The sequence below is a fragment of the Dama dama genome, chromosome 4 (assembly GCF_033118175.1).
Source record: "Dama dama isolate Ldn47 chromosome 4, ASM3311817v1, whole genome shotgun sequence".
NCBI lineage: Eukaryota > Metazoa > Chordata > Mammalia > Artiodactyla > Cervidae > Dama > Dama dama.
The window spans coordinates 66,176,234-66,298,129 of record NC_083684.1 but is presented as its reverse complement, the minus strand read 5'-3'; the positions used below and the strand labels follow the sequence as shown (position 1 = coordinate 66,298,129).

General features: G+C 40.3%; 4 protein-coding genes and 1 non-coding gene across 10 annotated transcripts; all 5 read right to left on the bottom strand.

The window, feature by feature from the left end:
* Nucleotides 1–7,299: 7,299 nt before the first annotated feature.
* LOC133054807 (zinc finger protein ZFP2-like) lies at nucleotides 7,300–24,260 on the bottom strand. Its single transcript, XM_061140127.1, has 5 exons — nucleotides 24,070–24,260; nucleotides 23,411–23,469; nucleotides 23,229–23,279; nucleotides 14,762–14,888; nucleotides 7,300–9,937 (listed from the first exon to the last, which is right to left on the bottom strand). The coding sequence occupies exons 1-5, from the start codon at nucleotides 24,230–24,232 to the stop codon at nucleotides 8,262–8,264; spliced, it is 2,076 nt and encodes a 691-aa protein (XP_060996110.1). The 5' UTR covers nucleotides 24,233–24,260; the 3' UTR covers nucleotides 7,300–8,261.
* A 9,933-nt stretch (nucleotides 24,261–34,193) lies between these two features.
* LOC133054808 (zinc finger protein 83-like) lies at nucleotides 34,194–72,317 on the bottom strand. Of its 6 annotated transcripts, XM_061140128.1 has the most exons (6): nucleotides 51,013–51,161; nucleotides 48,033–48,141; nucleotides 47,230–47,284; nucleotides 47,041–47,087; nucleotides 41,357–41,483; nucleotides 34,194–35,959 (listed from the first exon to the last, which is right to left on the bottom strand). In XM_061140128.1, the coding sequence occupies exons 2-6, from the start codon at nucleotides 48,084–48,086 to the stop codon at nucleotides 34,266–34,268; spliced, it is 1,977 nt and encodes a 658-aa protein (XP_060996111.1). In that variant the 5' UTR covers nucleotides 48,087–48,141; nucleotides 51,013–51,161; the 3' UTR covers nucleotides 34,194–34,265. The 6 variants fall into 6 exon arrangements, with proteins under 6 accessions (XP_060996111.1, XP_060996112.1, XP_060996113.1 ...); XM_061140129.1 differs by lacking the exons at nucleotides 48,033–48,141; nucleotides 51,013–51,161 and adding an exon at nucleotides 72,247–72,317; XM_061140130.1 differs by lacking the exon at nucleotides 48,033–48,141.
* Nucleotides 52,234–52,356, bottom strand: LOC133055346 (small nucleolar RNA SNORA26). Its single transcript, XR_009692633.1, has one exon. It is a non-coding gene; the product is annotated as a small nucleolar RNA SNORA26 (small nucleolar RNA).
* On the bottom strand, nucleotides 55,097–77,568 carry LOC133054811 (zinc finger protein OZF-like). The gene is given in 4 exon segments (XM_061140135.1): nucleotides 55,097–59,838; nucleotides 72,247–72,335; nucleotides 76,134–76,161; nucleotides 77,556–77,568. A coding segment is annotated over 1 exon segment (1,614 nt). The 5' UTR covers nucleotides 59,828–59,838; nucleotides 72,247–72,335; nucleotides 76,134–76,161; nucleotides 77,556–77,568; the 3' UTR covers nucleotides 55,097–58,213.
* A 1,562-nt stretch (nucleotides 77,569–79,130) lies between these two features.
* LOC133054810 (zinc finger protein 160-like) lies at nucleotides 79,131–96,816 on the bottom strand. Its single transcript, XM_061140134.1, has 5 exons — nucleotides 96,762–96,816; nucleotides 95,011–95,072; nucleotides 94,834–94,910; nucleotides 92,513–92,639; nucleotides 79,131–87,555 (listed from the first exon to the last, which is right to left on the bottom strand). The coding sequence occupies exons 3-5, from the start codon at nucleotides 94,846–94,848 to the stop codon at nucleotides 86,081–86,083; spliced, it is 1,617 nt and encodes a 538-aa protein (XP_060996117.1). The 5' UTR covers nucleotides 94,849–94,910; nucleotides 95,011–95,072; nucleotides 96,762–96,816; the 3' UTR covers nucleotides 79,131–86,080.
* Between the last annotated feature and the right edge of the window lie 25,080 nt (nucleotides 96,817–121,896).

The following is a 121,896-nucleotide window of genomic DNA, read 5'->3' as shown; positions in this document are numbered from 1 at the left end:
CCTATCACATCTCCCACTTTTTATTTTTCTTCTCCAGCTTTATTGAAATAAAAGATGAATGAAAATGGAACAAGTGATTCTCTGACAAACATATACACTGTGAATAATTATCACAATCAAGTAATCCATTTCCATCAACCCAAAATTACCATTTTGTGTGAGTATGTAGTCAGAACATGTAATTCTTTCTGAGAAAATTTCAAGTGTATAGAAACACACTGTTGATGAGAATTCAAGTTGGTGCAGCCACTGTGGAAAGTTCCTCAGAAAACTGAAAACAGAATTAACATACAATTTAGCAATCCCACTCCAAGGCATATATCCAGACCAAATTATACCTCAGAAAGATTCATGCACCCCTATGTTTACAGCAGCAATATTTATAATACCCAAGACAAGGGAAAACTAAATGTCCACCAACAGATGTGTGAATAAAGACGATATGGTACATATATACAATGGAATATTACTCAGCCATATAAAGAATGAAAGAATGCCATTTGCCACAATACAGATGGACCTAGAGATTATTATAAAGTGAAAGAAAAAAACAAGAAAAAAAGAAAAAATAATAAAGTGAAAGAAGTCAGAGAGAGGCAAATATATGATTATCATTCATTTGTAAAATCTTGAAAAAATGAAACAAATGAACTGACTCACAAAACAGAAATAAGACTCACAGACTTAGAAACAAAATTATGGTTACCAAAGGGGATTGAGGCGGGGGGGGGGGGGGGGGTGGTGGATAAAATAGAAGGTTGGGATTAATATAATATAGACATACTGTATACCACAGGGAACTAACTCAATACTCTATGTGGGAAAAGAATCTGAAAAAGAATCAACATGTATATGTACAACTAAATCACTTTGCTGTACACCTAAAACTAACAAAACCTTGTAAATCAACTTTGTAAACCAAAGAAACTTAACATATATAAGAAGAGAAGAAGCCATTCATGCCAGGGAAAAAATCTGAAACAAATTTTAAAAAGCCGTAACTGGACACACATCAATGTTACAACAACTCAATGATCCATATCAAAACAACCCATCACCCATTTGGATCCAATTTCCCCCCCACCTGCACTACTAGGTGTCTCCATTTTATTCTCTTGACCCGTCTCCCTGTTTCATTGGTCGCGTGTCTTTTTTGCTCCCCTCTGCTCTCCTGCTGTTTCTGGCCTCCTGTTTCTTCCCTCACACCTGTCCTGCCCCTCTGTGCAAGCTGTTCTGCCTCCTGAGGCTCTTTCTCCCACCCTTTCTGTCATAAATTACATTTCTTGTGTTTCTGCCTCTTTCTTTCCCCATCTCCGCTCCCTCTCAGCCCTCAGGTCCCACTCCCTTCCTCCTCAGAGACCTCAGGTGGCGATGCTTCCTTCCAGCTCCTTCTTTCCCTCTGCTCTTCTTGTCACCCTCTGTCCACTTTTTCTCCCAGCACCACATGGCTCTGAAGGCCAAGGTTCCAACTCTTGTAACATTTCCCATTACTTTCTTCATGAAATGACCGTCCGCTGGGATCCCGCCTTCTCCCGCTGATTCGGGTTCCGTTCCTTACGGGGCCCTTCAATCTTGGAGATGCGACTTCATCACTTTCAGGTTACTTCTTCCTTGTGTGTCCCTCAGTGACCCCCTACGTCCCCACTCGTTTTCCCTCACTCTTTTCCCTTCAGGTTTTCTACTTCTCCCTCGGTCTCTCCGTCTCTTCTTTTCCAGATACCCCCTCACCCAAGAACAAAATGCCCGTCTTCCGGAACGGACCACCTTCTAACGGGGGGCGGAGAGGTCCTGGGGACCGAACGGCATGGGGTATCACACGTCCCGCCCAGCTCACCTTCCCCCAGGCGAAGGCAGAAGACGCTGCCTCCAGGGACCGAGAGGGCAAGGCTGGGGGACGCGAATCCACCCCGCGGACGAGTATTTTACATGGGGTGAGGGTGGGGCGCCGGGGTCAGTAGAGGATTTTATGAAAGAAAGAGTCTTGAAACGCGGTGTCTGCGTGGAACGAAAGCAGAAAAGTCAAGGGCAGGGACCGGCCCAGAGCGACTTCAAACCAAAAAGAAAAGATACCGGACCCGAAACGGCGACGTCCGGATTTTCTGGGGCGGAGGGCCGGGTGCTGGCATGTTAGGTCCCTAGTGACTCCCACACCCTGAGGACTGCGGGAACCGCACCGCACAAGTTCACGGTAGAAAGAAGAAACTTACCTCGGGACCGTGACCTTGGCTGCGTCTCCCCACCTTCCGGGTCATTAGGCTGGGCTCCTCCGGTTAGAGGCCGGGTTTCCGGGGCGGGGCCTACCGGCAAGGGGCGGAGCGAAGAAAAGGCCTAGCTCTGCGCTGGGTAAACTGGAGGGCCTGGGAGAAGGGAGGGGTTGGCTGCCTCAAGTTGTATACAGAGCTAGTGCGAATCTGCATTAAAAATCTTTTTTCCTACTACCGTGACCACCTCCCCCCCACCCCCCGCTACGGTCCTGTTTCTATGGAACATATGAATAATAAAAATTGTTGACAAAAACAAACATTTTGAAAGCACCCACACACATGCGTGCACACGTACACACCTTGGTCTCATCATTCAGGTCCGAGTCAGGACTGCCCTGGGCCGCCCCCTCCCTGGACTCCGCAGCTAAGCCTTTACATCTCGACTTTGCTTCCCATAATCGGCCCGTGGCCTCTGCCTCCGGCAGCAGAGGCTTCCAGGGTCCTACTCCCCATAGGTGCTGAATAGATGGAGTCTCTGGTTTCCGAAACCGAGGGCACGAACGCCTGTTCATCCTTTGGAGGAGCTCCTATATGTCCATCTTCTAGTCTTTTTATTCTTTCTTGATTTCTATAACAGAATTTCCATATGACAATACTGGCTCTAATTAACATGTGTGGTCAATTCTCAGTATAAGTCCAGCTTATCCTTGGTACCCTTTATTGGCAGTGGAAAACTTTGCTTCAGTTCTTCATTGAAACAAATCAATAAAGAATACTATGATAAAAATAGTTCCTGAGTAGACTGTACATACTTTGTTACATAATCAGCATGGAGCCCTACACCAAGGTCACAGGACAAAAATCTCTGGAACTGACCAAGTCCGATAGTAAGTGTTGTCATGAATCTCCAGATCTAATCCAGCCAGTTCTGTGACCCCCATATTAAGTAAAACACCTACCCTATTACTCATCCTATAGAATCCTCATCAATCACCTAATGCCACCCCTTCCAGTAGGAATTTTGTCTGGAGGCTATAAGAATTGGCCACGAGCCCAATAAAGAGGTCAGCTCTCCCTTGAGCCGTCCTGCTGTTCTAACAGTCTCCCGCTCTAGTCTCCTCTCATTCCACCTCATGTCTGGAAATGCTTTTCCAACCTGCTCACAGACCAGAGCAATCTGAAGTTCACAAAACATTAAATTAACGGTGAACCCAAATGTAAAAAGACAGGCCAACTCTGTCCACCTACGTATTATCTGCATAATAAATAATGCAACATGATCCGAACACATCTCTTGCTACCTTGTCATCTAGAAAAGTGAAAGTTACATTTGCTACCTCATCTAAAATGGCTGTATCATGAAAATCTAAAAAATATATAAGGTCCACTCTTTAAACATGTTTATAAGCAAATGTAAAAAGATAAAGAGAAAAAGGAGGTCTTTATTAGAGTTGCACGTTGTAAGGACCTCCTGTCTTCATCCTCCACATGTATGAGTGTCTCTGCAGGGGGTGCCTTGTGCTCAGTGATTGTTTCTATACTAGTTAGTGCCCTTGACCTTGCTTCAGGAAGAGGGTGGAGAAGATGGGGGCCAGACGGGCTGCGGGTGTATAGGTCCCATCCAACAGAGTTTCTCTTCCCCAGCTCCTGGCCTTCGTCTCTCACCCAAGAGGAATCTAGGCCCACAGAGACTAGGCTATGGAAGAGTTGATCAGGTCCAAGAGATTTTCATAGACTTTTAATAATCCTTTCAGTCCAAATTTGATTAGAAGCTGATATTTAACACTTGGTATTTCTAATCTCTTATGCTGCAAAGTAAAGCATTTTTTGCTAGTAAAAGTATATAGTTAAGGTCAGTCATTATAAAATACAACTACTACTTGAACTTAGGTATCCTTCTTTCAAAATGCTATCTGGAGAGCTAGGTTGCAATTTGTAATGCATTCTGTGTCATGATGATTTTGGACACACAGTAAAATCCTTTTCTCTGTCTTGGTGCATCATTAAAAAATTACACAAGGATAATTACAATAAAGGTATTAAAGGCCCTGGGCTCCACTCCACTCTCTCCCTCTCTGAGGGAGTTCCAAGGAAAGCGAACCCATGAAGAGGGCCAGAGGGCAAAGACCTAGGCCCTCTCACCACCAGCTAGGAGAGGGAGTTTGAAAGCCTGCCAACCCAGCCCTGAAGGAGCCTTCCTGTGGCTTCAACCTCAAGAGGCCCTGAGCCACACCCACGCTGCTAAGATGCTCCCACAGTGCACAGAAACTGTGGACTATCATCAACCGCTCACTGCAAAGCTTCTAAGCTTTGTACTGATTGGCTACATAGCAGTACATAATGAATGTGCTCCTGTATGCTCAGTCACTCAGTCCTGACTGACTCTTTGCAGCCCCATGCACTGTAGCCCGCCAGGTTACACTGTTCACGGTATTTTCCAGGCAAGAATACTGGAGTGGGTTGCCATTTCCTCCTCCAGGGGGTCTTCTTGAATCAGGGACCCAACCTGCATTGGAAGACAGATTTTTTTTTTTAACCACTGAACTACCTGGGAAGCCTGATTCAAGCCTGATTCTGGTCGGCTACAGAAATGAATATAAAATATATATGCCATGAAAAAGATGAAATTATGAAGGCACTTAAAACTCCAAATGAGAATTCTCACAGTAAGATGAATATGAGCATTCACCTAATCTTAATGACTTCAAAACTAGGCTACTTAGGGAATTCTCCAGTGGTCCAGTGGTTAGGACTCCATAGTTCCACTCTAGGAGCCCAGGTTTGATCCCTGATTTGGGAATTAAGATCCATAAGCACTGTGGCAGTGAAAAGAAAAAAGCAGGAGGCAAGAAGGAAAGATTTCCTACAATGACATGATAAATTAAGACACCTGGGCATGAGTGGGTGGAGACAGGTACACTGGCAGTGAGAGATCGGCAACTTAGCCATTGATTGGAGGGAGTCTAGGGTGCTCTGAAGGGTCAATGGAGGTGTTGACTACCTCCAGAACTGGTCATTTAATTAAGCAGACAGGATTGTCTTTGTAGGCAATGGAAATTGACAAGTAAAATGCACAATTCTGTTCATGCTGATTGTGCATTTTCATTCCAATGGTATCAAAAACATCATTTCCATTTAGAGTACACTAAAATCTGGGAGACAGAGATCAACTGTAATCCAGGGAGTGTAGGTCAAAAGCAATCTGAGGAATCCCATATGAATCACAAAGCTCCAAACTGGTCCAAGAATTAACATACTTGGGAGAGGAGAAAAGCTTTTTTTAAATTTTAATTGGAGGCTAATTACAATATTGTCGTGGTTTTTGCCATACACTGACATGAATCAGCCATGGGTGTACATGTGTCCCCCATCCTGAACCTCCTCCCACATCCCTCCTCATCCCATCCCTCAGGGTCATCCCAGTGCACCAGCCCTGAGCACCCTGTCTCATGCATCGAACCTGGACTGGTGATCTATTTCACATATGATAATATCCATGTTTCAGTGCTATTCTCTCAAATCATCCCACCCTCACCTTAAATCATGTTAACAAGCAGGGTCCCCCTGCAGGGTCCTTTGATTCCATTAAACAGCTTAAATGCTGAGGTTCTTGGGTATATTTGTTGTTATCATTATTACATTTTTTATTACTCCATTATTCATATATATGTGTACATTTTAGTCTTTGAAATTTGCTTGATGTCACATTACATCCTGACAATGTGAGACTTTACTCCAACCCCTAACTCTGGAAAATAGCCAACATAAAAGAACTCCTTTTCTTCTTTTCTGTGGAAGGGGACCGCTTACTTGCTAAGAACTACGCTTCCTCTTTAATTTCAGTAAGACTCAGGATAGCCCAGTTGTTTACTTCACAAACAGCAAGAAAGAAATCGTCCAACTCCCCATCCATTGCCTTATGAACAATTACTGTTCCTCTTTTAGATATGTGGATGAAAAGTTAACATGATTTCATCAAAATTTACTTAAGCTTTTCTCCTCTCCCAAGTATGTTAATTCTTGGACCACTTTGGAGCTTTGTAATTCATATGGGACTTTGCCTAACTTGTCATACCTAACTTGTTTATATCCCTGGGTATAAAAGCTAAGTTTTCAATTTGACTTCTGAGGTTTACAACTTCGGTTGCCACCATTCTATTTGAAGAATATTTCTTTTTTTTTTTGACCACCCACCAGGCAGCATAGCTTGTGGGATCTTAGTTCCCCTTCCCAGACCAGGCACTGAACATGCACCGCCTGCACTGGACGTGCGGAGTCTTAACCACTAGACTGCCAGGGAAGTCCTGCTAGTCACAGTATTGTGCAATAATTTCAGAAATTGGTATTGCTCTACATTTGTTCCTGCCTAAAGGGAAATTTTTTTTATCTATCATAATTGTGACCTATTTTTTTTCAGTAAATACAACTTCATCTTGGATAATCTTTCTTGAAGAATTATGTGGTAATCAGTGAACCTGCATCTTATTTAAATATTCATTCTTTGGTAATATTGACCTATGAGATAAAGGTACAAGCATACTTTGGAAATACCTCAAATGCAGTTCCAAAGAATGACAATAAAGTGAATCACAGAATAAAGTAGGTCACTCAAATTTTTTATATTCACACTACATATAAAAGTTCTTCTTTGGACTATAAAGTATGCAATAGAAATATCTAAAACAATTTTTCAAATTTATCAACCAATTCATTTCCTGCACTGGGTCCTAGTCACTGATGATGTAGCAAGAAATAAAATATGCTGCCAAAAAAATAATAAAATAAAACACGCTGCCTTCAGGAGGTTATATTCTATAAGGGAATGTCAGCAATCATTAAGTAAGATATGACTCTAGTAATGAATTAATACAATGACAGAAAGAGAAGCTGACTTAATTTGAACAATGTGTTGAGGAAGTGCTCATATGATAAGAGAACATCTGAACAAAATCCTTGATTAATTTAAAGAGCCTGTGATTCAAAACCACATGGAGATCATAAGAAAAAGGATGATGTTGGAAGTTCATAAAAGCAAGAACACAAATTGTGACCTGGAGTACCTAAAAGAGCACAGAGCTTTGGATCCATTTATAATTCTTGAATGGAAACAGAAGAAGAGAATAAATCTATTTATTTAAGGCACTCAGTTTGTAGTAATTGGTACAGCAGAAATGGAAAATTTAGTATGGGGTACGTAGAAAAGCAAAACACAGTTTTCCAGAAACATTCTCATCTCATCAAGTGTCTATGGTCCTTGCACTACAGTTGATGTGATGTTGCAGTTCTACAAAGTACTCTAATAAAGCCAAAGATGTGGACACCTGTAAAAGCCTTGACACTTCACCACAATGTTCAATGTTCAAAATCATGGAACACCTGCAGGGACATTTTAGGCTTAAAGGCACACTGAAGAATTCACCACTCATTACATTTGAAAGGTTTCTCTCCAATATGAATTATCTGGCATATTATAAGGTATGAATTTTGACTAAACATATAGAGATGGTCATTAAACTCGTAAGGTTTCTTCCCATTAGAGATAATCTGGTTGTGAGTGAGTCTATATGCAAAAAAACTTTACAACACTCATGATATTTATACAGTTTCTTCCCGTTATGAATTCTCCAATGAATTGTAAGGTGCGAATTTTCAGATTTGAATTTTTTTTGAAGTTTGAATTTTGAAGACCTTCCCACATATAGCACAATCACATGGTGTTTCTTTTTTCCTTTTTTTTTTTTTAACATGGTGTTTCTTAAGTTGGATTTTCTGATGTGTGGTAGGGTTGAGATCTGAGTAAAGGCTTTTCAACACCTAACAAATTTGCAACATTTCTATTCATTATGTGGACTTCCCTGGTGGCTCATTAGGTAAAGTAAGATCCCCTAGAGACGGAAATGTCTACCCATTCCAGTATTCTTGCCTGGAGATCCCATGGACAAAGGAGCCTAACAGGCTACACGACTGTAGCAACTATCACTTTCACTTATTCATTATGCAATCTGTGATGAATTCGAAAACATTGTAACCAAAGCCTTTGCCACACTGATCACATTTTTAAGGTTTCTCTCCAGTATGAATGGACTGATGACGGATGAGGGTTGATCTACTGCTGAACATCTTACCACACTCATTACATTTGTAAGGTTTCTCTCCAGTATGAATTCTCTGATGAACTACGAGGTTTGAATTTCTATTAAAGGCTTTGCCACACTCACTACATTTGTAAGGTTTCTCTCCAGTATGAATCCTCTGATGAGCTGCAAGGCTTCCTTTCAGACTAAACAGCTGGCCACACTGATTACAGTTGTAAGGTCTGTCACCCTTATGAATCGTTTGATGACGCACCAGGTTGGATTTTTGATTAAAGAACTTTCCACACTCATTACATTTGTAAGGTTTGTCGCCAGTATGGACATGTTGATGCCGTATAAGGGTTACCTTCTGACAAAAGAACTTGCCACACTCATTACACCTGTAAGGTTTCTGTCCAGTATGGACACGTTGATGCCGTATAAGGGCAGTCCTGTGATGAAAGTATTTGCCACACGTGTTACATTTGTATGGTGTCACTGCAGTCTGAATTTGTTGATGCCTTGTAACAGTTTCCTTATCACAAAAGACCTTGCCACATTCATTAAATTTGTGAGGTTTCACTCCAGTATGAGTACTCAGATGAGTTTTAAGATGTGCTTTTTGACCGAAGACTTTGCCACATTCATTACATTTGTGAGGTTTCACTCCAGTATGAGTACTCAGATGAGTTTTAAGATGTGCTTTTTGACCGAAGACTTTGCCACATTCATTACATTTGTAAGGTTTCTCTCCAGTATGAATTCTTTGATGAACTGCAAGGTCTTTATTTTGATCAAAGACTCTGCCACATACATCACATTTAAATGGTTTTCTTCCAGTATGTTTTATCATATGTCTCCAGAGGCCTGAGGAATACCGAAAGGTTTTTCCACAGACATTGCATTTGTAAGGTGTCTCCCCAGTATGAACTCTCTTATGACATGTAAGATATGAATTATGATTAAAACTCTTGCCACACACATTACATTTATAAGGTTTCTCTCCAGTATGAGTTCTCCGATGAATTTCAAGGTGTGAATTTCGACTAAAGATCTTTGCACAGAAGTCACATTTACGCAATTTCTTTCCTGTATGGATTATCTGATTTCTACTGAAGTCTGAGCCCTTTAAAAAGATTTTTCCACTCTCATTACATTTGTAAGGTCTTTCCCTGTGTGCTACCTGGTCTTGTGTCAATATTGAAGGATGTATAAAATCACTCCCATATACATTAGAAATGTTGGATTGGCCAGAAGGAGAAATTTCCTGAGATAGTGAAAATGACATACTACTCTTCATGTTGTCATCAGCTTGATGAAATTCATCAATTGTTTGTCTACTCTGAAACGTGCACAGTGCATCCCAAGAGCTTAATGCAAGTATATTTGCAATCAGCTTCTTTTCTGTATCCTCTCCACTGGGTTGATCTCGTCCATAAGTGACACCTTCATTATGGAATGTAGGGATATTTCTATAATTTCTTTCATCATCTCTCCACTGACACCCGAGGTCACACATACTTTCCTGTAATTCTTGAGGGTAAAAATGCTTGATTTCATGGCTTTCATGGTTTCCCAACATCACTGTTTGGTATCTTTCTCCTATATCAATGTTTGCTTTTGGTTGTGATTTCTTGATCATGTGTATATGAGAGATAGCTACAAGATATAAAGAATCACAGATATATTACTACAGTGTATGAATAAATATTTTTTCAACCACAATGTTAAAAATTTTTAGGGAAACTAAAGAATAAGATTCTTCACTATAGAAACAGTGGTTACCCATAGTTCAAATCAAGCCTAGGGTAGTCTATTTTCAAACACACAAGGACATAACATTCAAATTGGAAAAACTTATATTAGCTCTCAAAAATAAAGGTACTTTTCCACCATAACCACAAAACCCAAAGAAATTAAAGAGTAAAAATACAAACACTAGGAGTTTAGAAAGGAAATCATAGGAGATGCAAGAAGTGAGTTGGGTAACACTCTTATTCAGGAATCCCTCTTCAAAATGGTTTGAGTCATCGCAGCTGCACATAGTAAGTTGTATCCTGAGAAAGTTGTCCAAGGGATGAAACGAAATCATTTTTACAGTGTATGAGTAATACGAAAGGTGGAGTGATGGGTGAAGGAAAACTTGGAAACCGGGGAGATCAGGAGACCAATTAAAATATGTGAGTAAAGGTTAGTGTTTCTATCTGCATCAAGGGAACATGAAAAGAAAGAGTAAGACAGATAAAGGGTCTGAGTAGATTTCAGGGAATAATAAACAGAGGATATCACGGCTTATGACTGTATATACGTGTGAAAAACTTTAAGTACAGGCAACTAAAAATACTGAGGTTAAAAGGAAAAAAGAATTGGTTTAACTATTCCATTTTTAACTATGGAAATTATATTATGGGTATGTAGCCAAAATGAAAGAGATTTAAAAAGAGAAGAGAATGGGATATTTCAGATATAAAGCACGTATACATCTATTACATTATTTGCTAAGTAGGTTATCAAGTTCAATATTCCATAAGCCCCATTTCCAGGCATATTTTCACAAAGAACAGATATAATGTTGTATGAGATGTTTAAGAATGATCTTTGTTGAAACCTGAAGGAAACACTAGAATAAGACCATCAAAAGGAAATAGATGTGTTTTTTCTGTACACAAACATACAGATAGAATAAAAATATCCTGGGTGTTTTTAACAACACAGATGGACCATGAAGGTATATGCTCAGTAAAAATAATTCAGAGGAAAAAAAGTACACAATTATTCCAAATATGTATAAAATAAAGTTAATTTAGAAAAAAACACACGAAAAAATAAGAGGCAAACTAAGAGCAATATAAAATAGTTGTTAACAAACTCAGGGGGTTAGTAGAATGGGGGATATTACTAAAAGAAATAAATGTACAGTTCTTAAAGAGTTCTACAAATCTAATGTACAGCATGGTAATGATAGCTATCACTACTATATTACATGCTTAAAAGTTAATAAGACACTAGACCATAAACATCTCACCACTACTCAGAAAAAAGTAGAATTATGTCACAGATGAATACATTAAGTAACCTACCAAGGTAATTACAATGGAACTATCAAAACATTACACTATAGATCTTAAACTAACACAATGATAAACATTAATTAAATTTCAATAAACCAGAGAAAAAGAAAAAATAAGCACATAGACAAAACAGTCCTGGTTTATCAACTGAACAGAAATAAATTGAAGGAAAAAATGATAATAAAAATTCAACCCAAATAAAAACTGTTAGGCATACACAATATACCTAAGCTAGCAGAAGTTAGAAGAAAAAATTGGATTAGAGTTCAATGAAATAGCAAATAATAACTACATAAAATTGTAACACCACAAGTTGGTTCTTTGAAAAGAATAACAAAACTGACAAACCCTTATGTAGAATAACTTACAAAAGGAATGAAGACTCAAATTACTGAAATTAGAAATGAGAAAGACAACATTACAACTTACCGAAATCAAGAAAATTAGAAGGAAACACTAAGAAAATTCTATGTGTAGGTAATGGATAAAGTAGAACAAATGAATAAATTCCTAGAGAATAACAACCTACCAAGATACTATTAGAACCATGAAGAAATTAAGATCTGTACAAACTAGTCATGGAAAGGAGATGGAATCGTTAATCAAAAACCATCGTGAGGCAAGTCACATACATTCACATACATCGTGAGGCAAGGCAGACAACACTTCAAAACAGTTAAGGTCAATCTTCCTTAAACTTTTCCAGATAACACAGAAGAAAAAGGAAACGTTACAATTCCTCTAATACCAAAGCCAGTCAAAGACACAAGAAAACCACAGACCAAAATTTCTAATAATCAAGCAAAAATCATCAATAAAAGTAAACTAAAATTAACACCACACTAAAAGGATTATATGCAACCATAAGGCGATATATTCTTGAAATGGTTCAAAATATGCAAAGTTTCAGTGTAAAAAAGTACATTAATGGAATGAAACAAAAAGTAAAAGTAAAAAGTAACTAAAGTAACTAAAACTAAAGTAACTCAACTAATGCAGTAAAAAGCATTTGACACAAGTCAACAGCTTTTCATAATAAAACACTTGATAAACAAGGAATTTAAAAAGCTATGGCAACACCCTAAAGGACAAATCCTATACAAAGACAGAAAGACATGTACATTCTAAACTAAAAACATGTCAAAAATATATTAGAAAAGACAGTTGACACAAAGACATCCTAAACTCAAGGATCTGAAGTCAATATTCTCAAGATGTCAGTGTTAGCCAAAGCAATCAACAGATTCAACAGTAAATCAACAGATTTACTGTTCAGTAAAATCAATAGTATTTCTTGAAGAAATGACAAACACATCTTACAAATTCATTTGGAATCTCAAAAGATGCTGAAGAGTAAAGTATGCTTAAAAAGAACAAAGCCAGGTCTCACAGGTCTTTATTTCAAAACTTACTCCAAACCTATACTAATAATACGATGTGGTACAAAGATAAAGACAGAGCAACTGGTGGAATAGTACAGAGACATAAAAAAAAAAAAAAATCTCTCATATTGGTCAAATGTTCTAGAAGGGGGTCAAGACACTCAAAGGAGGACGAGCAGTCTATTAAAAAAAAAAAAAAAAACATGAAGAAAACCAGTTCTCCAAATACACAACAATTTAGCTGGATCATTAACTGACATAATATACAAAACCAGTAAGAGACCTAACCAAGCCCAAAATGCATAAAACTCCTAGAAATAAATAAGCAGGAAAAGCTTTATGACATAGCAGTCACCAATGATTTATCACACATAACATGAAAAGCACCAGTGACAAACCTAAAACAGAAATTTGAACTACCTCAAAATTATAAACTACTGTGCATTAGATCACACTTAGTAGAGTGAAAAATAATCTATGCTATGGCAGAAAATATTTGCAAATGATTTATGTCATAATAAAATATCAAGCATATGTAAACAACTCTAAAAAACTAATCACTGGAATTTCCTGGTGATCAAGTGGTTAAGATTCTACACTTCCAGTGTAGTGGGCATGGGTTCGAACCCTGGTCGGGGAACTAAGATCCCACATGCCACATGGTGAGGCTGAAATATAAATAAATAAGATAAAAATTTTTTAAATAAATAAAAATTTAAAAAGAACTAATCACCAATTCTACCTGGACAGGGCTGGCTTGTCTCCAATCAACCAACCCACACACTGAAAACAGAAAACAACCTCCATAAGTAACATGAAATACATATACTTGATGATTAAAGAAATAAAATCGAGACTATTTATTATGCATAGAAATGTACAAAATGAGAGCAGCAGTGCCAAAAACAAATGATGGTTCATCACTGAAGGTGTCACTCCACCTCATAAGCTGTCTCAGTATTTGTTTGGAGAAGAGGAGGGTCCACATCATGGTTTGTGGGATCTCAGTTCACTGACTAGGGATGGAACCTGCACCTAACCACTGGAATGAGAGGGAATTCTTAAGCTCTCTCATTAAGATGCTTCAAACCTAAGTGTGGACGTAGAATGGTGCACCCAGGCATCACAAATATGGCATCAACAACAGTTTAGTCAATACCCTCGCATGAGAATGTGGACTTGGACGATGTTATCTCTAGAAAAAATTCTCAAACCATTTCTTGAGGATCAAAACAGGTGGTCACTAGGGGCTTCCCTGATGGCTCAGTAGTAAAGAATCCACTTGCCAAAGCAGGAGATACAGGTTCAAACTCTGATCCAAGGAGATCTCATGTGACAGGGAGAAAATAAGGCCCTGAGCTACAACTATGGAGCCTGTGCTCTCAAGTCCAGGAGCCAAAACCATGAAGCCCTGACGGTTTAGAGCTCATGCTCTGTAACAAGAGAAGACTGCACATCACAATTAGAGTAGCCCCCCCTTGCTGCATCCAGAGAAAAGACCGCACAGCAACGAAGATCCAAAGAAATAATAAATTAATTAAATTATTTTTTAAAGAAAAAAATGAGGGAGAGAAAGAAATGTCAACTACTGTGGGTTTTTCCAGAATCTCAACTCTCTGTTCACATGAGACTGAGGACATTACAGGTGGCTCTGGAAAAATCTTTCACAAAATCATCCACTGCCTGCTACGTTTTTGATTCAGAGGGAACAATGTAACATACAGGTATCATCCCACACTCTTCTAATAAGTACTGAGTCAAAAGCACAGAAGTAGAATACAGAGAATGAAAATATTTTAAAAGTTTCCAGATGGGGGTTAGACATTGAGCACTGGAAAAACTCCTAACGTGAAGTGGCCAGGTCATCTGAAGGAAGGGCATGTTTAAACTCCTGAGCCTACATCATGAAGGTTTCCATGCCTGAGTCAACATGGCTTTGAGCTTCATTAAGCAAGATAGGGAGTTCCAAAAGGCAAAGAGCAGTAAATGCAAAAATACTCTCCCAACTTTTGGAGGGAAATTATCCTTACCCACAGAGAGCAGGTTCCTGAGGGTCTCCACCATCACGTCCCTGTACAAGGTCCTCTGAGCAGGGTCCAGGCATTCCCACTCCTCTGGAGAGAATTCAATGACCACATCCTTGAAGGTCAATCTTGCCTTAAGTTTAAAAAAAAAAGCACTTAACCAAGGGAACAGAAGCAGAGTTCTTACTTGCATATAAAATGAGTAGAGGTCCTCCAACTAATAAAAAAAAAAATTAAAAAAAATTAAAAAAAAGATTTAAAAAATAAATAAACAAATAAATAAAATCAAGTGGAATTTGGGAAAAAAAAAAATGAGTAGAGGTGAGAAGATCAAGTTGAAGTAGGTATTGTGACAGAGCCATGTAAAGGTTTTTGATGCTACCTCTGTGTCTAATTTAATTTCTCACACTTTATCATAAAGATTACAATATCCTCCAAATAGATACAGGTTTCTCATTTTCTTACAAAATACATGAAATAGATACAAACAAAAATTCAAAGCTGGGCTGTCTATATGAAAGTCTTAGTATGTTCTATCACTGAGGGATGATCAAAGCTGGATGTGGAGGAGCGTGAGTGATCTTCAGTGATGACAAAGTCTACAGTGTGTTTAAGGAAAACCCAAGATTTTTAATCACAATGATGACAGGAGCAGCAAAGATGAACACCATTTGAACTTCCTGTCTGAAATACATTACTCTAAATGTTTTACATGTAGTAACTTGTTGTCAACATCACAGCTCATTAAAGACCTATTCTGATCTTGCAGATGAGATCTGGGTCAAAGACACACTGAGAAACTCCAATCAGGTCTAGAAGTTAAGGAATCAGAGCAAGCAGCTGAGCTCCTAAGGCTGGACTTTAGAACTGAAGTTTAAAATGAAAGAGTTAAGCAACACACAGAACATTAAAAGTACATTGCCAGACTGTTTCATGGAGAAAACATGAAAAAAGTTCAAGGTGCACAACATAGATTGGCCTAAAAGGTCTTTATACATGTGTGCGCACACACATGCACAAGAAATGTTAGGAATTTTATTATTACTTAAACCTTTAATATGACAGGGTAGAAAAAGTTGGAAGCCAGAGAATATGTTAAAAATATAATTTCTAAAGTGCTGCACTCAATATGCCAGCAAATTTGGAAAACTCAGCAGTGGCCACAGGACTGGAAAAGGTCCGTTTTCATTCCAATCCCAAAGAATGCTCAAACTACCGCACAATTGCACTCATCTCACACGCTAGTAAAGGAATGCTTAAAATTCTCCAAACCAGGCTTCAGCAATATGTGAACTGTGAACTTCCAGATGATCAAGCTGGTTTTAGAAAAGGCAGAGGAACCAGAGATCAAATTGCCAACATCCACTGGATCATCGAAAAAGCAAAAGAGTGCCAGAAAAACATCTATTTCTGCTTTATTGATTATGCCAAAGCCTTTGACTGTGTGGATCACAATAAACTATGAAAAATTCTGAAAGAGATGGGCATACCAGACCACCTGACCTGCCTCTTGAGAAATCTCTATGCAGGTCAGGAAGCAACAGTTAGAACTGGACATGGAACAACAGACTGGTTCCAAATAGGAAAAGGAGTACATCAAAGCTGTATATTGTCACCCTGCTTATTTAGCTTATATGCAGAGTACATCATGAGAAACACTGGGCTGGAAGAAGCACAAGCAGGAATAAGATTGCTGGGAGAAATATCAATAACCTCAGATATGAAGATGACACCACCCTTATGACAGAAAGTGAAGAGGAACTAAAAAGCCTCTTGATGAAAGTGAAAGAGGAGAGTGGAAAAGTTGGCTTAAAGCTCAACATTCAGAAAACGAAGATCATGGCATCTGGTCCCATCACTTCATGGCAGATAGATGGGGCAACAGTGGAAACAGTGGCTGACTTTATTTTTTTGGGCTCCAAAATCACTGCAGATGGTGATTGCAGCCATGAAATTAAAAGACACTTACTCCTTGGAAGGAAAGTTATGACCAACCTAGATAGCATATTAAAAAGCAGAGACATTACTTTTCCAACAAAGGTCCATCTGGTCAAGGCCATGGTTTTTCCAGTGGTCATGTATGGATGTGAGAGTTGGACTGTGAAGAAAGCTGAGCGCCAAAGAATTGATGCTTTTGAACTGTGGTGTTGGAGAAGACTCTTGAGAGTCCCTTGGACTGCAAGGAGATCCAACCAGTCCATCCTAAAGGAGATCAGTCCTGGGTGTTCACTGGAAGGAATGATGCTGAAGCTAAAACTCCAATACTTTGGCCACCTGATGCGGAGAGCTGACTCACCGGAAAAGACCCTGATGCTGGGAGGGATTGGGGGCAGGAGAAGGGGTTGACAGAGGAGATGGTTGGATGGCATCACCGACTCAATGGACATGAGTGTTAGCAAGCTCGGGGAGTTGGTAATGGACAGGGAGGCCTGGCGTGCTGCAGTCCATGGGGCCGCAAAGAGTTTGCGTGACTGAGTGACTGAACTGCACTGAATGCATGCACACACATCAACACTAAATTAATAAAAATGAGAGGAGTGTATTTTTCAGATGTTTTCCTCATCACTTTTATTCATGTGCATTCAGGATCTTCCAGACAATGAAAATGACTGTAGGATCAACTGTACTCAACTGCATTTGTCAACATGATTTTATAATAGGCTACTGAAAAACAGTGCGGACATTTTAAAAAGTATACTATTTTAATTGCAACCTCAACAAAATAACTGTATTAAACATATAATTTTGTCCATTTAAACTTACACAGGAAGGCACTGTTGTTGTCTTTCAGTCACTAAGTCCTCTCCCACTCTTTGTGACTACATGAACTGCAGCAAGCCAGGCTTCTCTGTCCAACACAATCACCTTGAGTTTGCTCACTCATGTCCATTGAGTCAATGTTGCCACCAACCATCTTGTCCTCTGTCCCCCTTTCTCCTCCTGCCCTCAGTTTTTCCCAGCTCAGGGTCTTTTTCAATGAGTCAGTCTTCGATTCAGGTGGCCAAAGTATTGGAGTTTCAGCTTCAGCATCAGTCCTTCCAATGAATATTCAGGGTTGATTTCCTTTAGGATTGACTGGTTTGATTGCCTTGCTGTCCAAGGGACTCTCTGGAGTCTTCTCCAGCACCACAGTTCAAAAGCATGAATTTTTCGGATGCTCAGCCTTCATCATGGGCCAACTCTCACATCCATACGTGACTACCAGAAAAAACACAGCTTTGACTATATGGACCTTTGCTGGCAAAGTGTTGTCTCTAATGTTTAAAACACTGTCTAGGTTTGACACAGCTATTCTTTTCCAAGAAGCAAGCATCTTTTAATTTTGTGGCTGCAGTCACTGTCTGCATTGATTTTGGAGCCCAAGAAAATGAAATCTGACATTTCCCCTATCTATTGGTCATGAAGGGATAGGATCGGATGCCATGATCTTCGTTTTTGACTGTTAACTTTTAAGCCAGCTTTTTCACTCTTCTCTTTCACCTTCAACAAGAGGCTCTTTGGTTCCTCTTCACTTTCTGCCATTAAAGTGGTATCATCTGCGTATCTGAGGTTGTTGATGTTTCTCCTGGCAATCTTGATTCCAGTTTGTGATTCATCTAGCCTGGCATTTCGCATGATGTATGCTGCATATAAGTTAAATAAGCAGGGTGACAATATACAGTATTGACATACTCCTTTCCCAATTTGAACCAGTTCATTGTTCCATGTCTCATTCTAAGTGTTGCTTCTTGTCCTGCATACAGGTTTCTCAGGAGGAAGGTAAGGTGGTCTGGTACTTCCATCTCTTTAGGAATATTCCAGTTTGTTGTGATCCACACAGTCAAAGGCTGTGTGGCATAGTCAATGAAGCACAGTTTTTTTTTTTTTTTGGAATTTCCATGCTTTTTCTATGACCCTTCGTACATTGGCAATTTGATCTCTAGGTCCACTGCCTTTTCTCAACCCAGCTTATATGAAATGTTCCCTTGGTAACTCCAATTTTCTTAAAGAGATCACTAGTCTTTCTATTCTATTGTTTTCCTTATTTCTTTGCATTTGTCACTGAAGAAGGCTTTCTTTCCTCTCCTTGCTATTCTCTGGAACTCTGCATTCAAGTGAGTATATCTTTCCCTTTCTCCCTTTCTCTTTCTCGCTTCTCTTCTTCTGAGCTCTTTGTAAGGCCTCCTCAGGCAACCATTTTGCCTTCTTGCATTTCTTTTTCTTGGGGACGGTTTTGGTCATCACCTCCTGTACAATATTATGTACTTCCACTCACAGTTCTTCAGGTAATCTGTCTACCAGATCTAATCACTTGAATCTATTCATCACCTCCACTGTATAATCATAAGGGATTTGACTTAGGTCATAATTGAATGGCCTATAGGTTTTCCCTACTTTCTTCAATTTAAGTCTGAATTTTGCAATAAGGAGCTCATGATCTGAACCACAGTCAGCTTCAGGTCTTTTTACTGCTGACTGTATAGAGCTTCTCCATCTTTGGCCACAAAGAATATAATCAATCTGATTTCAGTATTGGCCATCTGGTGATGTTCATGTGTAGAATCATCTCTTGTGTTGTTGGAAGAGAGTGTTTGATATGACCATTGTGTTCTCTTGACAAAACTCTGTTAGCCTCTGCCCTGCTTCATTTTGTTCTCCAAGGCCAAACTTGCCTAATAGTTCAGGTATCTCTTGACTGACTACTTTTGCATTCCAGTCCCCTGTGATGAAAAGGACATCTTTTTTTGGTGTTAGTTCTAGAATATCCTGTAGATCTTCATAGAACAATTCGACTTCAGCTTCTCCAGCATTACAGGTTGGGGCATAGACTTGGATTACTGTGAGGTTGAATGGTTTGCCTCAGAAACAAACCGAGATCGTTATGTTATTTTTGAGATTGCAACCAAGTACTGCATTTCAGGGCTATTGTTGACTATGAGGGTTACTCCATTTCTTCTAAGGGATTCTTGCCCACAATAGTAGATAAAATGGTCATCTGAAATTTACCCATTCTGGTCCATTTTAGTTCAGATTCCTAGAATGTTGATGTTCACTCTTCTCATCTCCTGTTTGACCACTTCCAATTTATCTTGATTCACTGGACCTAATATTCCAGGTTCCTATGCAATATTGTTCTTTACAGCATTGGACTTTACTCACCACCAGATACAACCACAACTGGGCACTGTTTCAGCTTCAGCTCAGCCTCTTCATTCTTTGTTTTGCTATTTCTCTACTTTACCCCAGTAGAATATGGGCACCTACCGACCTGGAGGGTTCATCTTTCAGTGTCATATCTTATTGCCTTTTCATACTGTTCATGAAGGTCTCAAGGCAAGAATAGTGAAGTGGTTTGCCTTTCCTTTCTCCAGTGGATGTTTTGTCAGGCCCTAACTAGCAAGGACATGCCCTTCAGCCACTCAATGTAGCTGGATGACATGCCTGGTGCTCTGGCAGTCCCACTGCTGGTCCCTGTTGAGCATTTAAACATTCACTGGCTGTCAGGATTCTCTCAACGTGTGACCAGGGGTTCAGGCAAAGGCCCTGCTGGAGTGGCTGGGAAAGGGGTCCAGGAAGGGCTGGAGTTGACATTAGATGACACCTAGGAGTGCAGGGCACCCTGGCCTCACTGCTGCCATTGGCCACCCTGGAGCCCTCCAATGCCCAGGAGTGGCTGGCCTCCCTGGGGTCCATCCACAGACTGGGAGTCACTGTCCAGTGTAGAGACGATCTGCTGCCCTCCACTGTCTGCCAGTTGAGCTGATCAGCTGCACTTGAGTCCACTGTACCCAGGCTTTTCTGCTGCCACTGGTGGACCTAGGGCCAATCTGCTGCCACTGCAGGTGCCATACTTGGAAATGGGGGCACTGGTTGCTACCCTGCTCCAGCCTCTGTCTCTGGGGTGATCTTTGCGAAGCCCATGGCCGTGGCCATGTTATCCCACAGTCGTCTTAACCAAAAGACATTAATAGAGGCCAAAGAGTTTGTTTTTGGCAGTAATTAACTTTGATTCAAATTTGGAAAAGTTATTACTATTACACATTATTTGTAGATTAATAACAAAATTAGCACCATAGTAAAATAAAATCTTGTTGGATGATTTAAAATCATGACAAAAAGAAAACAAAAACAACATGGAAAAAAATATATTGTTATCAACCAAGAATATTTCACCAAACATCATGATCAGAAGGAAACACTTGAAGAATTCTCGCTGAAGTGACAGTGGAATGGAAGGGGCTGGCCAGGGGGCCTGCCTGCCTCTCACCAGTGTGCCTGAGCAGGGACCACTGGAGAAAGTGACAGGAGGAAAACAGAGTGGGAGCAAGACACACAGAGAGCATGTCAGAGCTGGAACTGTGAACATTCACAAGTCTAAGGTGAAAAGTGAAAGGATGGAAAAAGATATTCAGTCCTTAAGAGAGCAGGGGTTACTGTACAATATCAGACAAAAGACAAAATAATCCAAGGAAAAACCTAACGAAAAAAACAAAATATATTATGAAATGGGAAAAGGTAAATTTACCAAAAAAATACAATAATTACAAATATGTATATATCTAACATCAGAGTTCCCCTGAAAATGAAGATCTTAACAGAAGTAAAAACGGAAATAGATAATAGCACAACATTAGTATCAGACTTCACTACCTGAGTTTTACCAGCGCATGGAAACCAAAAGATCAACATGGAAACTGAGCACCTGTACAACACTGTAGAATGACTGTACCTAACAAACATGTACAGAACATTCCACTCAACAACAGCAGAAATCCCATCCTTCTCCAGCACATCTTGAAACCTTCTCCATTTCACAGACCACATGCTAGACCATAAAACAAAGCTCAACAAATATATGAAGGCTGAGAACATAAAAAGTATCTTCTAAAAAAAAGAAGAGTATCTCCTTTAACCACAGTGAAATGATACTAGAAATAAACAGCAGAAGGAAAACAGGAAAAGCTTCCAAAAGTGGAAAGTAAGCAGTTTATTGTTTAAGAAGGAATGAGTCAAAGAAGAAATCACAAGGAAAATTGTAAAGTATGTGAATGAAAATAAAAACACAGCCTATCAAATTTATTAACAGGTAGTCAAAGATGCAATAGTGGGGAAGTCCACACTGCTAAATCCTTACAACCACAAAAGAGAAAGATGCACACTCTGCATTACTCTTGAAGAAACTACTGAACCACCTAGCCAGAGCAATTGGAAAAGAAAAGAAAAAAAAAAAAAATCCAAGTTATCTAAACTGAAAAGAAAGCAAAATTACCTTTTATTTTGTAGGTGACAAGGTTTTATATATAGAAGCCAAAAGAGATTACAGAAGAAAACTGACTACTCCAAAAACATTAAGGACATTCCCAGTGGTCCAGTGGTAAAGAATCCACCTGCCAATCCCTGGTCCAGCAAGATCCGATATGCAGTGGGACAACTAACTAGTGAAACCTGCCCACTTAGAGCCTGTGCTCTGCAACATGAGAAGCAACTGTAATGAAAAGCCCACGTACCACAACTAGCAAGTAGCCTGCAGCTGTCACAACTAGACAAGCCCACTCTCAGCAACAAAGAACTAGCACAGCCAAAAATAAATAAATAAACAAAAATTTACAAAAACCTTAGAAGAGTTGCAGCATAAAATATCTGTAAACCAAAATCAGTTGCACTTCGATACACAATGAACAATGTCAACAGAAAATCAGAGAACAACCCCATAGAATCCTTAGGGAAAAGATCAGCCAACTAGGTGTAAGACCTCTACACTGAAGAGTACAAAACTTTATAAGAAGTCCCTGGAGATGTATATGAAAGAAACACAACCTGTAATCATGCAGTGGGAACTTTATGTTTTTTAAATGACCAAATTTGGGTGGAAGGGAAGCTCAAGACGTAGTGGATATACACATATCCATGGCTGATTCATGTTGTTGTATGGCAGAAACCAATACATCATTGTAAAGCAATTATCCTCCAATTAAAAATAAAATTTAAAGAATAGAAAAAAAAAAAAGAAATCCCTTCACTTGCAACCCAGCAGATAAGACCTAGTATACCCCCCAAATTTTTCAATGGAAATTAAGAGGCCAATCAAACTGATTAAAAACAGATAACACTTCCTTTGCTTAGAAGTAGCAAACTATAAAAATCAAGTCAATAAAGTTTCATTGCAGAATTTTCTTTACAAAAATGACCAAATTAGGGACTTCCCAAATTAGGGTCCAGTGGTTAGGACTCCATGCTTCCCCTGCAGCAGGTGCGATCTACAGATATAAAGAATCCCTATCAAAATTTCAAAGGCAATTTTTGCACTTATAGAAAAATAATCATTCACAAATTTATAGGGAATCTCAAGAGTCAACAAACAGTCAAAAAACTCTTGAAAAAGAAGATGAATACACAGGTATCAGGCAGGATACTTCAGATTCTGTAAAGATTAGCATGTTCAAAGAAGGGCATTTCAAGGACAGACTGAAAACAACTAAGAACATGACTTTACCTGAGAAAGAGCCATTTCTGACTTCTCTTCCTTTTGTTTCCTTCTCTTCCTCTTAGCACAAAAAGGGAGAAAACAAAACATTAGACTAACTGGTAAAATTAGGATTTGTCTGTTAATATAAAAAACCATTGACAACTTGACCAAGTACCAAGCAAAACTGTCTACATTTATTTATTACATACCAAAGAGCTTTTCCAATACAAAAGAGAAAGAGAAGAAAGCAGGCAGGCCTCCAAGTTATCTGAAACACATTTTAAAAAGAAACAATTTGTGAATTTTTATCACCTAATAATTGTGGGTCAACATTTTACAAATTTCACAGTATATTAATATTTAGAAAAGAATTACTTGATTATAGAAGACCACCAAAGCTTGTTACAGAAGTTAATGTTCAACTTCTAGGGAAGTTGAAACTGAACAAACTAAATTGTTTTTCCGTGCTACAAAACAAATGATATGTAAAGATACAAAAAAAAGTAAGCCCATCACAAAAAAGGACTCTCAATGTTCCTTTTAAGACACCATGCAGTGACAGATTTAATCACTTCTTGCCCCCTTTGTTCTCTCCCTGCTCCTCTGTCCCACGTCAAGAAAAGGGAAGGGGACGACTCATGACTGAGTGGATCAAATCACTGTCCCCTGGAGAAACAGGGTTTGCAAATGGAAGTTATCTTCTGATACGAAGAATTACAGAATGCACAAGACACGAGTTCTGCTATTCTCATCCTCACCTGTACAATTAGAGACATTTTATTACATTCTAAAATAAGAAATCATACATCACAACTTATCGACAACCAAACAACTCACCATCCATTTGCATCCAGTTCCCGCTACCCACCTGCTCGACTAGGTGTTTCCATTTCAGTCGGTTTATCTGTCTCTTTTCTTCCCCTCTGCTCTCCTGCTGGTCCTGTTTCCTCCCTCACATCTGTCCTGCCCCACTCTGTAAACTGTTCCCTTCGACATGCTTGGTCTCTGCACCGTTTCTGACGGTCCTCCATCTGTGTTTCTGCCTCTTTCTTCCCCTTCCCTGCTCTCTCTCTGCCCTCCAGTTATACCCCTTCTCCCTCTCTTCCACTCCCCTTCTCCCCCCTTCTCTGACACTCCAGGTGGTGATGCGTCCTTCCTGCTTTCTCTTCCTCTTGTGGTCACACTTGATCCTCCTTCTCTCCCAGCACCATGCTGCTCTGCAACCCAAGTGTCCAGCTCTTTCATCCTCTCACCCCACTCTGTGTGAAGTGTCTCTCCTTTGGTGCCCCTGCCCCACTGCTGATCCAAGGCCCCTCTATGTTACTGTCAGCTACAAACTGGCACTTGCCATCTACCTACATGTCAGTAGTCATGTACAGAAGTATGAGTTGGATCATAAAGAAAGCTGAGGGCCAAAGAATTGATGCTTTTGAACTGCGGTCCTGGAGAAGACTCTTGAGAGTCCCTTGGACTGCAAGAGGATCAAACCAGTCAATCCAAAGGGAAACCAACCCTGAATATTCATTGGTAGGACTGATGCTGAAGCTCCATTACTTTGGCCAGCTAATGTGAAAGCCAACTCACTGGAAAAGACTGTGATGCTGGGAAAGATTGAAGTCAAGAGGATAAGGGGGTGGCAGAGGATGAGACAATTAGACAGCGTCACTGACTCAATGGACATGAGTTTCGCAAGATGATGGACAACAGGGAACCTGATGTGCTGCAGTCCATGGAGTCAAAAAGAGTCGGACACGACTTGGGGACTGAAGAACAACAATCTACCTATCTACTTTTACAAGGATTAAATCATGTGCTTTTGCAGGTGTTGATCTTCAATACCCTCTGAAAGGACTTTAGGGTGGAGAACAGAAATAAGACACTCTGCTCAGGAAAAACTGGAAGGCCAGGTCTTCAGATAGATATTTTTAGGAGCCAATTTTATGAGCCCAATTCTTATATCTCTCCATATCTAGAAAAGCACTAAAATACTTAATGGTGATGACTGTTCCTTGTGATTAGCAAAGCTTCACAAAAGTAGAAACCTTCTGAAAAAATATGTGCTTGATTACATGTATTCCCCCTTCACCAAAATCACATATACACTGACCTTTCCCCCTGCCTCTTTGTAGCAGTTTCTCAGAGCTATGTGAAGTTCTGTCTCCTGGACTGCAGTCCTCACTTTGCCCCAAATAAAACTTTACTTGCAAAAATCTAATATTGTGCTTTTTTTTTTTTAAGTTGACAGATCCAATCAGTGGAGAATCAGCTTTTTAGATTTTTACTTATTTTATTCAGCTGGTATTTTTAATGCTTAACCGCTTTCATTTTACTCTTTCAACAAGTCCCTCAGCCACCCTTTCCATTCCTAGCTATTCTCCATCACTCTTTTCTTGTTCCCAGTTTTTCTAGTTCCCTCAGTTGCTCATTTTTCTGCTTTTCCTGGTCCTCTACATATTTACAGGGATGGCAATTGAATAGGATGCCTGCCTGCGGGAAAAGACTGCCCGTCGGGTGGAATTTGTGACAGAAGAACACTATGTGTCACATGGCTACCCCAGGTCACCTCCGCCTGGGTGGGGAAAGGCTCCCAATGAAGGGGAGGCCTGAGTGGCCGAGGGACCAGCCTGAGAAGGGAGGACAGTGGGGCTGGGAGGGAGGGAGTTCTCAGGAGAGGGGTGGGGTCTCCAGAAGGTCAGAGAGAGAGACAGAGTAAAGGGATAAAGCAGGTTAATCCTGGGATTTCCCTGGTGGTCCAGTGGCTAGCAGGGCTTCTCTGATAGCTCAGATGGTAAAGCGTCTGCCAACAATGCAGGAGACCCGGGTTCGATCCCTGGGTCGGGAAGATCCCCTGGAGAAGGAAATAGCAACCCACTCCAGTATTCTTGTCTGAAAAATCCCATGGACTGAGGAGCCTGGTAGGCTACAGTCCACGGGGTCGCAAAGAGTCGGATATGACTGAGTGACTTCACTTTCACTTTCCAGTGGCTAGCACTCTGCATTCCCAAAGTAGGGAACTTGGATTTGATTCCTGGTCAGGGAGCTAGATACCACATGCCACAACTAAGACCCAGCACAGCCAAATGAATAAACTTAGAAAAGTTTATCCTACTAAGGGCATTGTCAGTAGAAAAAATAAGGGAGATGCCTGCAAGTCAATGATTACACAAGACACCAGTTTGCTTAACCACAAAACCTAGCAGGGTTACATAGCAATAAACCCACACAATAGAGCACAAGATGAGCCACAAAACAATAAAACAATGGTGGCATGAAACCCATATTGTGCCCAGTGAGCTCATTACGTTAGGACACTCTCTTCGCCCACATAAAAAGCAGTAATTTGTGGATCTAACTTGATCTTGCAGGAACAAGAAAACTCCATTGCCTAACCTGAAGGGGGTTGAAGACGGAAGCAAAAGGTCTACTCAAGAAAGACAAGAAAGGTCTTCTCCTCCCCACTTTTCCTTTTCAAACTGTAGCCCAGTAAGTCCTCAGGCCACGGCACCCTCTCGCCCACTTGTTCGCCTCACAGAGGGTCCTATTCTAGTATCACTTATCTACCAATTGGCCTGTCGCAAAAGATGAGATATAAAGGACTCTGGCACGGAGCTCTTCAGAACCCCTTCGCGGGAAAAGACACAAACGGTTTCACCAAGTCCAGGTTGAGGTTGAGGAGCGGGCCTCTCCCCGGGTGGGGTGGCCAGTGCTGCAGTCCAGGGGCGAGAGGGCTAAGCTAGGAGGTGAGAGGTGCGAAAGGACCTCGCAAAAGAGGACTTTACATGAGCGTTGAGGCAGTAAAGAGTTTTAAGCAGGATAACGTAGCGAAGGGAGGCATTTACGTGCACCGAAGGCAGAAAGGCAAGGTTAGAGACAAACCTCGAAACGAATTTAAACCCAAAATACCCGACCAGTAAGAGGACTACAAGTTTTACTTGGGGCGGAGGGCCGGGTGCTGAAATTTCAGATCCCTACTCACTCCGAAGACACTGAGGTTTGACTAAAGACGGGGGGCCTCGAGGCGCAAATCCACACAAAAAACGAAACTCTTACCCTCCAAAGTCCTTCATTCACTCTGGGCTCCGCACTTCCGTTTCCGTAAGAAACTGCGCAAGCGCGGAGTTAGAAGCCGGGCTTCCGGAGGCGGGAGCTTGGCAGTGCACTACCGGCGAGGGGCGTGGCGAAAATGGCGGTAGTTCTACACAGCCAGCAAAGGGGAGGTGGAGAGATGATTCCTCCTCATATCCTCAAAGTGCTCTGCTAACTTACTGTCTTGAACCTTTTGGAGTAAGAGCTTACCGTTGTGTGGATTACTTAGGTGGGAAGCTAATATGAATCTCCCTAACAAGTTGAAAATGGCTTCAATAAAACCTACTGCCAATAGGTTTGCTCCCAAGGCTCAAGCAATTCAGTGGTTGGAAAAGTGGGTCTCCAGTGGGGCAGTTAGAAATCATTTAAGTAGTTTAAGGAAACAAGAGCCGGACATGCCTCTGCTTTACACACTAGAATGAGTAATGAAAAATTTCTCCAGTATAAAGTTGGCCATTTTTCACTGATACCTTACAGAATAGCTTTTCTTTTCTATTATTTCAGCCAGGACGACAAATTCAACACTCTCCTGGTTCCAGAGCCTCAGGACAGAACCTGTCATCTGAGACTGGAGCACTAAGTCATGTGATAATTTCTGTCACTAACCGTTGCTTTTAAAAATGCAAATCATTAAAAATAAGTTCTTATAAATTGCATTCTCCTTCCTAGTGTTTTGCCTTTTAAAAGTACATTACACTTCCTACCTCCCACCCCTGGTTTTATTGATATACACCCTACTTCAACCAGTCCATCCTAAAGGAGATCAGTCCTGTATGTTCATTGGAAGGCTTGATGCTGAAGCTGAAACTGCAGTACTTTGGCCACCTCATGTGAAGAGTTGACTCATTGGAAAAGACCCTGATGCTGGGAGGGATTGGGGGCAGGAGGAGAAGGGGACGACAGAGGATGAGATGGCTGGATGGCATCACTGACTCGATGGGCACGAGTTTGAGTAAACTCCAGGAGTTGGTGATGGACAGGGAGGCCTGGCGTGCTGTGGTTCATGGGGTCACAAAGAGTCGGACACGACTGAGTGACTGGACTGAACTGAACATGACTGTGAGTTTAAGTTGTACAGCATGGTATTCTTACATAGGCAAATAATTACCACAGTTAAGTTTATTAAGCATGTATCTTTTAATATTATACTCTCAGGATAAAGAACAAACTATTGACATGCTCCAGCCCTAACATATTTTCCCTTTTTCATGTTCTTTAGGTGGAAATACGAAATTCAAAAATTCACATTTATTAAAACTATGATGGCCACTTAATTAGTAGCTAATATTTGGAAAAAACATGAGACTAATGTTTTGCTGAAAATCAAAAATCTAAAAATGAAGAGGGTTTTGGTCTCAACCTTCACCTTTCTTAGTCATTCACCAGCCATGCTACTACAAAGTAAAGACTAAGTGCTCATAGATTCAGAAAGAAGGATCAGAGGAGCCATCAAATCACATACCTCACCCTCTGGACTTTCTCTTCCTGTATCTATCTTTATTCACCTCTTGTTTCTAAAATCCTGTCATTCAGCATAAAATTTCAGTCTATCCAAGACCATTCTTGCAGTATAGACAAGACAGGGTTACAAGAAGCAAATAAGAGCTTTGAAAGCTTCCATTTAAACTTGGAACATGCCTCTCTGCTCATACCAGATTGGCCCAGGAACTCAAAAAGACAAGCTTGCATGAAATGGGCAAAGAAGTGTAATTCTCTCAAGTGAAAGGGAGGGTTGCCTTAGTCCAGTAGCCAAGCTTGATATGAAAGGGCAGACATGTATGATCTCACAGAATGTTGATAAATAGCTGTACATAATATTACTTTGGACTGCAGAGATCCAACCAGTCCATTCTAAAAGAGATCAGTCCTGAGTATTCATTGGAAGGACTAATGCTGAAGCTGAAACTTCAACACTTGGACCACCTGATGGGAAGAACTGACTCATTTGAAAAGACCCTGATGCAGGGAAAAATTGAAGGCGGGAGGAGAAGGGGATGACAGAGGATGAGATGGTTGGATGGCATCACCGACTCAGTGGCCATGAGTTTGGGTAGACTCCAGGAGTTGGTGATGGACAGGGAGGTCTGGCATGCTGCAGTCCATGGGGTCGCAAAGAGTTGGACACAACTGAGCAACTGAAGTGAACTGAATATTACTATATATGATAACTGCAGCTTCTGTTAGGACTTTTCCCTCCATTGTTTACACTAATAAAATTACTGATATTAAATAAGGGATATTACTACAGAACACGCAGACAGGAAAAGGATACAAAGGAACTCTTAACAAAAACTTGACATGATTTAAGATGAAGTGCACTAATTCCACGAAACCCATAACATACAAATCACCTATGTGAAACATATTTGGGTAATTGTTTTGAATTGCAATGTAAATTTGTAATTTCAAAATGCCCACCGTCTGAGAAACCCAAAAGCAGTGACTGTGAAGGCTCAAACTCCTCCCTCATATGAGTGCTGGTGCATTTGGTGTAGCCTACTGTCCTGCCAGCTTTCCTGGTGGCTCAGACAGTAAAGAATCCATTTGCAATGCAGGAGACCTGGGTTTGATCCCTGGATTGGGATGATTCCTTGGAGGAGGGCATGGCAACCGGCTCCAGGGTTCTTGCCTGAAGAATCCCCATGGACAGAGGAGCCTGGTGGGCTACAGTCCCTGGGGTCGCAGTCGAACGCTACTGAGCAACTAACCACAAGTGCTCTGCAGGGGTCTTGAACTGACATTGCCCTTTCCCTTGACAGTACATCCTAAGTAACAGCAGACACAGGGTATGACTCCTTGAACTGCTGTTGTGAGAACCATACTCCCCATCACCATCTGCCTTGCCCTTCTTTTTTTAGATATGACTCCCCTCCCCTGACTGAAGCTTAGCAATTCCTACTCTTTTGAATTTGAACAGTCCAATCCAAACAACCCACCTGTGGATCTTAATAAAGGTATATGTCCCATGCTCTGCAGAGACCCTGCAGGACTTCTTACATGTTCCCTCCAGCTATACCATGAATCTCCACCAGAATTTGAGTAATAAATGTCTCCACTTCACTTTTCCTCGAAGTCTTGTGGAGGACTGTTGCCTAACAGTCAACATCAGGGGCTCTCCTTTACAAAAAGTAATCTTAAAAATTTGCAACAATGGCATTTGACAATTCTATCAAACTTTTGAAAAAGAATTACCAGTAATTATATGTGATTTATTTTTAAGAAAAGGTGAAAGCACTTGTCAACTCGGTTTATAAGGCCAGAATTACTGGGAAACAAAACTAGAAAAATAGAAAAAAGTAAAATGAAAAAGAAAAAAGAGAAAAGTAAAATGATCAATCCATGTGAAGATTAAAAAATTCATCATAAAATATTAGTAACAGAAATGAATCAAAGAATTCATATCAAAGGTAATATAAATCAGGGAATCCCCTGGTGGTCCAGTGGTTATGACTCTCTTTTATCGGCAGGGCCCAGGTTCAATCCCTGGTTGGGGAACTAAGATCCTGCAAGCAATGAAGCTCAACTAAAAATACAAATAAAAATCAAGATCACTTATCAAATACATTATTCTTGGTTACAAACAAATTCTATGTCGAGGATGTTGAGTGTCCTACAAAAAGATTTCATGTCATCCTTTTGCCATCTCAGTTCTTTCCCTGAATGATAGCCCCAAAGTAACTGTTGTTCTTCATGTTTACACTGCAACTACTTTGTACCTGTCATCGCCTTATAGGCATTATCACGTCACAGGAGTCCCAAAACAACCCAGTAATCCCTGGCGATAAAACAGGACAAATATGCGTGGTAGAAAAAATATTGCTAAGGAAAACTGAAAACACTTTTTATTACACTAGAAAAGTAATGTAACACATTGCATACTAGCCTAATTTGAAACTGAAATTTTAAAAACACTTGGAAAATTGCTGGAGTACACTTTCATATTATCTAAATAAACATTTCCAAAGATTTTACTAAACTAGGGTAAAAATATCTCCAACAGATTAATTTTACAAGCATCTTCAAGAACCATATTAAACAACAGGATATGTGTGTACTGTGGAAAAGAAATGTTAATAAATTATTAGCATGAACATAAGTGTGCTCTTCCAAGTCAGAAAGCCAAGAATTTCAGGAATAAGCATTCGGTTGTTGTTTTTTTTTTTTTCCTTTTCCCCTTCTTTTTGAATGAAGTAGAAAAGAATAGCTTTATTGCTTTGCCAAGCAAACGGGCCACAGTGGGCTAATGCCCTCAAAACTGTGTCTCAAACAAGAGGGGGTAGTGAGGAGTTCTATAGTAATGGCTCAAAGTGGGTGTGGTCAGCTCGTGAACTCTCCTTTGATTGGCTGGTGGTGAGGTAAGTGGCAGTCAGCCTCATAAACCTTCTGGCTCCAACTGCTCTGGGTTCTACCTGCTGGTGGGCAGCAGGCTTAGTGTCTCCCACCTGGTGGGGGTTTCAGTATCTGGAGCCTGGACTTACTGAGGCTCAGGTTCTTTGCGTCTCAGCACAGAAGGAATTCAGCAAGAAGCAAAGTGACGGGCAAGAAGTATACGCTTGTGAGGGACGTAAGTTGATAGGCAAGAGGGCTCTGTCTCAGTGTTTTATGAAGTCTGACTCCATTAGAAAATTTTTTTCTGGGACTACAGGATCTTAGTTTCCTGACCACGAACTGAACCTGTGAGCTTGGCAGTTAAAGTACTGAGTCCTAACAACTGAACCGCCAAGGAATTCCCAACTCCTTTTTTTTGCTATTTGATTATTGAAACCTTTTAGTGCTCAGGAAAAACCTCTTCTTTTTCAGCCTATCTGGACAAACTTTTTTTTTTTTTTAAAGCCTGAGGACGCCTTCCTTTGAGACAAACTGGAAGTTCAAACTGTAAGCTTCACCTCCAACAAGCCTCACCCAGTAATTAAATTTTCCTCTCATATAAACTGCTCTCCCTTCAATTCCTAAGAATAAGACTAATTTCTCATTAAACACAGATGCAGGGACTTCCTTGCCAGTCCAGTAGCTAAGATTGTATGTGCCCACTCTAGGCGGCACTGGCTTGATTCCTGGCCAGGGAACTGAGATCATGCATGCCACATGACGTGGCCAAAACAAAACACACAGATGTAAATAACACTTATTCCCATGCAATGGAGAAAACAACCAACTTTTTCTGGGCACTGTTCCTACGACATAATCCATCCCTAGTAAATGTCCCTCTCCTCTCATGAATAGTCAAGCCCCTTAATATCCTTACTGCTTTGCTCACAGTTACCTAGTAGAGGATTCTGTCCACTGTGATCAATCCATGGACCATGAATATAACAAGCACAATGGGCAACAGCAATTTTACACTATTCTCTAGAGCCCTTCCTGATGCTGAATTTGGTAATTCAGGGTCCTTGTTTTTCCAGGGAACATGGATGTGAATGAACCACACCTAATGAAGCCAGCTCCTTCACCTTACTGACTCCTTCCCAGAGACCATCATCAAAGGCCTGTAATGAAGGTGTAAGATCAACAGACTTCAAAATTAAGGTTGAAAGGCATAAATAGTAATGCGGAGTTCAAGAAAGCTCAATAGAACATTTACACACTTAGATACTTGGCCATTTACACGTATGTTCTTCTGTATGTCATATACACATCATTTCCTAAGTTTTAACATTCTGTGACTTCTAATGACTCTGAAGTGCGTAACAATCTCACATTACTCTTGGGAGAACTAAAGCCTTAACTTATTCCTATTATAGGTTCTTTGATATGTAGGCTAATTTAAGAATTGTGCAAAAAATTCACCAAATTCATTATATTTGTTAAGGATTATCCCCAAGAGCATGAGCTTTGTGATGAAATCTCAGGATGCATCATTTCATCAAATTCTTTCCACATTCAGTAAATTGCTATCGTTTCTAACCTGTATGAATTCTATCATTACATCAAAACTGGAGCTACTTGACAAAAACTTTTTACAACATTTATTACATGTGAAACACTGCTTTCCAAACTAAATCCTCTATGTTTCAGAGGTTTCATCTTCAGGTACAAGCCTTAGCACATATTAGTTTGTGTGGTTTCCCTCAAAAGACACATGTGAGAAGTCTGGTGAATTGTGCAGTTAGGATAAAGCTTTTGCTCATATGTCTGTAGGGTTTCTTTTCAATGGACCCTCCATTGTTGCCTCATACTTGAACTCAAGGTAAAGATTTTGCCACACTTGTTGCATTTAAGGGACTCCAGTAACTCTCCCATCTTATCTTTGGATAAAATCCTTGCCACACATATTATATTTGTATGGTTTCTCTCTAGGATAAATATTCCAATATTAAGTCATGAGTGAGCACTAATTTGGAACCTTGCCCCATTTATTACATCTGTAATGTTCTATCCAGCACAGATTATTTGATGATGGGTAGAATGTGAGCCCCAAGTAAAGGTTTTGCCCATTCCTGGCATTTGTGAGGTAATAATCTCCAGAAAGAAATCTTTGGTGAATGAATTCCTTGTCTAAAGGCTGGTCAACTAAACATACTTATCTGATTTCTCTCTCCAGGATGATATCTTCAATGAAGTCTAAGATGGCAACACCTGATAAATTAAAACACATCCTTAATGTTCATCATCAATGTGGATTACCTGATGGAAAGGTAGGTTTCAAAATACACTGATGGATTTATGAAACTCATCATAATACTTGTCAGGTTTCTCTCCAAAATGAAACTTCAGTTCATGTTAAGGTTATCAATGTGGACTGGAGACTTTGAGACATTCAGCGTATTTCTAGAGTTTCTGCCTAGTACAGATTATGTAATGGCAAGGCTTTGCCACTCTCATGACATGTGCAAATTTCTCTCCACTATGAATTTCTCAAGAATATACAGTGTCAATTTTGAATGAATGAAGACAGTCCCACGTATATCATGTTAAATGATTTCCCCTTTGTATTTATTACCTGGTGTGGAGTGATAGTTGAGATCTAATGAAAGGTTTTCAACAGTCTTTGTTTTTGAAAGGTTTCCCTTTTGTATGAACACTCTGATGCTTTGCCAAGTACGCCTTTCGACTAAAACAGGTGCCACACTCATTACATTTGTAAGGTTTAACTCCAGTATGAATTCTCTGATGAATTGCAAGACTTGAATTCCTATTGAAGACCTTGCCACACTCGTTACATTTGTAAGGTTTCTCTCCAGTATGAGTCCTTCGGTGCCTTGCAAGATATGAATTAAAACTGAAGACTCTGCCACATATATCACATTTACATAATTTCTGTCCTGTATGGATTATCTGATGTCTCTTGAAGTTCGAGCTATGATTAAAGATTTTGCCACAGTCTTTACATTCGTAAGGTTTTTCCCCAGTGTGAATTCTCCGATGAACTGCAAGGTATGAATTTTGACCAAAGACTTTCCCACAGACATCACATTTATATGGTTTATCTCCTGAATGGATGATTTTATGTTGTTTGAGGTGTGAGCCAAAATAAAAGGTTTTGCCGCACTCATTACATTTGTAATGTTTCTCTCCAGTATGAATGACTTGATGACTGACGAGGGTTGATCTACTACTGAACATCTTACCACACTCGTTACACTGGTAAGGTTTCTCTCCAGTATGAATTCTCTGATGACTTGCAAGGTTTCCTTTCTGACTAAAAGCCCTGCCACATTCATTACACTTATAAGGTTTCTCTCCAGTATGAAGTCTCTGATGACTTGCAAGGTTGGCCTTGTGATGAAAGACCTTGCCACACTCATTACATTTATAAGGTTTCTCTCCAGTATGAATTCTGCGATGTTTTGCAAGGTATGAATTCTGACTAAACACCTTGCCACATTCATTACACTTGTATGGTTTCTCTCCAGTATGTATTCTCTGATGAACTGTAAGATATGAACTTTGAGTAAACACTTTTTCACATATATCACATTTATATAAGTTCTCTTTTGTATGGATTATCTGATGTCCAGTGAGGTGCAAGCCATGGTAAAGGGTTTTGCCACACTTGTTATACTTGTAAGATTTCTCTGCAGTATGAATTGTCTGATGAATAGCAAGGTCTGAATGTCGACTAAAGACTTTGCGACACACATCACAATTAAACATGTTCTCTTCTGTATGGATAAACTGATGTTGGGTAAGGTTCAAGCCCTGATGAAAGGTTTTGCCACTCTGATTACATTTGTAAGGGCTTTCCATATGTGTGCTCTGGTCTTGTGTTAGTATTGAAGGATGCATGAAATCATTCCCATATGAATTAGAAATGTTGGTTTGGACAAGGAGAGAAATTCTTTGAAGTAGTGAAAATGAGGCACTAATACTAATACTCTTGTCAGCTTGATTAAATTCATCAATCTTCTCTTCACTTTTATAAACATGCAGGTCATCCCAAAAGCTTAATGCAAGCCTGTTTTCAATAGGCTTGATTCCTGCAATACTTCTACCATGTTCCTCTCTCTCATCGGTGAGATTTTTGTCATGCGTTATACGCTTTCCATTGTAATTTCTTTCCTCATCTCTTGGCTGAGACTCAAAGTCATATATATTTTCCTGGATTTCCCTGAAGTAAAAATCTTTGATTTTATTCCTTTCGTGTCTTCCCAATATCACTGTTTGGAATTCTTCTCCTCTATCAGTTTTTGCATTTAGTTGTAGTTTCTTGATCACAAGTATATGAGAGATATCTACAAGATACAAAAAACTGTAAGTATCTTATTTATTACAACTCATAAATAAATATTTCATGTAAAACATGGTATTACACCAAACTAGTACTTACACAAAAAGGAGTTATGAAAATTGCCAACCATGACATAAAAACTTTTCAAACACAAATGGAATGATTCTTTACTAAAGGTAAACTGATCTGCAATAATTTTACTTAATTTTAGGGCATCTAAATTTCAAACACTTTGGCCACTTGATGGGAAGAGCCAACTCATTGGAAAAGACCCTGATGCTGGGTAAGACTGAGGCAAAAGGAGAAAATGGTGGCAGAGGATGAGATGGTTAGCTAGTATCACTGACTCAATGGACAAGAATTTGAGCAAACTCTGGGAGACAGTGAAGGACAAGGAAGCCTGGCGAGCTGCATGCCCAGGGTCGCAGAGAGACAGAACCAACTTAGCAACTGAACAACAACAAATTCAAACAACCTATAATAAGAACACTCACATTGGAAAAACTTTTGTTACCAATCCAAGAAAGTATAATTTTCAACCATGACACCAAAGCACATACCAATTAGCAGTAAACATACCCACTGGTGCCTCAAAACTGAGGAGAAAAGAATATTATATATATATTGGTCATACTTGTTAAATACAAATGAATGCTAAAAACCAGACAAAATCTACTGTAACAGTAAGTAATCCAAAACTAAATTATTCAATGATTAATCTCAATGAGTGGTAGTTTCAAATTGGGAAACAAAGAATAGAGAAAATGGTGCATATGATAAAAAAGTTTTTTTAAAAATAAAATGTTCTAAGTACCTCCTGTAAAACTATGTACCCATGGAGCAGCATAAAACATTCAGAAAGGCCACCTTCTGTAAATCAAAATTAAAGATTAGTAAATGAAATATTCTCCATTTATATTAACAGCCATTAAATAGAGCAATTCCCTAATTCTGCAGTACCCTAAAATATCCAGTTCTTTGGCTCCAAAATGTATGTAATAAAGAGTGAATTTCCTTTAACTAGGTTGATACACCATATTGGTGAGAACAAATTGAAAAGAAAAGCATACAACATATAATGCAAAAAAGGGATAGCATAATAAACATGCTAGAATATTCATGTATCTTTTTATACAAAAGACATTTTGACTTGTTAATATAAAAACTGCACTATTTCTGGGAATTTAAGAGTAGTCCAGTGGTTAGAACTCAGTATTTTCACTGCCATGGGCCAAAGTTACATTCCTCGAAGGAAGATCTCACAAGCAGCACGGTGGGGCCAAAAAAAAAAAAAAACAAAAACCTAAAAACAAAAAAGAAAATACTATTTCTTTTTAAAGGCTTGAGGATAATTATCACAATTTTTCAAGTAAGGAAAGTGGAATCACAGATTAATGTACATGACCCCAACTGACACAGAAAGTAGGAAGAACCATGATGGCAACTGTGACCTAGAGACTGAGAGAGTATATTCTTAAACATGACCCTCACCCAAGCAGTATATTACAAAATACTGCAAAAAATATCAGGAGCTTAGACTAAAACTTCAAGAGAGATGCAAGAAGTGGGCTGTGTAACTACTAAGGGGATTTAGCCACCCCTCCTGGAAATGGTTTCTGAGTTGTCACAGCTGCACACAGTGATTTAGGTTGGGTCAGGAGAAAGTTGTTCAATATACAGAGGTGTTATTTTTACAGTGTGAGTAATGTGGAAGGTGGAGGGGTGGTAGAAGAGTGCAGTGGAAATTGGGAAGTTCAGGAGAGGAGAATAATTTAAACATGTTAGGAAATAACAACCTTTTCATCCACTCCAAGGGATCACATAAACAAAGGTCAGAACTGAGAAAGGGACTGATTGGAGCTCAGGGTATATGCATATGTAGGAGCACATCTGTGTGATTATAACTAGGTGAGGACAAATAAAACACTGACCTTAAAAGAATTCGCTTAGCAATAGTATACTACTGGTCCATTTTTAATTAGGAGAATTATAGCATGAGTATGGGAAAGAACCACATGAGATTTAAACACTGCAGAAGGAAATTAACTTTCAATCTACTATACTATTTGCTATGCAAACTGAATATTCCAATGACTGTATTTCTATGCATATGTTCAATAAACAGAAAAATATTTCAGGAGACTGTGCAGTAATGTTCTTAGCAGAAAGCAGAAGTGAAAACCAGGAGAAGACCATCAGAAGGAGATGAATCAGTTAATTCTGTGCACACACAAACAGAGCAAAGTAAAGGAGGGAGATTGTGATTTTGGAATGAAGATCTCTTGGCTAGGCAAGAACACCTTGTATGGGGAAAAACAGCAGAAAGTGTTTGTCAAAGCCTGAGCAATTTCAGGATATGATCACGATAGTTAAGTAAAGAAAGAAAAAAATGTTACTAAACTATTTTTTTTGTTGTTACTAAACTATTAATTACAGAACATACTTTGGTTATATAAAATATTTGCATCAACACCCCTTGTTATTAAACATGACAGTGTTCTTTTAGCTAGCCTGTCTAAATACTGGAAGTCATATCATTAAATTTCTTAATTTACCAAACTCTGCAAAGAAAAACAAAACCATGAGGGAGTGACATCAGCAGGATAGTAAACCATAGGCATGCATTACCCATGAGGGAACCAAGTTAAAAACAATAAACGAAAAACAACTGGGGAAAACTCAACAAACCAATAAAGAAGAGGCAGCACCCAAGCAAATGCTTGTCCTAAAACACTAGACTGAAAAACGTAGGAAAGTTCATGACAATTTCCTGGCCTTCGACTCCCCTCTTCCTCCTTACACTGCACTGAGAGTGAACTGGCACAAGCCTCCCCATTCCCAGAGGTTCCCTCAGGCATAAATGCTAAAAACATGAAAGTAAACACTAGAAAGTGAAATAAGTGACCTAAACACAATAAAGGACATGTAATAAAAGCCCACAGCCAACATCATAATCAATGGGGAATGACTTAAACCTTTTCCTCTAAGACCAGGAATGTAACAAAGATGTTTGCACTACTTCTAAAAGAAAAATTACTGAAATTCCTAACAAGAACATGTAGGTAGAAGAAAAAGACATAAAACCAATCCTAATAGCAAATGAAGCAAATCCATCTCTTCTGAAAAATGAAATGTTCTAATATGTAAAAAACCCCGTGAAATTCCCTGTAGTTCAGTGGTTAGGACTCCACGCTTCCACTGTCAGGGGCCCAGGTTCAATCCCTGTTGGGAGAACAAGGATCCCACAAGCCATGTGGTAAGGCGAAAAAAAAAAAAAAAAATACCACCACCTTGAATAGTTTGCAAAAAAAACAAGAAATAATGAACTCAGAAAAAGAACAATATGCAAAACCAACAAACAAAAGTCAATACTGTTTCTATATATTAACAATAAAAAAAAATCAGGAAGGAAATTCAGAAGACAACTCCATTTAAAATATTATCAAAAAAATAAAGTACTTGGAAAAACTTTATAGAAGAAGGCAAAGATATTTGCTCTATGAACTAAAAACAGCTGAAAAATATCCCAAGGGACACAAATTAATGCAGACATCACAAGTTTATGGACTAGAAGTAAACATGGTCAGGATGTAAATACTACCCGAAGTGATCAACAGTCCAAGCTCATACCACTCTGAACGACCCCAATCTCCTCTAAGTAATCAACAGATTCAGCCCAATCCCTAATAAAACCCCTGATAGTGTGTCTTAAAGAAATAGATAAATCCATCGTTAAGATTCAAATGCAACCTCAAAAGACACTGAAGGACTTTCCTTGTGGTCCAGTGGCTAAGACACCATACTCCCAATGTAGGAGACCTGGGTTCCATCCCTGGTCAGGGAACTATATCCCACATGCTGCAACTAACACTTGGTGCAGTCAAATAATTTTTTTTTTTTTTTTAAAGAGACACTCAACAGAAAAACCAAAGTTAAAAAGGACAAAGCTGGAGGTTTCACAATTACTTTTAAAAGTCTCAGAAACCTAAACTAATCCAAGCAGTGTGGTACTACTAGCACAAAGACAGAGACCAGTGGCATACAACAGAGGCCTGAGAAATAAATTCTTGTGTATGCGGTCCAAGGGGATCCCCATGTTCAACAAGGGGATTTGGACCACCCAATGGGGGAAGGACAGACTATTAAACAAAAAATGAATTATGGTTCCTATTGAGAGTATCATTCCACTTCATAAGTTCTCTAACTTAGATGTTTTAAAATTAGCTGTCAATGTAAAAAGAACAATGGCACACAGGTGATCAAAAGATGACATCAGTAACAGTTTACACAACAGCCTCACAAACGAGAATGGGAACTTGGACAGTGTTATCCTGAAGCGAAATCCCTATACTGCTTGCTGAGAATGTAAGGGGATGATTGTAGCACATGTGAACATCACTGTCACAATGCCATTGAGACAGGCTTTTGTGACATTGCTCAAAACCAGAAAAACACCCAGAAAGATTTATCAGCCAGGCTCTGGGGATATTTCTTATTTCTTATTGTAGACTATGCAGACCATATCAATATAGCATGAAGTGGTTATTTTCTATATAGCAGAAAAAGATTACAATATACGATGAATAGTATTCTCCATCAAAATAATCTGTCAACCAGTAAACCCACCCCATAGTTAAGTTACAGAGAAGAAAAATTTCCTCTGAGAGTTCAGATAAGAAGTAAATGTTAAAAAAAAAAGAAGTAAATGTTTGTACTTCACACAGAATTCTCTGATGAGGGCAAAGTCTGTACACACTATTAATAATGAGGCTTCCCCTCGGCCCTTCCAAGATATGACCTGTTACACCTTCAAAGGCATGTACCTCACTGCACAGACCAGGTCTCTTTTTTGTCCTGTTACAAGGTAGGTAAAATATTCCGATAAGAAACAGAAATACCTGCACATAAGAGGAAAGACTCATGACTTGCTGTGGCTTTGCCAGAATCCTAGTCCCTTGCTCAACTGAAGACTGAGGGGAATACAGAGAGGAACAGAAAAATATTTCCCAAATTCACCTGCTGTTTATCTCCTGAATACAGAGGGAACAGTATAATGCACAGAAACACAGTCTTTTCCTAAAACTTTTAAATCAAAAGTACATGCGTAGGAAACAGGAAATGGGTATATTAAAAGTTTTCCACTGACTCCAACTAATAAAAGTTTTCCATTGAGCTTTATAACTACAAAAGCTCTGGAACTCCTGATGTATCATGAAGTGGGCAGATCGTCAGAGGAAAAGGTAGATTTAAACTCCTGATGCTGCATCCTGAAGCTCTTCATGTCGGAATCAATAGGGATTTCAGATCAGTCAAGTAAAACCGGGGCTCCCAAGAGGCACACAGTGGGAAATGCAGTGATACCCCAGGGCAGATCCCAACTTCAGAGGGAAGTCATCCTCACCCAAGGAGACTAGGTTCCTGAGGGTCTCCACCATCACGTCCCTGTACAAGGCCCTCTGAGCAGGGTCCAGGCATTCCCATTCCTCCTGAGTGAACTCTATGGCCACATCCTTGAAGGTCAACTGTGCCTGAAATGAAAACACATTTCACCAAGGGGCCATGAGGAGAGCTCTTATTTTCAAACAAAATGAGAAGAGGAGAGAGGGGTAAGGATGAACTCAGCTGATATTCTAATATTCTGACAGATCCAAGTAAAGCTATTTGGAGGAAATTACGGGTCTCTAGTTTTAATTCCTTATGCTTTTACCCAGAGATTATGATAACCTCTAATCAATGTGGAGGTTGATTAATGTCCAATGTGGACGTAAATCAATGTCCATTTTTGTGGACACTACATGAAATACAAGTAAATAAGATTCAATAATGAGTAGTTTCTCCAGAAATGTCAGAGTATGTGTTTGTTATACACTGACTGCTATTCCATATCTAGATACGCTACACTATGAGTGATGGCATCAGAAATGACAGAGTCAACAGTGCTTTAAAAAAAGGTCAAAATCTTAAACCATGATTACAATGACTAAAGGTGTTCGAATACTTCGAAGATACTCTAAATGCTTTATGGCTGTGAACTTTTTTTTAATCAACATCATAGCTCAGTAGAGAAAGATATATGCTGTCCTACAGAGACAAAAGTGTCAGAGACATCTGGAGAAACTCAACTTAGTTCAAGAAGCTAAGTAATCATACAGCAAGAACCTCAATTAAGGAGAATGCGGTCTTGAACTGAAGATAAAGAAGCAAAAATTGATGTACGAGAGGAGCATTAGGGAAAAAAAAAAGCACTAGAAGCACATTGACAGAGGGTTCCCTGAGAAAACTTGAAATAAGGTCAAAATGAACAACACGGAAGGCAATAAAAGATCATTACAGATGTGGGCGCACAAACACATACACGTAACATGTTAGTAATCTTACTACTATTTGAACCATGAACAGGAGAGTGTAGAAAAAAATGCAGGGCCACAGAATATATTTATGATATAATTTCAACTACAATAAAATGCAGTACATCGTTTTAAAATTATGATGTCTTATCAAAACCGTGGACTTGCAGATCCATGAAATTATGGACACACATGCATTACAAATGCAGAAATAACTGAGATGAGAGAAGTTGTCTAGGGACATTTTTTTTTTTCAAGTGCAAATAATTTGAGAGATCATTCCAGAAATATCCAGCATCATCAGTCCAGAAAGGAACATTCCAGAAAGTTCCAGTGGGAAAGAGAAAGTTGCAGCCATGGGCAACTGGAGCTCTATGTGGATGGACATGCTCTGCAAGTCTGTGAAACAAACTCAGAACTGCCCCCACAGAGTGGTGAGGGAGCTTCAGTGTTTACTTACTCCCATCCAGCCCTCATTTTTCTTTTTTTTGGCCTTACAGCACGGCATGCAGGATCTTAGCTCCCCCAACCAGGGATGGAACTCTTGCCCCCCTGCAGTGGAAGTGCAGAGTCTTAACCACTGGACCATCAGGGAAGCCCCCATCCCTCATTTTTTAGGGTTGTTCCTGTGTTTGCTGTCAGATGCCGTCAAAAATGTACTGGAATGGTAAGGCCCAAATGGACAAGGAGGGACAGAACACTCTTATGTATCCCCTAACTAGCCTGAAATTCCTTAAGAGAAAGGAGTGAGTTCACAGAATTCACTATTTTACTCCCAGCGGTCTGTGCAGGATTCGGTATGCAATAAGTAAACAATAAGAATACAGAGGATAAATCAATCAATGTAAAGAAAATTTGAGACAACAGTTAAGACTCCCAGGAGGTTGGGAATAAATATACACACTCTCTGCTATATATAAAATAGAGGAAATTACCTGCCCATCCCCTCTGGACATATTTTTGCATGATTTTTTATCATCAGTTTTATATGTGTGAATTTCAGCATTTTTTTTTTTTGAACTTCAGCATTTTTTGGAACAACGGAAGAGTCACCTGTGCTAAATGGTACCAACAGGAAAAAAGCAAGAAACTTTAACTACAGCCTCTATGGAATACCTATATATAACTACAATTTAAAACACGGTATTTATTTCTGTAAACACTGACTCCTAAAACATTGAGTCAAACTTAGACAAGTTATGGAAAAAATATATTGTAGTTAAGGAAGAATAATTCTCCATACATCATGATCAGAAGGAAACACTTGAATTCTCGCTGAAATGGCAGTGCAGTGGAGGGGGCTGGCCGGGGGTGCTGCCTCTCCCCACAGTACAGTGTTCCTGAGCAGGGACCACGCAGGAAGTGACAGGAGGAAAACAAGAGTGGGAGCAAGACACACAGCATGTCAGAGCTGGAACTGCAAACATTCACAAATGTTTGAACCATGAACAGGAGAGTGTAGAAAAGTGAAAGGATGCGAAAAGTGAAAGGATGCAAAAAGACATCCAATCCTTAAGAGAGCAGGAATTACTGCACAGTATCAGACAAAATAACCTAAGGAAAAAAACTAACATGAGACACAAAATACATTGTGAAATGAGAAAAGGGTAAATTTGCCAAGAAGATTTAATAATTACAAATACGGTCACATCTAACATCAACCCGGAGGATCTGATGAAGGGTTTTATAACAGTGATTCAAAGGTGGAGTCTCCGACAAAACTAAGGTGTGAGGAGGGCTTGTGTTCCCTAAATCTTGTCTCCCCCCGGTTGGAAGGTGTTCAATATGCTACTGGGGAAGAGTGGATGACGACTACTAATAAATCCAGAAAAAAATCAAACAGCTGGGACAAAACGGAAATGATGTTCAGTTGTGGATATGTCTAGTGGTGAAAGTATGTCCGAGGCTATAAGGAACAATACTGCATGGGAACCTGGAATGTTAGGTCCATGAACCAAGGTAAATTGGACGTGTTCAAGCAGGAGATGGCAAGAGTGAATAGTGACATCTTAGGAATCAGTGAACTAAAATGGACAGGAACAGGTGAATTTAAATCAGATGACCATTATATCTACTACCATGGGCAAGAATTCCTTACAAGAAATGGAGCAGCCCACAGAGCCAACAAAATCTGAAACGCAGTGCTTGGGTGCAATCTCAAAAAGGACAGAATGATCTCTGTTCACCTCCAACACAAACCACTCAATATCACAGTAATACAAGTCTATGCTCTAACCACTAATGCTGAAGAAGCTAAAGTAAAATGGGTCTCATGAAGACCTACAAGACATCCTAGAACCAAAAAAAGATGTCCTTTCCTCACAGAGAACTGGAATGCAAAGGTAGGAAGTCAAGAGATACCTGGAGTACCAGGCAAGTTTGGCCTTGGAGTACAAAATGAAGCAGGGCAAAGGCTAACAAAAGAGTTTTGTCAAGAGAATGCACTGGTCATAGCAAACACTTGCTTCCAACAAGACAAGAGACAACTCTACACATGGACATCACCAGATGGCCAATACCGAAATCAGACTGATTATATTCTTTGCCGCCCAAGATGGAGAAGCTCTATACAGTCAGCAAAAACAAGAGAGGGAGCTGACTGTGGCTCAGATCAAGAGCTACTTATTGCAAAATTCAGACTTAAATTGAAGAAAGCAGGGAAAACCACTAGTCATTCAGGTATGACCTAAATCAAATCCTTTATGATCATACAATGGAGGTGATGAATAGACTCAATGGATCAGACTTGGTAAACAAGAGTGCCTGAAGAACTATGGACAGATGTTTGTAACACTGTATAGGAAGCAGTGACAAAAATCATCCTCAAGAAAAAGAAATGCAAGAAGGCAAAGTGGCTGTCTGAAGAGGGCTTACAAAGAGCTCAGAAAAGAGGAGAAGTGAGAAAGGGAAAGGGAGAAAGGGAAAGATATACTCACTTGAACGCAGAGTTCCACAGAATAGCAAGGAGAGGAAAGAAAGCCTTCTTTAGTTACAAATGCAAAGAAATGGAGGAAAACAAAAGAATGGCAAAGACTCAAGATTTCTTCAAGAAAATTGGAGACAGAATATTTCATGTAAGGACGAGCACAATAAAAGGACAGAAATGGCAATGACCTAAGAGAAACAGATGAGATTAAGGTGGAAAGTATACACAGAAGAACTATACAAGAAAGCTCTTAACAACCTGGATAACCACGATGGTGTGGTCACTCACCTAGAGCCAGACATTCTGGAATGTGAAGTCAAGTGGGCCTCAGAAAGCAGTACTACAAACAAAGCCAGTGGAGGTGACTGAATTCCAGCTGAGCTATTTTAAATCCTAAAAGATGATGCTGTGAAAGTGCTGCACTCAATATGCCAGCAAATTTGGAAAGCTCAGCAGTGGCCAAAGGACTGGAAAAGGTCAATCCCAAATGACAGTGCCACAGAATGTACAAACTACCGTACAACTGCACTCATTTCACATGCTAACAAGGTAATGCTCAAATATGCTCCACAATAAGAGAAGCCACCGCCTTGTGAAGCCTGAGCACTGCAACTAAAGAATAGGCTCCGCCCCACCTGAACTAGGGAAAGCCTGGTTGCAACAACAAAAACATAGTGCGGCCAAGGAAACCCAGCACAAAAATAAATAAATAACAAAATAAAATTTTTGAAAAGATTTAGAAAAGTTGCAGCATAAAATATCAGCATATGAAAATCACCTGCATTTCTATCTACACACAATGAACCATTTCGACAGAAAATGAGAACAATCCCATAGAAAACTTAGGAAAAAGATCAGACAAGTAGGTGCAAGACCTCTACACTGAAAAGTACTAAACCTTCTTTAAAACAAAAGTCCCTGGAGATATATATAAACAGAAACACACCCTGAAGTGGGAACTTAATGCTTTTAAAATGACCAAATTAGGCTGGGAGGGAGGCTCCCAAGGGAAGGGATATATGTATACCCATGGCTGATTCACATTCTTGTATGGCAGAAGCCAACACAACATTGCAAAGCAACTAACCTCCAATTAAAAATAAATTTAAAAAAATGGACGGGACTTCCCCGATGGTCCAGTGGCTAAGTCCCCATGTTCCCAATACAGGGAGCCCAGGTTGCATCCCTGATCAAGGAACTAGATCCCACACACTGCAACAAAGAGTTCGCATGTTGCAACTAAAGAACCTGAATGCTGCAACAAAAACTGTAGATCCTGCAATGCTGAAACTGAGACCCAGTGCAGCCAAATAAATAAATAGAAAAAAATGCAAATAAAAATATATGATTAAAAAAATTCCTTCATTTGCAACCCAGCAAGACCTGGCATACCCCTATAAATTTTCAGCGGACATTAAGAGGCAGTCGAGCTGATTAAAAACAGATAACATTTTCTTTCCTTAGAATAGCAAACTACAAGTCAAGCCAATAAAATTTCATTGTAAAATTTTCTCTAAAAAAAAAAAAATGACCCAAAGAGAGACTTCCATGGTAGTCCAGTGGTTAGGCTCCAGGGTTCTACACAGGAGGCACAGTATACAGATTTAAGGAATTCCTATGCCTTTTTTGCAGTTAAAGAAAAAAAAAAATCATTCCTGAATTCATAGGGAATCTCAAGAGCCAGAAAACAGCCAAAATATTCTTGAAAAAGAGGATGAATGTACAAGTGTCAGGCAGGATACTTTGGAGCCAGGGAAGAATAGAGAATCCAAAAAAGGGCATTTGAAGGACAGGCTGAGAATATGACTTTACCTGAGAAAGAGCCATTTCTGACTCCTGTTCTGTTTCCTCCTCTTCCTCTTAGCAGGGAGAAAGGGAGAAAAGGGAGAAAACAAAATATTAGACTAACTGGTAAAACTAGGATTTGTCTGTTAATATAAAAGATCATTGACAACTTTACCAAGTACCCACCAAAACGGTCTAAAATTATTTATTACGTACCAAAGAGCTTTTCCAGTACAAAGGGAAAGAAGAAAAAAGCAGGCCTCCAGGAAACCTGAAACACATTTTCAAAAGAATGAATTTTTATCATCTAATTGTGCTGTCAGTGTTTTAAAAATATCACAATGTATTATATTACTATTTAAAGAATGATTTAATTATAAAAGAGAACCAAAGCTTATTAACTAAAGTTAATGATCATTTCCAGGGACGCAGAAACTGAATAAACTAAAATTTTTTTCCAAGCTACAAAAAGAATTATATGTAAAGATATAAGAAAAAACAGTAAGCCCATCACAAAAAGGAACATTCTCAATGTTCCTTTTTTTTTTTAATTGACTTTTTCTTTACTTATTTTTTGGCTATGCTGGGTCTTCATTGCTGTGATCAGGCCTTCTTCTCTAGTTGCGGTGTGTGGGCTTCTCATGGTGGGGGCTTCTCTTGTTTTAGCACACAGGCTTAGTTGCCCCACAGCATGTAGGATCTTCCCGGACCAGGGATCGAACCTGTGTCCCCTGCCTTGGCAGGCAGATCCTTTACCACTGGACCACCAGGAAAGTCCTCAGTGTTCCTTTTAAAAGGCACCATGCAGTGACAGATTCAATCATTTCTTGCCCCACTTGTCCTCTCCTAGTCCTCTGCCCCACGTCAAGCAAAGGGAAGGGGGTGACTCACAACTGAATACATCAAATCACAGGGTGCGCTAGTGGTAAAGAACCTGCCTGCCAATGCTGAAGACATAACAGATGCAGGTTCCATCCCTGGGTTGGAAGATCCCCTGAGAGGAGGGCGTGGCAACTCACTCTAGTATTCTTGAGAATCTCATGGACAGAGGAGCCTGGCGGGCTATAGTTCATGGAGTCTCAAAGAGTCGGACACAACTGAAGCGACTTAGCAGCAGCAGCCCCCTGGCTAAATAGGGTTTGCAAATACAAGTTATTTTCTGATACGAAGAATTACAGAATGCACAAGACACGAGTTCTGCTATTCTCATCCTCACCTGTACAATTAGAGACATTTTATTACATTCTAAAATAAGAAATCATACATCACAACTTATCGACAACCAAACAACTCACCATCCATTTGCATCCAGTTCCCGCTACCCACCTGCTCGACTAGGTGTTTCCATTTCAGTCGGTTTATCTGTCTCTTTTCTTCCCCTCTGCTCTCCTGCTGGTCCTGTTTCCTCCCTCACATCTGTCCTGCCCCACTCTGTAAACTGTTCCCCTCGACATGCTTGGTCTCTGCACCGTTTCTGACGGTCCTCCATCTGTGTTTCTGCCTCTTTCTTCCCCTTCCCTGCTCTCTCTCTGCCCTCCAGTTATACCCCTTCTCCCTCTCTTCCACTCCCCTTCTCCCCCCTTCTCTGACACTCCAGGTGGTGATGCGTCCTTCCTGCTTTCTCTTCCTCTTGTGGTCACACTTGATCCTCCTTCTCTCCCAGCACCATGCCGCTCTGCAGCCCAAGTGTCCAGCTCTTTCATCCTCTCAGCCCACTCTGTGTGAAGTGCCTCTCCTTTGTTGCCCCCGTCCCACCGCTGATCCAAGGCCCCTTTATGTTCCTCTCTGTCAGCTACAAACTGGCACTTGCCATCTACCTACATGCCAATAGTCATGTTTGGATGTGAGAGCTGGTCTATTAAGCAGACTGAGCACCAAAAAATTGATGCTTTTGAACTGTGGTCCTGGAGAAGGCTCTTGAGAGTCCCTTGGACTGCAAGGAGATCACACCAGTTAATCCTAAAGGAAGTCAACCAAGAATATTCACTGGAAGGACAGATGCTGAAACTGAAGTTCCTTTGGCCACCTGATGGCAACAGCCAACATCAGCAAAGACCCTGATGCGGCAGAAAATGAGAAGGTTTGACACCATCACCGACTCCATGAGTATGAGTTTGAGCAAACTTCGGGAGATAGTGGAGGACAGAGGAGCCTGGTATGCTGCAGTCCTGGGGGCCACAAAGAGTCAAACAAGACTTAGCAACTAAACAATAACAATCTACCTATCTACCTCTACAAGGATTAATTCATGTGCCGCTGCAGCTGCTGACCTACAATACCCCATGAAAGGAGTTCACAGTGGAGAGCAGAAATGGGGCATCTGTGGTTGGGGGAGAAACTGGCACAACAGGTCTTCAGATAGATATTTTCAGGAGCCGATTTTCTGAGCCCAATTCTTGTATCTCCCCAAATCTACAAAAGCACTAAAGTCCTCCATGGTGATGACTGTTCCTTGTGATCAGCAAATCTTCACAAGAGTAGTAGAAAACTTCTGGAAAAAAATATGTGCTTGATTGCATGTAATGCCCCTTCACCAAACTCTATATACTGACCTTTCCCCTGCCTCTTTGCAGCCGTTTCTCAGAGCTATGTGAAGTGCTGTTTCCTGGACTGCAGTCCTCATTTTGCCCCAGATAAAACTTTACTTGCAAACCTCACATTATGCATTTTTTTTTAACTTGACATCTCCCGTCCCTGGAGATCCAACTTTTAAAAAATTTACTTTATTCACCTGCTATTTTCAATACTTAATCGCTTTCATTTCACTCTTTTTACAAGTCCCTTGCCCACAGTTTCTATCCCTATGGATTCTCCCTCATCCTTTTCTCATTCTCAGTTTTTCTCAGTTGCTCATCCTCTGCTTCTCCTGAGCCCTCTGGCCCACGTATTTACAGGACTGAGTAAGACATCTGCCTACAGAAAAAAAAAAACAACTTTTTCCATCATGTGGAATTTGGAACAGAAGACCACTGTGTGTCACAAGGCTAGCTCAGGTCACCTCCCATTACAAGGGGAGGCTTGCTGGGTAGAAGGACTGGCCTGAGGAGATGGGATGACAGAGAGGCTGGGAGGACGGGGTCTCAGGAGAGGGGCGGGCTGTCCTGAATCCCAGAGATAAGGAGGGTAGTGAAGGGACAAAGTAGGTGATTAAATAGTTAATCCCACTAGGGGATTGTCAGTAGAATAAATACCAGAGACTCCTGCAAGTTAAAGATTACTCAAGCAAGCACGCTTGCTTAGCAACAAAGCTATTCAACAGATGCTCAAGAGGACCCCGAAACATCGTAACAAGGGTGACATGAACCCCACATCCTGCTCAGTGAGCCCAGTAAATTACCACACGCTCTGTGCACACATAAAAAGTACTAATTTGTGAAGCTAGCTTGACCAGGTAGGAACAACAACAAAAAACCCCCCTGCCCAACCTGTTGGAGGGACTGATGCAGGAAGGCTGGCATCTACACAAGACAGACAAGGAAAGTCTTCTCCCCGCCCCCGCCACGTTCCCTCTGTAGCCCAGTAAGTTCTCTGGGCTTTGCATCCTCTCGGCTGCCCACTTGTAAGACTCACAAACTTCCTATTCTAATAAATCGCTTATCTATCACTTTGCCTCTCACTAATTTTTTTTTTTTTTTTTTTTTTGCACTGAGCCTGAAAGGGCTGTGGTGTGGAAGCTCGGCGGCGACCCCTTCCACCGCCACCAACGACACAAAAGAGCTTCACCAGGTCCCGCCAGGAGGACGGGGCCTCTCCCTGGGCGGGAAGGCCAGCGCTGCCCTCCACGGCTCCAGAGAGCGGGCTGGGAGGAGAGGGGCGCCAATCCGCCGGGCAAAAGAGGGCTTAACTGGGGAGCGGAGGGACTAACGGGTTTTTCAGCCGGAAAATGCAGCGAAAGGCGGCTTCTACGTGGACTGAAGGCAGAAGAGCCAAGGCAGGGGACCGACCTCCGGACGAATCCAAACCCAAACACCCGACCTACACGGGGACTTCTGGATTTACCTGGGGGTGGAAGGGCCAGGTGCTGAGGTGTCAGGTACCTAGTCACTCCAAAGCCCCCGAGGTGTGCGTGACGGAGGCGCGGCAGGAATTCACACGGAAGGCGGACGTTTAACCCGCGGCGGTCGAACGTTCACTCGGCGCTCCGCGCTTCCCGTTCCGTGATCAACTGCGCACGCGCGGCCTTAGAGGCAGGGCCTCCGGCGAGGCTGGGCGGGGCGTCGGCCTCAGGGCGGGTGCGGGCCGCGCGTGAACCCAGACCCGGGAGGGCAGGCGGGACCCGGCGCCTCCCAGGAGCCCCGAATGTGCTGTTACCTTACTGTCTTGAACCTTTGGGAGTAAAAGCGTACAGCCGTGTAGGCTACCTTGGTGGGAAGCTAATCTGTCTCCTCCTGACAAGTGGAGAATGGTTACAGTAAAACCTGCTTTTGCCAGTAGGTGGCTCGCACGCTGTGGTCTCCAGGAGCAAGCAATTCGGCGGTTGGAAAAGTGCGACTCTGAGTGGTTGCTGTGCCAGTGAAGATGCTCAGTCGTGTCCGATTCTGTGAGGCAATTACAGTTCACTTGAGCAACTGGGACGACAGAGGTTGGAGGGCATCACCGACTCAACGGACCTCAAGTTTTCCTCAAGTTTGAGGAAACTCCGGGAGTTGGTGATGGGCAGGGAGGCCTGGCGTGCTGCAGTCCATGGGGTCACAAAAAGTCAGACACGACTGAGCTACTGAACCGAACAGTTTAAGGAAAAGAAGCTGACATGCCCCTCTGTATTACGAAACTAGACCGAGTGATGGAAGTCTCCCACTGAAGAGTGGGCCATTTCACACCGACATCTCACGGAATACTTTTCCCTTTCTATAATCCTCATTCTGGCAGGACGACTAACTCAACGCCTTGGTTCCAGAGCCTCAGGGACATAACCTAGCATCTGAGACTGGAGCACCATGGCATGCAGTAATTTCTGTCACTAATCACTGCAATACATTTAAAAAATGCAATGTTTACAAAAATCTTGTAAGTTGCATTCTTTTTGCTCAAGTGTTTTACTTGCCTTTTAAAATCATATCCGCTCCCACCTCCAGTTTGAGATATAGCTGACTTACATGACTGTGAGTTTAATTTGCAAAGCATGATATTCTTACAGAGACTGAAATAATTATCGCAGTAAGTTTATTTATTTATTGAAGGTCAGGTTTAAATTTGCTAAGACTTAAAATCTTCCGGTTCAGTTGTGACTCCAGACAGGATACAAAGAAGAGTTCTAAAAATCTCTTCTCTGGGTTTTATGGAGACTTTCTTTACCCTCCTGTGTTAGCCTCTTATGGCACTGCGTCAGCCTTAAAAGGGCACTGGAAAGGGTGATAGCAGTTAAGTTTAATAAGCATCTCTCATTATACTATCAGGATAAATAACCAATTGCACTGACATGCTCTCTCCCTCACATCTTTTCACCTTTTCTGTTATAGAAAAGAGAGAAATGGGATATTTCCCAATATTTAGGTGGAATATGGGTGGAAATGGGATATTGAAGAAATTATTTTTTCTTTTTACAACTATGATGGCCATTTAACTAGTAGCTAATATTAGGGAAAATATGAGACAAACATTTTACTGAAAATCAGACAAAATCTAAAAATGAAAAGGGTTTTGAAATCTTCACCCTTCTTGATCACTCAGCAGTCACATTGCTACAAGGAAAGTAAAGACTAAGTGTTCATAGATTTAGAAGGGGCAGAGGACGCATCAAATCACACAGCTCACCCTCCAGACTTCCTCTTACCATTTGTCACTATTCACTTCTTGTATCTAAAATTCTGAAATTTGGCATAAAATTTCAGTCTATCCAAGGCTATTCTTTTTCCAAGGCCATTCTTGAAGCAGAGAGAAGACAGGGTTCAGTCACTCATTCATGTCTGACTCTTTGCAACTCTATGGACTGCAGCACACCAGGCTTCCCTGTCCATCACCAACTCCTGGAGCTTGCTCAAGCTCATGTCCATTGAGTCAAATGATGCCATCCAACCATCTCATCCTTTGTCGTCCCCGTTCTCCCTTTGCCTTTCATCTTTCCAGCACCAGGGTCTTTTCCAATGAGTTAGTTCTTTGCATCAGGTGGCCAAAATATTGGAGTTTCAGCTTCAGCATCAGTCCTTCCAATGAATATTCAGGACTGATTTCATTTAGGATTGACTGATTTGATGTTGCAGTCCAAGGGACTCTCAAGAGTCTTCTCCAACACCACAGTTCAAATGCACCAATTCTTCTGCACTCAGCCTTCTTTATGGTACAATTCACATCCACACGACTACTGGAAAAACCTTAGCTCTAACTAGACGAACCTTTGTCCACAACGTAATGTCTATGCTTTTTACTATGTTATCTAGGTTTGTCATAGCTTTTCTTCTAAGGAGCTAGAGCCATTTAATTTCATGGCTGCAGTCACCATCTGCAGTGATTTTGGAGCCCAGGAAAATAAAGACAGGGTTACATGAAGCAAATAAAAGCTATGAAAGCTTCCATTTAAACTTGAAACATGCCTCTCCATTCATACCAAATTGGCCCAGAACTCAAAAAGACAAGCTTGCATGAAATGGGCAAAGAAGTGCGAATCCTCTCAAGTGAAAGGGAGGGTTGACTTAGTCTAATGACCAAACTTGATATCAAAGGGCAGACATATATGATCTCACAGAAGGTTGATAAATGGCTGTACATAATATTACTATATATGAATAACTGCAGCGTCTACCAGAAGTGACTTTTCCCTTCTTTGTTTACACTAAACAAAATTACTGATATTAGATAAAATAGGGAGTATCACTACAGACCATGCAGACATGAAAAGAATAGAAAGGAACTCTTACAAAAACTCTACAAGATTATAAGATGAAATGCACTAATTCCATGAAACCCATAACCTACAACAAATCACCAATGTTAAACATTATTTGAATAACTGCCTTGAATTGCAATGGAAATTTATAATTTCAAAATGCCCACCACCTAAGAAAGAAACTCAAAAAGCAGAGATAGTGACTGTGAGAGCTTAATTAAACTCCTCCATCATGCTCTGCATAGACCCTGCCTGGACTTTCTACATGTTCCCTCCAGATGTACCTTGTAGCTCCTCAAGATTCTGTGTAATAAACGTCTCCACTTCACTCTCCCTTGCGGTCTTCTGCAGAACTGTTGCCTAACATTCAACACTCAGGGGCTCTACTTTACAAAAGGTAATTTAACAAAGTTGCAAAAACAGCATTTTACAATTCTATCAAATTTAAAAAGAATTACTGGCAATTCTATGTGATTTCTTTTCAAGAAAAGAAACAGAAGAAGCACCTTCAACTCAATTTATGAGGCCAGAATTACTAGGAAACAAAACTAGACAAATAGAAAAAGAGAAAGTAAATAATTAAATCCCCCATGAAGATTCAGATCCTCCATGAAGATTCAAAAATCTATCATAAAATATTAGTAACAGAAATGTAACACAAAGAATTCATATTAAAGATAGCATAAATCAAGGAATTCCCTGGTGGTCCAGGGTTAGCACTCATTGCTTTTACTTGTGGGGCCCAGGTTCAATCCCTGGTTAAGGAGCTAAGATCCTGCAACCTATGCAGCTCACCAAAAATGGTAATATAAATCAAAATCAAGATCACTTAGCAAAGATAAATACATTATTCTTGGCTGTGAACAAATTCTATGTGGAGGATATTGGGTGTCCCACAAAAAAGATTTCCTGTCACGCTTTTGCCATCTCAGTTCTTTCACTGAAATAAAGCCCCAAACTAATTGTTTTTATGTTTATACTGCATCTACTTTGTACCCGTCATTGCCTTTTGAGCATCATTGCATCCTAAGAGTCCCAAAACCACCTAGTAACCCCTGCTATAAAACAGGACAAACACATCTGTCAGGAAAAAAATACTGCTAAAGAAATGATTGAAAGTATTTATTACAGCATAAAAGTAAACAACACATATCAAGTAATAGCATAATTTAAAACTGAAATTTAACACCATTTGGAAAATCGAGTAAATTGTTTCATTATTATCTAGTCAGCATTTCCAAAAATTAATTAAAACTAGAGTAAAAATATCTCCAGAAGTTTATTTAAATAGTATCTTACAAGTATTTTACAGAACCATATTGAACATGTGCTGTGGAAAACAAATGTAATAAATTACCAAGACAAAAAGTGTAATTTTCCAAGCCAATTAACTCAGAAGTTTCAGGAGTAAGCAAATGGGTGTTTTGCTTTTTTTTTCCCCAAAGTAGAGAAGTTTAGCTTTATTGCTTTGCCCAGCAAAGGGGCCACAGTGGGCTAATGCCTTCAAAACTGTGTGTCTCAAACAAGAGCGGGTAGTGAGTTTTATAGTAATGGCTCAAAGTGGGTGTGGTCGGCTCGTGAACTCTCCTTTGATTGGCTGGTGGTGAGGTAAGTGGCAGTCAGCCTCATAAACCTTCTGGCTCCAACTGCTCTGGGTTCTACCTGCTGGTGGGCAGCAGGCTTAGTGTCTCCCACCTGGTGGGGGTTTCAGTATCTGGAGCCTGGACTTACTGAGGCTCAGGTTCTTTGTGTCTCAGCACAGAAGGAATTCAGCAAAGTGGCAGGCAAAGAAGGAGCAGACTTATTAACATAGGACGCTTGTGAGGCACACTAGTTGGCAGGTGAGAGGAGACTGCTTCAGTTAAGTTCTCTGAAGTCTAATCCCATTAAAAAATTTTTTTTTGGCTTATGGGCTCTTAGTTTCTTAACCATGGATTGAACCTGTCAGTTTGGCAGTGTGAGTACTGAGTCCTAACCACTGGACTGCCAGGGAATTTCCCCTAATTTCATTTTTGATGTTTGACTATTGACACTTTTTAATGTTGAGGAAGAACTTTTTCTTTTTCAGCCTATCCGAACAAACTAATTAAAGGGAAAAAAAGCCTGAGTGCTCCTTTGAGACAAACTGGAAGTTCAAACTGTAAGCCTACCCTCCACGAAGGCTCATCCCAGTAATTAAATTTTCCTCTCATCCTAACTGCTCTCCCTACAATTCCCAAGATTAAGACTCATTAAACACAGATGCAGGGACTTCCCTGGCAGTCCAGGGGTTAAGACTCTGTGCTTCCACTGTAGTGGGCACAGGTCTGATCCCTGGTTAACTAAGATCACATATGCTACACGGTACAGCAAAAAAAAAAAAAAAAAAACACAGATGTAAACAACACCTATTCACCATGCAATGGAGAAAGTAACCAACGCTTTCTGGGCACTGTTCCTACCACATAATCCGTCCCTAGTAACCTTCCCTCTCCTCTCATGAACAGTCGCATCCCTCAGTGTCCTTACTGCTCTGCTCATGGTCACCTAGCAGAGGATTATGTTCTGTAACTAACTGTGCTCTATCCATGGATAGACCCTCAACATAACAAGCACGATGGGCAACAAGAATTTTACACTATTCTCTGCCCCTCCCTGACGCTAATTAATACACTAGTGAATTTGGTAATTAAGGGTCCTTGTTTTTCCAGGGAACGTAGATGTGGATGAACGAAACCCAATGAAATTGGCTCCTTCACTGACTCCTTACTGACTCCTTCCCAGAGACCATCATCAAAGACCTGTAATGAAGATTAAGGTCAACAGACTTCAAACTTCAGGTTGAATGGCATAAACTGTAATGTGGCCTCTTCAAGAAAACACAATTAATAGAATATTTACAGAGTGAAGACAATTGCCAATTTACACATATGTTTTCATGTCATATACAAATCATTCCACAAATTTTAACTTATTATGACTTGTAATAATTCTGAAGAACGTAACGATCTCCCATTAATCTTAAGAGAACTGCAGACTTACTTATTCCTTTTATGGATTGGCTGACACACAGGCTAATTTAAGAACTGTGCAAAAACTTTACCTACTTCGTTACATTTGTAAGGATCATCCCCAATATGAGGCGTTTTGTGATGAAACCTCAGGAAGCAATGCTTCATCAAATTCTTTCCACGTTCAGTAAATCTCTTTAGTTTCTGACCTGTATGAAATGAACCATTACACCAAGTTGGAGATACCTGATGAAAACTTTTATAACATTATACTTGAAACACTGCTCTCCAGATTAAATCTATTTCAGTGGTTTTATCTTCAGGTACAAGCCTTAGCACACATATTAGTTTGTGTGGTTTCCTTCAAAGGTATGTATTGAGAAGTCTGATGAATTGTGCAGCCTGGATAAGACCTCGGTAGGGTTTTTCTTCAATGGACTCTCCCTTGTTGCCTCATACTTGAACTCAAGGTGAAGATTTTGCCACACTTGTTACATTTGTAAGAGATAATTCCAGTAACTCCCCCATCTTATGATCTTTGGGTAAAATCCTTGCCACACATTATATTTCTGTGGTTTCTCTCCAGGATAAATATTCCAATATCCAGTGACGAGAGAGCATTAATTTGGAACCTTGCCCCATTCATTACATGTGTAATGTTCTGTCCAGCACAGATTATTTGATGACTGGTAGAATGTGAGCCCCGCGTAAAGGTTTTGCCGATTCCTAGCATTTGTGAGGTAATAATCTCCAGAAAGAAATCTTTGGTGAATGAATTGTCTAAAGGGCTAGTCAGACTAAACACACTTATCTGATTTCTCTCCAGAATGATATTTTCAATGCAGCCTAAGATGGCAACACCTGCTAAAAACACTTCCTTAAAGTTTGTCATCAATGTGGGTTACCTGACAGGAAGGTAGGCTTCACAGTACACTGACAAATTTATCAGTCATTATATTTGTCAGGTTTCTCTCCAACATGAAACATCAGCTCACCTTAAGGTATGAATTTTGACTCAAAATTCATTGAGCCTCTAGCTCAATACATGTCTAGAGCCTCTGTCCAGTTAGAGTAGGTGAAATCACCCCTGAATATTCATTGGAAGGACTGATGTTGAAGCTGAAGCCAGTACTTTGGCTACCTGATATGAAGAGCTGACTGATTAGAAAAGTCCCTGATGCTGGGAAAGACTGAAGGCAAAAGTAGAAGAGGGAAACAGAGGATGAGATAGTTAAGACAGCGTCACTGACTCAATGGACATGAGTTTGAGCAAACCCCAGGAGACAGTGAAGGACAGGGAAGCCTGGTGTGCTGCAGCCCATGGGTTTGCAAGGAGTCAGACATGACTTAGCAACTGAATGACAACAAATGTAGTGACGGCTGAGATTTAAGTAAAGGCTTGTTAACAGTCTTTACTTTTGTAAGGTTTCCCTTTCGTATGAACACTCTGATGCTTTGCCAGGTACGCCTTTCGACTAAAGCAGCTGCCACACTCGTTACACTTGTAAGGTTTCTCTCCAGTATGAATTCTCTGATGAATTGCAAGATTTGAATTCCGATTGAAGACCTTGCCACACTCGTTACATTTGTAAGGTTTCTCTCCAGTATGAGTTCTCCGGTGAATTGCAAGGTATGAATTATAACTGAAGACTCTGCCACATATATCACATTTACATAATTTCTGTCCTGTATGGATTATCTGATGTCTCTTGAGGTTTGAGCTGTGATTAAAGATTTTGCCACAGTCTTTACATTCATAAGGCTTTTCCCCAGTATGAATTCTCCGATGAACTGCAAGGTATGAATTTTGACCAAAGACTTTCCCACAGATGTCACATTTATATGGTTTATCTCCTGAATGGATGATTTGATGTTGTATGAGATGTGAGCCAAAATAAAAAGTTTTGCCACACTCATTACATTTGTAATGTTTCTCTCCAGTATGAATGATCTGATGACTGACAAGGGTTGATCTAATACTGAACATCTTACCACATTCGTTACATTTATAAGGTTTCTCTCCAGTATGAATTCTCTGATGACTTGCAAGGTTTCCTTTTTGACTGAAAGCTTTGCCACATTCACTACATTTGTAAGGTTTCTCTCCAGTATGAATTCTGCGATGTTTTGCAAGGTATGAATTCTGACTAAACACCTTGCCACATTCATTACATTTGTATGGTTTCTCTCCAGTATGTATTCTCTGATGAACTGTAAGGTATGAACTTTGAGTAAACACTTTTTCACATATATCACACTTATATAAGTTCTCTTTTGTATGGATTATTTGATGTCCGGTGAGTTGCAATCCACAGTTAAGGGTTTTGCCACACTCATTGTATTTGTAAGATTTCTCTGCAGTATGAATTGTTTGATGAATAGCAAGGTCTGAATGTTGACTAAACACTTTGTGACATACATCACAATTAAAGATTTTCTCTTCTGTATGGATCAACTGATGTTGAGTGAGGTTTAAGCGTTGATGAATGGTTTGACCACTCTGGTTACAATTGTAAGGGCTCTCCTTGTGTGCCCTCTGATCTTGTGTCAGTACTGAAGGATGCATAAAATCATTCACACATGGATTACCAAGGTTGGACTGGATAGTAGAAGAAATTCCTTGAAGTGGTGAAAATGAGGCATTAATGATGATACTCCTGTGAGCATCATTAAATTCATCAATTTTCTGTTCACTTTTACAAAGCTGCAGTTCATTCTCAAAGTTTAAAGGAAGTCTGTTTTCAATAGGCTGAATTCCTGCAATGTGTCTACCATGTCGCTGTCTCTTACAGGGGAGATTTTTGTCATGGGATACACACTTTCCTTTGTAATTTCTTTCCTCATCTCTTGGCTGAGACTCAAAGTCACACATATTTTCCTGGATTTCCCTGAGGTAAAAATCTTCAGTTTTATTCCTTTTGTGTCTTCCCAGTATCAATGTTTGGAATCCTTCTCCTCTATAAATGTTTGCATTTAGTTGTAATTTCTTGATAACATGCATATGAGAGATATCTACAAGATATAAAGAACCATAAGTAATCCTATTCATTACAATTCCTAAGTAAATATATCATGTTAAATATGTGATATTACACCAAACTAGTACTGACATAAAAAGGAGTTATGAAAATTCCCCATCATGATATTAAAACCTTTGCAAACACAAAATGAATGATTCTTTAGTAAAGATAAAGTGATCTGAGATAATTCCACTTACTTTTAGGGCACCCAATTTTCAAACAACTTACATAAAAACACTCATTGTAAAAACTTCTGTTACCTATCAAAAGTGTGTATTCCAAACATGACGCCAAAGCACATACCAATTATCATTAAAAATACTTACTGGTGCCTCATAACTGAGGAGAAAATATTATACTATAAATATATTATACATACTTGTTAAATATAAATGAATGCTAAAAAATCTGAAAAAATCTATTGCAACAATGAATAATCCAAAACGAACTTATTTAATGAATAATCGCAATGAGTGGCAGTTTCAAATTCAGAAACAAATATAACAGAGAAAATAGCAAATGTGATAAAAGTTTTTTAAAAAATAAAATGTTGTTTTAAATACCTCCTGCAAAACTATGTACCCATGAAGCAGCATAAAAATTCTAAAAGACCACCTTCTACAAATAAAATTTAAATATTAATAAATGAAATATTCCCCACTTACATTAACAGCTATTACACAGAGCAACTCCGTACCTGTGCAGTGCCCTAAAATATCCAGGTCATTGTCTCCAAAATATATATTGCGAATTTATTTAACTAGGGTCATATACAATATGGTTGAGAACAAATTGCAAGAAAAAGGAATACAATATATAATAGAAAAAATGGATATAATAAACATACCTGAATGATATTTTTATACAAAAGTCACTTTTGATTTGTTAATATAAAAATGCACTATTTCTGGAGTAGGAAATGTCAACCCACTCCAGTATTCTACCTGGAAAATTTCATTAGCAGAGGAGCCTGGTCAGCTTCAGTCTAAGGGGGTCACAAAAGAGTTCGACATGACTTAATGACTGTGCCTACACACACACAATGTATAATATATAATTTTTACTACTGTAAAAATTTTAAAGCAAATAAAGATCTTTCTCAAAAGAAAAAAAAAAAGCACTATTTCTGAGAATTCCCTGGCAGTTCAGTGGTTAAAACTCACCACTTTCACTGAGCTAGGTCCAGGTTCTATTGGGAAACTAAATCCTATAAGCAGCATGGTGTGCCCCCCCCCACCAAAAAAAGACATTTCATGCCATCTAACATTACTAATTTCTTTTGAAAGTCTTGAGGAAAATAATCACAATGTTTCAAGTAAGGAAAGTGGAATCACAGATTTATGTACATGACCCCAATTGACACTGAACACAGTGAGAACCACACTATGAATTTTGATCTACAGACTGAGACAACATATTCCTAAACATGACTGTCCACCCAAGCAGTCTAGATTACAAAACACTATGACAAATATCAGGAGTTAAGAAAGAAAACATCAAGGAAGACACAAGAAGTGAGCTGTGTAACTACTAAGGGGATTCAGCCACCCCTCCTGGAAATGGTTTCTGAGTTGTCACAGCTGCACAAAGTGATTTAGGTTGTGTCATGAGAAAGCTGTTCAATACACAGAGGTGTTATTTTTACAGTGTAAGTAAAGTGAATGGTGGCGGGATGGTGAAAGAGTGCTGTGGAAATTGAGACATTTAGGATATAACTTAAATATATTAGAAAATAAGAATCTTTCCATTCACATCATGGTACCATGTAATAAGGAAAGATCAAACTGAGAAACGGCCTGAGTGGAGCACAGAGTACACATATCTGCATAGCTTTTGACTGTGTGAATACCACTGTACAAGGGCAACTAAAATACTGACCTTAAAACAAAAGAAGAATTGGTTTAGTAATAGTATACTTCTGTACCATTTTTAACTAGGGGAATTATACTATGAGTATGGGAAAAAACCAAATGAGATTTAAACACTGTAGAAGGAAATTAACTCTCAATCTATTACACTATTTGCTATGCAGTGTATCCAACTGAGTATTTTAGTGACTATATTTCCGCATATATGCTCAATATAAACATACATAGTATTCCAGGGGACTCTGCAATAATGTTCTCAGCAGAAAGCAGAAGAAAAAACCAGGAGAAGACCATTACAAGGAGTCTAATCTGTACACACAAATGCAGAGCAAAGTAATCAGATCAACAGTATTGTAAAGGAGGGAGATCGTGATTTCAGAATGAAGGTCTCCTAGTTGGGTTAGCAGAGTTTGTATGAGGAAACAAACAAAGATAGGAGAAAGTGACTGACAAAGCCTGAAGATATAATCAAGACATATTTCAGGATATAATCAAAACAGTTAAGTAAGTTAAAAAAGAAAAAAGTAACTAAAATATTAATTACATAATATACTTTTGTATACAAAATTTTTATGCTAACTCTCCTTATTATTAAACATAACACCGTTCTTTTAGCTGGCCTCTCTAAAAACTAGAAATCATATCATTAAATTCTTAACACAAACTCTCAAAGGAAAAAACCATGAGGAGTGATGTCAGCAGGACAGTAGTAAACCACAGGCACTCATTACCCATGAGGGAGCCAAGTTAAAACAAAGCAGAAAAAACAAAAAAGCAGAAAACAATTTGGGAAAACTCACCCAACTGGTAAAGGAGCAGCAACACTCAAACAGATGCCTGTCCAGAAAACACTAAACTGAAAAATGTAGGAAAGTTCATGACAATTTCCTGGCCTTTGACTCCCCTCCTCCTCCTTACATTGCATTGAGAATGAACTGGCACAAGCCTCACCATTCCCAGAGGTTCCCTCAGGTGAAAATGCTAAAAATATGATAGAAACATTCAGTAAACTAGAAATAGAAAAAAATGATCTCAACACAATAAAGGACGTGTATCAAGAGCCCACAGCTAACATCATACTCAATGTGGAATGACTTAAAACTTTTCCCCTAACATCTAGACAAGGATACTTGCACCATCTCTAAAAAAAGAAATTACTAAAATTTCTAGCAAGAACGCAAAGGTACTAGACAAGGATACTTGCACTATCTCTAAAAAAAGAAATTACTAGAATTTCTAGTAAGAACGCAAAGGTACTAAACAAGGATACTTGCACTATCTCTAAAAAAAGAAATTACTAGAATTTCTAGCAAGAACTCAAAGGTAGTAAAAACACATAAAACAATCCCAATAGAAAAAAGAAGCAAAACATCTCTGTTGACAAATGAAATGTAAGAAACCCTGGAGAATTCCTTGGCGGTCCTGGCAAGGTTAGGACTCCAGGCTTCCACTGCCAGGATCGATCCCTGGTGGGGGATCTAGAATCCCACATGGTGCGTGTTGTGGCAAAATAAAATAAATAAAAAGCTCTGAAGATTCTGGAAAAAAAAAATGATAAAAATAATGAACTCAAAAAAAAATAATAATAATAACAATGAACTCATAAAAATGACAATATACAAAAATCAATACTTTTTCCCTAAATTAACAATAAAAAAATCAAGAATTAAATTCAGAAAATTCCATTTACGATACCATCAAAAAAATAAAGTGTTCAGCAACACCATACAGAAGAAGGGAAAGATATATGCACTATGAACTGAAAACACAGCTGAAATATATCTGAAAAGTCAAATTAATGCAGACATCCCAAGCTCAATGGATTAGAAGTAAATACGATCAGGGTGTAAATACTACCCTGAGTGGTCAACAGAGTCAACCCAATCCCCAAGAAAATCCCAACAGTGTGTAACAAGTATTATTGTGATTTTTTTGAAGAAACAGATACATCCTAAGAGTCAAATGCATTCTCAAAAGACACTCAATAGCAAAACCAAGATTGAAAAGAAGAAAGGTGGAAGTTTCACAATTATTTCAAAATTCTTAGAAACCTAAACTAACCCAAGCAGCGTGGTAAGAGCATAAAAACAGATAGACCAGTGGTATACAACAGAGACATCAGAAATAAACTCTTGAGTATGTGGCCCAGTGACGTTCCACAGGGGGTGAGGACCACTCCATGGGGACTGGACAGTCTATTAAACAAAAAATGAATTACAGTTCAGATTAAAAGTATATCACTCCACTTCCTAAGTTCTCTGATTTAGATGTTTCAAAATCAGCTGTTGATGTACAAAGAACAATGGCACATAGATGACCAAAAGACATTAACAACAGTTTACACAATAGCCTCAAAATATGAGGATGTGAACTGAGATAATGTTATCCTGAGGAAGAATTCCTATACCATTTACTGAGAATGAAAGGGGATGGTCACAGCACATGTGAACATCACTGTCACAATGCTACTGAGACAGGCTTTTGTGAAATTGCTCAAAAACCGGAAAAACACCCAGAAAGATTTATCAGTCAGGTTCTGGTGATATTTCCTGTTTTGTATCATAGAACATGCAGACCACTTCACTACAGGGTGAAGTGGTAATTTTCTATATAGCAGGAAAATATTACAATACACGAGGGATGGTATTCTCCATCAAATTTATCTGTTACCCAGTAACAGAGAGTCCACCAGAAAGAATTGATTAACTGAGGGTGGATTATCACAGCAAAGAGTCTGGATATAATTTCAGAGCCTAGGACTATGTATTTCATAAACAAACTTCAGAGGCAAAAATCATACACAAACTTAAAAGAGTATATCAGGAAGAGAATACATTCCCAGACTAGATAGAACAGTACAGGAGTGAAAAATACATGAGATATGTGTGTCATACATCACAAGATCTTCAGACAGAACAATGTGCTCCAGCCACCGACACCAAACTAAGAGCCTGAAAGACACACAAATGCTCCTCATTAGGACTGGGGATCAAAGACAGCATGACTGTGTCCACTGTGTTTAGTTTTCCTGCAAAATAAGAACAGGAAACAGAATGCATCACCCTGTTACACACAAGCCTGAAGAGTGTGGCCAAGGCAGAAGAGAAGGAATAGAAGAGGGATCCAAACAAGCAGACAGAACGAGAGACAGCTCCATGCAGATTCTGGGGTGCCAAATGCAATCAGAGAGCAGCCAGTGCTTTCCCCCTTCTGATGAAGTCTTCTAAAAACATCAAATGGAGATGGAATGAGCAAAGGTTCAGGGACTGTTGTCTGGAGGAGTCAGCTCTTATCTCTGTGGACTGGGAACTGGATTGCCAATGGAGTGAAGTCGAGAAAAAGAGATGAGGGAGTAAGAGGCCCCTTTAAAAGTCCACCTCAAGCTCCTCTAAGGCAAGCAACAGGAGTTCACAGGAGTCAGATGGCAGAGCGCTGCAGATCATGATAGAAGATCTGCCTTTGTCCCTGGTGGGGATGTGGCACCACTAGAGGTGAAAGAATACATTTTCCACGTGGAAAGACAAGAGGGATAGCTTACAGAGAAGAAAAATTTCCTCTGAGAGTTCACATAGTAGGTAAATGTTTGTACTTCCTATAGAATTCTCTGACGAGGGGAAAGTCTTTACGTAAACACTATTGATAGTGAGGCTCCCCCAGACCCTTCTGAGATCTGAACTGTGTTCACACTTTGATACACCACCAAAGGCATTCACCTTACTCTCCACTGACCAGGGCTCTTTATCTTGTTACAAAGTGGGTAAAATATTCAGATAAGAAACAGAAATACCTCCACATAAGAGGAAAGACACATGACTTGCTGTGGCTTTGCCAGAATCCTAGTTCCCTGTTCAACTGAGGATTGATGGAATACAGAGAGGAACAGAAAAATATTTCCAAAATTCACCTGCTGTTTATCTCCTTCTGAATACACAGGGAACAGTATAATGCACAGAAACATTGTCTTTTCCTAAAACTCCTGAATCAAAAGTACATGGGTAAGAAACAGGAAAAGGGGTGTGTTAAAAGTTTTCCATTGAGCTTTATAACTACAAAAGCTCTGGAACTCCTGATGTATCATGAAGTGGGCAGATCGTCAGAGGAAAAGGTAGATTTAAACTCCTGATGCTGCATCCTGAAGCTCTTCATGTCGGAATCAATAGGGATTTCAGATCAGTCAAGTAAAACCGGGGCTCCCAAGAGGCACACAGTGGGAAATGCAGTGATACCCCAGGGCAGATCCCAACTTCAGAGGGAAGTCATCCTCACCCAAGGAGACTAGGTTCCTGAGGGTCTCCACCATCACGTCCCTGTACAAGGCCCTCTGAGCAGGGTCCAGGCATTTCCATTCCTCCTGAGTGAACTCTATGGCCACATCCTTGAAGGTCAACTGTGCCTGAAATGAAAACACATTTCACCAAGGGGCCATGAGGAGAGCTCTTATTTTCACACAGAAGAAGACGAGAAGGGAAAGGATCAAGTTGAAGTTTGTTCTCTGACAGATCCAAGAAAAGCTATTTGGAGGAAATTACGGGTCTCTAATTTTAATTCCTTATGCTTTTACACAGAGATTATGATAACCTGTAATCAACATGGATTTTTCATTTTTGTGGACAATACATGAAATACATGTAAGTAAGATTCTACAATGAGTTGTTCCTCCAGAAGTGTTAGACGATGTTTTACACACTGACTGCTATTCAATATCTAGATGAGCTACACTATGAGTGGTGGCATCAGAAATGACAAAGTCAACAGTGCTATTAAAAAAAAGGTCAAAATTTTAAATTATAATCATAAGAACAGCAGCAATAACTAAAAGTGTTCGAATACTTCAATGATGCTATGTATATTCTAAATGCTTTATGGCTATGAACGTCATAGCTCAGTAGAGAAAGACATGCTATTCTACAGAGACAAGTATCAGAGACATCTGGAGATTTGAGTTTCTGTATGTAAGAAATTATACAGCTGTACATAAGAAATCATACAGCAAGAACCTCAATTAAAGAGAATGCAGTCTTAAACTGAAGACAAAGAAGCAAAAACTGAAGTAACAGAAGAGCATTAAGAAAAAAAAAAAAAAAGAATAGGATTAGAAGCACAATGACAGAGGGCTCCCTGAGACCTGAAATAAGTTCAAAGTGAACAACACAGAAGGCAATAAAAGATTACAGATATGCACACACAAACACATACATATAACATGTTAGTAATCTTACTATCTGAACCATGAACAAGAGAGTGTAGGAAAAATGCAAGGTCACGGAATATATTTATACTTTGAACTATAATACAGTACACAGTTATAAAATCATGATGTCTTTTATGAAAACCATTCACTTCTAGATTCATGAACTCATGGACACACATGTGAATGCAGAAATAACTGAAATGAGAGAAGGTGTCTCTGGACATATTTGTGCATGATTTCTTTCACCATCGTTTTAATTCATGTAAATTTCAGCATTTTTGGAAGAATGAAAAAGCATCAACTGTACCAAATGGTAGTAACATGAAAAAAAATAGGATCCTCTGACTGAAATCCTTTGACTGGAATACCTATATATAAAGACAATGAAAACCATAACATTGACATAGATAGGTATTAACAAATGCAAAGCAGAGTTTATTTCTGTGTTCCACTCATAAAAGACTGAGTCAAACTTAGAAAAGTTATTACTATTATACATAAAGAGATGAAGAAAAAAATGATCACAAAGCAAAGTTAAAAACTACTTAAAGAATTAAATATTACAACTATAAAGAATATGGAAAAAAATACATTGTAAGTATGAAAGACTATTTCACCAAATCTCATGATTAAAAGTAAAGTCTGAATGCATCCCCTCTGAAGTTACAGTGGACTGATGGGGGCTGGCCAGGGCTCCTGCCTCTCACCAGAGTACAGTGTGCCTGAGCGGGGACCCCTAGAGGATGTCACAGGAGAAAAACAGAGAGTGAGAGACACAAAGAGTGTGTCAGAGAACTGGAACTGTGAACGTTCACAAATCTAAGGACACGAATCTAGTAACAGAGAAAGGATTGGAAAGACACTCCATCCTAAAGAGAGCAGGGGTGACTATATTAGAAAAAATAAACACAAAAAATTGAGCAAAAGGATATTATACAAAAAGGTTAATTCAGCAAGAAGATAGAATAATTACAAACAGATATACATCTAGGTTGGAGGGCATCACAGACTCAAAGGGCATGAATTTGAGCAAGCTCAGGGAGATGGTAAAGGACAGGGAAGCCTCGTGTGCTGCAGTCCATAGGGTGGCAAAGAGCTGGACACGACTGAGTGACCAAATATCACACCTAGCATTAGAACTCACCCAAATATGAAGCAAACAACAGAAATATAGAGAATGACAACAGCAAAATGTCAGCACAGAATTAAATATTCAAGTCATATATGCACGGAAACAAAAAATTAAAACAATTGTACCTGACAGACATGTACAGAACATTTCATCCAACAGCAAAAAAACTCAAGAAAATAAAAAGATGTAAACTCTGTATTACTGTTCAAGAAAGTACGGAGAGTCCAAAGCAAGAAAAAGTCATTAGACAACAGTCATTAGACAAGAAAAAGAAGTCAAGGTTATACAAATTGAAACAGAGGTAAAATTATCTCTAGGTAATAAAGTTCTATATGTACAAACCAAAAAGGCTCCATGAGAAAACTGCCACTTCTAAAAATAACCTTAAAAACTGCAGCAGGGAATTCCCTAGCAGTCGAGTGGTTAAGATAGGTCATTATATCTACTACCGTACACAAGAATCCTTTAGAAGAAATTGAGTAGCCATCATAGTCAACAACAGAGTCCAAAATGCAGTGCTTGGGTGCAATCTCAAAAGCAACAGAACGATCTCTGTTCAGCTCCAAGGCAAACCATTCGAAATCACAGTAATCCAAATCTATGCCTCAACCACTAATGCTGAAGAAGCTGAACTTGAATGGTTCTATGAAGACCTACAAGACCTTATAAAACTAACACCCAAAAAAGATGTCCTTTTCAGCACAGGGGACTGGAATGCAAAAGTAGGAAGTCAAGAGATACCTGGAGAACAGGCAAGTTTAGCTTTGGAGTTTAAAATGAAGCAGGGCAAAGGCTAACAGAGTTTTGCCAACAGAATGCACTGGTCATAGCAAATGACCAACAACACAAGAGAAGACTCTACACATGGACATCACCAGATGGTGAATACTATAATCAGACTGATTATATTCTTTGCAGCCAAAGATGGAGAAGCTCTATACAGTCAGCAAAAACAAGACCTGGAACTGACTGTGGCTCAGATCATGAACACCTTACTGCAAAATTCAAACTTAAATTGAAGAAACTATGAAAAACCACTAGACCGTTCAGGTATGACCTATGACCTAAATCAAATCCCTTACGATTATACAGTGGAAGTGACAAACAGATTGAAGGGATTAGATCTGATAGACAGACTGCCTGAAGAACCATGGACAGAGGTGTGTAACATTCTACAGGAAGCAGTGATCAAATCCATCCCTAAGAAAAAGAAATGCAAAAAGGCAAAATGATTGTCTGAAGAGGCCCTACAAATAGCTGGGAAAAGAGAAGCAAAAGGCAAAGGAGAAAAGGAAAGATACAGACATCTGAATGCAGAGTTCCAAAGAATAGCAAGGAGAGATAAGAAAGCATTCCTTAGTGATCAGTACAAATAGAGGAAAACAACAGAATGGGAAGACTTCAGACCTCTTAAAGAGAATTAGAGATACTAAGGGAACATTTCATGCAAAGATGGGCTCAATAAAGGACAGAAATGGTATGGACCTACCACAATCAGAAGAGATGGCAAGAACACACAGAAGAACTGTACAAAAAAGATCTTCATGATCCAGATAACCACAATGGTGTGATCACTCATAGAGCCAGATATCCTGGAGTGCAATCAAGTGGGCCTTAGGAAGCATCACTACAAAGATAGTGGAGGTGATAGAATTCCAGCTGAGCTAGTTCAAATCCTAAAAGATGATGCTATTAAAATGCTGTACTCAATATGCCAGCAAATTTGAAAAACTCAGCAGTGGCCACCAAACTGGAAAAGGTCAGTTTTCATTCCAACCCCAAAAAAAGGCAATGCCAAAGAATGTTCAAACTACCACACAATTGCACTCATTTCACATGCTAGCAAAGTAATGCTCAAAATTCTCCAAGCCAGGCTTCAATAGTACCTGAACTGAAAACTTCCAGATGTTCAAGCTGGATTGTGAAAAGGCAGAGGAACCAGAGATCAAATTCCCAACAACCGCTGGAACACAGAAAAAGCAAGAGAATTCCAGAAAAACATCTACCTCTGCTTTATTGACTACCCAAAGTCTTTGACTGTGTGGATCACATCAAACTGGAAAATTCTTAAAGAGATGTGCATACTAGACCACCATACCTGCCTCCTGAGAAACCTGTATGCAAGTCAAGAAGCAACAGTTAGAACTGGACACGGAACTATGAACTGGTTCAATATTGGGAAAGGAGTACATCAAGGTTGCATACTGTCAGCCTGCTTATTTAACTTATATGTTGAGTACATCACTTGAAATGCTGGGCTGGAAGAAGCACAAACTGGAAACAAGATTGCAGGGAGAAATATCAATAACTTCGGATACAAAGATGACACCATCTTTATGACAGAAAGCGAGAGGAACTAAAGAGTCTCCTGATGATGGTGAAAGAAGAGAGTGAAAAAGCTGGCTTAAAACTCAGCATTCAAAAAAAGGAAGATCATGGCTTCCAGTCCCATTACTTCATGGCAAATAGATGGGGAAACAATGGAAACAGTGCCTGACTTTATTTTCTTGGTTCCAAAATTACCGGAGATGGTGACTGCAGCCATGAAATTAAAAGAAGCTTGCTCCCTGGAAGAAAAGCTATGACAAACCTAGACAGCATTGCCCAAGGAGGTAAAAGATTTGCTCACTGAAAATTACTAAAGTTTGCTAAGAGATATCCGAGGACATAAGTAAAGTAAATGATACTCTGTACTCATGAATTGGAAGACCTAATAGTTTTAAAATGACTTTATTACTGAAAATGTTAGATTCTAATGGTATCCCTGTCAAAATTTCAAAGGCAATTTTTGCTGTAAAAAAAAAAAAAAATTACAATTCACAGGGAACCTCAAGGGGACCCCAAACAGTCAAAATACTCTTGAAACAGAAGATGGAGGCTGTCCTTTTCAAAATTCAAAACATATTACAAAGTAATCAAGATGATATTGTACTAGCATAAGCCCAGATACATAACCCACTGGAACAGATTAGAGTACCAGAAATAATTCAGTGAATGTGATATAAAATGTACAGACAAGGGTGCAAAGACTGCACAAAGTGTAAAGGACAAACTCGATAACAAATGATATAGAGCAACTCTATACAACCAAGCAAAAGAATGAAGATGGAACCTTATTTGTAACAAAGGTAAAATCTTCCGTATCACAGGATACAATCCACCAAGTGCAGAGACAACCTCTGAGGAATGGAGGTGACGAAAGTGATTTCAAGAATTTCCAGTTGTCAGAGATTTTGATTGATTTTATAGGTCAAATTCAAAAACAGAATAAAACATTCCCTGGCAGTCCAGTGGTTAGGACTCTGTGCTTTCAGTGCCGTGGGCCTAGGTTCAAACCCTGGTTGGGGAACTAAGATACTACAAGCCGACATGAGGTGCAGTCAAAAAAAAAGGAATCAATATCCTTATACCACTGATGTCTGTTTCTGAACGTTCCCTTCCATTTGCAACCATTAAGATTCGAAGTCTAAATAGAGAACAAACTCATGGTTCCCAAGGGGGAAGAATGGGGAAGGGATAGTTAGGGAGTTTGGGATGGACATGCACACACTGCTGTATTTAAAATAAATAACCAACAAGGTCCACCTGTATAGGACATGGAACTCTGCCCAATATTATATGACAGTCTGGATGGGAGGGGAGTTTGAGTGAGAATGGATACATGTGTACGTACGGCTGAGTCCCCTTTCCATCCACCTAAAACTATCACAACCTGTTAATCAGCTCTACTCCAATATAAAATAACTAAAAAAGAAAAAGAAAAAAAGACAAAGTCAACGACTGATTCATTTAGCTTCAAATGCCTTACAAAAAGAACGAATTACCCCTCATTGGTCAGTTTTTCAGATTTTATCAGATATTATGCATATAAATGTTCAACTTCTTTACCCTGGTTGACAGAGCAGAGAGCGCATCCCGATGGGCCCTAAGCAATCCCTGCTGCCCAACAGCACCGAGACCCCGTCTCCAACCCGTGGGTGAGAAGCCCTGCCCAGGACAGTGCCCAGGGGAGCCTCCTCACAAGGGCCAGGTCACTGGGTCATGGGGAGACGGGATCTAAGTGGAGACACAGGCCCTGAGGGAAGGCGCCGGGTGAGTGTGCATGTACAGGAGTCAGACAGGACACTCCAGAGTCAGACACGAGTGGCGAGCCCAGAGAAGGGCATTTCAGGAAGGCAGTGTAAGAATCCACTGAGAATATGACCTTACCTGAGAAAGAGCCATGCCTGACTCCTCTTTTTTCCTCTTCCTCCTCTTCTATGCTCTTCCTTGGGCAAAGTAAGTCTTTGGAAGTCAACCTTGAAAGTTGTAAAACTGCTGTTAGAATCCATATCTTCTCTCTCTGTGCCCCAACCACACACACACAAAGATCTCATCAGGTGGAAAAGAGTCTTTGGCTGCCACTGTCACAGGAGAGACCAGAGATCAATATGGGAGTTTTTCTACCCTTTCCTTCAAATCTCGCTCCCCTCCTGGTAAGGCCTCATGAAAACAGCAGCAGGGGGCACCTCAGCTAACGCTCAGCTGTCCAACTCATACAATCCCTTTCAGGACACAGTCCAGGCCCTGGTCCATCCCCACTCAGAGCACAGCCCCTACCCTGAGCCCAGATCTCAGCACTCAGGAATGGGAGGATCGAGAGTACTGATGCTCAATGCTAGATGCACCCTGGCCCCTTAAACATTATTGAGATTGGACCCCACACTGACAATATGAAAAGAAATCTCTGGTCAGGGGGTATAAAACATGCATACCCAGAATTCTTCATCGATCTAAGGCAAACCTGAGTTGACCAGCACCCCGTGGAGGCAAGTCTAGTCCACTCCTCACATTCTATTTTCCATCTTGACGGAGGTTAACAGATGAAGAACAAGTATGTACACATGAGGCATCTAGTGTGACTATTTGATAAATTTACACTTCTGTCAACTCACAACTAGCGTTTTACTTCTGTGTGGCAAGAATACTGAAGTGTTATTCTCTCAACAAATATCAAGTACATAGAAACACAGTATGAACCACAGTCAACATTAGATTGTACATGTTGCAAATACTGACCTAAATTTTGTGATTTAATTTCCTCTGGATAGTTAGACAAGGGAATCTCTAAGTCATTTTCTGTAATAGCCATACCATTTACATTTCCACCAAGAGTACACAAGAGTTCCCTATTCTGTGTGTGTGTGTGTGTGTGTAAACACGTGCGGGCACATGTTTTGGGACAGGGTGGGAGAGGACAGGAGAGGAACTAGCACTGGCCTGGCAGCAAAAAAGTAGCAGCTACACCTTCCCAAGGATGTCCCTCTGTACTACCGTTCACTTGGTGTTGCCAGTCCTCTTGATTCCTGGAACAATCTCTCCCTACATTGAAGAACGTAATGGCCCCTCTCAAGTCCTGTCCATGGAACATACCTAGCAAAACCTCCCTAATGAAAACTCTCTGCCATTTGAAGCTTAGTACTCATCAATTCCTTCCCTTTTGGACTCAGATGAACTTACAAACTCTCATGGGGCCCAACACAGTCTCTATAAAACCCATAATGATCCACTCATCCTGCTATAAAAAACCACACACACAAAAAAAATCCCAAACTCTAATAAATCATGCCAGAGAGAAAAGTACGTATGAAGATATCCAAAGATCCACTGGATGCAAAACACCATGTTTTCACTCACTGTAACCTCAGCCCAAAGATTGTCATCTTTGAAAACTACGTATAAAAGATGTTTTCAGCAGTGCACAAGCCCCAGCGAGACCCAAACAGCTCCCAAGGAAACACCCCAAATCCCCCTGTCGTAGCTTTTACAGTGCAACTGAACATTTCTTTATCTGCGACACAAAATACTGAAGAGTACTAAAGGTAAACAACAAAATGACGTCTGAAACTTTTCTTATGTTACTCTAAAAACTGTAGAAAGATTCCTTTCTCTGTCTCTCTTTTCCCCTGGAGCAGGAAGGATTTATTTCTTGCAAGAAGTAATGGAGATCTTTCTCAAAGCAGTGTCCCTGCACAATGATCCTTGACCTCCCCAAACACCCAACACAAGTCACCTGTGGAGTGGATGCTGAAAGGCACCCTTCAGCTCCATCTCCTGAGCACAAGGCACCCATCCTCCTGCACCCAAGGGTCCCTGTGTGCTCAGCTTAGGCCGTACTTCTAACATTGGAGGAAAATAATTTTCTGTGCCTGAAACAACTGCCTTCATGGAAGCCAAAACATGCAAGCAACCCAAATGTCCATTAACAGAGGAATGGATAAAGAAGATGTAGTACTTATATATAATGAAACACTACTCAGACATTAAACAGAACGGAAAAAAATGTCATTTGCAGCAACACAGAGGGACCCAGAAATCACCATACTGAGTGAAGTTAAGTAAGAGAAGAAGAAATATCTTACGACATCCCTTAGATGTGGAATCTAAAAAGAAATTATACAAATGAACTTACAAAACAGAAAGAGACTCACAGACTTAGAGAATGATTGTGGCAGGGTTGGGGGGGAAGGGATAAACGGGCAGTTTGGGATGGACATGTACTCACTGCTATATTTTAAATGGAGAGCCAACAAGGACCTACTGTATAGCACATGGAACTCAATGTTATATGGCAGCCTGGATGGGAGAGGAGTTTGGGAGAGAATGGATACAGGTATATGTATTCCTGAGTACTCTCACAGGTCTCCTGAAACTATCACAACATTGTCAATCAGCTATATCCCTATACAAAACTAAAACTTAAAAAAAGAAACCCACAAATTTACATTTAATGCTGAGAAATATTTCTACTACGGTCACTTCTACTCAGAGCCTGTGTTCCTGTCTCCAAGCCAGCAATTTTGTTTTTCATTCTGGGAAGATAGGGACCCATATAAACTTCTACAAAAACTAGATACTCTCTCCAAAAAGAACTGCCACACAGAGACACATACCCAGTTTGGCCAGTCACTTCAGGGTCAGCATTGCTCTGACTGAGTTTCTCGTCTAGTCTCTCATCTGCATGTTATAAGCAGGCTCCCTGAGGTCCAGAAGGGAGACATTTTTTGAAAAAGTCTTGGTGGAGTGAACAGAATAGGGGTGTTTCCCAAATGAGATCCTGCAAGTTCAGGGGGCAGAGTTTGTCCTTATTGCCTATCCCATTTAAAATACCATCTATCAGATACCTGATCAAAGGAAACTTCTTTCAAGGTCTAATCACACAGACACCAAACAGGTAATTCTTCTTTTCCAGAAAAATCAAAGTAAAGTAATTTAAACAGTTGCAGAAGCACAGCTGCTGGTGCAGAAAACATTGTAAGGGTTTAGCTTAGAAATAAGCTCTGAGCAAACTTTTTCATCATGAACAGAGGAATAAAAGAGGAAAAAAATATATATAAGGGATTCAAATCCCTTATATAAACTGGCATAGTATCTGCATATAACCTACACACACCTTCCCATATGCTGTAAATCATCTCGAGGTTACTTATAATACCAAATAAAATGTGAATGCTATGTAAAAAAAAAAAAAATTAGACTAACTGGTTAAACCATGTTTTGACCGTTAATATAAAAGACATTTCTACCAAGTACTCATCAAAAGAATCTAAATGTATTTACTAGTTATGAAAGCACTTTTCCAACACATTAAGATAAGGCATGGAAAGCACTTTGGTGTCAAGAATATCTGAATCAATAAAAGGAAATAATCTTGCTGTCAATGCTTTTAAAAAATTGAGGATATATCATATTTAGAAAAGAACCACATGAGTAGAATACATAATGACCCCAAATTTATTTCACAACTTAGTAATTATTTGTAGGGACTCAGATATTTAATGCACTAGTATATATGTAAAGTTAACAACAAAAGAACTGTAAAGGAAACAGAAAAAAGTAAATCCATTACAGAAAAACACTTTCAATGTTTCTTCAAAGAGGTTCTATGTGGGGACAGAACTAGTCCTTTCTTGCCCCACTAGTGCCCCCTCCATCCCATGCCAGGAAATGGAAGGGGGTGAGCCACACCTGTCTGAGCCAAGTCACTGCTCCTTGGCTCAATAGGGGCTGCAAAGGGACGTTATCTTGTCATACAAACAATTACAAAATGTACAAACCTTCCAGCTTGGCGGTATGAATCTTCGTCTGTATAATTTAAGCAAACAAAATAGAAAGCTATTAGATTCTAAAGCCAGAAAACAGTGCATCATAACTTTGTCCAAATCCAGTTAACTCACCCCTCCCACCTGGACACAGGTTTCCCTCTCCTGCACTATTTTTTTTTTACCTGCACTATTATGCATTTCCATTTAATTGTCTATCTCCATCTCCCGCCTCCCTCCCGTTTCTGTCTCTTTTTTAATCTTTTCTATTCTGCTGGTCTATTTCTCTCTGCTGTCCTGCCACGCTCTGCAACTTGTTTCTCCTCTTGTTGCTCTTTCCCCCCATATCTTTACATTTCTGCTTCTTTCTTCCCCCAGCTCAACGTCCTCTCTGCCCTCCGGTTGCAAACCTCTGCCTCTTAGTCCCCTCCTCCCCACTCTCAGGCACCACACGTGGCTATGCTTCCTTTCAGCTCCGCTAGTCACACGCTGTCATCTGTTCCTCTCTCAGGACCACGATGTTCTGAAGGCCACGGCTCCACCTTTTATCCTCTCGCAGAATCTCTGTGAAGTGCCTCACCGCTGTTGCTCCCCTTACTACCAGTGATCGAGGCCCCCCTCTCCCCATGTTGCTGCCCAATCCCTGGAGACCTGGCTCTTAAAATTTCTCTATTTTATTCACCTACTATTTTCAAGGCTAAATCTATTTCATCTTACGGTCTCTTTACAAGACCCTCAGCCATCTTCTGTCTCCATCCGTTTTCCCTTATTCTTTCCACCTCATCAGTTTTCCTCTCTCAGGTTTCTTCTCTGCGGCTGCCGATCCCATCGCCCGCTTATTTATGGCAAAGGAGATGCAGTAAGACGGCCGCCTACGGAAGAGACCGTTTTCCAACCGAAGGAAAAACTGGGGGCTGAAAAACATTGGCCGGGGTCACCTGCCCCTACGCGGGGTGAGGGGACGGGCTGGCAGGGAGGGGAGGCCCGCGGGGCGGAAGGAGCGGCCTGAGGAGACGCGAGGACAGAAGGGGCCGGGAGGGACCGGGGCGGGCTCTCCAGAATCCCAGGACCGGGGAGAGGACGCGGCCTCCAAGGGCCGAGAGGGCGAGGCTGAGGGGCGCGAATCCACTTCGCGAAGGAGGGCTTTACATGAGGCGGGGGGCAGAGGTAGGAAAGGGTTTTAAGCACGAAAATGTGCGAAAGGCGGTGTCTACTGAGACCAAAGGCGGAAAACGCAAGGGCAGGGACCAGCCTCTGCGATTTCAACCCAGTGGAAAACACACCCAACCCCTAACAGCGACGTCTGGATAGACTGGGGGCGGAGAGGCGGGTGCTGGGATTTTAGGCCCGTGCCGACCCCCATGCCGTGAGGATGGAGTTAGAAGGTGGAAGGGGGCCACCGCCACCGCACAGATACAGTACGGACGAGCAACTTACTCAGTGGGGTGACCTTCTCTTCGCGTAGTCCGCTTCCGGTTCCGTAAGGAACGGCGCCCGAGGGGCCAGAGGGGCCAGAGGGGCACGAGGGGCACTTCCGGGGGCGGGGCCTTGGTCTGACGCTAGGAGCCTGGAGAGACCCCCGGCCCCCGCAGGGAGTGCTGGGAGGCAGGGCTGGCGCGGAGCAGGGGGCGGGGAGAGGGAGGTTGATCCTATTAATTTGAAATGCTTTTTTAAATGTATTGCCCCACGTTGAGGGTGGGGGGACCGGTGCTGGGTGCTCCTTGCTGCCTGGGCACTTCTCTAACTGCAGTGAGCGGGGGGTTACCCTTGTTGTGTGTGGGCTTCTCACTGCGGTGGCGTCTCTTGCCAAGAGCACAGGCTCCGGGGCACACAGGCTTCAGTAGTTGCAGCTCCCTGGCTCCAGAGCATGGGCAGTAGTTCTGGCCCACGGACTTAGTTGTCTCAAGGCACGTGGGATCTTCCCCGACCAGGGATGAACCCGTGTCTCCCGCAGTGGCCGGCGGATTCTTTACCACTGAGCCACCAGGGAAGGCCCACTGTCACAGTTTGAAGGTGAAAGCTGGGCCAGTTGCCTGGCCCAGTTATACAGAAACTAAGATGTCTCCTAACAAGTTGAAAATGGTTACAGTAAAAAGTTGTTTTTAAAAAAAAAAAGTTGTTTTTGCCAGCAGTTTGCTTACACGTCCAATTGACTGTGTATGAGATAAAAGGTTCCAGGTAAACTTTTTAAATATCTTTCCCCAACTCGTTGACAACAGGAAACCTTACATGTTTGATAAACTAAATTATATGTAGTTTATAAATATCTAGATCATTCCCAAATAAGATAAAAGAGTGAAATACTACTAAAAATGGTATTTTGCCTCACAACTCTATTTTTGTTTTTGTCTTTGAAATCTTTGGGACTGGAACAGTAAACTACACAGAGAACACCACAGCATTTTCCCACACTTTCCATCAGATCTTACTCCCTTCCTGGTGAAGCCCTCACATAAACAGCAGCAGTAGGCACCTCAGAAGACCCGACAATCCCCTTCAGGTCACAGACCAGGCCCTGGTCCATCCCCACTCAGAGAAGAACGCCTCCCCTCAGCCCAGATATCAGCCCTCAGGAATAGGAGGACTCAGAGTCCTAAAGCTCAAGAAAGGATTCAGGTTAGAATCACCTGGGGAACCTTAAACATAATTAACAGTGGGTCTCACCCCATTTATTTGAAAGGGACTCTGGTCAGGGCACAAAAATGTATTTACAAAGTGCTTCTTTGATCTAATGTGAAGACTGGGTTGAACATCAAGGATGAATGAATGGATAGTGAAAATGCAGTGTGTGTATATATATAATGAAATATCACTCAAGCATAAAATCTTTTTTTTTTTTTTTGGCCGCACTGTGCAGCTTCTGGCATTTTAGTTCCCTGACCAGGGTTGAACCCAAACCCTGGCAGTACAAGCACTGAGTATCAGCCACTGGACTGCCAGGGAACTCCCTAAAATAAAGAAATATTTCCATTTGCAACAACGTGGAAGGTACTAAGCTAAGCGAACAAAAAGTCAAAGACAAATACCACATGGTTTTACTTATCTATAGAATCTAAAAGAGAAAAAAATGCAAAATACAGTGAAAACAGACACACAGAAAAAATATGTGATTTCCAGAATGGGGTAGAGAAGTGAATTATATGAAGGAGTTTAAAATGGGCACATTGACAATTATGCAATAAGTCAGTCAGGAGGATGTATAATATATGGCATAAAGAATAGGGTCAATAATATGGTAAGAACTTTGTTTGGGCACAGATGGCTACTAGACTCACTGTGGTGGTCATTTCACAATGTATGCAAAAACTAAACATTAAATATCACACCTGAAACAAAAATTGTACAGCAATATGTTTCAACTAAAATTAAAAAGATGCTCCATTGTGGAGAGACACCATACAAAACTAATTAATACAGATGGCAAGGCCCATAACTAGGGCTGTTACCTCACTTGATATCAGAATAAACACTTTTGAGGAAAACCACACAAATGCATGACAAAGCTGATCCAGATTTTAAGCCTGGTAGAACATAACACGATTCTTTCTAGGGAGAAACTTGACAAATGTACTGAATGTGATCAACTTTATAAAAATATATACACCTTTGTGGTCTTGAAAGAATTAATGTAATATAGAAACCATACAAGAATGTCAAGACTTCGCAGTAATTACTCAGGATACTCCACAAGGAATTCACACTAGACAGAGACATGACAAATGTAAATGGGGAGATAAATCTTCAAACAATCCTCTCAATGGACTTACAAAGAAGAAAACTTACAGTGGGAGGAAACTCAGTCTATTAGGTTTGAAATAACCAATCTCGGATGTTAAATTCCACAGACAATTAAAGGTAAAATTATTTAAAATATATGAGTTGATACCTGTCAAAGGATCAGACATCTGTGGAAAGATCTAATTATCTGCAGATGGTACATTGTTTATTCAATTATCTGAGGTCTCATGAAAAGGGTCCATTGTTTTTAATAACCTACAACCTGAAGTTTGAAATCTGTTGATGTTATTGTTCTATTATCTGCCTTTCATTTGTCAGCATGATAGTCTCAGGGAAAAGACGGGTAAGATGAAACCCCACCTATTGCATTAGGTGGGGTTTTTTCATATCCATGAGACCAGGAAAAACTAGGACACTGATTTTAAGAAGCAAGATGGTATAAATTTGAGAGCATGGGGACAGCCAGAGTAGAGATGTAAAAATATTATCTAAAATATGCTTTTGGGACCCCCCTGATGTGCTTCCCTGGCTCAAATGGTAAAGAATCTGCCTGCGATGTGGGAGACCTGGGTTTGATCCCTGGGTTGGGAAGATCCCCTAGAGAAGGGAATGGCAACCCACTCCAGTATTCTTGCCTGGAGAATCCCATGGACAGAGGAGCCTGGTGGGCTGCAATCCATGGGGTCGCAAAGATTCGGATACGACTGAGCGACTAACACACAACACACACGCCTGGTGGTACGGTGGCTAAGACTCCACCCTTAGTGCAGGGGGCCAGAGTTCGGTCACTGGTCAGGGCACTAGATCCTAAATGCCACAACTAAAAGATCACATGTGCTGAAACTAAGACCCAATGCAGACAAATTAATTTAAAAACAAAGTATCATGTTTTTGGTGGCCACGACACCTTCTCTAGATATGTTGTTATGAATGAGGACCATCATTGATGATTATATGAAAGATTCTTCTAACAGATGGTCAAGAAATAGAGTAGAACTGGCCACTGTGAAAGTGAGGTTTTCATATGTGTTTCATGATGGGCTACATGTGGAAGAAAAAAAAAAGCAGGAGAACAGTGGATTTTTGTTGTTGTTTGGTTGTTTTTTAGCCACACCTCATGGCATGTGGGATCTTAATTCCCTGACCAGGAACTGAGCCTGTACTACTGGCATTCAAAGGCACAGTCTTAACCACTGGACCACAGGAGAAGATCCTCTCTCCATTTTAAAAGGGAATAGCTGTTATCTACCATGGTGGTGGTGATGGTGGTTTAGCCGTTAAGTCGTGTCCTACTCCTGTGACCCCATGGACTGAGGCCCACCAGGCTCCTTTGTCCATGCGATTTCCCAGGCAAGAACTAGAGTGAGTTGCCATTTCCTTCTCCAGGAATCTTTCCGACCCAGGGATTGAACTCACATCTCCTGCATTGGCAGGTGGATTCTTTACCACTGAGCCACCAAGGAAGCCCTTTGTTGTCTACCATAGATTATGGAAAATTAGTTTTATTTCAGAACACTGCAGACAGAGACTTACTGAAGTTAATTCAATGAAAAGAACAAGAGTAGAGAGTGCTTGACAGGGATTCAAATATGCACACTGTTTTTGCATTTTGATACTATTTTGTTTTCAATGTATCACTTTTCATATCTAAATTAATGAAGGATTGAAACTTCCCTGGTGGTCCAGTGGCTAAGACACTACATTCTCAATGCAGGTGGCCCAGGTTCAATCTCTGGTCAGGGAACTAGGCCCCACAAGCCACAACTAAGACCCACCAGAGCCAAATAAATAAATAAAACTAAATATTAAAATAATTAATACCTACCTGCAATGCCTGAGACCCAGTTCTCCTGTGTTTCCTGCATTGGCAGGCAAATTCTTTGCCACTGAGACACCTGGGAAGCCCCATAGCAGTTACATTACTATATAATTAATATGAGTCTAATCTTAAAATATATTTGGAAGTGATGTTAGAATATTTCCCAATTACAAGCCTCCTGTATATTTCTCACATTCAGGTAGGATGACATGGTTAAAAAGCATTTCAAAATGGATTCTTTGATTCCTTACCCTGATACTGGAATCAGAATTACTATATCAAAATTGGCAGTCCAGTGGTTAGGAATTGGCACTTAACTGCTGAGAGTGCAGGTTCAATCCCAGGTCGGGGAACTAGGATCCTGAAAGCCACATAGCATAGCACAACCCCCCCCAAAAAAAAAAAATATGGTGAATTATTTAAGTGTATTTAGAATCAGATAGAGCAGAAAGGAAATAAATCTATGACTTAGAAAACATAAGGCTCTAAAAAGTTTTGCTTGGCATTTCAAACATGAAGCAGAGTCACCACATGTTATGTGGAATATTATACTCTCAGGATAAAGGACAAAGTCTTTTGATATAATTGCTTCCTAACAGTTTTCCCCCTTTGTTTTTCTTTGTTCAAGAGAGAAATACGAAATTAGAAATTTCACATCTATTATTAAAATTATGGTGGCCATTTAATGCAAATGGCTAATACTATCAGAAAGTACTGACTAGGATTATTGTTTCATGAAAATGAGACAAAATCTAAAATCGAAAAGTGTTTTGCCTCTCACCCTTCACTTTTCTCGGTCATTCAATGGACTCATCACATCCCACATGGCATCTTCTGGAGCTTCCTGTTTGGTGAGAATGATAAACCTACTTCTTTCAGTTACTATTTGCCAAGTGGCCCCTCACCCACGAATAAAAACTATCCTACCGGAGAAACAGAATTACTATTTTGTAATGGGTGTAGAATGGAGCATTACTGAAGGAATCGTACATTGAAAATGTGTATTATAGCAGGGGAAGGAGAGAGTGGAATGAATGGAGAGAGTAGCACTGAAACATATACATTAACACGAGTGAAACAGACAGCTAATGGGAAGGTGCTATATAACACAGGGAGCTCAAACCCAGTGCTCTGTGACAACTTAGGGGGTGGGATGGGGTAGGGGGTAGGAGGGAGGTTCAACAAGGAGGGGACACATGTAAGCTTATGGCCGATTCACACTGTTGTATGGGAGAAACCAACACACCACTGTAAAGCAATTATCCTCCAAATAAAAATAAATTTTAAAAAAAATGTGTGGACTAAAAAGCTTCATGAAGACATTTCTTCACTGATGAGTTAGATCTGTTTAGCACATGTTGGAGAAAATTCACAATGTGTGAATAAATCATATTGTGAGAATTTATGACAAACATTCAAAATGCTTGAGTGTAATGTAACAGAGTAAAGAATTTGGTGCCACAAATACAATATGATTACATGCTTATTAGACCATTTGACTTACTGCTCTATGAGCCTACCTATTACAGAACCCTTTGCACTGATGAAATGCATTCACACACCTGTCAGTTGAGAATGGTTTCAATCACTGGATATCTAGCAGGAAACAAAATCAATACCCTGCCTTCAAGGAGCATATTCTATAGGGGAAAGTCACCAATAATTAAATCATATATGATGGTGTCAAGTACTATTAAGGCGTACATGTACAAAGATGGAGTGACAGGGTGCCCTAAATTAAATAATGTGTTCAGAAAATGCTCATAGAACAAGAAGACGTCTGAAGAAAATCATTCATTAATTCAAAGTGTGTGCCATACAAATACAAATGGGGACCCATGAAACAAAGGAACTAAGTGGCTTCTGGCATCCTGGAACATAGGGCTTTGGCTCATTTTCCATTTCTGACTTCCAGAACCATAAGAGAATAAACTTGTGTTCCTTCAAGTCTCTCAGTTTGTGATAACTTAGCAGTAGAAACAGGAAATTTAAGGAAATAAAGCACAGAGAAACAAAAGAATCTATACAAATTTCTAGAAAAAAGTATAATTTGCAAGGTGTCAGGACATAATGTGCAAAAATCTATTGTAATTTTATATCCATGCAATTTACAAATGGAAACTGAAATTAAATATAGGATACGATGTTTGCTAGCTTATGGCAAAATAAAGCTACATAATTTATGGTTTTCTAGATCCCCTCACATTCCTCTTAACCTGTCTCAGTTTAATTTTGTGCTACAAAAGTATTAAAATATTTTCTTGTTATATAAAAAAAAAAGAATACGATGTTTGCTCAAAAAGGAGAAAAATGTGTAAATCTAACAAAATATTTTTATGCTTAAAACCTACAATGGGGAGGAACGAAATCAAAGACAATCTTCTATTTAGGTCATCTGAGAGAAACACATGATATTCACTGAACTATTAATAAAACATACCAGATTAATTGACTGGAAGACACAAGATAGAAGTGATATTAAAATATCCCAAATTGACATACAGGTTTAATGCATTTTCCATCAAGATTTTTGTAGATTCAAACAAGATTCTTCTAAAAATAACAGAGACAGGCGAAAGAACTAGAAGAGCTAAAACACCTGAAAAATACTGAAGTGGTTGGAATCACCCCACATGATCTCAAGATTTCTAATACAGTGACAGGAATCAAGACTATGTGGGATTTGTGGAATGACAGACGCAAAGACCAATGGAACAGAATGAGGAGACAAGAAATAGCCCTCCATCACTACAGTTTTTCCCAGATGGCACAGGGGTAAAGAATCCACCCGCCAATGCAGGAGACCCAAGAGACGCAGTTTCAATCCCTGGGTGGGGAAGATGCCCTGGAGGAGGAAATGGCAACCCACTCCAGTAGTCTTGCCTGGGAAATCCCATGGACAGAGGAGCCTGGTGGGCTACAGTCCATGGGGTCACAAAGAGCTGGACATGACTGAGGACACCACACCGTACATTAACCCTTCAATAGCACAGGTTTCAGCTGTGTGGCTTCAATTATACGGGCATTTTTTTCTAATAAACACTACTACAGTACTACAGGATCTGAGGCCGGTTGAATCCGAGGATGCAGAATCACGGATATAGCAGGATAGCATTAAATCATACATGGATTTAGAACTGCTCAGGAGACTAAACCCTAACTCCCTGCCTTGTTCAAGGGTCAAGTGTACTTCCAATTACTTTTTGACAAAGGTACCCAGGCAACTCAATGAAGGCAGGCCTGTCCCACACATGTGCTCGTCAATGAAATATTCATAGTACAAAAGAAAATTTCTCCATTTAAACTTTACATCTGTCAAACATCAGCAAAAAGTTAACCAATGCTTTAAAACAAATTATGGAACTTTACACTATAAGAGATTTAGGAAAAATGCTATAGAACAAAAACTTCAGAATCCGGAACTTGATGCAGAGTCCTTAGACATGTCACAAGCACATGACCCAGGGAGAAAATACCAGGGAGAATATACAAAAACCTTAAAGTGAGAAGGGTTTTTGCCCTCAACCTTCAGCCTTCTCAGTCATAAAGCAGTCATGTGACTATAAGGGGAGGATTAAGTACTCATGGAGGTTGAAGAGGCAGAGGATCCCATCACACCCCACGAGGCAGCCTCTGGACTTCCTGTTAGATGAGAATGATAAACCTCCTACTGCTTTCAGTCCCTGTTCTCCAGGTGGTCCGTCACTCACAAATGAAAACTGTCCTACCTGAGCAGTAAGATTATTATTCCACATCCATGGCATCTGTGAGATAATCTCACAAATGAGATTATTTGTGAGAATGAGTTAATTAATAAATTGATTAATGGGTTAATTAATTAACTCGATAATCCCACAAATGAGATTTGTGAGAATGAGTTAATAAATTAATTAGTGAGTTAATTAATTAACTGGAGAATGAGTTAATTAATAAATTCTTCCTCTTAAGGCCTGACCACAATAAAATACCTTTATCTGGTTTCTATCTGGAATGAATTTTCTAATGAAGCCTAAGATGTGGCTACCTTCTAAAAGCCTTGTCGTATCACTGTATTATTAAAGTCTCTCACCAGGATGGGTCACCTGATGGTAACTTGGGCTTGACACTGCAGGACTTGCCACACTCATTATATTTGAAAGGTTTCTCTCCAGTATAAAGTATCTGGCAGATCTCAAGGTATGAACTTGGACTGAAGACTTTGAGACACTTAGTACATTTGTAAGGTTTCTCTCCATTATAGATTATCTAATAGAAAAAGAGGCTTGCAGGCACAAAATCTTTGGCATATTCATGACATCTGCTTAGCTGCTCCCTACTATGAAATCTCCAGTGAATTGTATGCTGTAAGTTTTGAATGAAGACTTCCCACATATGTCACACACACATAGTTTCTTTCATGTATAAATTATCTGATACTTAGTGAAGGTTGAGAACTCAGTAAAGGCATTTCAAGTTCATTACAGCTGAAAGCCTTCTCTATGTTATGTATTCTCTGATGAACTGCAAAAAGTGAATTTCGACTAAAGACCTCCCCACACTCATGACATTTGTAAGGTTTCTCCCCCATGTGAATTCTCTGATGCTTTCCAAGGTTTGGCTTTTGAGAAAACAACCTGCCACACTCATTACATTTGAAAGGTTTCTCTCCAGTATGAATTCTCTGATGACTTTCAAGATTTGAATTTCGACTGAAGACCTTCCCACACTCATTACATTTGTAAGACTTTTCTTCAATATGAACTCTCTGATGCTTTGTAAGGTATGCTCTTTGATTAAAAAATTTGCCACACTCATTACATTTGTAAGGTTTTTCACCAGTATGAATTCTCTGATGACTTACAAGATTTGAATTTTGACTGAAGACCTTGCCACACACATTACAGTTATAAGGTTTCTCTCCAGTATGAATTCTTTGATGGCTTGCAAGATTTGAATACTGATTAAAGACCTTGCCACACTCATCACATTTGTAAGGTTTCTCCCCAGTATGAATTCTCTGATGTCTTCCAAGATGTGAATTTTGACGGAAGACCTTACCACACTCATTACATTTGTAAGGTTTCTCTCCGTTGTGAATTCTCCGATGAATTCGAAGGCATGAATTCTGACTAAAGACTTTGCCACATACATCACACTTACATAATTTCATGCCTGTATGGATTACCTCATGTGTGGAGAGGTGAGAGCCACGATTAAAGGTTTTGCCACACTCATTGCATCGGTAAGGTCTCTCTCCGGTATGAATTCTTTGATGACGTTTAAGAGAGGAATTTTGACTACAGACTTTGCTACATACATCACATTTATACACTTTCTCTCCTGTATGCCTTATCTGATGTCTACGGAGGGAGGAGCCATGATTAAAGGTTTTACCACACTCATCACATTTGTAAATTTTCGCACGAGTGTGAGTTGTCCAATGACTTACAAGGTGTGACTTTAGACGAAAAACATTGCCACATATACCACATTTATATAACTTCTCTCCTGTATGGATTAGAAGGTGTCTACTGAGAGAGGAGCCATAATTGAAGGATTTGCCACATTCATGACATTTGTAAATATTTTTCCTAAATATATGCAGTTCATCCTGAAAGTTTAACACAAGTCTATTTTTAATAGGCTTCTTTCCTGCATCCCACCTACCTTGTCGATCTCTTCTGTGAGTTACATTTTCCTTATACATTACAGGCATTCCTCTGTAATTTCTTTCATCATTCTTCCACTGACACCCAAAGTCATCTTCCTGGATTTCCGTGAAGCAAAAATATTTCATTTCAGGGCTTTTTTGTCTTTCCAAAGTCACTGTTCGGAATGCATCTCCTGTATCACTGCTTGCTGTTGGTTGTAATTTCTTGACCACATGTATATGAGAGATATCTACAAGATACAAAGAACCATAAAGTGTATTACTCATTACAACTCATGAATAAAAGTGTAATGTTGAATATATGACATTAAACCAAAAGTAGGGAACTGCCTGGCAGTCCAGTGGTTAGGGCTCTGTGCTCCCACTGCAAGGGGGATGGGTTCAATCCCCAGCCAGGGAACTAAGATGTCGCACAGCATGGTCAAAATAAAATAAAACAAACCAAAAGTACTATTTATGCCCAATAAGGTTATGAAACTTCCACATCATGACCTTAAAAATTTTAGGAACGCTAAAGGAATAGGACTCTTTACTAAAGAAAGAGTGATTATATGTAAGGTGAGAGTGTGAGATGGTTGGATATCATCACCGATTCAATGGACATGAACTTGGGCAAACTCCAAGAGATAGTGAGGGACAGGAAGGCCTGGCATGCTGCAGTTCATAGGGTTGCAAAGAGTCAGGGTACAACTTAGAGACGGAACAATAACAACAACAACAGCTGACTTCTAACACCCCGTGACAAAAACATTCACACTAAACAAATGTAGCTTAACTCTCAAAGAAAGAATATTTTGTCACTATGACACCAAAGCTTTGACACCAATTATGCTTTGGTATATTTGGAAACCAATGGTCTCGCTAATAAGGAGACAAAAAATATTATACTGTACATATATTCTGTATTCTATGTCATACAAATAAATGCTAAAGACCACACAATCCACTGTAATGTACATAATCCAAAACAAACTTATCTAATGAATAAATAACTGGTCGTATGGAATTACAAAACACAGCATATAAAAATGGAAGAATTTTTTTTTCCATTTATTTTAATTAGTTGGAGGCTGAAGGTGAGGGTGGGATGTTTTGAGAGAACAGCATTGAAACATGTATATTATCAAGGGTGAAACAGATCACCAGCCCAGGTTGGATGCATGAGACAAGTGCTCGGGGCTGGTGCACTGGGAAGACCCAGAAGGATCGGGTGGAGAGGGAGGTGGGGGGGGGATCGGGATGGGGAATACATGCAAATCCATGGCTGATTCATGTCAATGTATGGCAAAAACCACTACAAAAATGGAAGAATTTGTTAACACAATTTTTCACAAAAAATTTTTCTGAATATCTGCTGTAGAGCTATGTATCCATAAAGAATATGCATTTTACAACATTAACAAATGGTACATGTCAGTTGTACTCTATAATAAAAGTTGAAAAACCATCATATATTAACTACAATTAAGAATTAACCAATAAAATATTCTAGAGTTATGTAACCTAACAGCAAATAAATAAAGTCATTCCCAGCCTTCACAGAACACTTAAAATTCTCCAGTTCATTGGCTCTAAAAAGGTATGTAATAAACAGCAACTTGTAAATTTATCAACTAGGGTCAGACACAATGTTGATTAGAACAAACTGGAGATGAAAAGCATACAAGATGTGATGCAGAATGGTATTATAATAAACATGACAGAATATTAATATAGCCTGAAAAGTTACTTTTTATAAATATATAAATGGAAATATATAATATAATATAACTATTTATAAAAAGTAACTTTTCAGGCTTCCCTGATGGCTGAGTGGTGAACAATCCGCCTGCCGATGCAGATGTGGGTTTCACCCCTGATCCAGAAGATCCCCCACTCCTCAGAGCAACTTGTCCATGTGCCACATCTATTGAACCTGTGTTCTAGAGCCTGGAAGCTGCAACTACCGAAGCTTGCACGCCCTAGAGCCCTGCTCCACAACAGGAGAAGCCACAACATGAGAAGGCCACACACAGCAGCTAGAGAGTGGCCCCTGCCCTCCACAACTAGAGGAAAAGCACACGAAGCAATGAACATCCAGCACGGCCAAAAGTAAATATGTAAATAATTTTTTTTTAAAAAAGCAACTTTTCAATCATGATTATAAAACATGCAAGCGTGTAAGCCATCAAAGAGCATTAATTTGTTTCAAAAGGCTTGTTTTTAAAGGCTTAAAAGGCATGAGGGAAATCAACACAAGTTTTCAAATCACAGGTTTGACTCACAGATTTCTATGCGTGACCACAATTGATACAGAAAGTACTGAGAGACACAGGATTTGAACCGGAACTTCCAAATAATAACATATTCTAAAGCATGACTGCTCACCCCAGCAGTACAGATTACAAAATATTAAAGCAAATATCAGGAGTTTAAAAAGAATATTCCAAGAGAGACACAAAAGAAGTCAGCCATTGTAACTAATAATGTTATTTAGCCACCCTTCCTGAAAATGGTTTTTCTAAGTCTTCACAACTGCACATAGTGATTTTGGTAGTGTCATGAGAAAGCTGTACAACAGGAAAAGAGGGACCATTTTTACACCGAGTGATGTGGAAGGTGGAGTGATGAGCAAAGGAGTGCTAGGGAAACTGGGATGAAAATAATGATTTAAATATGTGAGCAAATGACAGTCTTCCCATCCACATAGAAGTACCATGTGAAGAAAGGTCAGCAATGAGAAATGGCATATATACAAGGTATATGCATATGTGGGAGCATAGCTAGTGATTGTATATCTAGGTGAATATAACTGTACCAGAGAGCAGCCAAGATGGCAGAGCAGACATGTCCTATGCTCACTTCCTCTCACGAGCACAATCATCACACTTTCTTTCCCAAGCACCAAAATCACAATAATCTGCAGAACAACCATCACTGACAAAGACTAAAATCTACCAGAAAATATCTGCTACAACTAAAGCCTTAAAGAAAGAACCCCAACAAGATATGGGCGGATGGGGCGGATCCATGATACAATCGAATCTCATACTTTGTGTGGGTGACAGACAAACTGGAGAATAATTCTAAAACAGTTTCTCCCACAGAAGCCCCACATCAGACCCTCCAGTTCAGGGGTCCAACATCAGGAAGAGGAGAACGTGAATAAAGTTTTCCTGGGATAAACTCCTACATCATCTCCTCTGGCTCATAGAATATGGTCATTGGTATCTGGAAACAAGACTGACACCATGCCCTTGAGGCAGGCTTTTCTGATAGTCCTCAAAGCCAGGAAAAGAAAAAAAAACAACAGAGAAAATGAGGCTCTCATGATACTTTCTTTTATCCTACAACATGCTGACCAAGCTACTAAGTAGCTTCAAGTGGTGACTCAGTACATAGCAGGAAAATATCCTAACTCATAAGGAAAAGCATTCTCCATCAAAAACTTTCTGTTAGCAAATCCACCCCACAAAGAGTCCATCCAGAGCTGTCCACTACAAGTGGGTTATCACAGTAAGGAAAGTGGATAAAATTATAAACTCTAGGACTATATTTCAAAAGCAAGTTTCACAGTCAAGATTAAAACTTTTCTACTTGAAGACAAGAATGTGCTAGTTATTTTTATATTTCTCTCAGAGCCTATGAAAGCCAATAAAATAAGTTAATTAATTTATTTATTAAGTTTATTTAATCACACAGACACAAAATCCCTCAAGTTTCAAAAGGTAAAATCATGCAAACGTAGAAGAATATGGAATCAGGAGAGTATACTGATAGGTAGAGCCATAGGAGAGCGATGAAAGAGTGGAAAAAATACAAGATTTGGTGAAGAGATGAAACCATGCAGTCAACCCAAGATGCCACACCAAGAGCCTGAAAGATACACATATTTCCCCCATGAGGAACTAGGAAATTAAAAAAGAGGATCTCTTTATCCACTGTCTTTGTAGTTTTGCCATGTAAAAATTACACAAGACCCAATCTGCCTCCCAGTTTCACATACCCCTGAAGTGTGTCGAAAAAATCAGAACAGAAGAAATGGCTGCAAAATCTAAACAAAGGGAGAGAGCTTGAGACAACAGCTCCATGAAGGTGCCACATGGAATCAAAAAGCAGCCAATGCCTTCCCATCTTCTGATTAGATCTTTTAAGAACACAAATGGGGATGAAAGAGAGAAAAGCCCAGGGAGTGAGTCTGGAAGCATCAACTCTTATTTATATAGACTGAGAACTGAGCATACAATGAAATCAAGTCCCGGGAGAGAAGTGAAAGGGGTAAAAGACCCTTATAAAGCAACCATCTTCGCGGTGCTCAAAATCAACTAACAACTAGTTCACAGGGACCAGATGGCAGAGTGTAGATCATGATGAAGACTTTGCTTTTGTTTCTGGTGGGGCTCCACCAGAGGGTGAAAGAATACATTCTACATGTTGAAGAACAGAATGATGACCCAGGAGCAAGAAAAATGTGCTCTCAGCATTCACAATAAATAAACTTCTGTTTTCTGAAAAGAACTCTCCCACGTGGGTAGAGTTACCCAAAGACCAGTAATACTGCCACTTCCTCTCTGCCCTTCTGAGATCTGACCTGTGTTCAGACTTTTGATACATTCCTATCCTCTTGGTGGTTAGCTCTTTTCATGTCACTCTTCACAGGCTAGGGGTGTTCCTCTTGTTCCAAGATGGAAATAATATTTTGATCAGAAATAGAAATTTCTGCTTCTCAAAAGAATGAAACATGAAGAGCTGGGGCTTTTCTAGCATCCCAGCTCTTTGTTCAGGTGAGGAGTGAGGACATTGAACATCGGTTTGAAGAACTCTATCACAAGTTGGTCCACCACTTGCCTCCTAGTGAATGCAGAGGAAACAGTGTAATATTAAGATAATGAGCTCTCTTCCAAGAAGCAGTAGAGCAAAAAGCATAGGGGCAGAAAAAAAGAGAATTTGATATTTTAAACGTTTGCCCTCAGTCTTATGCTGAGGAACTTATGCTCTGGAACAATGCCTGATGTATCATGAAATGGATTAATCATTTGCAGAAAAGCTAAGCTTAGACTCATGATACCACAGCATGAAGGTTTTCTTGTCTGAATCAACAGGGATTTCAGATCAGTCAAGCAAAACAGGGGCTCCCAAGGGGCACAGAAGGGAAATGCAATGATACCCAAGGACAGATTCCAATTTCTGAAATGAAGTTATCCTCACCCACAGAGATTAGGTTCCTGAGGGTCTCCACCATCACGTCCATGTAAAAGGCTCTCTGAGCAGGGTCCAGGCATTCCCACTCCTCCTGAGAGAATTCTACAGCAACATCCTTGAAGGTCAACTGTTCCTGAAACAAAACATCTCATCAAAGGGCCATGAAGAGAGTTCTTATTTTTGCACAAAATGAGAAGAGGAGAGAGGAGGAAGGATCCATTCAATTGAAGTATGTATTCTGACAGATCCAGGTAAAGGTATCTGGAGCAAATTATGCATCTGTAATTTTAATTTCTTATCCCTTTTCATAGAGATTATGATATCCTCCATACAATGTAGGTTTTTCACTTTTTCTGGACAACACACAAACAACATAGAAATAAAATTCAATAACAGGTGGTCTATGCAGAAATGTTACCTATTATGTTTTATACACCATATGACAGTCAATATCTAGATGAGCTACAGCACCAGTGGGATCTTCAGAGATGACAAAGTCCACAGTGGCTTTACAGAAAGGTCAAAATCTGCAATTATGACGATTACAAGAGCAATGACTCGAAGTGTTGCAACACTTACTATAGGCCAAATCCCATTCTAAATCAATTCTTTACATGTATGAAATTGCTATAAACATAACAGCTCATTAGAGACGATCTCTTCCCATCTTAAAGCAGGGAATACTGCGTCAGACACACTTGGAGACACTTGACTCAGGCCATGAAACTAGACAGTAATATTAGAACTCAGAGGGCTGGCCTCTGGAATTGAAGCTAAAGAATCAAACAGTTGAATAACAGAAAGAGTATTAAAGGCACACTGACAGAGGGTTCTCTGAGAAAATCTGAAAGAAGCTGAAGGTGAACAACACAGAAGAGCATTAAAGATCATCATATATGTGGGCTCACACACAAACATACATAAGATGTTAGTAATCTTATTGCTATTTAAACCATTAACATGACACTGCAAAAAAATTTTTTGAGGTCAAGGATTATATTTAAGATATAATTTCAAGTGTAAAGATAGGTTTGAAATATGTTTTTATCAAAACCATAGGCGTGTACTTCCATGCACTCACACACACATACGTAAACACACAATTAATTGAAAACACAGGAGTTCCCTGATGGTCCAGTGGTTAGGATTCAGTGATTTCACTGCCATAGCCCTGGGTTCAATCTCTCGTAGGGAAACTAAGATCCCACAGGTAGCTCGGCTTGGTCAAAGTTAAGAAAAAAAAAAAAGATATAAACATTGAACTAGGAAGCTTTCCTTCTCAGATCAGGAAGAAGGCAAGGATACATACTTCTGCACTACTGTCCACCAAAGTACAGAAAGCCCTCATCAGAGAAATTAGACAAGAAAAAGAAATCAAACTTATCCAAATTGGAAAAAGTAAAATTATCTTTTTTCATAGATGACAACTTTGATATGTAAAAACAGTAAAGATTCCACAAGGAAACTGCTACATCAAAAAATAACTCTAGGAAAGTTGCAGGATACAAAAGTCCATGTGCAAAAATCAGGTAAATTTCTATACATAATGGTGGTGGTTTAGTTGCCTGTGTGCTCAGTCCCTCAGTTTTGTCTGAGTCTTATGATCCCATGGACTACAGCCCACCAGGTTCCTCTGTCCGTGAGATTTCCCAGGCAAGAATACTGGAGTGGGTTGCCATTTCCTTCTCCAGGGGATCGCCCCAATCCAAGGATAAAACCCAGGTCTCCCTCATTGCAGGAAGATCCTTTACCAACTGCAGTACCAGGGAAGCATATACACAATGAACAATGTCAAAAGAAAATTAAAAAAGAATCCTATTTCTAAAGCACCATAAGGATACAACACTTCATAATAAATCCAAGAAAGAGGTGAAAAACTTGTATACTGAAAACTATTAAACCTTGGTAAAAGATATATAAAGAGATACAAATAAACCAACATCCTATACTCTTGGATTGAAAGACTAAATATTCTTAAAATGAACTTATTACCCAAAGTGTTTTACAGATTCAATCTAATCCCTATCAAAAGTTGCATGGCAATTTTGGCAGGAATGTAAGTTATTACACTAAAACTCATAGGGAATCTCCAAGAATCCCAAATTGCCAAAGAAGAAGAAAGGAAGGAACCTTTATAGATTTCAAAAACATATTAAAAAGTAATCAAGATGGTGTGGTACTGGCATAAACACAGATACATAAAGCAGTGCACGAGAAAAGAATGCTCTGAATTGATTTCGCATATATGCAAAATGCATTTTCAGTGGTGCCAGGACCACAGAATAGAAGGTAGACAGACTGGGAATCAACTGAGAATATGACCTTACCTGAGAAATAGCCATTCCTGACTCCTTTTCTTTGCTCTTCCAGGCTTCTTCCTCAGTCTGAGTCTTTAGAAGTCAATCTTGAAAGGTGAAAATAGGCAGTTTAATGCTTAAAATCAACACACCCCCATCCTGTGCCCACCCCCCTACCCCCCACCACCACACACAGAAAGACCTCACCACGTGGGACAGACAGTCCTCTGCTGCACGCTGTCTCAGGAAGGACTCAGAACAGTCAACTCCTACAGAGAGATCAACAAGTCAGTTCCTACACATTTTTTCAGTGCTTGATAGAGCTTTGAAGATCAAATAGTGTAGGGTATCCTTTTTTTCACCAAATATATATTTTTTCAGATTATTTTCCACTACAGGTTATTATAAGATATTGAATATAGTTCCCTGCACTATACAGTAGGTCTTGTTTAATTATTCTATATATAGTAGAGTGTATCTGTTCATCCCAAACTTCTAATTCATCCCTCCTCCTCCTTCCATGTTTGGGAACCACAAGTTTGTTTTCAGTATCTGTGAACCTAGTTCTGCTTTGTAAATAAGTTCATTTGTACCATTTTTTTTAGATTCCACATATAAGTGATATCATGTGTGTCTGTCTGATTTACTTCACTTAGTGTGACAATCGTGTCTACCTACACTATGTTTCCACATATTATTATCCTGTCTCCCTATTTCTGTGTCTTTCTCTTTTTGTTCCCCTCTACTTTCCTGCTGTTCCTGCCCTCCTATGTTCTCACACCTGTCTCACTCCACTCTGCAAATCATTCCCTCTCTTGATGCTCCTTCTAACTTTTCTGACTGCCCTACATCTTTATGTATTTCTGCCCCTTTCTCTGCTTCCTCTGTACACTCCTTCTCTGTTACACTCCCTTCCTCCCCACTCTCGGGCACCCCAGGTGGTGATGCTTCCTTCCTGCTCTCTCTCCCTTCGCTCTTGCAGTCAATATTTTTCTTCTCCTTCTCTCCCAATCACCATGATGCTCTGAAGGCTATGTTTCCACCTTTTATCCTCTCCCGGACTCTGTGTGAAGGGCCTCATCATTGTTGCCACCCTCCTACCAGTAGATCCAGAGCCCCTCTCCCTATGTCGGCTATCCAATCCCTGGAGATCTGGCCTTTTTAACTTACTTCTCTATTTTATTCACTTTCTACCTTCAAGGCGTAACCACTTTCACTTTACTATTTACAAGTCCCTGTCTGTTCCCACTGGTTTTCCCTCATTCTTCATCCTTCTCAATTTTTCTGTCTCAGTCGCTCTGTCTGCTTCTCCTCGCCCCTGTATTTACGAGGATGGCGACTGAATAAGACGCCCGCGGACTGAGAAAGACCGTTTGGATCTCTGGACCGAACAACATTGGGCGTCACAGAGATGGCCCACGTCACCACCTCTACCCTGGGTTAGGGCTGACCAGGAGAGGGGGCCCTGCGGGGCAGAAGGACGGGTCTGAGGAGACGCGAGGACTGAGGGGCTGCGAGCGAGGGGGTCTCAGGAACCGGGTGGGCTCTTCAGAATCCCAGCACCGGGAAAAGGACTCGGCCTCTCCGGCAGCGGGGCGGCCGGCGCGGCCTCCAGGGGCAGAGGGCGAGGCTGGGGGGCAAGAATCCACCTCGCGGACGAAGACTTGACATGAGGCGGAAGGCAGAGATAGTAAAGGGTTTTAAGCAGGAAAATGTGGCGAAAAGCGGTGTCTACGTGGACCGAAGGCAGAAAAGCCAAGGCCTTCGGTACCGACCCCAGAAACATCGAAAACCCAAAGGGAAACGGTCTGCGAACTCTTAACACTGACGTCTCGGTTTACATGGCGAGTGGGGACCCGTGAGAGGGAATTTAAAGACCGCAGTGACTCCAAGACCCTGAAGATGGAGTCAAAGCACCGCAAAGCACAGAAGATTTAAGCTAGAGAAGAGAAACTTACGCTCTGCAGACTGACCTTCGTCCCAAGCATTCCGTTTCCGGGTCTGCAGACAACTGCGCATGCGCGAGGCGAAGAGGCGGGGCTTCCTGGGCGGGGCCTGGGCGGAGCGCTAGAGACTGGGCGGTGGGCGGGGAGCCCAGGTTTGAGCCTGAGCCACCAGAGGGCGGAAAAGGGGGTGGTGGAAAAGGGGGTGGGTCTCAAGGTCCCTTCCTGTCCTTGACCGGCTTATTTGAAGTTGCAGAGAGAAACAACTTTGAGGTAAAGTTTGCATTTCTGTGGGCCAGTTATGTCCGAAAGTAACATAACTTTTAACTTGTTCCCTTTAAACGGTTTAAGTAAAAGGAATTGTTTTTGCCAGCAGGCTGCTCTCCTGCCCTGCCAGTGAGGCCTAGAGACAATTCAGGATTCTGGAAATGTGGGTCTCCCAGAGTAGTTGACATAGGACAGTAGCTGGATGCAGGAACATTTTGTGCAATTAGAATTAATTTCAGCAGTTTAAGGAAACAAGAACTGAACTTGTCTCTGTATTACACACTAGAATGAGAAATACAAAACTCTCCCTACGTTGTATGGTCTATTTCATAGTGCAGAACAGCTTCTCTACTTCTGTCTCTCTTTCACTGCAGAGGCCAAATTAAATACTCTGTTCAGTTCCAGAGACAAGGACAAGATCTGGGATCTGATAGTGGAGAACCAAGAGAAGTGATAATTTAGATTATTAACCAGGGCTTTAAAAAGAGCAATATGTTTTTTAAAATTGTTATAAATTTTATTGTTTCTCTTTTTGCTAATGTTTTTTAGTTATTTGCCTTTTTAAAACCAACTCCACAGTGACATATAAGAGCTATATAAACAGCTCTTCATGCAATCACATACATGATTGTATAAGTTTAAGGTATACAGCAAAATAGTCTGATTTCCCTATATTGTGAAATGATTACCACAGTATATTTAACTAGCATCCATCATTTAAGATAGATAAGATAAAAAGAGAAATGGAAATAAGAGAATTTTTTTTCTTTTGATGAGAACTGCTTTATTTGGTAAAATAATTATTCTGTTCCACACTTACACTGAATTATCTTCAAATACTTTTGAGAAAAGCTTGTTTACATCATAATATAATTAAGTCAATCATAAGTAAATATAATGCAATATCAAGTTCATTATATGTTCACTCTGAGAGTAATTAATATTTACCTTTTCTTCTTAAGCTCTAATGTATTTTACATCTTTGTGTTCTATTGCTGAGGGTTCTATCAGATCTGGTTAACAGAGCCTGTAAAATATACAGTATTCAGAAGACATTGGGATTTATTTAATCTAAAGAATATTAGCTTTGCTGTATTTCTGAGGGCATTTAGTGGGGAGGTATATTCTCTTTAATAAAAACCCTAAAGAAAGCAAAAGTAGATTATCAACCATCTGATAACTTCATATCTACCCTCAATATTTTGATGGCAATGTGTCATTAAACATCTACTTACAGAGTAGGTTTTCCCACATTCCCTATAGGTGGAAGGTTTCATCCATGAAGGTTTCATCCATAGAAAAAATGGCAATCAATTGACATGATGTTTACATAGAGATATTAGCATTTGGGGGCTTCCCAGGTGGCATTAGTGGTAAAGAATATGCCTAATAATGCAGTAAGTGTAAGATACTTGGGTTTGATCCCTGGGTGGGAAAAATCCCCTGGAAAAAGAAATGACAACCCAATCCAGTATTCTTGCCTCAACAATCCCATGGACAGAGGAGCCTGGGAGGGCTACAGTCCATGGGGTTGCAAAGAGCTGAATGCAAATTAGCAACTAAACAACAACAAAATTTCAATGCATTTTGTATGTTGTTTTTGTGTTCTGACATCTTGAAAATCATACCTTCCCTAGAATATTTTGTAGATCCTTTTGATTTTCTACATACACCATTTCATTAAATTTCCTATTGGTGTTGTAGCAAATTACCACAAACTAACTGCTTGAAAACAACATGGATTTATTCTCTTGAATTCTGGAGTCCAGAATTATAAAATGATTTAAAGCACTACCCAGGTAAGAATTGTTTTGTTTTGTTTTGTTTACTTTCATGGGTTTCAGAGGCCATGGCATCCTTTGACTCTTGACTCTTTCAGTTAATTAATGATTTTGTGCAAATATCTCCTTATCATATCAGCATTTCGTAAACAAACTGTTTAAATTACAACACACTCTCACTCCATCATTGTACCCATACACTTTCATGGTACAAATCACCATCTTACCTTTTTCTGAGACAATTTTTAATGTTTATTTTTGACCCCTCTGAGGCAGGTGGCAATCTTAGTTCCCTGACAAAGAATGGAAGCTATGTCCCCTGCATTGGAAGTGCAGAGTCTTAACCACTGGACCACCACAGGGAAGTCCCACCATCTTATTGCATTCAATTATTGCGACCTACCAATATAAAATATGAGCTACATAAAGTAAGTGCATTGAGTTTGCTTCCTGATAGATGGTCCATGGTTGAAATCATTCTAGAATGACAGAATAAATGAGTGTACTCTATCACTGCAAAGAAGGTTCTCATAAGTTGGTATATCAAATCGTCAAGTAAACCTATAATATCTGGGACTTCTGGGGCAGTCCAGTAGATAAGAATCCACACTTTCAATGCAGAGCGCGTAGGTTGGATGGTCAGATCCCTGGTCAGGGAAGTAAGATCCCTTCAGGCATGACCAAATGAAAACACAACAACAAAATCTGAAACATGTAATATTTGTGGCAGTTGATTCCTTACTCTAGTAACATTTCAACCTATTTTTCTGAACATTTGTCATACATTCTCCTGCTTTACTTTGTTCACACATTGTGATTTTTAGGCAACGTGTGGTCGACATCCAACTCATCAATAAAGGTATGTTTTCATGAAGCTTTCACAAGTCACAATTTTTTAAGTTCTGGTTCTGAAAGGCTCCATTTCTCCATTATACTCTTATCAAAAAATAAAACCAGGGCTTCCCAGGTGGCTTAGCTGGTGAAGAATCCACCTGCAATGCAGGAGGCCTGGGTTGGGAAGGTTCCCCTGGAGAAGGGAAAGGCTACCCACTCCAGTATTAATATTTTAGGGACTTCTCTGGTGGCTCAGACGGTAAAAAGTCTGCCTGCAGTGCAGGAGACCCGGGTTCAATCCCTGGGTCGGGAAGATCCTCTGGAGAAGGTAATGGCAACCCATTCCAGTATTCTTGCCTGGAAAATCCTATAGACAGAGGAGCCTGGCAGGCTATAGTCCATGGAGTCACAAAGAGTCGGACACAACTGAGTGACTTCACTAAATAAAGTAGGAGGTTTGTCATTCTCACTTAAAAGGAAGTCCAGAATGTGCTGGGTGGTGGGGGATGGGTCCTCTGTCCTTTCTACTTCTATGCCCATGAGCACTTAGTCTTCACGTTTCTTGCAGCAACATGACTTTTGTATGACTAAGAAGGGTGAATGCTAAGAGGCAAAACCCTTTTAATTTTTAGATTTTGTCTAATTTTTATGGAAACGAAAAATCTCATGTTTTTTTCCAAATATAAGCTAGTTGTCTTAAACGACCACCATAATTTTAATAAGAAATGAGAATTTATGAATTTCATATTTCTACCTCAACAGAGAAAGGTAATGGGAAAAGCTGTCATGAACAGATTTGTCAACTTTCTCTGATGTTTATCTTGAGAGTATAATATTCCATGTGCCACATGACCACTCTGCCCAATGAGGCAAATGAGAAGGTAAAATTAGTACCTCAGGGCTTTTCAACTTATAGATTTATTTCCTTTCTGCTCTGTCTGTGATAAGAAGTCCATGGAATTCTCCAGGCCAGAATACTGGGGTGGAATTGCACTTCTCTCACACACTAGCAAAGTCATGCTCAAAATTCTCCAAGCCAGGCTTCAACAGGATGTGAACTGTGAACTTCTAGATGTTCAAGCTGGATTTAGAACAGGCAGAGGAACCAGAGATCAAATTGCCAACATCCATTGGATCACTGAAAAAGCTAAAGAGTTCCAGAAAAACATCTAATTTGACTGTGCCAAAGCCTTTGTCTGTGTGGATCACAATAAACTGTAGAAAATTATTCAAGAGATGGGAATACCAGACCACCTGACCTGCCTCCTGAGACATCTGTATGCAGGTCAAAAGCAACAGTTAGAACTGGACATGGAACAACAGACTGGTTCCAAATCGGGAAAGGAGTAGTCAAGGCTGTATATTGTCACCCTGCTCATTTAACTTTTATGCAGAGTACGTCATGAGAAATGCTGGACTGGATGAAGCACAAGCTGGAATCAAGATTGCCAGGAGAAATATCAATAACCTCAGATATGCAGATGACACAACCCTTATGGCAGAAAGTGAAGAAGAAATAAAGAGCCTCTTGGTGAAAGTGAAAGAGGAGAGTGAAAAATTTGGCTTAAAACTCAACATTCAGAAAACTAAGATCATGGCATCTGGTCCCATCATTTCATGGCAAATAGATGGGGTAACAGTGATGGACTTTTATTTTTGGGGGGGCTCCCAAATCACTGCAGATGGTGACTACTGTCATGAAATTAAAAGCTGCTTGCTCCTTGGAAGAAAAGTTATGGCCAACCTAGACAGGATATTAAAAAGCAGAGACATTACTTTGCCAACAAAAGTCTGTCTAGTCAAAGCTATGGTTTTTATTTTTCCAGTAGTCATGTATGGATGTGAGAGTTGGACTATAAAGAAAGCTGAATGCCAAAGAATTGATGCTTTTGAACTGTGGTGTTGGAGAAGATTCTTGACAATCCCTTGGACTGCAAGGAGATCCAAGCAGTCCATCCTAAAGGAAATCAGTCCTGAATATTCATTGAAAGGTCTGATGCTGAGGCTGAAACTCCAATACTTTGGCCACCTAATGTGAAGAACTGACTCATTTGAAAAGACCCTGATGCAGGGAAAGATTGAAGGCGGGGGGAGAAGGGGACAACAGAGGATGAGATGGTTGGATGGCATCACCAACTCAATGGAGATGAGTTTGAGTAAACTCCGGGAATTGGTGATGGGCCTGGCTTGCTGCAGTCCATGGAGTTGCAAAGAGTCAGAAACAACTGAGTGACTTCACTGAACATGCACCTGTATGTCCTCCCCTAATTTCTCAGTCTCTTTGCATCAAGGCAAGACCATGAGACCAATTTTGCTAAATAGCTTTGCATGGAAGTAGTTCATTACTCATCTGAATAGCAAAATCCACAATTCTTACCCATCACTGTGTCACACCCAGCATTTCCACTTTTACAAATACCCCGAAGACATTTGAAGCCATTTACCCACATAAACATCTTGTATGAGATTTCTGATAGAAGTATTTTTTATAATAGCCAAAATGTGGAAAGAACCCAAAACTCCATCAAATGATGATGAGGTAAATGAAACTGTGGCATGTTACTACTTCTCAGTAGAAACGTATGAGGCAATGAGAAATTCCAACATGGATGGCACTATGAAAACATTATGTTAAGTGAAAAAAGGGAGAAATAAGACTTTCTTTTTTTCTTTCTTTTTTTTGGCCACACAGTGCAGCATTTTGGGATCTTAGTTCCCAGACCCGGTGTGGAGCCCATTCCCCAGGCAGTGGAAACTGGAGTCTTAACTACTAGACAGCCAGGGAAGTCCAAGGCCACATATTATATGACTTAATTTATATGAAATGTCCAGAGTAGCCATATCTATAGAGACAGAAAGTAGAGTAATGTTTGCTTGTGGCTACAGATAGAATGCAGAATAACTGCTGACAAAGGGTTTTTGTTTTTGTTTTTAGGGGGAGGCCTGGTGTGCTGCGGTTCATGGGGTCCCAAAGAGTCGGACACGAATGAGCAACTGAACTGAACTGATGTATGATGACATCATTGTGGTTGGACAATATTGGAAACATACTAAATCCTACTGTATGGTACACTTGGTAAAAGTGCATTTTATTGTATGCAAATTATGCAAGTAAAAAGTCTCAGCTGATATCTCCATAATCTCCCCTCACATTCCCCCAGGCAAAAGCAGTTTCATGCATTCATTCTCAGCTCCAACAGCTCCAAAGAGTGCGTTGTCAGGACACAGCCTTTTGACACGGAAAACTGGGTGCACTCGTGTCCCACACCTGCCTCCCCAATCACACACCCAGGAGTGCCAGGGTAGCCCCGGTCACAGCTGCAGGTTACGTACACTGTGGTACACAGGCCACTGGGCTTGTGATGTCACACCAGCTCCCTGACATGAGTTGCCTGACATGAGTTATCAGATGAAATTTGCTGTAACCAATATACATGCTCTTTTCTTGAAGTGAGGTCCCTACTTCCACAGAGGCATTTATCCATATGCCACAAGAGTTGCTTGCTAGTGCACCGGATGCCTCCTTGCTAAGCTGGAAAGGGCCATGTGATGACACTAAACTCACTTGCCAATGAGTTAAATGATCGTTGTGAAGCTGAAATTTCTTTGAAACGAGGAAAGATACCTGATCACTTGTTTTCTAGCTCAGCCTCCAATCCATGGGCATAAAACTCTCCCTACAAAGGCAAAACCAGAATGACGTGTGTCTCCTCTGAGTTCTTGTAAGGCAACGCTTCAGTGAAAGAGACTGATGACAGTTCTTTTTGAGCAAATAGGATAGTGAATACAGCAGTAGCACTCTTGTCTACATATTCTCCAGCTATCAAGGCAATAAAGCTTTCCTCATAGCTCAGATGGTAAAGAATCTGCCTGTAATGCAGGAGACCAGGGTTAGATCCCTGGGTGGAGGAGATCCCCTCAAGAAGGGAATGGCAATCCACTCCAGTATTCTTGCCTGGAGTCTCCCACGGACAGAGGAGCCTTGCGAACTACAGTCCATGGGGTCGCGGAGTCCGACACGACCCAGTGACTAACACACACACATCAAGTCAATGAATTGTCCAGGCGTAGAAGTCATTTCCAAAACTTACACACATGGAAGTGTAACCTGTAAGTCCCTCACATAAGTGACAGCACTATGGATTCATTCAGTTGCACAGAGCAACCTTTTTGGCATCAGGGACCTGTTTCTTGGAAGACAATTTTTCATGGGGGCGGGGATGGGGAAAGTAGTGGTGATGGAGGTATGGTTTGGGAATGCCTCAAGCACATTACATTTATTGTGCACTTTATTTCTGGCCCACGGAGCTGTAAGGTGTTTTACCTTAAAACTGCTACAAGCAGTAACTTCTTCTAAGCACTGTCAGCTTATTGAGAAGCACCTTCCGGACCGCCCCCTGCCCCGCCCTCTTTCCTGAGAACCAGACCGGAGCGCTCTCCTCGCCCCGCCCCGTCCCGCCCCTCGCCGGAAGCGCTCCGCCCGGCCTCCGACCCCGGAAGTCCTGCTTCTGACCCAGCGCCGGCGTTTTCTGAAAGGACCTGGAAGTGGAGCGCGAGGAGTGAAGGTCGTACAAGGAAGGGTAGATTTCTCCTTTCTAGTGAAATTCCGCGCTGCGAGGCCTGTCTTACTTCCTTCTTAGGGTCTTGTGAGTGACTGCGGATCCAGACTCCCCACTGCCGTCCCCACCCCGGTAAGTTCAGACGTAGCCGGGACTGGTCGCGGATTTCTCTCTCTCTCTCTCTCTCTCTCTCTTTGGATCATTTCTCTTTCGGTTTGTGAATTTGTCTGAGGCCAGTCTCTGTGACACTGTTCGGTGCCATTTCTGGGCTCCAAAGAGCTCCGGTATCACATTCTTTTATGTCTCAGCTCAGGAAAAAAAAAAATTAGCTAAAGACAGAGAGATAGTAAGAAGTGATTTATTAGACGAGGATGCTTGTGAGGCTGACAAGGGCGCGGGAGAGGGGATGCCCCCCTGAGAATTTACTGCGCTAGTTTTATAATCAAAGGAAAAATGAGAGGGAGAAGACCTTCCTTGTCTTTTCTGAATAGACATCATGTTTCCATCATCAGCTGCTCCTCTGGGTTGAGCAGGGGAGTTTTCTTGTTCCTACAAGGTGAAGCCAGATCCACAAATTACTGCTCTGTGTTCACAGAGCGTGCCCTAACTTACTGCGCTCACTGGGCAGGATGTGAGTTTCATGCCACCACTGTTTTACTGTTTATTGGCATGTGTTGTGCTTCTATTGCATGATTTTGTTGTTAAGCAAGCCTGGTTGGTTTTGTGGTTAAGCAAACCTGCTTTCTTGTGTAGTCATTAACTTATAGGAGTCTCCCATATTTTTTCTATTGACAATCCTCTAGTGAGATTAACTATTTAATCACCTACATTGTATCTTTACTCTGTCCCTGTCAGCTGCCCTTGGCTTTTTTGCCTACCCAACATTTTCCTGCTTAAAACCTTCTACTGTTTCCCGCCTCCCTTGTAAAGTACTTGTCTGCAGGGGTGGGTTCTTGCCCCCGCCCAGCCTCGCCCTCTCAGCCCCTCTTATTAGTTGCCGTATTTCTAAGTATAGGAGTGAAGGGAGGATCAGGAGAAGCAGAGACAGAGGGACTGAGAAAGGAATAGAAAAACTGAGTTGGAGAAAAGAATGAGGAAGAACAGATGGGAACATAGAGGATGGCTGAGGGACATGCAAAGGGATTTTTAAAAAAAAATGAAATAGATTTAGCTTTGAAAGTAGCAGGTGAATAAAATAAGAGAAGTAAGTTAACAAGCTGCTCTCCAGATGGGGAACGTGGGGAGAGGCTGCTGGATCAGCCATAGGACAGGGGGCATCAGTGGTGCCGCCCTTTGCACAGAGTCCATAGTGGATAGAAAAGGTGGAAACTTGGCCTTCAGAGCAACTTAACTGCTGGGAGGAAATGAGGACAAAGGGTGACAAGAAGAGCAGAGGTAGAGAGAGAGCAGGAAAGAAGCATCCCTAGCTAAGGTGCGAGGGAGTGGAGAGGAAGGGAATTTAACTGCAATAGATGAGGTGTGACCCAGAGGGTAGAGGGGGAGCAGAGGTGGGGGAAGAAGGAGGGTCAAGAAGGGAAGCAAGTTGCAAAGTGGAGCAGGACAGGTGTAAGGGAAGTAGAGAGAAGGGGAGAAATAGCGGGAGAGCCGAGGGGAGCAAAATGAAGTGGACAGAGAAAGAGATTGGGAGCTAGATAAAGGGAATGAAATGGTAACATATGGTAGTGCAGGTAAAGGGGAAACTGGATCCAGACAGATGGTGGACTGTTTGGATAGGGATGATTTAGTTATGATATATTGATGTGTGACTTTTGTTGTTCAGTTTCTCAGTCGTGTCTGACTCTTGGAGAGCCCATGGACTGCAGCACGCCAGGCTTCCGTGTCCTTTGCCATCTCCCAGAGCTGGCTCAAACTCATGTCCGTTGGTCAGTGATGCCATCCAACCCTCTCATCCTCTGTTGTCCTCTTCTCCTCCTACCTTCAATCTTTCACAGCATCAGGGTCAAGACCCTGATGTGACTTTGGAATTTAGTAAATTTAAAATTTGTTTTTAAATTATATAAATGAGGGTGAGAGTTGCAAAACTCCTGTCTACAAGGTTTGTTCATTTTGTAGTTATTTATATGAGAAAATGACTTCCATTTGCAGTCCTTATTCAGCCAGGGTCTTGATTCACTTCATTGTGGGTTGCCCCTGGGGTAGGGGACTGGGGAGAGGACACCTGGGATAAGAAATTGCTGACTTTCTCTACATAGTGCCTTTTTAGTGGAACGTTTATTCAAAGTGTTCATTTTTTCGTAATGGAGTTGCTTTTTCTTTTTTGACTCTTAAAATTTTTTTCAAATTTATTTTTTGGCTGTGCTGAACTTTATTTAAAGTTTATTTTTTCCTTGCTGTGCACAGGCATTGTCTAGTTGTGGTAAGGGGGCTACTGTCTAGTTGCAGGGCCTGGGCTTCTGATTGCAGTGGTTTCTCTTGTTGCCCAGCACGGGTTCTAGGCGTGTGGACTCAGTAGTTGTGGTACACGGGCTTAGCTGCCCCTTGGGATGTGGAGTCCTCCCAGACCAGGGATCAAACCCCTGTCCCCTGCATTGTAAGGTGGATTCTTAACCAGTGGACCACCAGGGAAGTCCTTGATTATTTTTTATTTTTTTAAATAAATAAATGCCCCACTGGGACATGTACATTGTTGGAGACATCTCTCTTTCCGTAGTCATTTTTGGAGATGACAGTGTTTGGTTTGGGTCCCTGAATGTGAAAGTGGTGTGACTTGGAATCTAGTGGGTCCTTGGGTGTCTTCTTACGTATTTTTCTCTCCGGCATCAGTTATTAGGGCTTGGAATGTTTTCTGTTACTGTATTGCTTGTAAGTTTGTTTGCACCCAGAAGGAAATTTATGAGTGCTAAGATTAAGATTGCAGAATGTTTTTTGGTTTGTTTTTTTTTGAAATTAAATAATCACTCTTTATTCAAAATAAATAAGCCTTCTTACTTACAGGAAAATACGAAAGTAAACTTCTATCCTTCTGGCCTCTAAGAAACCACATTTGGCAAGATTTCAGAATGTTTTCAGTAGGGGATATGTCCTGTTAGATGTGGGTCTGTGGACTGAAGCTGAGGGGGCTCTGCTCTGCATAGGAATGGACCAAGGCCTGGTGTGTGACCTGAAGGGGATCGTGGAGTCAGCTGGGGTGCCCACTGCTGCTGTGTACATGAGGCCTCACCAGAAGGAGAACGAGATCTGATGGAAAGTGTGGGGAGAAACCCCGTGTTGGTCTCTGTGCGGGAGTTGACTGCCCTGAGTCTCTCCTGTGACAGTGAGCAGCGGAGGACTGTCTGTTCCACATGGTAAGCTTTCTCCTCTGTGGTTATGACACAGAAAGGGGGGATGTTCATTCTAAGCCTTAAACAGCATGTTTTTAACTTTTAAGATTGACCTCTAAAGTCTCATGTTGCCTGAGGAAGACACACGGAAGATGAGGAAGAGGAAAGAAGAGGAGTCAGGCATGGCTCTTTCTCAGGTGAGGTCATACTCTCAGTGGATTCTCAGTCTGTCCTTCCTGAAATGCCCTTCTCTGGACTCGCTAATTGTGTCTCACTCTGGAGTGTCCTGTCTGACTCCTGTACACGCACACTCACCCGGGGCCTTCCCTCAGGGCCTGTCGTCTCCACTTAGATCCCCTCTCCCCATGACCCGGTGACCTGGCCCTTGTGAGGAGGCTCCCCGGGCGCCGTCCTGGGCAGGGCTTCACACCCACGCGTTGGAGATGGGGTCTCAGTGCTGTTGGGCAGCAGGGATTTCTTACGGCCCATCTGGATGCCCTGTTTGCTCTCTGTCAACCAGGAGGAAAGAAGCTACACACAGAGGTTGAGTGTTAATATGCACAAATGCCTGCGGAATTCTGAAAGAGACAAGTGAGGAAAAATTTGTTCTGATTTTTATATTTGTAGGTAAATGAGTGCGTCACTGGCTTCAAAATCTTAATGATTGGGAATGGAATGGATACTTGAGAAACAGACATGAGTGATAGAGGTTGTTTTATTCCATCATTGATTTTAAAGTATGAAATCAACCTAAATCTATGAGAGTTGGAAATTCTTTTTATCACTTTATATGACCTCCCCTTAGAGGTTTTCTGTTGATTGTGTCCTTTGACATCCCAATTTCTCTGATTGATGCAGGTTAAGTTCCAGCTTTATTGTGTTGTTGGTAGATACTCCGGTTTTAGCACCATTTGTTATTGAGACTGTCCTTTTTCTGTTGTGTAGTCTCAGCACCCTCCTCAGTACCTTTTACATACATGCAAAGGATGGTTTCTGAGTACTCAGTTTTGCTCCATTGGTTTGTATATTTATGTTTATATCAGTACCCTACCATCTGGATTACTTGGTGGGTTTTTTGTTTTTCATTTTCATTTTTTGATGTGGACAGTTTTTAAAGTCTTTATTGAATTTGTTACAATACTGCTTCTGTTGTATGTTTTGGTTTTTTGGCTGCGAGGCATATGGGATCTTAACACCTTGACCAGGGATTGAACCTGCACCCCCCTACATTGGAAGGCAAAGTCCTTCCACTGGACTGCCAGGGAAGTCCCCTAGATTACTTTGTAATATGTTTTGAAATATAGAAAAAGGACACCTCCATCTTTCTTCTTTTTCAAAAGTTTTTTGACAGTTTGCTTGAGATTCTTTATGAATTTTAGCATTTTTCTATTTCTGCCAAAATTGCCATGGGAACTTGGATAGCGATTCCACTGAATCCTAGAGTGGAATCCTAGATGCTGTTTTCCATAAGTGGGCTACTTACGTTTGTGGGCTTCCCTTGTGGTCAGTGGTCAGGAGTCCACTTGCCAATGCAGGAGACACAGGTTCGACCCCTGGGTCGGGCAGATCCCTTAGAGAAGGACGTGGCAACACACTCCCTGGAAAATCCCTGGACAGAGGATCCTGGAACGCTCCGGTCCACAGGGTCAGAAAGAGTCAGACATGAATGAGTGAGTAAACACCACACTAGCATTTATGGTTTGTACAGTTAAGACCTTGTTTTCTAGGAAAAAAGATAATTTTAATCACTTTTCATTTTGGATAACTTTGATTTCTTTTTCTTGTCTAACTGCTCTGGCTAGGAGATTCAGTAGTTTGTTGAACAGTTGTGTGGAGTGTGTACATCCTTGTCCTCTTCTTGATTTGAGAGGAAAAGCTTTCATTCTTTCACCTTTGAGTATGATGTTAGGGGTATTCCTTTCATGTATAGGATTTGTTATGTTGAGGTAGTTTACTGTTTCTCTTTTGTTGAGTGTTATATATGGGGAAATTGTTGAATTTTTCCACAGGAATTTTTTGCATCAACTGAGATGATAGTGTGCTTTTTTTGTTTGTTTTATTCTGTTAAGTTGGTGTATCATACTAATTGATTTTTGTACCTTGAGTCATCCTTGCCTTATAGGAATAAAATCTAGTTGGTTATGATGTCAGATATTCTCTGGGTTGGGTATCAAAATCATGCTGGCCACATTGATTGAGTTTGGCAGTGTTTTCTCCTAACTCTGTGCAAGATATTTAGCAGGATTCAGTTTAGTTCAGTCGCTCAGTCATGTCTGACTCTTTGCGGCCTCTTGGACTGCAGCATGCCAGGCTTCCCTGTCCATCACCAACTCCTGGAGCTTACTCAAACTCATGTCCATCGAGTCAGTGATGCTGTCCAATTAGCAGGAGTAGTGGTAATCTTTTTTGTAAATGTTTGGTAGAATTATGCAGTATAGACACCTTTTCCTGAGTTTTTGAGATTCTTTATTACAACTGGAATCTCTAGTTATAATTCTGTTCAAATTTTTTATTTCTTTATGTTTCCAACTTAGTAGGTTTATGTTTCTACAAAATTATTCATATTTTATAGATTATATAATTTGTGGGATTTTTTTTGTTCATAGGACTCCCTTTTAATCCTTTAAAAAAATGATTTTTGATGTTGCAATCACTCCTCATGATTTCAAGAGTATATATCTTTTACAGTTGAAATTATATCTTTAATATATTCCCTGGCCTTGAGTTTTTCCTACACTGTCACGTTAATGGTTTCATTAGTGGGAAGATTACTAACACTTTATGTGTATGTTTGTGGGTCCACATATGTAATGACCTTTCATGCCACTCTTTTTGAACTTCTTTCAAGTTTTCTCAGGGAGCCCTCTGTCAGTGTAATTGTAAAAATATTTATTGGTTTATTTGGCTACACTGGGTATTAGTTGCAGCGTGTGAACTCTTAGTTGCAGCATGTGTGGTCTCGGTCCTCTAGCAGGTATGGAACCTAGGCCCCCTGCATTGCAAGAGTATAATCTTAGCCTCTGGACCACCGGGGAAGTCCCTATCAATGTACTTTTAATGCTCTATAACTAAGCTATTCTGTTTTTTAGCTTCAGTTCCAGAGCCCAACCTTCAAAGGTTCAGGTGCTTGCTGTGTTATTCCTTAACTTCTTGACCTGGAGCCTCAGGGTGTCTCTAACACAGATTTCTCCTCTGTAAAATGGGAACAGGTCTTTCCCTAATGACCTAATATGTTGATAACAAGTTCATGCCTATAAAGTACTTATTCAGAGTTATGTTCACATACTGGAAGTGTTCAAATACTTTTAGTCATTGCTGTTCTTATTATTATCATAATTGAAGGCTTTGACCTTTCTCTAAAACCATGGTAGACTTCATCACGTCTAAAGACACCATTCATACAGGAGCTCATCTAGATACTGAATAGTACTCACTGTTTATTTTTGCGCTGGGTCTTCATTGCTTTGCATGTGCTTTTCTCTAGTTGTGGTGTATGGGGGCTACTCTCTAATTGCAGTGCTTGAGCTTCTCACCATGGTGGTTTCTCTTATTGCAGAGCATGGGCTCTAGAGCACAGGCTCAACACTTGTGGCACACGGGCTTCGTTGCTTCTTGACATGTGGGATCTTCCTGGACCAGGGATTGAACCCATGTCCCCTGCATTGGCAGGTAGATTCTTAGCCACTGGACCACCAGGGAAGTTCTCGACTCAGCGTTTAGGACGTAATATCTAACGCTTCTCCATAGACAACCCATTCTTGGATTTTATTTCTGTGTGTTTTCTAATTGTCCACAAAGATGAAAAATCTGTATTAATTGAAGGATATCATAATCTGTTAGAACAAGCATAAGAAATTATAATTAGAGACATATAATTTGCTCCTTAACATGGATCTTTGAGAATATTTACTTCAATAGAATCAATCCTTACACTTACCTCTTCTTTTCATTTTTTAAAAGATGAGAAATATCCTCATGGCCACTTGGGTAAATATTTTTCTTTTGTTATTGAGGTGTAGTTAATTGACAGTGTTGTATTAGCTTCAAGTATACAGCAAAGTGATTCAACTGTATGTATATTTCAAGTGTACAGCAAAATGACTCAGCTATATATGTATTCTTTTTTAGATTCTTTTCCATTGTAGGCTATTTCAAGATAGTGAGTATAGTTCCTTGTGCAATTCAGTAGGCCCTTGTTTATCTGTTTTATATATCTTAATAGTAGCATGTGTATGTTAATCCCAAACTCCTAATTTATCTGAGCTTCCTCTCCAACCACCGTGATCCCCTAAAATTTTTTGTTTCAGGAACAGTTGACTTTCAAGGACGTGGCCAGGAGATTTCTCTCCTGAAGAGTGGGAATGCCTGGACCCTGCTCAGAGGGCCTTGTACAGGGACGTGATGGTGGAGACCTACAGGAACCTGCTCTCCCTGGGTGAGCATGACTCCTGTGTAGAAGTTGGGATCTGCCCTTTTGTGTTGTACGTTTTCCCCTGTGGACCTCTTGAACTCAGACATGATGGAGCATCACGTGTTTAAACTGACCCTCTTTTCAGATGATAATGTCCGTTTCATGTTACATCAGAGGTCGAGGTTGTTCCAGAGCTTAATTATGTATAAAGCCCAATGGCAAACTTTTAAAAAATGTCTGATTTCCTGCTTTCTACCCTTTGCTTCTGATTCATTACTTCTTGGAAGAGTGTTAGATATGTACAGTACACTGTTCCCTATGCATTTGTAATTTTGGTGGTGCTGGGTCTTTGTTGCTGCCCGGCTTTTCTCTAGTTGAGGGGCACAGGCTTCTCGTGGTGGCTTCTCTTGTTGCTGAGCTCGGGCTCCAGTGCATGGGCTTCAGTAGTTGCCATTCCCAGGCTCTAGAGCACAGGCTCAGTAGTTGTGGCACACAGGCTTAGCTGCTGCTCAGCCTATGGCATCATTCCAGACCAGGGATCCTACCCATGTCTCCTGCATTAGCAAGCAGATTCTTTACCACTGAGCCACCAGGGAAGCCCTCCCCTGTGCACATAGAAGGAGACAAACGGATGAATTGGTGAAATATTTTTCCAGACCCAGCTGTCATGCCCTTATTACTCAGCTGAACAAAGAACAAACACAGCACTTTACGTTTCTTTGTTTTTGATGAAGCAGGAATTTCTATTTCTGATCTGAACATTATCTCCATGTTAGAGCTAGAGAAAGAGCCCAGGACTGTGATATCTGGTGTGAAAATAGCAAAAAAACAAATGGGTGGAATGTATCAAAAGTACAAATTAGAGACATGTTCTCAGGGCTGAGAGGAAGCCACAGCCTTTGTAGAGTCTGAGAACCTCTTGTCAGAGTAGAGAGTTCTTTGGGAAAACCAAAGTGTATTTATTGGAAACTCTCAGAGGAAAGTTTTCTTCTCCCCTACTTATCACTTGATGTCATTCATCATGTAAAATGTTTTCTTTCACCCTCCAGTGGTGCCACAGTTCCTACAGAGAGAAAGCAAGGTCTTTGTCAAGATCCACAACAGTCACCATCTGGCTTCTGTGAACCGGTCTTTGCTTGACTTTGAGGAGCATAATGGGGGTTGTGTTATCAGCGTCTCTTGCCCCTTCATCTCGTCTTCTGGTCTTGATTCCCCTGGATGCCCAGTTCTTAGTCCATATGGATCAGAGCTGATACCTCTGCTGAACTTCTGAGTTTGATCAGAGTAGCTCTACTTGGAAGATGTAATCAAAGCATGGGATGGGGAAGGAGGTGGCAACCCACTCCATTATTCTTGCCTGGGAAATCCCATGGACAGTGGAGCTTACCGGGCTATAGTCCATGAGGTCTCAGAAGAGTTGGACACAGATGAGCAACTAAACAACAGTAACATGGATTTGTCAGTCTCTGTTATGTGAGTACTGTAAGAAGCTAGCTAATTAAAAGCATTATTTGTGATAAAAAAAAAAAAATGGGAAAACATTGGCTGTCATTTGACTCCATCTGGTACCTCAGAGTCTCTATGGAGCTGTATCCATCCCCGTCTCCTAATTTAGATCCCTCAGCCATTTCTTGTGCTCTGCTTCTGCCATGCCCTTCAGGGTTGTGTGTACCATGGAGATGGATTGGGTCTTCTCTATTGTTTCTTAAGAAAACTAAGGTGATGGACAGAGAGATCCTCTTTTTGATCCCCAGTTCTGCATGGGGGACATATATGAATCTTTCTGGCTCTTAACTTGGCATCTGAGGGGCAAGCAGATGGTTCTCTCTCAATGTCGTAGGGTATCTGACTACCATAGGTTGTAAATTTTTGGCTCTTGTACTACATTGCCTAGTCTGGGAATGTGTACTCTTCCTGATTTTTTATTTTCCTAAGTTTGTACAATTTTGCTTCTTAAATGCGCTTTTGAATTATGTAGACCTATAATGGCAACCCACTCCAGTACTCTTGCATGGAAAATCCCAAGGACAGAGGAGCCTGGTAGGCTGCAGTCCATGGGCTCGCTAGGAGTCAGACACGACTGAAGCGACTTGGCAGAAGCAAAGACTAAAGGTTTTTCCAGTTTGCTTGCTGTGATAATCCTCCTGTAGTTTACAGACAACGTTTGGTAGACTCTCTGTGGACTGGGTTTACTGGATAACACAGTTATTTTGTGGAGATCACTGCCCTTCCCCAATATAGTGATCCTGAGACCACTGTGGAACTTCAGTAGGCTGTATGCACTGTGCTTAGTCCTCAGTCCTGTCCGACTCTTCGTGACCTCATGGATTGTAGCTGGCCAGGCTCCTCTGTCCATGGGGATTCTACAGGCAAGAATACTGGAGTGGGTTGCCAGTGCCCTCCTCCAGGGGATCTTCCCAACCCAGGAATTGAACCCAGGTTTCCCACATTGCTGGCGGATTCTTTACACAAGAGTTTTTTGGGGTTTTTTTTTTTTTCCTGTTGCCTCTATCATGTGTCACTGATCTCTGGAAACTTTAAGAAGAAATGAATGCCATTGGGATTTCACTAGCGATTATTTTGAATCTGTTGATCACTTTGGCTAGTATTGGCATCTTGACAGTGTTGATTTCCAATCCACGGGCTTGGGATATCTTAGCATTTATTGTGTCTTTTTTTTTTTGGCATTTTCTACATAATCAGATTGGGTTTAGTGGTAAAGAATCAGCCTGCCAATGCAGGAGACATAAGAGACACGAGGGGAAGGTCTGCTGGAGTAGGGCATGGCAACCCACTCCAGTATTCTTGCCTGGAGAATCCCATGGACAGAGGAGCCTGGTAGACTATAGTCCATAGGGTCGCACAGAGTTGGACACGACTTAAGTGACTTAACGGGCTTGCTCACACGCACATAATTAGATCATGCCAGTTGTCAATAGATAATTTCGCTTCCTTTGCTCTTAAGAGACCTATTATCTCTTTTTATGTCTATGTATTCTTGCTGGAACTTTCAGGTATATGTTTTTAGAAATATTGAGAGACTGTGTCCTTGTTCCTTATCTTAGCAGAAAAGCTTTCAGTCTTTTCCATTGAGTCTGATGAGGGCTCTAAGGAAATGCTCTGTAGAAGCCTGGCTTTCAGCCATCTTGTTCCTTCTTCTAACAAAGAACATGCATCAGACCTGATGAGGCTGAACCCAAGTACATGTGTTGGTCACTCGGTGAGACCAAACAAACTGAAACCTTGGAGTCTGGAGCAGAGAAAGGTTTATTAGTTGAGGTTGGACTAGGCAGGAAAATAGGAGACCCAGGCCTGTCTCAAATTCACCTTACTGGCTGGCCAGGGTGTAAGATTTTTAAAAGAGAGGGGAGTAGAGTGTCTGTGATCCCAGCTTCTCCATAAGATCTCAGCTGCTGACTTTGGCAGCATGTTGTGAGTTTCTTTAGGATTATTCTGTGTGTGCCTGTAAGAAAGTTCCTAAATCTCGATCTTGTGATTCCTTCTTTCTAAGAGGGAGCAAAGGCATTAGCTGAGATATATCATTATTTACTTATAGTCAGTGGTTAAAAATTTCAGTTCTCGGGACTTCCCTGGTGGTTCAGTGTTTGGGAATCTGCCTTCCAACGCAGGAGACTTGGGTTCGATCCCTGGTTGGGGAACTAAGATCCCACATGCCTGGAGGCAACAAAGCCACACCCTGCAACTAGAGAGCCAGAAATTGAGAGCCTACACACTGCAAAGTAAGATCTGATAATACCAAAAATAAATATTAAAATAATCATTAAAAAAGGAATTTCAGTTCTCAGTTGACCTTATGGGTGTCATCAATTTTTAAGTCTTTTTGGATCCAGCTGTTTGATGCCACAGTTAGGGGTTGTAAATCAAGGTATCAGTTTAAGCTATCCATCGTGGAAAAGATTATGCTGGACTTGCTTTTCCTTTGTCTCTGCCTTCCCTCACTTCCCTAATAGTTACTGCTTGACTCTCCTCTTTGGATCTCAGGTAAAGTCTAGGTGACTAAGCCTTTTTCTATGAACCAGAAACTGTGTACCTGGCAGGGCCCCCCAGGGCCTTGCTCAGTTTCAGCCCCCTCCCTCTTTTGATTCGCCTCAGTCTTAAGGGGAACTGGTGTGAAAAAGAAAGAGAATGACATATTCTGTAAACAGGTTAATCAAACTCAACAAGAGAACTCAAGTATAGGGGGTCTCAGCTTCAAAATGACGATCTTTTTCCTACTCTACTGTTGATGTGATTTCTTTGTATCTGTGTACAGAAGAAATGCATCCATCTTCTTTTTTAAAAACTTAAATATTGGTTGCCCTGGCTCCAACTAATTATTTGTTAGCTGATGGCAGAGAAGGGGCTTCTCTTTGTTGCAGTGCACGGGCTTCTCATTGCCATGGCTTGTCTTATCAGGAAGCACGGGCCCTAGGTGCTTGGCTTTGTAATTGTGGTACGTGGGCCCAGTAGTTGTGGCGCAGGAACTTAGTTGCTCTGTGGCATGTAGATTCTTCCCAAACAAGGGATCAAATTTGCATCCCCTGCATTGGCAGCCATATTCTTATCCACTGCATCACCAGGAAAGCCCCTGTTGCAGGTTGTTGATATCCCTTTGTCTTTATTATATTTTGTGTGCTTTTCTTTTGCAATTTTTCTCAGCATTTTGTCTGAACCTTGTTTAAAAATTTACAAAATGCTCAGTCCTTATTACATACACTTGGAGCAAATAACATAAATAATTTGAAGGATACTGCCTAAGTAGGGCATCCTCGATTTATTGGTTGTTTGCTATCTGGACAATATTTTTTATATTAATTCTTAATTGTGATGTCCAGACAATAGTCTTTTGGCATGTATTATGCAATACGGCTGACATGCATTATTCATGTTGTAAAATGCCTTTTATTTATGGGTACATAGCTTTATAGTAAATGTTTAGAAAAATATTTTTCCTTAAAAGTAGTTTTATTATATTATTTATTTTCTCTATCATGTATTAATTTTTAAATTCTACACAGCCCATTAAATTATTTATTAGATCACCTTGTTTGGACTATTTAGCATTACAGTGTATTATCCATTTTTTAGCATTTTTTCTATAGTAAGTATGCAGAGTATATCAGTAATATAATTTTTTTTCTCCTCAATTAATGTTAATTGGTCTGTACTTTGGGGTCATGGTGAAAAAATACCCTTTCTTTGATAGCTGATTTCCAATGTGTTTTTGACATAGGGTTTATAAAGCAAGGCTACCTTAAAAGTAACTTGAATTATATGTTATTTAGTAAAGAATTCTGTTCCTTTAGTGTTTCTAAAAGTTTTAAGATCATTGTTAGGAACTTTCATAACTCTGATGGGTATCAGTATTACTTTTGGTGTAACACACACTCAACATGAAAGAGTTGTTGCATTCTCATGAATAGGATACTGTGGTTCTTTATATCTTGTAGATATCTCACCCATACATGTGATTAAGCAATTACAGCTAAAATCGAACAGTGACACAAGAAAAGTACTTCAAACAGTGTTGTTGAGAAGACCCAAAAGTCTTGAAATCAAACATTTTTACCTCAGAGAAATGCAGGAAAATATGAATGGCTTTAGGTCTCAGCAGAGATGTGATGAAAGAAATTATAAAGGAGTGCCTGTGACCAATAACAAAAGTCTCACCGATGGAAGACATTGCTGTTGTCAAAGGGATGTCAGAATCAAGCCTGTTGAAAATTGGCTTGGTTTAAACTTTCAGGATGAACTCCACATAATAAGAAGTGAAGGGGAAATGAATGGATTTGATGACCCTGACAAGAAAATCAACAGTAGTGTCCCATTTTCACCATTTCATATAATTTCTCCTAGAGTTCAAACCAGTATTTCTAACACACATGAAAAATGACTTTATGCATTCCTCAGTCCTGACACAGGACCAGAAAGCACACAGCAAAAGACCTTACAAATGTAGCAAGTGTAACAAAACCTTCCTCAATAGCTCAGACCTCGCCAGACATCACACAGTCCACACAGGAGCGAAAATATTTAAATGTGATTTATGTGACAAAGTCTTTAGTCGAAATGCAAGACTTATAAATCATGGGAGAACTCACAGTGGAGAGAAACCTTACAAATGTAATGAATGTGGAAAAGGCATCAGAAAATTCATACAGGAAAGAAGTTCTGTGAATGTGATCTCTGCAACAAAATCTTCAGTAATAATTCAAGCCTTGCAACTCATTAGAGAGTTCATACTGGGGAGAAACCTTATAAATGTAATGAGTGTGGCAAAGCTTTTAGTCTATTTGCAACCCTTGCATTGCATCATAGAGTTCATACTGGGGAGAAACCTTACCAGTGTAATGAGTGTGGAAAAATCTTTAGTCACCGCTCTAACCTCATCAGACATCAGAAAATTCATACCAGAAAGAAGTTATATGAATGTGATATGTGTAGCGAGGTCTTCAGTCGAAATAAAAACCTTGCAATTCACCAGAAGGTTCATACTGGAGATAAACCCTATAAGTGTAATGAGTGTGACAGGAGGTTTAGTAACAATTCACATCTTGCAAGTCATCAGAGAACTCATACTGGAGAGAAACCTTACAAATGTAATGAGTGTGGCAAAGTTTTCACTCTACGTGCAACTCTTGGAAGACACCAGAGAGTTCATATTGCAAAGAAACCTAACAAATGTAATGAATGTGGCCAGATCTTTACTCAAAAATCAAGCCTTACACGTCATCAACAAATTCATTCTGGAATGAAACCTTTCAAATGTAGTAATTGTGGCAAAGCCTTCCATCAAAATTCACACCTTACAAGTCATGGGAGAGTACATTTTGTAAAGAAACCTTTCAACTACATTGAGTGTGCAAAATCCTTTACTCAAGTCTCAGCCCTTACTACATATAAGAAAATCCAGACATGAGAGAAACCATATAAATATCATATATGTTGGAAAGTCTTCAGAATTAAAAATTCACACCTTACAGTTCTTTGGAGAATTGTTACTGGAGAGAAACCATACAAGGATCTTTAAGTCTGGCAAAGCTTTTGTGCATTCGGTCTGACCATCATATATGGAAGGAACGGAAGGAAACCTTACAAATGTCATAATGGAAGGAAGTGTCATATGGAAGGAATGTCATTAATGTCATAATGGAAGGAAACCTTACAAATGTCATGACTGTCTCCGTGTGTTTAGTCAAAGTTTATACCTCATGACCCACCAAATTACTCATACTAGAGAGAGACTTCATAAATGTAATGAAAGTTTTTCAGTGTCCTTTCAAGCCTAACTCATGAGATGGTCCATACTGATGAGAGACCGTGAAAATACAGTGATATGGCAGTGCATTTAGCATGTGTTCACATCTTAAAGTTCATGAGAAAATTCACACTGGATAGAAACTAGGTAGATGTACTTTGTGTAGTCAGGCCTTTAGAAAACAAATTTGTTCTGGAAAGAATCCTCACGAGTATCATGAATGTGAGAAATGTATGCTCGGGGCTCTCATCTCACCAGAATTTAGGTAATAATCAGTGGACAAAACATGAAAGAAAGGGATAAATTTTGCAAATCTTCTATGTTGTGCCCTAAACTCAGGGCACAATACAATGAGGAGACTTAACCTGACAGTACAGTGGTTAAGACTCCATGGTTCCACTGTGGTGGGTGGGGGGAGGTAGAGCTTGAGTTTGAACCCTTGTCGGGGAACTCAGATCCCACATGCCTCAGGGTGTGGCTAAGAAATAAATTTTTTAAATTGAATTTTTAAAAATTGCAAAAAAAAAAATTACAGTGAATATGGCAAAGTTTCAAATTACTGGTTCTTTGTCACTAGATATCAGAATCTTTATTCCTAGAGAAAACAGAAATGTAACGTATGTGGCAGAGGTTTTACCCAAAGATCACAAATAAGGGGACATACTCAAGTGTTTGCTCCCAAATTCTGTGGGTCTGGCAAAACCTTTACCTTGAGTTCAAATATTAGGCAATAGCAGAGAGTCTGTCATGAAGAGAAGACACGTAAATGTAGACCAGGAGCTTTATCCAGGCCTCATAGTGCACAAAGCTTCAGAATACATGTTTTTGAGAAATACTAAGAGTCGGACATGACTGAGCGACTGAACTGAACTGATACTAAATAATGTGTGTACTAATTCTTGTAATTGAAGATCCCAGCTGTGAAACATAGAGGTATCATGTTGGAGAAGATGCTTTCCAGTGTTATGAATCTGTAAAGATTTTCATCAAGTGCCCTCACCTTTGGTGTAATGAGATAATTCATATAAGTCAAAGTATACAGATATTCTGAACATGGAACCGCTTTTAAGAAACAGTGCATTCTCAGGGAACATCATAAGATTCACATTTGGGAAATATGTGATAAATTTGGGTAACTTTTTGAGCACTTCTTACAATACACCACACATCAAATAATACATACTAGGAATAAATAACCCTAATAAATAAGGACAACTATGGTCCGTATTAATCTGAGATATTACATACTACAGAATTATTACAAGTCACAGCATGTTAAAACTTAATGACATAATGTATACATGAGAGTAAGGACATATGTGGAAATGGCCCATTATCTTCAGTGTGATGGTGGTTTAGTCGCTAAGTCGTGTTTGACTCTTGCAACTCCATGGACTATAGCCTGCTGAACTCCTCTGTACATGGAATTCTCCAGGCAAGAATATTGGAGTGGGTGGCCATTTCCTTCTCCAGGGGATCTTTCTGACTCAGGAATCGAACCCGGTCTCCTGCATTGCAGGCAGATTCTTTACCGACTGAGCTACAAGGGAAGCCCTATCTTCAGTGTATACATATTCATTTGTTTTGAGTTTTCTTGAAAAGGCTACATTACAGTTTATGCCATTCAACATGAAGTTTGAAGTCTATTGATCTTACACCTTCAATATAGACCTTTGAAGATGGTCTCTGGACAGGAGTCAGTAAGATGAAGGGGCAGACTCCATTAGGTGTGGTTCCTTCAGCTTCATGTTACCTGGAAAAATGAGGACCCTGAATTATACAATAGTGTGTGAATTATGCTTAGCAGCAGATAATAATGTAAGACAAGGGCATGATTACTCATCATGCTCATTGCGTTCAGGGTGCCTTTCTGTAGATAGTTCACAGTGGGTTATGGGACAGAATCCACCTACTGGCCTTGAACAGAGCATGCAGGGCATTAAGGGACTGGGCTCTTCATGGGGGAAAAGTGACAGGTCACTAGGGACTGATTATCTGGTAGAAATAATGCAGAGGGAAACTTGGTCATTTTTTCCATTGGATGATTATAACTGTTGTATGTTTAATGAGTTATTTTTGGAGATTGAACAGAGCAGTTATCTTCACAGGAAAATATATTCATATGCATTAGAATATTGTATGAGTATGATTCACATTTAACTGCTGGAGTTACATTTGCTTCTGTGTAATTAAAGTGTTTCATATGTCTCCTATTGTAATTAATAAATTTAGTTACTTTGTCAACCCTCGATGAATCTTGTTGCTTCCACCAACACTTTTTTTTCCTGTCTCTAACTTTACAAGTAGAGAAGTTAGCAATGCACCATTAGGTTCTCAGGATTGAAAGAATCTGTAGTAATTTCTTTCAAATATGGAATCAAACAGGATACCATTTGAGGATTAAATACTCAATTTGTACTTGGATTATTCTTTCCACTCTGTTCCAGGCTATTCAGATGGGCATAATGAAAACATCATAACTGTATATTTCAGACTCTGACTTCTATTAATGTGCAAAACTTTAACAGTAAATTTAAAAAATTGATTTTATTGAATGATTTATCAGTTTGGCAGCATCTTTTATAGTAAATTAAGAGATTCTCTAAGGAGCTGTGTCCCGCTTCACCAAAACAACGGTTGTACAGACTTTCTGCCTCTACCTCTTCAGAACAGTTCCTGGAAGCTGTCTCTGAGTCCTTGTTCCCTTAGCTGTAGTCCTCATTCTGCCTGAAATGAAACAACTCACAACTCTTGGTTTG

Coding starts and splice junctions, on each gene's coding strand:
- LOC133054808 (XM_061140128.1), bottom strand. CDS start 48,086: ATGAACTATAGCCCGCCAGGCTCCTCTGTCCATGAGATTCTCAAGAAT. Junction 47,285..48,032: donor AGATTCTCAAGAATACTAGA/GTGAGTTGCCAC, acceptor AATGTGTTTCAG/GTTTCCTGGAGGCCTGCTTT. Junction 47,088..47,229: donor TGTACTGGAAAAGCTCTTTG/GTACGTAATAAA, acceptor CTCCCTGCTAAG/AGGAAGAGGAGGAAACAGAA.
- LOC133054810 (XM_061140134.1), bottom strand. Junction 87,556..92,512: donor CAGGAACCTAATCTCTGTGG/GTGAGGATAACT, acceptor TGTATCTTGTAG/ATATCTCTCATATACATGTG.
- LOC133054807 (XM_061140127.1), bottom strand. CDS start 24,232: ATGGAGGACCGTCAGAAACGGTGCAGAGACCAAGCATGTCGAAGGGAA. Junction 23,280..23,410: donor TGTATTGGAAAAGCTCTTTG/GTATGTAATAAA, acceptor TTTTGTGCTAAG/AGGAAGAGAAGGAAACAAAA. Junction 9,938..14,761: donor CAGGAACCTGCTCTCTGTGG/GTAAGGATAATT, acceptor TATATCTTGTAG/CTATCTCTCATATACACATG.